Source organism: Juglans microcarpa x Juglans regia, chromosome 6D, assembly GCF_004785595.1.
Source record: "Juglans microcarpa x Juglans regia isolate MS1-56 chromosome 6D, Jm3101_v1.0, whole genome shotgun sequence".
Classification (NCBI taxonomy): Eukaryota; Viridiplantae; Streptophyta; class Magnoliopsida; order Fagales; family Juglandaceae; genus Juglans; species Juglans microcarpa x Juglans regia.
The window spans coordinates 10,915,834-11,060,012 of record NC_054604.1 but is presented as its reverse complement, the minus strand read 5'-3'; the positions used below and the strand labels follow the sequence as shown (position 1 = coordinate 11,060,012).

The window sequence follows — 144,179 nt, the reverse complement described above, 5'->3', positions numbered from 1 at the left end:
CTGAGGCCACTTGTCCATCCAATAAGTGTGGCCCTTCCATCTCCCGGCCATTGATTGGACAGACTAGATGCTCCTCACCCGTTAGGTCAGGGATCCCATTAGATCGTGCTTCCCACCCGCCTGATATGACGATTGCCACTCATGTCGATCGTACCATTGGGGTCCATGTGGCATTTCGCTAGCATCATCACTGTCAGTGTTGCTTCATTTTCTGCGCGCCTTTCAACCACCCTCAGCTATATAAGGCCCCATTCACCTCCATTTCCTCCATTTCCATCTCTCTCTCTCTCTCTCTCTCTAGGTGTTTTCTCTCAACTTTTTCTCCTGCCATGGTGCGTTCGTCCCCTTCCCAAGCTTTCTTACTCCTCTTCTACCCCTCAATTCCCTTCCGCCGCCATCTTGCTCTCCACTTCAGAAACCGTGCCCATTGTCTTCTTCCTGTCACTTCTCGTCACTACTATGGCCCCTAAAGCTTCATTGTATTCTTCCCAAACTTTCGCCCCATACTTTGTAGGGAAGCGTTGGGTTTTGTCCGTCATTGGCGTGAACCTTAGGGCGTTCCAGGCCAAATACGACATTCCCACCTTCGCCGTCCTAGAGATCCCCAGAGGGGGGAACACAAGGTGAACCCTGAAGGAACAGTGTCCCAGGTGGCCCTCTTCCCCTCAATGTTCATAAACGGCCTGCGCCTCCTATTCTGTCACCCCATTCAAGAGGTTCTGAACCATCTAGGGCTAGTAGCTCCATCCAAATGCTTGGCGACTCCTGGTGTCCAACTGCGTCATCTTCCGGATGGCCCTCAGTGGAACTACCAAGGAGTATCTCGACCTGATAGCTCGAGAGTTCCTATCGGTGTATAGCATCAACCGTCAGCTAAGGAGCATATGCAGTTTCTAGGCTTGAACTCATGGCCAGAAGATTGCTACGCTCAAGCGATGCCACTCGAGCATTAAGGAGTGGTCTTGGAAGTACTTCTTCGTGGCTATCTTAGGTTGGGAATATCCCGAGGGTGAGGCAGCCCATAAGGAATATCCCGTCTAAGCGGTCTGGGGGTTTTTCCCTTCCACGCAGAGCTTGGGCCATATGCTAAACTAGAGGGAAAAGGTCTGGCTAGAAGCCTGATCAACTTTTAATTTCGAGTTCCAAGCGTAGAAGCCGTCAAAGTAATACAAGGGTAAATCCCAAGATCGAATTCACAGGGACAACGGGAATTTATGTAAACATTTCATATTCACAAGACAACATATTACCATTTATGGTGACAAGAAATTTCGAAAGGATAAGAAATCACTGAACTAAATGATCTAGCAATGAACAAAAAATGTAAGAAATGAGAAATAAATTTTAAAGGTTGACCACTAACCATATCGACACCAAAATGGGGGTTATTTACTAAGGAAGTGTGGACTGAATTAAGAGTGAAATTGTTGGCTGTTTTGGAAGTTCAAGCATGAGTAAAACTGAAAATAAATGTGAATCTATGTTTCTAAATTTATTAAGAATCAAGAGGTTTAGAAGAAATGTATAGAAATTGACTTAAAATTGTAAGAAACAATAAAACAAACACTTGGGATGCAATTTTCGCCCACTGATTTGGTGATGGATTTACTTCTCTTTTTATCTTCTCTCAACCATTCTCTCATTCCTAAAAATATGGTTGGATAATATAGCAATGAACCACAATTTTTAGCCTAATAAAACTACTTGACAGATTATATAACAATTGTAAAATAGTGAAAGAAAACCATTAAAGTCTTGTTACTTGTTCAAATATCAATTGTGCCTTTACGTCTACAACGGAGCTAAACCAAGAACAAAGAATTTCAATCTTTTCTAGATGCAAATTGAAAAATAATCCAACAAGTTAATCATTAAAATCACAAAACATCAAAAAAATCCAACCCCAAAAAGTCATGGGTTACACCTTGAATCCTAAGCTAAAAATCTAGCTTATCATCTCTAGATTAGCAAAATGACCAAAAGGATTAAATCCCAACATCTCTAGTTACTGCTCTAAACGAAAAATGCTGAAGACAGAAAAAAAAACCACGAGAAAAAATTGTCGAAGAACAAAATCTGCTCCCCTGCTAAACTGCCGAAAGAAAAAAATATATCTGCCCAGGACCCCGAACACTGAACACGCTCCACTGGTTCAGACGCAAAACTAAGCCAGACCCAAAACTATTGCTCCACTTCCGCACTTGAGGCCGCATCCCTTTTTGTTCCTTTGCTGTGCGTGAATCTTCCCAACACTCTCTGGCAAGTAGCAAGTCTGTTCCGCGTGATTCCCCTCTCTCCTTCATGACTTAGCACACTTCATCTTCCAATAATGCCCTCTGCTCTCATCCTTTCCAAAAATGCCCTGCACATATAATTATGATATGAGTGTTTAATTATTTTAGAGACAAATGTGAAACTTTTGTGTGAAAAATATTGGCATCAATTGACTTGGAGTCTGATACTAAAATTTGATGTGTCATTAAGTTGCTTAACTCTTATTTGATGAATATATCATTCGCTTAAACAACTTAATTATGCATTTCCAACACTTTATCAAAGCCATGGTGGCTTGGGTGAGGGCCCATCCTAACGAGTTGCACACCGACCTGGCCCTCTCTGACAAGAACATTCGGGACTACTTGTCCATGTCTAATCACTATTACATGGTCGACAGGAACTTCTTGTGATAGATCCCATCGCCCTGAGGTCGAAAGCACGCTTCAAGTACCTCTAGTGGCAAGGGGAAACGACCAAAGCTGCGTCACGACCTGCCTAGGGGACTCTAGTAAGTCAGGTTGGTGGGTCTGGCGATGGCACCTCCTCTTTTTGGGGTCGTGCTAGGGAGCCGAGGAGTTGTGCTGAGGTGCCTTGGGGCCTAGAGGCTTGTGAACAGGGACAATAGGAGTTCCACCTCCCAGAGATCCCAGTCCCTTCAACTTAGGGGAGCACAACATCATTCTCAAGTGGTTCGCGCTCCACTGTTGGCCACTTTCTTTAGCTCCTTCGTGCATCTCAGCCCTCGCGAGCCTAGTGTGGTCGAGCCGTTCATGTCCTTTAAAGATACTCCAAGGGAGGGCGCCCCCGCGAGCCTCCACAAACGACCTCGAAGACTGGGTGATGAGAAGAAGAAGAAGAAGACGAAAGACAAGAAGAAGAAGAAAGAGGAGAAGAAAGACAAGAAGGACAAGGGAGAACCTCCCCCACGACCGGGAACCGTGAGGAGGTCACCATGTCTTCCTCTCCCAATGTCAAGATTGTTCCCTCCCCATCTTCCTTCACTGAACCAAGTAGAGCGGGCCTCGAGGGAAATCCCTAGGATTCCCACTCTGTTATGGAGCTAAGCGACAATGATGACTCTCAGGCTCCATGATCGGTTGGTCTTGCTTCGGCCTGTGAGATTTCGTTCTTACTCGAGGGGGAGGCTAAGGGGGGGGATACCAAACTTCTCTTGGCAACTAGAGGTTGCTGGCCCCAAGCCCCGGCCTTGAACCTGGGCACCTTTCTTTGCCTAGGTAGGTTTTCCCTCACACTATGCTTCTTACATTGGGCCCTTTCTGCCCCTTGCCTCGGCGTTTCTAATTGTTTTTTTCATTGCAGGCTGTAGATTGGTTGGTTGCGATGATTGGCAAGGAGCAAGGGGAGTTGGAAGAGGCCAATCGAGAGCTCAGGCCGCTTTGGGTACTATAAGCTGAAGCAGTCAACCTAGAAGATTAAGGACCTCAAGACCGAGGGTAGAGGACTGGTCAACGAGGTGGACTACAAGAAGGAGCCAAACCAACGCTTGGAGGCAGATGCTGCGAGGCATAAGCAAAAGAAGAAGGTTCTAAAAAAGCTATTGCGTGAGGCTGAGGAAAACCTCGGTCGGTGGGCGTTTACAACCAAACGCCTCGAGGAGGAGCTAGAGTCTACTCTAAGGGAACTGTAGGAGTCTCGACGGGATCGGGCTTCGATCGTCGGGCAGTGTTCGAGATTGCTGTCTAGGCATTTCAAACTCACCAAGAAGGCCCATTACCAAAGGGAACAACTGCAGTAGGCCAAGGAACTTGTTGGCGAACTCTCGCAAAAGCTGGTTGAAAAGCATCTTGACCTTATGGCTTGCGATATGGAAATCTCGGGTATGAGGTCCCGGTTGGATGACGCCACCCATCATTCTGAGGAGATCAAGTCCCAGGTCATGAATTGACAATGAAGTAGAAGAGAAACAAGGTTACGACACTCCAAGCAATTGACAAACTTAGAGATGCAAGAAATCCTAGAATTTTGAAACCCTAGGTGATGCAAATTTTGGCCAAACCAAAAACTCTAAGAATTTTAGTAGCCTATTTTTTGTTTCCCCTCTTTTTTGGAAACCCTAGAACAATGAAGCCCAAGAATTAAATTTAAAGATACAAGAATTAACAGTTAGAATCAGAACTGATTGGAAACCTTGCTCTGAATACCAAATGATATGAACTCGCGGGAATGAAATCCCTTGAACCCACAATCAATTTGAAAACTCCCGCCAAAATCAAGTCAATGGATGGAGAACCTAACCTGTTGAGAACTTGTTTCAAGAACCTAGATTATATTAAAATCTAGACCAGTTGAAGAACCCGTCTCAAGAACCCAGATTACGAAAGGAGGAACACCACAAAGGTTGTGATTTACCTCTGATAAGTTCAAAAGTTCAATCAAGAACAATAGGAGATAAACTCAACTCACAATGAATAAATTTATCAGATTTCATTAACTTCTTAAACTGAGGCTATAAAGAGTATTTAAAATAAAAACTAATTAAAACCCTAGCCAAAATAAATCCGCATTTTTCAAAAATGCCCCTAAGTGAATAGTATCACGGCTACAGTACCACAGCTACAATAACTCGCTACAGTACCTCTTTAAACCCTAGTTCCTAAAAAGTAACTTTCCAAATAAGCCATTGGCCAAAATACAAGGCCTTTCCAAAATCCCTAGTTCATAAGAAAAAAGACATGTGGGCCAAGCATTCTCAAACCCAATTATTCTAGACTAATTCCTATAACTAATAAAATAAGCCCCTTTAATGAAATAAGCAAGTCCAAGGCCTTCAATCACATAATCATAATAATAGGCCTTAATTTATGTTGCACTCTTCCATAGCTTGTATCACATGGATTATCACTGGATCTCCTTCTCTCAAGCCCATCTTCAATATTCTGCCCCTGCTAGACTCATTCCAAGTGGATTGCACCAATCCTTGCATTACTTCATTGATCTTCTTAGCTCTTGATCTTGTAATTGGCCCATCTGGAACTTGTAAAGGATCTTTAAGTCTAAGCCCACTTTGGTTCCCATCATTCCCCCTCTCCTCAAAATGATTCGACCTTGAATTTCCACTTGGATCAAAGGAAAAAATGTTAATAATATTGAAAATAACATAAACATGATACTTACTTGGTAGATCCACTTTATATGCATTATCATTAGTTTGTTCAAGAATTGGAAAAAATCCATCCAAGCTACTCCTGTCATCAACAAAAGGCATTAATTCTAAAGGAGTAAATTGATTAAGTCTATAAACAAGTTCAAAAGGTGAAAATTTAGTAGTAGCATGCATGGTCCTATTATACGCAAACTCTATAAATGGCAAACAATCCTTTCAAGTTTTTAAATTCTTATGAGCAATAGTACGTAAAAGCTGAGTTAAAGTCCTATTAACTACTTCAATCTGACCATCAGTTTGAGGATGACAAGTAGTGGAGAATAAAAACTTAGTACCCAATTTTTCTCACAACACCTTCCAAAAGTAGCTAAGGAATTTAATATCCCTATCAGAAACAGTACTCTTAGGTACACCATGGAGTCGCACTATCTCCTTGAAAAACAAGTCAGCTATATTTGTGGCATCATCTATTTTATGGCATGGAATGAAATGTGCTATCTTACTGAATCTATCTACAGCCACAAAAATAGAATCTCTACCACGTTTTGTCCTAGGCAACTCCAAAACAAAGTCCATAGATATGTCTACCCATGGCTCACTAGGAACAGGTAAGGGTGTATACAACCTATGTGGCAAAACCTTAGATTTGGCCTTTCTAAATGTAATGCACCTGCCACAACTGCGATTGACATCTCTTTTCATCTTAGGTGAAAAAAATGTTCATGCAAAATGTCTAAAGTTTTCTTGACACCAAAGTGTCCCATTAATCCCTCATCATGTGCCTCATGCACCAATAACTCACGCATAGAACAACTTGATACATAAAGTTTGCTTTCTTTAAACAAATAACCATCATGCTTGTAAAACTTACCAAATGCTGCCTTATCACATGCCATATGCAGATTAGAAAAATCAGCTTCATCGGCATACATGTATTTCACATATTCAAACCCAAGCATTTTAGCACTCATAGAAGTAAGAAGTACATACCTCCGGGATAGAGCATCAGCAACAATGTTCTCCTTACCATGCTTGTAACGGATGACATATGGAAAGGTTTCAATATATTCCATCCCATTCTTGACACCAAAATGACTACTCTAATTAGATAAAAACTCAATGAATGGCAAGCAATACTCCCATAAACGTTCATGCAACACGTTCATGAATGGCAAATGATACTCTCATAAACGTTCATGCAACAGGTTAATGAATGGCAAATGATACTCCCACAAACGTTCATGCAACACATTGAAAGTCTTCCTTACACCAAAGTTACCCAACAAACCATCTTGTCTATCACACACAAGCAACTTATGCATAAAACTAGTAGGCACACAAAATCTATTCTCTCTAAACAAGTACCAATCTAGTTTATAGAACTTACCGAACAATACTTTCTCGCATTTTCCATACACACTAGCAAAGTCATCATCATTAGCATGCAATTCCTTATCATATTCAAGTCTTAACAATTTTGCATCTAAAATGAAGGCAAAGACAAACCTTCTTGCTAAAGCATCAACCACAAAAATTTCCATACCTTATGTGTATTTGAATACATGAGGAAAAATCTCAATACAGTCATCTCACTTAGCATAAATTCTAATCAACAACTTACCTTGTCCTTTCAAGTGTTTCAAGGACTCTTGTTCTTCAAAGAATGGTACGTTAGGAATTGTCGCACCTGGCACAAAAATAATGTAGTGCTCTATCTCCCTAATTGGTGGCAATCCACTAAACACACTATTAGGAATCATGACCTCAAATCCCTGCAACAAAGAAATAACAACACTAGGCAAAGAGTCGTTAAATTCATTAGTATAAAAGCTTGCCTTAGCATAAAAATTCACTTTTGTCTTTCTATTTCTCTCTGCAATCTCTCTTTCTTTTTCCTCTCGTGGCTATACTCTTTTTCTTGACTCTCAGCCACCTTTCTATTTTCTTTTCACACTCTCTTTCTCTTGATGTTTCGGCCTCATTCTCTTTTTTCCTCTCACTCTCTTTTTCCTTTACACTCTCTTTTTTTCTTTCACTCTCCTCTTTTTTTGAACTCTCGGCTTCACAATTATTTTTCAACTCATTCTCTCTTTTTCTTGAGGTTTCAGCCTCACCCTCATCTTTTCCCTTAGGTGGTTCGGTCTTCCCCTTTGTTACAACTTGATCATTTTTGTCCCACTTTGGTTTCCAAGGAGTACTAGAAACCAAAGTATACCTTGATGTACCCTTCCTTTTCAACTGCCTCTCCACCTACATGGACATGTGTACCATGTCCTCTACTTCCACATAATGTTGCAACTCAACTATATTGGCTATCTTCCTATTCAACCCACTCAAAAATCTAGCCAATGTGGCCTCCCAATCCTCCACTACATTAGCCCGAATCATAGCCACCTCCATCTCCTTATGGTAATCTTCGACACTCCTAGACCCCTATATAAGATTTTGTAGGGTAGAGGTCTCTATAGTAGTGGCTAGGTACAAATCTCCACCTCATGATAGCTTTCAACTCTCTCCAAGTTTCTACAGGCCTCTCAAGATTCCTCCTCCTATTGGTCACTAATTGAACCCACCAAATACTCGCATAATCAGTGAACTCAATTACTGCCAACTTCACCTTCTTATCCTCAGAGTAATTATGACAATCAAACACCAACTCTATTCTCTTCTCCCACTCTAAATAAACTTCAGGGTCAGTTCTACCTTGGAATGATGATATTTTCATTTTGATGCTCCCATACTTCTTATCTACTCCATCTCGACCCCTGGCTTTGCCCTAAGTCCTCTTCCACGCCAAACTCCTTTATGTCTACCCAATCCAACTTCAAATGTTAGGTCTTCCTCATCCACACCATACTCTCCATTCTCATACCCGTTCTCAATACTAGGCTCACGTCGCCTCCTATCTCTCCCACCTTGTGGATTTCTAATCACTACTTCTTGATGATCCATACTATCCCTCATTTCACCCAACACCAAGTTCAACCGCTCAAACTGTTGTTGCATGGCTTGCAACACAAATGATGAGTTATCTGCCATCCCCTTTGGTGAAGAGCCACTTCGGTGAGATGTTGTAAAGTGCTGCACAAAAGAATGTTAATAGAAAACCTTACACACTCCCTTACGTATTTACAGTCGAATAATGGCACTCCACTCGTGTCTCACTCTTAATTGGCATTTTTCCGATAATAGTCTCACACTCTCTTGCCTTTACCTTAATAGTTTTCTTGCTCAAGTTCTTTAAGAACTAGTTGAACCAAATCAAGACAATACAACCTTGTATTATTCCAACCAGTAATATATATCCAAGAAACAAGAAAGGAATAAAATGATACGAGACTCAATGAATTTATACGAGGGAAAGAGTAATTATAAAATAAGATACAAACTAGAAAGATGTATTCAGCCCCTTTGATGATAAAGCTCAATTAATAAATGTTTTTATTTCTTTTTGTTGTAACTATATAGCAACCTTTGAATATGCAACATTTTCTTTTCTTCTTCTTCTTCTTCTTCTTCTTCTTCTTCTTTTTTTTTTTTTTTGTTTTTGTTTTTGTTTTTGAATTTTTTTCCTTTTCTTTTCCTTTCTTTTCTTTTCTTTTCTTTTCTTTTCCTTTCCTTTCCTTTCTTTTCTTTTCTTTTCCTTTTTCTTCTCTAATTCAATCACAAACAGCAATACTCAATTGTGAAAATCAAGCAATTCAATTCAAGCAAACAAGAATTCGCAATGAAGTAGAAGAGAAACAATGTTACGGCACTCAAAGCAATTGACAAACTTAGAGATGCAAGAAATACTAGAATTTTGAGACCCTAAGTGATGCAAATTTCAGCCAAACCAAAAACTCTAAGAATTTCAGTAACCTACTTTTTGTTTCCCTTTTTTTTTTTTGGCAACCCTAGAACAATGAAGCCCTAGAATTAAATTTAAAGATACAAAAATTAAAAAATAGAATTAGACCTGATTGGAAAACCTTGCTCTGAATAACAAATGATATGAACCCGCGGGAATGAAATTCCTTGAACCCATAATCAATTTGAAAACTCCCCAAGAAAGCCAAAATCAAGTCAATCGATGGAGAACCTAGACCCGTTGAGAACTCGTTTCAAGAACCTAGATTATATTAAAATCTAGACCAGTTGAAGAACCCATCTCAAGAACCTAGATTAAAAAGGAGGAACACCACAAAGGTTGTGATTTACCTTTGATAAGTTCAAAAGTTCAATCAAGAACAAAAGGAGACAAACTCAACTCACAATGAATAAAGTCATCAAATTTCATAAACTTCTTAAAATGAGGCTGCAAAGAGTATTAAAAGAAAAACCTAATTAAAACCCTAGCCAAAATAAATCCCCATCTTCAAAAAATGCCCCTGAGTGAATAATGTCACGGCTACAGTAACTCGCTATAGTACCTCTTGAAACCCTAGTTCCTAAAATGTAACTTTCCAAATAAGCCCTTGGCCAAAATATAAGGCCTTCCCAAAAACCCTAATTCATACGAAATAAGACATATGAGCCAAGCATTCTCAAACCCAATTATTCTTGACTAATTCCTATAACTAATAAAATAAGCCCTTTTAATGAAATAAACAAGTCCAAGGCCTTCAATGACATAATCATAATGAAAGACCCTAATTTATGTTGCACTCTTCCATAGCTTGTATCCTGTGGATGATCCCTGGATCTCCTTCTCTCAAGCCCATCTTCAATATTCAGCCCTTGCTAGACTCGTCCTAAGTGGATTGCACCAATCCTTCCATTGCTTCCTTGATCTTCTTAGCTCTTGATCTTGTAATTGGCTCATCTGGAACTTGCAAAGAATCTTTAAGTCTAAGCCCACTTTGGTTCCCATCACAAACTCCCAAGTGCAAGCCCATGTCAAGAACTTCAAGAAGCCAAGATATCCCCCATTCCCCTTTAGCTTTCCTCTTCCTCCTCAGTGACGGGTCTTTTTGCCTTTGTAGAACCTTTGTAAAATTTTTTCTCTCTTTCTTTTTTGTTCACTTGTGAAAAATGCACGTTGCCTAATCTTGAGATCTATTGTCTGGCCTTGACCCTACGGTGGGTCTGGGGACCCGGCTTTGTTGGTTCCAAGATTAGACGAAGAATAATTTAAGGCAAACATCCAGGCATTCGTATTCATCAAATAAGTGTACAATTTTCATACAAAGTATTGCTCCATGTCCGTATACGTAGTACTTCTTCAAGTGTTCAACGTTCCAGGGGTGGGGGAGCTCGAGTCCCTGGCTGTCCTTGAGGCGATAAGAGCCGGGTCGGTTGCTTGCGGTTACTACATACGGTCTGTCTCAGCACTAAGTCACACACTTTGAAGGAGTGCAACCTCACCCGTTTGTTAAAGTATTGTTCTACCTTTCGCTTGTTACTTCTCGTTCACACCGCCGCCTCTTCCTTTCTCTATTCTAGAAGATCCAGCCCTTCAGCTAACCTCTCGTTGTTGGTGTCCGCGTTGAAGTGTTGAATGTGGAACACGGGCATTCTGACTTCCAAAAGAATTACTGCTTCGCTCCCATAAGTGAGGGAGAAGGGTGTCTCCTCGGTGGGGGTCTGGATAGTCATTTGGTATGCCCATAGTACGCTTAGGAGTTCTTCAGCCCATGCTCATTTGTGAGCCCCAAGCTTCTTCTTGAGGGTGGAAATGAGGGTTTTATTGGTTGCCTCGGCTTGGGGGTGTCCTGGCGAGGAGTACTTCTCCTTGATTTCGAGCTCTGCACACCACTCCTTGTAATGTGTGTAGTCAAACTGTCTTCTATTGTCCGATATGAAGCTCTGGAGTATGCCAAATCAGTAGACCACCGACTTCCACAGGAATTTTGTGATGGTTCAAGAGGTGATGCTCACGAGGGCCTCCGCTTCAACCCACTTCGTGAAGTAATCGACTGCTATGGGGCAGTTGGTAATGGGCCAATTAGATCCAGGTCCCATTGGGCGAAAGGCCATGGGGCCGTGATTGATGTTAGCTCCACCGGTGGGCAGTGCAGCACCGACCAGTACTCCTGACACTTTGGGCATTTTTTCACGAAATCCTCTGCATCCTTGAGGGAACGAGACCAGTAGTATTCAGCTCGGGTTACCCTTACGGCTAGCGCCCTTCCTCCCAAGTGGCTCCCACAGATTCCTTCGGGGATTTTCGTCAACACGTATTGTGCCTCATTCGTCGAGACGCATCTGAGGCGTGGCTTAGAGAACCCACTCTTGTACAGGACCCCTTCCAGTAACGTGAAATGAGCCACTCTGTCCTTGACATTTCGTGCTTCTTCCGAGTCGTTCGGTAGTTCACCTTCCTGTAGGAACTTCTTGATGTCCGCTGCCCATTCGGGGGACACTGGGCTGGCGACAGACACCACACCCTCGATGGACGAGGTGTCGACCCCGAGAGGGGGAGTTTTTCCTATTCGGATGCAACCTTTGCCAATCCGTCTGCCTTCTAATTCTCTTCCCTCGAGACTTGCTGAATGTGGAAATAGCGGAAGCGGTTGTGCTCTTTGCAGACGAGCTAGAGATACTTTTCAGCCTTTCCCACTTCGTGGTGAACTGTCCAACACCTAGCTAACAACCACTTGGGAGTTTGCCCTCACTTCTATCTCCTCAACCCTTAGCAATCGAGCAACTGACATCCCAATCAAGAGGGCCTCATACTCGGCTTCATTGTTGGTTGCTTTGAAGGCAAGCTTGATCGTGTAGTTGTGCTTCTTCTCTTGTTCGGTGACTATGTGCACCCCCACACCCCCACCAACTCGGCAGGACGAGCCATCTAAGTAAACCTGCCAGGGCTTTCCTTAGGGTGCAATCGAGACTTCCTCCGGGAAGCTAGTGAACTCTACGACGAAGTCCGCCAATACCTATCCTTTGATCGCTGCTTGGGGCAAATACTCCATATCGAATTCGCTGAGCTCAATCGCCCACTTGGCGAGCCGTCCCAAGTGTCTGGCTTCTACCAGATTTTCTTGAGGGGAAGGTCGGTGAGTACTTTCATTGGGTGGGCCTGAAAGTATATCCTTAATATTCTTGCAACAATGAACAGGGCGAACACCAACACCTCAGTCCATGGGTACCTCGCTTTGACTCCATGGAAGGCCTGGCTCATGTAGTAGATGGGCAACTGCCCTTCCTTTGTTTCTCGGACCAGTACTGTTAACACGACTTGCGGGGATACAGCTAAGTACACAATTAGGTCCTCTCCAAGTTCTGTCTGGCTCAACAGGGTGGGTGGCCCAAATACTTCTTTAGATCAATGAAAGCTTCTTCATAGGCTGCAACCCATTCTTGGGCCTTCCTCAAAACTTTAAAGACGGGGAGACACCGGTCACTTCAGGGCTGCCACGCGGCCAGCCAGCATCTGGACTTCAGGGAGGTTGCAGGGGGGACGCATCCCCACTATCGCCTCCACCATTTTGGGGTTCATCTCAATCCCTCTCTTGGAGATCATGAACCCAAGGAACTTTCCCGATTCCACCCCGAATGCACACTTTGACGGAGGATGGAGAAGGCCTCTCGAAGATCTGCCAGATGATGCTTGTGCTCCTTGCTCTTTACTAGCAAGTCGTCCACGTACACTTCCATGTTCCGGTCGATCTGTTGCTTGAACATCCGATTGACCAACCTTTGGTAAATGGCGCCAGCATTCTTGAGGTCGAACGACATGTCTTTATAGCAGTAGAGCCCTCGGTCCGTAACGAATGTCGTCTTTTCTTCGTCTTCCGGGCTTATCCTGATCTGGTTGTACCCTGAATAGGCATCCATGAAGTTGAGAAGGGGATGTCTTGCTGTCGAATCCATAATTAAGTCGATACGTGGCAATGGGAAGCTGTCCTTTGGGCAAGCTTTATTCTGGTCAGTGAAGTCGACGCACATCCGCCACTTCCTATTAGCCTTTTTTACCAAGACCACATTGGAGCATTCTGGGTAGTGAACTTCCTGGATGAACCTAATCGCTAGGAGACGGTCCACCTCCTAGGCTATTGCAGCATACTTCTCGACACTAAAGCTTTGTCATTTTTGCTTGACTTTCCGAGCCTTTAGGTCGACACAGAGCCGGTGCTCAATGATGGAGTTATCTATTCCGGGCATCTCCTCATGGCTCTAAGCAAACACGTCTTTGTGCTCGATGAGAATACATTTCAAAGCCTGCCTCAACTCTGGGTCCAGCCTAGTCCCGATTCAGATAGTCCGCTCTCTCTCTCTCTCTCTCTCACGCATTTCGTAAGCATCTGATTTTATCAGTCATGAGCCACTATGATCAGCAGCAAGTTCCTGGTAAGTAATGTGCCTCAAGTATAATCTTAAGAAGTATGTTGACAATGGCGTGACCAGCTTTTTCTCTTCGGAGAGGCCAACTTTTCTATTGCTTTAGGTAAAATGAAAGAATGTTATAAACTTATAAAACATATATAAAATTAAATCTCGATAATTTGTCAAATAACATAGAAATAGAATTTTCAAAACACAACTTAATGTTCGTTTTAGATTTTTTACAACAATATTTCATAGAATAATATTCATTATTATTTTTGTAAATATGAAATATTTAGAAATTATTTTCATCGTAGAAACTATCAAGTGATATTTTAGAATGCCATCTTTCATTCTAATATCTAAGCTAGTTTATCTAATTTCATATAAAATCAATCTATTTTAGTGTCACGTTAAGCATAGAATACTACAATTGAGACCTTAAATTGGGGGGCCAATTTCTATAAAAAATGGAATTATGAATAAAATTTAGAAACTATTTTGAATTTTAAAAATCAAGCTATATGTAGATCTGCTACTGTATAATGTTGATTAAGGTCACTACTTATCGACCCTAGTTAAGCCGAATTCAACTCTCTGTGCATGGTAATTATTTGTTGGATATTTAATGAATCCAACGTTGGATAGAGTAGCTAAAGGAAATTAATTGGCATGCATAGTTAAGGCCTGGTTTGGGTAGTAAGATGAGATGAGATAAGATGATATATTTTTAGATAAAAATTAAAAGTTGAATAAAATATTATTTTTTAATATTATTGTTGTTTTAGAATTTGAAAAAGTTGAATTATTTATTATGTTTTGAATGAAAATTTAAAAAAATTTTAATGATGAGATGAGATCGTCTCTGTATCCAAATGAGACCTAATTCTTTTTGTCAAGAAACTTTTGGATCGATGGATCTTTGATTTTGGTTCATTTATATTGAAATTGCTGGGGCATATCCCCCACCTATGACTGCATATCTGCCTAGCCATGGGCATCCACAGGCAGTAGTAGATCAGGGTAACGTTCAAGTTCCTAACTATGTTGTGCCACCTCCACCAATTGGTTACCCAATCCGTTGTACTGACCCTGTAGCAGGGTATCCGCAACACATGCCTCCCGTTGAAACTACAACTAAGGGTGTTGGCGGGTGTTTGAAATCATGGTACGTTTGTTTGTTTATTTGTTTCGCATCCTTTATTTCTCCCTGCTTTGCTTTTGTTTGTATGATCTTCGTTCTCTGTTTTGATAATTTTCATCTCCCTTTGCTTTGTTTGCTTTATTTTTCATATGCAGTTTTTCTAAATTGCTCTGTTGCTGCTGTGAATATTGCTCGTCTCAGAGTGGCTTGGCATTATAATTCTAAGGTCAGAATATCGATAATTTTTATTAAGTCTAAATTATATTTAATGAGCTATATTGGATAAGCCAACAAGCAATTCATTATTGAGGTTGATTATGAGTTTTAAGTTGGCTCAATAACTGGGTTAAATCTTATTTATTTTTATTGAACGAGTTAGAATCCTTTTAGAATTTAAAGACTGACTATTAAAAGTTTATTTCAATTTAAAATATCACTGATTAAAGTTTTCTATACAATCTCAATCATTCAAAATCATTAGTTAAATGAACTATTTAATTGTTAAAATATATCCAAAAAGCTGTCCCAAATTATTGTCTTGAACTTTCACCCATATTATGTACACCATATTTTGAAACATCCTATATGCACTTTTAACCGAGTAGATACCATTTCTCTCATATGCCCAGAAAACAAAATCTTCAGCATCTAAACAGACATTCAGCTCCAAAATTTGCCTCACCTTATTTGGATTGAATGGAGCTCCTAAACTCTAAACATTCCGCCATCTTGTGCTCTCATCTATCAGAGAATTTACTCGGATCTCTTCATCAACGTTTGGTTTAACAACAGGCAATTCACATCTTGGTATCCAAGGATCTTTGAATACTCTTATATTCATTCCATTTCCCACACACCACCTGCAGCCTTTCTGTAAAAAGTGTCTAGCTTCCCAAATTCCCTTCCAAATAAATGAAGATCTCAAACCAACTTTAGCCTCAAAGAAACTGGAATTTGAAAAATACTTTGCCTTATAGATACTAAACGAAAGTGAGTCTTCATTCTTCAAAAGTCTCCAACCTTGTTTTGCTAGGAGAGCCAAATTAAACAGCCCTAAGTCTTTAAACCCCATTCCACCCTGAAACTTAGAGTCACACAACTTCTCCCAACTAACCCAATGAATCTTCCTCCCCTGAGATTGATTACCCCATAAGAACTGAGCTATCAAACTCTCCAACCCCGAGCATAAGGATTTAGGAAATAGGAAACAATTCATAGCATAGCTCGAAATAGACATTGCTACAGCTTTTATTAGAACCTCCCACCCCCTTGTGACAACAAATTACATTTCCAAAATTGAAGTTTCTACCACAATCATTGTTTAATACTAGAAAAGGCTTGTTTCTTTGACCTACCCACCATAGGAGGAAGTTCCAGATACTTTTCAAAATGTTGAATATGACTATCCCCCAAAAGCTGCATTATCTGAATCCTCATGTCTTCATTAAAATTCCTACTAAAAGCCATAGAAGTCTTTTCTTTATTAATACATTGACCAGATGCTCTCTCTATGTATTTAATAAGGAATGCTATTTTTCATTTGTAGCCACATCCGCCTTACAAAAAAATCACATTATCATCCGCAAATAACAAATGATTGACTCTCAGGACCCCTTGACAAATTTTAACACCCTCAATAACCTCCCTGCTTACTGTCCTTTTTAACAAAGTAATAAGACCTTCTGTGCACAAAAGAAATAGATCATGAGACTAAGGATCTCCCTGTCTATTTCGTCGACGTGGAATAATAGGACCTTTAGGACACCCATTTACCAAAACGGAGAAAGAAACTGTTTTAACACACTGCATAAATAAATTAATCAGTCCTTTAGCAAAACCAAGAGCCTCCATCATTCTTTCCAAAAACAGCCACCCCACTCTATCGTATGCCTTACTCATATAAAGTTAGAGAGACATAAAACCATTTCTTCATTTTCTCCTCTTTCTCAAAAAATGTAGCAACTCATAAGCTATCGTCACATTATCTTAAATATGTCTACCAGGCACAAAAGTAGATTGGGTCTCCAAAATAACCAAAGGCAGCCCTTTTTTTAACCTATTCACAATGACTTTTGATAAAATCTTATAGAGCATATTGCAAAGGCTAATCGGCCTAAAATCAGCCACTTTAGTTGGACCAAATTTTTTGGAAATTAATGTAATATAAGTCTGATTTAAATTCTTAGGGAACTCTCTAGTACTCAAAGCCAAAAGCACTGAATCAATAATAGACTTACCAATCACTGTCCATTACTTTTGATAGAAAACTGGAGACATCCCATCTGGTCCAGTAGCCTCTGATGGATGCATCTGTTTAACAGCAACTTCAACTTCCTCTGCCACATATGGTTTCATCAAATCCCCATTCATCTCATCGGTCACCCTAACCTCAACCCTTGAAATAAATTCCTCCATTTCCACCTGATCTACAATAGTGAACAACTTATTGAATTAATATGTCACTAGATCATCCAAACGGGGCCCTTTCTTCTAGCTGCCATAATTATCTTGTAGTTGTATAATAGAATTCCTCGTCCTTCTAGCCAAGGCTTTTTAACGAAAAAACCTAGAATTGCTATCTCCCTCTCGAAGACACAAGAACTAGCCAAGGCAAGACCACTCCACAACCCAAACCCTTAATTAACCTTCAAACATCAGGTCTCTTACTAGGATCGGATTGCCATCAAACTCTGAAGTGAGATTTTAGGAGTAGCGCTACAAAGTAAGTAGCATGATCATATCCTTACATATATGTACGGTAAACAATATGTCTTTTATAAATATTTAAATGTACGCCCTCCATTGGAAACCCATTTTTACGTATCAAATTACAAAAATTCATAACTTTTTTTTTTTTTGATAACCAACATCTCATTCATTGAATCAAATAAAGTCCTTGCAACAAATTGCTTCTGTCAAACCAAACAGCTTGACTTACAAATGAAGGACAATAATCCCACCACATTTCAATATCAATAACATTCCAAGCATGCCTTGCCAACTGATGTGCTGCAGTATTCCTTAGTCTATTTACATGCAAAACTTAAACTTCATGAAAGCAAGTTATCATTCTTCAAATATTTGGGAGTAGAAAATCAAAATCTGTAATATAATCAGTAAGATTATTCAAAGCATTCACAAGAAGCAAACAATCTGTTTCAGGCATTAACTTTGGAACACCCCATTGAACACACAATTACAATCCCCTAAGCATAGCAATAGCCTCAATAAATTCAGAAGACACTACCTCCCTTTCCACTTTACTGTAAGCAACTAGGACATCACCATTGTGATCTCGAAGAATCACTCCTACCCCAGATGTATTTTGTTCATAAAAGGTTGGACCATCAACATTCAACTTAAGGTAGCTTATAGGAGGAGAGTTCCAAGACACAACTTTCTTGATGTGGTTCTGTGAGACATCAAACACCTAAAGTTGTTTGAACTCTAACTTCAAAGATAGAGCATTATTAACCACCATTTGTGTTTGAAACAAGACATTTTCATATATAAAATTGTTTCTTCTATACCAAAGAGCCGAAGCAATTGCGATAAAAGTAGCCAAGTCCTCCTTTGATCCTCTTTCTCGAGCCATATAAGCCAAATCCCAAAATCTCAAACTAGAAACTACAATCCTGTAACACTTGAGGTGGTCTGCATACATTTGCCTCACATCAGGACAATAAAAAACAGCATGAGCAACATCCTCTCTTTCCCTCCCGTAGAACACACATGCATCATCACCAATAACATGCTTTCTCCTTAGATTCTGATATGTAGGTAGCTTCTCCAAACAAGCTTTCCAAGCAAATATTTTCATTTTTTTTTTTTTTGTTTTTTGGTAACTTCAAATGCCACAAACAATTCAAAAAAGTTGTCCAAGATTTTTGTCTTGAACTTTCACCCAAATTCTGTACACCATAATTTTGAAACATCCTATATGCACTTTTAACCTAGTAGATACCATTTCTCTCATATGCCCAGAAAACAAAATCTTTAGCATCTAAACAAACATGCAGCTTCAAAATTTCAATCCCCTTCCTCTTCCTTCCACGAGCCTCAAATTTGTGCAAAAACCCTCATCAATTTCCTCTCCGTCACGAACAATTCTCCCATCAAGACCCTTGCTCTGTTTTAGAACCCCTTTCAATTTAGCTTTGTGACGAAAAGGAGAAAAGCCCTTAGCATACTTAACAGCGACTGGGCCTTCTTTGCAACAATACATCTATTTTTCAAAAAGCCCATTCGGGCCCAAGCTCACAGTAGTATCTTTAGAAATAGGTACTTCTAATAAACAGCCCTCCTTAGCCCAAACCAATGGTTCATTCCCCTTTGAAGATAATCCTCCCTCCTCCAAAAACTTGTCTTCCGTTACTGATCGCTACAAAATTGTAAGTGTACAATATCGTAGTTTTATAGTAAAGTGATGAGAAGAGTATCGTCTTCAGGGATTGATAACTTACTTTTGACAAATACTGAAATTATACTAATCTTAACTTTATTTATAAAAGTCATTAAGATTTTTGTAATTAAAAATTAAAATAAAATTAATTCAAAGAAAATACTCAAAGCAAAAGAAAAATATTATTCGAAGATCAAATCAATGGGAAAGAAAACTTCTAGGAAATCAATTTCATCTAATCCCTCACTACGCTTTACTCATCTAACTAATTGAATTTAATTCTCTTTGTTTGTTAGCAAATCTCCACAAACATCCAAAAGCCTCTTTCGATAGTCAATTGAAAATTATTCTTGTTCATCATTTTATACAAGAGTATGCAAATTAATAAAGCAATAAAATAATAAGATCAATGATTTTAATACTACATAGGTTTATATAAGTCTTTCGATCTCTATATTTACCTATGTCGAAATATCCAAGATCTATCTTATAATTTCCTCTTTTGACAGCAAATCACAGGATTAAAATCATTTAATTAATAGCCAGTTAATTAGATACAATAAGTTCAGAATAAATCAGACAAATATAGAAGAGAATTATTTCAAATTAGAATAAAAAAGTAAGTATAGATCGAAACTAGATTACATCATTTTTCTAGAATAAAAAAAATTTAGTTCATATTAAAAATTAAATTTAACATAAACGAATTTATTATAATTTTTTTAGAAAAAAAAATAATAAATAAAGACCGAAAGTGCTCTTACAGTCCACAGTGCTGCGTCGAATTTCTTCCTCAGCTGTAGACTCCTCTTCAGATTTTTATTTTTTATTTTTCGTGAGATAGGTGAAAAAGTAATCATGAGCCTCCTTTCTTTTTTTCCTTTTTTTTTTTTTTTTTTTTTTTTTTTCCTGTGTTATCTTCCTTTTGAAAAGTCAAGAGTTCAATTCAAATTCCCTTCTCCGTGCGTCTTCCAACTTTTTCGTTTTTGGTTTTTTTTTTTTTTCTTTTGAAAAGTCAAATTCAAACTGCAATTGCGCCCGCGTTCCAGCTCCTCGTCCACTTGCTATTCAGCTCCGTATCGCACGCGTTCCAGCCTTTCGTCCCGCACGTCTGCGCAGCAAATCCCGCATAACACATTCATTCCTTCAGCTTCCTCCCTTCCTTTCGTGCGTCTTCTATACCAACTGGCCCGTATTTAATTCCAGCTTATAAAGCCAAGTCAAACTGCAGCTTTGCATATGCGAAAAAGGTTCCGTACGTAAATCTCGCTTGGGTTTTATTTTTCAAAGTGCCTAATTCTACATTAAATGAAAGAGTCATCAGAAAATAGGCTATCAAAATTAGAAACTTCATTTTCTTCAATTCTTAAATAAAATTTAATGATGACAATAAAACTTAAAATCAACAAAAAATAAATAAAATTAGACTAAAGTTTAAAGTTAAGAAGTGATAAAATATAAGAAATTATACAAGTCATCAGTTACTCCTAAATTTATGTAAACATCACGCACGTTCATGATCTTCTCTGAAAAATGCTCCAACTTTTCATTAGCAATAACCAATTTTTTCTCCCCCATTACTCCATTTTGAACAGTTGTAACATTCTCCACAGCTTCCATTAAACAATAACTGCTATCTCTATTGCTTCATAGACTTTCAGCCGCTGTATGTGGTGGTTCTGTGCTAGGTGATTCCCCAGACTTTTGTACCTCTGGACACCTTCTTCCACCCTTCCGATCAAATGAAAAACCAGCGTGAAGCCATGGCCCATAGGGATGAATATCAACATTCAAATGGGCTGCTTCAACCTCATCACATCCACGTAGAGTATATCCCACCAGCCCACAGTGATAGCAAAAATCTAGTAAGCTTTCATAAGAAAAATGAAGTCAACAGGACTGTCCATCCCCTACCCCCATGTGCTTCCGCCGTAGTGAAGGTTTTGAAATATCAAGATTCACTCTTACTCTCACATACTCTCCCCACTCCATCTCATCAATATCCAATTCCATTTCCAACACCTCATCCAACGTGTTACCAACCAGATTACCAACATTTGAATTTCGTGCCATAAGAGTCAAGTCATACATACCTAGAAAGTAGCATGAACCAATTCAAGATTATTAATCTGCAACTTACCTTCAAAAATCCTTTAGAAGCACCAATGTTTATCAAAAGTCCAAGGACCTTCACGCAGAACTTTTGACTTATCCCTTGCATCCTCGAATTCATCAAGAATAAAATCTGAGTTCAAATCTCGAAATTTAACACCCTTAACATGCCTCCAAATCTTCCTCATCATCTGTTTGAAGGCCTCATGATTATAATGCTTTCTTGTCAAAAGTTTCATGATGGAACATTTTCCTCCCCTCTCAAGCACTTCTTCCACCTTGCTCGCATCCAACGAAATTTCCTCATTTTTCCTCTCTGTCAAAGATAGATTTACATACATATGTTGTAAAGCTTCTGCCATCCAAACCCTGATACAATAGATGAGAAAACCTGACTTCTAGACAAGTATCATGAAATTTTATGAAAGAATTCGATTTAATTTGAAATCTATGATATGACAAGTATGCTAGTATGATTATGATGAAATATAAATGATAAAATATGTAACGGCCTATGTTATGATATAAAGACGATATCATATGTTATGAGCATATTGCATTGCTAGGTTGTACATGTTGGTAGTGCACCCAATCTGTCTTCCTTCTATATGGATTCTACAACCCGTGGCCATGGACAAAATTGAAATCTACTTAGATTCGCTAACCCTAACTCGTGGGAGTCAACAATGGGTACCGGCCTATTACAAGTAAAATAGAAGTTCATCTTATTTACGTATATATTTAGGAGTATGCATATTTTTCAAAAACTTTATATTTATTATGTTTACTATAGATGTATTGTTTACTGAGTATTCGACTCATTTTTATATGTTTTTATTTTTTTAACCACTCCAGTGATGATCTTTATGAGGATGGAACTGCAAGCCACGACTTAACCCAGAGGGCGAGGCAGAGACCTAAATAGTTTATATTATGTTTAGTTTTATTATTTCAATTTAGTAAATTATTTTGATAAGCACATGAGACTTTAGTGATTTTAAATAAGTACTTCCGCAAACTCTCTTTTAGATTTTAAGTATTTAATAAAGATGGTATTGTAAGGAATCTTTGTACTTGGCACTTCGTTAGAAGATTTTTTATTGTTTTATTTTTTATGTTCAGGTTTAGTAGCACACCATTTTTCCAAAAATTTTAAAAATGATTTTATTAGGTAGCGGGTTGTTACATATTCTCACTCATCCCAGATTTAATAGAATATTGTTGGTATGAGCCGAAAATTTTGGGATTCTTTGCATCTTTTTTTATCTTGTTAAACTTGTACCATTTCATGTATGTTTACACAAGAACAACAAATACAAAAGTGTTTTGTGGTGCTATTGTCAATCATGCCTCCATTTGTTTCCTTGACAAACATGTCAAGCTTTAACTGAAAGACGCACTAATTGTGGCGTAGCTGCGGCCATTCCAAAGCCTAACCTTGGCCAGGGAGGAGGCATTGTTACCAGGCTGGTGCTCAATCAAGGCTGAATAGATAGGGTGGTGGTGGGTTAGATTAAGACAGCGTGGATGATTGGACGGTTTGAGTAGTACAGCCCTTCAGGGGGTTCCCTAGCTAAAGGTGTTGTGGTATATGTGGAGACTGGTTTTTGAGCTAAAAATCAAGAAATAGAGTGTTTGCTCGATGTGCGCTCGAGCGAAGCTTAGCTCATGAGTTTGCTCAACATGCGATTGATAGTGGGCTCGAGTGAAGCTTAACCCGTGAGATCACTCAAGTCCTGTGTGATAGTGAGCTCGAGCAAGATAGAAACCCTAGTGTTCACTCGAGCTCCACTCGAGCCAATGATGTTTTGGTCATTCGAGCGATGCGGGCTTGACAATCTGCTTGAGTGAAAAATGCATGTTTTGCCATATTAGGGTTTCCGGCGTCGTTTGCTATATATGTCATATTTGACTTGTTTTGTGTGACTTTTAGCATATTTTGTAAGAGAACAATTCTCAAGTGAATGCATATTGTGAGAGAGAGCAAAAAGTCCTAGAGAGTGTGAGTTGAGATTAAGTGATTGTAATCTCCTCTGGTTAATAAGATTTCTACACCTCTGTGGATGTAGCCAATTTGTCGAATCGTGTATTTTGTGCGTCGTGTGTTTGATCGTGATTGCTTTAACTTTTGTCTGCCAAATTTGGTGTTTGTTTTCACACAACAACTGGTATTTGAGCCAGGTTCGATCTGAAGGAGAGCGATGGCTGAAGATAAAGTGAAAGCACCCAGGATTGAGAAGTTTGACAACACTTATTTTGGGTACTAGAAGATGTAGACCAAGGACTATCTCTATGGGAAGAGGCTCCATCTTCCACTGTTGAGAAAGAAGCCGGAGAGTATGAATGATGTTGAGTTGACTCTATTAGATTAAAGATGTCAAAGGTATGTCTGTGGCCCAACACTTAAAAATGAATTCAATACGATCACAAATCAACTGTCTTCTGTAGAGATTAAGTTTGATGATGAGATCAGAGCGTTGATTCTGTTGGCATCACTGCGAAATTGTTAGGAGGCCATGAGGATTGCTGTGAGTAGTTTAGCCGGCAAGATGAAACTGAACTATGACGATGTACGTAACATGATCCTTGCTGGAAAGGTACATAGAAGAGACTCATGTGAGTTCTCGAGTTTAGGATCGGCCATGAATGTTGACAATAGGAGCAAAGGACATGGTAGGTCAAGCTCCAAGAGTAGGGGAAGAGCAAGACGAGATCTGGGCAGCGAATCATGTGCTGGAGCTGTGGCAAGTCGAGCCACATTAAAAAAAACTGCAGAAATCAAGAAAGTGCTGAGGATGATGCGGTGAATATAGTAGCAGAAGAAATTCATAATGCCTTACTCTTGCAGCGCACAGTATGATTGATGATTGGGTGTTGGATTCAGGGGCTTCGTTCCATAGCACATCACATCGAAAAATCATGCTGAATTATGTTGTTGGTGATTTTGGTAAGATGTATGCAGCTAATGGAAAGGCACTAAATGTAATGGGAGTGGGTGATGTGCATATCACACTTCCAAACAGGGGCGTGTGGACTTTATAGCACGTCAGAGACGTTCAAGATCTGAAGAAAAACTTGATCTTTGTGGGATAGATTGATGATAGCGGTTATGCAGTTGCGTTCTCTGGAGGTGCTTGGAAAATCACTAAAGGTGCGCTAGTCTTAGCGTAAGGTAAGGGATCTAACCCTTTGTATTTAACATCACGTGCAGAGAAATACAAGAGTGCAAAAAAGCAAGCTTGATTGCACGAAACATGTGAGGAAGCCAAAGAGAGTCAGCTTTTTCATTCCTCATGAAACCCTGGGAAAGTTGGCTGAGGTTGTCAAGATCGGTTTGAGACTGGATTCTCCTAGTGCAGTGGGAGTTGTGAGTCGCTTAATGGACGTGTTGGTCCACTAGGTTTGGCTAATGAGAGTACCTCAAGTACTCTCAAACACTCTCACTACTATTATTTACTTGATTATTACTTTTCATCTATTTTTTACCACTATTCATTATTTTTCACATACTTTTCGCTACTATTCAATATTCTATTATTAATTTTTCACTACTATTCACAAATATTCTCAAACACTTTAATTATCCAAATGTAGCAAGGACAATGTACGTGGAAGACTGAGGTCGGGCTTGACTTCAGTGTGTCTTCTGGCATGAAAACGAGATCTGTGAGCTGCAAAGATGATAGGGTTTGGCTGGAAACAATGGCTGGCATGTGAAAACCCAGTCTCCAAGTGGGAGATTGTTAGGGTGTATGTGAAGAGACTAGTTTTGGATCTAAAAATTGAGAAACCGAGTGTTTGCTCTACGTGCGCTCAACAGTGAGCTCGAGCAAGACACAAACCCGAGTGTTCACTTGAGCTTCACTCGACACCCCGCATGAGCCTATGTTGTTTTGGTCGTTCGTTCGATGCGCTCTCGACACTCTACTCGAGCGAAGAATGAAGATTTTGCCATATTAGGGTTTTCAGCACCGTTTGTTATATATATATATGTCATATTTGACTTATTTTGTACGACTTTCAGCATATTTTGTGAGAGAACAATTGTCAAGTGAATGTATATTGTGAAAGAGAGCAAAAAGGCCTAGAGAGTATGAGTTGAGAATGAGTGATTGTAATCTTCTTTAATAAGATGTCTGCAGCACTGTAGACGTAAACAATTTGCCAAACCATGTATATTGTGCATCGTGTGCTTGATCATGATTGCTTTTATTTTTGTTTGCCATTGTTGGTGTGTGTTTTTGCACAACAAAAGGTTGATTCAACTTTCCAAAATTCACAAATGACCAAAGTAGAACTCTATACTTTTGATTTAAACTACCCATCAACTGAGATTAGGAAGGCAAATACAGCGGAGAAGACGTGTAAAGAAACAAAGTGATCCATCATAGCATCATCATAGTGCTGCAAAATGTAGAGGTAAATTCATTAAGAAAGCAACATGGATTGATACCACTAAAAATATCTATTAAACCTTTCATTAGATGATTCAAGCAATAACTTTTGAGTAGAGATTCTTGGGAAGCTTAATAACTTTTGAGAAAATTCAAGCAATTTCTCTCAAATGAAGTGATTCTTCTCACGAGAAATTGCAGTAGTACTAGCAGCTTTTGGTTGGCGGCTCTTGTTGCTAGAAATCGCCAAATTCTCTAAGACCATTGCATGCCTAAGAATAACGACTATGCTTCACAAAATAACACAAATATTCTGTATAAAGAAAACACTATGATATCATAGGTAATAAAGAAAACACTCTCAAGATAGGTATGAGATTGGATAAATTGAGGAAGACAATAATCAACTCATCCAAAGTATGTCCCAACTCATTAAATACAAGTAGAGTCAACCTAGAGATCGAAATCAACTAAAATTCTTAAATTGGAGAAAATTAAAAAGAAACAAGGACCTCGATATATGTTTCAAACAAAATATATCGAATTGAAGTCATAGGTCTCACTTGAGCAACCTTGAGCGAACACTCTGTCTAATTCTCACTCAATCGAACTTTGAGCGATTGTCGACCGAACTATTTTGCTGCTCCTCCCTTGACCAAAACTAAAGTGAGTGTCAAGATACTCCCAACCAGTGTCTTCTTGTTAAGGAAATCGGTCTAGTCCCTAAACACTAAGGTCCACGAGCTCGCCTTCTCCTTCTGATGACCAAGTGTGCCTTGCCAACTTGCTTGGCCTTGACTTGCGTGGCAATGGAAGGTCCATAGGTTGATGAAGGTTTAGTGTTTGAGTGATTGAAGTGATGATGATGACGACGTAGTAGGGTTGATCTAAGTGTTTTGATGAATATGGTGCAATGTGCCATGGCTTGAGCTTGTCCTTGAAGGTGGCCGATTGGATGTGGGCTAGGGTTGGATGGGTGGAGTGAGGTTAGGATTTCAGTGGCTAGGGAAATCACGTGTTTGGGGTAGTGGAAATTAAGGTTGGCGTGATTTGGGATTTGGATACGGTTTGGAGTGAATGGAAGATGGAAATCGAGATCCCTAAAATGTAGGATCTAAATTTGGAAGTTTAGTGTTTCGGTTTTGGCAATTTGAAGAAGGCTTGGTTGACTTGAGAGATTTTAAGGATTGAGAGGTTCAAGGAATGAAATATAGAATGGACGTCCTTAAGTCAAAGGATTGGATTTGGAGATGAGTCAATGATCCCTAAAAGGTTGGAATTACCTTTTAGGACTCTTGGTGGTTTCAGCTAGGGTTTGTGGGAATGGATGAAGATAATTATGGAAAGTGGAATTACGGAGAATTGGCCTTGGGGTGGAGGAGGATTAACATGTGTTTGTTTGCTAGGAAAACTCAAGAAAATATATGAACATGGAAACCAAAATAATGAATCACAATGGATGATGAGAAATGAAATGGAAAATACTCAAGATTGGATAAATGGAATCACACCTATTAACGAATTGCAAGGTGGTAACTTCTCTTTACGATTCACGAATCCCATCCAAAAGAGCCAAAGTGCCCGTACTGTTCGGCAAAGTGACCCCCTTCTTCTATTTGGGTAGTGAAACCATCTAGTTTCCATGTAAGCATTTACAAATAGTACGAATGGTGGGCGTATGCTTCAAATTGAAAATGCATTAATGGTCGATCTACTCAAAACTCAAACCCATGACACCTGGCCTGAAAGTCAATTCTTAAATCCAACTTCTTACCTTATCTTTTATTTTTCTTGATGCATTGGTATAAGTGGTTGTAAGCGAATGGACAAAAAGTCTTTGCCTTGCAAACAATGTTGTAAGCGAATGCTAAAAACAAACAAAAATCTGGTTGCATGCACGACTAATGCCATGCCCTGTAGACAATGGATCCTTAAATCCTTTCGTTTTATAACGTGTATGGATATGGACCCAGCTACCCTTAGTTACCTTACCCGTCACGTATGTGTCTGAATGCAAAAATCTGTTGATCATCATCAGATGCTAGCTAGTTAGCTAGCTAGACATGCATAAAATTAACACTGGAGATTACTCGCAAAACCATGCATATATACTTACTAAAAGCAAGAAGTTTGATATCAAAGCAATTGAAGTTAGTGCGTCCTTATGAATTATGTATAATTTCCAAATCAAACAATGTTTTCATCACTGTACATGCTGAGTATGACTTTTGTCATGCATGGGAAAATGAAGTTCCAGTTTTTTCTCTTTTTTTTTTTTTCCTCGGAGGTGGGTAAGGGGTTTTGCTATATTACAAATGAGAGACATAAAAAACGTGTTAACCTTCTTCTTCATAGGTAAATTGGAATGTTAACCTTCTTTTATCTTTAAATCCTATTTTTCGGGGTTATGCAAAATTTGCTTTTAAAGTTAATTAGCTAAAACCAAAAGAGAATTTTCTTCTATATTATTAATGTTTTATTTTTATTTTTAATTTCATAATCATTTACACGGTCACATAGTGACTGATTGAAGAGATTTAATAACCAAATTAGTAACATTTATAATTAATTTTTGTCATGCATTGAAAGTGCTTGACTCTCTTGACATGAAAATAATCCTTAATATGTATTTCTTGAAGATATAAGCAATAGAAGCAAAAAAAATTGCTATATCCCAGACAATGAAGGGACAATTAGGGGTGGCCATATGTGACACGACCCGTGAATCCAACATGAATACGATACGAAATTAGCGGGTTTGGGTTTGGGTTTGGGTTTGATATTAACGAGTTGACCCCTTTGTACACAATTTTCAAATGGGTCAATAACATACCAACCTGCCTAACACGAAATCAACTCGTTTTGACCCTGTTAATGTTGTGTTTCGCAGCCCGAGCAATACCACGGCAGCCAAACTCTCAGGACCTGCAACTAGGAAGAAGAATGGGCTCCGATGACATCTGGGTTCACTCCGATGCCAAAGTCAGTAGGGGATATTCTAGTGATGAAGAAAGCTAAGTGAGTTAAGCATAGAAGAAGAGTTTAGAGAGCCTTCCCATAGGAACGATGGCTATATTTATACCTGGCTTGGACTCGACTACCGAGGGAGATCGTGGGGTGTCAGGTCGTGCTCGTGTCAGACCTACCACCACCTTCCTGCGAGGGTAGTATGTCAAGCCATGGTTGTGCCCTCCTACAGCACCTTAGGCAGCACATCATTGCGTGTTGGATCGTACTTCCCACACACCTGACATGACAACTGCCACTCATGTCAACATTACCATTCGGGTCCACATGGCGTTTGCTAGCGTCATCACTGTCAGCGTTGCTTCGTTTCCTGCATGCCTTCCAGCCTCCCTCCTATATAAGGCCCCTTTCACCTACATTTCCTCCATTTCCATCTCTCTCTCTCTCTCTCTAGGTGTATTCCCTCAATTTCTTCTCCTGCCATCATGCGTTCCACCCCTTTCCAAGCTTTCTTACTCCTCCTCTGCCCCCCAGATTCCCTTCCGCCGCCATCTTCCTCTCCACTTCACAAACCGTTCCCGTCACTTCCCGTCGCTACTATGGCACCTAAAGCTCCATCGTCATCTTTCCAAACTGTCGCCCCATACTTTGCAGGAAAGCGCTGGGTTATGTTTGTCATCGGCATGAACCTCGGGGCGTTCCAGGCCAAATACGACATTCCCACCTTCGCCGTCCTGGAGATCCCCAAAGAGGGGGAACACCTGGTGAACCCTGACGGAACGGCATCCCAGGTGGCCCTTTTCCCTTCGATGTTCGTAAACGACCTGCGCCCCTATTCTGCCGTCCCATTCGCGAGGTTCTGAACTATCTAGGGCTAGCTCTGGCGTAGCTCTATCCTAATGTGTGGTGACTCCTGTGCCCAACTGGGTCATCTTCCAGGAGTTCCTATTGGTGTATCGAATCAACCGTCCGCTGAGGAGCATATGCAATTCCCAGGCTTGGACTCTTGGCCAGAAGATCGCTACGCTCAACCAGTGCCACTCGAGCATTAAGGAGTGGTCCTAGAAGTACTTCTTTCTTGGTGGGCTCCGGTTGGGAATACCTCGAGAGGGAGGCAGCCCGTAAGGAATATCCCGTCCAAGCGGTCTGGGGGTTTCTCCCTTCCTCGCAGAGTTTGGGCCTTATGTTGAACTAGAGGGAAGAGGTCTGGATAGAAGTTATGATGGCTTGGGTGAGAGCCCATCCTAACGAGTTGCACACCAACCTGGCCCTCTCCGACGAGAACATTGGAGACTACTTGTTCGTGCCCAATCACTCATACACGGTCGGCAGGAACTTCCTCGGGGCCAAAAGCGATCTGAAAGTTCCCCAAGGTGCTTCACGACTTACCTCGAGAGGCTCTGGGTAGTCAGGCTGGGGGGTTTGGCAGGGAGTCGTGCTGAGGTGCCTCGGGGCCCAGAGGCCGGTGAACATGAACAACAGGAGTTCGTCCGCCCAGAGATCCTAGTCCATTCAACTTAGGGGAGCACAACGTCGTTCCAGAGCGGTTCGCGCTCCACTGCTAGACCTTCTTCTTCCTCAGCAGGCTCCCAACCCACCCCCGCCAGTCCTTCCGTCGACCCATTGTTTGCTTTCGTAGATGAGGAAGGCAAGTCCGATCTCGCGATCACTTTCTTCAACTCCTTCATGCATCCTGACCCTCGCGAGCCTAGTGTGGTCAAGTTGTTCTTGTCCTTTAAAGATACTCTGAGGGAGGATGCCGCACGCGAGGCTCCCCAAATGACCTTGGAGGCCGAGGGTCGAGAAGAAGAAGAAGAAGAAGAAAGACAAGAAGAACAAGGGAGAACCTCCCCCATGACTGAGAACCGAGAGGAGGTCACTAGGTTTGCCTCTCCCAATGTTAGGATTGTTCCCTCCCCGTCCTGCATCACCGAACCGAGCAGTGCAGGCCCCGAGGGAGGTCCCTAGGATTCCCACTCCGTTATGGAGCTAAGCAAAGACGATGACTCTCAGGCTCTGTCATCGGTTGGTCCTACTTCAGTGGCGAGACTCCTTTCGAACACGAGGGGGAGGCTAAGGGGGGGGGGGGGATACCAGACTTCTCTTGGCAACTAGAGGTTGTTCGCCCTTCCTCTTCCACCAAGGCCCTAGGCCTCGGCCTTGAACTTGGACAAGGCCCGGGCCGCAACCACCAAGCAAGCGGCCTAGAAGCTATGACCCTTCTTTGCCCAGGTAGGTTTTCCCTCACACTATGCTTATTACATTGGGCCCTTCCCGCCCATTGCCTCGGCGTTTCTGATTGTTCTTTTCATTGTTGGCTGTAGATCGGTTGGTTGCGATGATTGGCGAGGAGCAAGAGGAGTTGGAGGAGGCCAATCGAGAGCTCTGGCTACTAGGCCGCTTTGGGTACAATAAGCTGAAGTAGTCGGCCCAGAAGATCAAGGACCTCAAGACCGAGCACGGAGAACTGGTCAATGAGGTGGAGTACATGAAGGTGTAGAACCAATGCTTAGAGGCGGATGCCACTAGGCTTAAGCAGAAGAAGGTTCTAAAAAAGCTATTGCGCGAGGTTAAGGAAAACCTCGGCCGGTGGAGGTCTACGGGCAAACGCCTTGAATAGGAACTAGAGTCTACTCGGAGGGAACTGCAGGAGTCTCAACAGGATCGGGCTTCGATCGTTGAGCAACATTTGAGACTGCTGTCTAGGTGTTTTAAACTAACCAAGGAGGCCCAGCACCAAAGGGAATAGCTACTGCAGGCCAAGGAACTCGTCAGTGAACTCTCAAAGAAGGTGGTTGAAAATAATCTTGACCTCATGGTCTGGGATATGGAAATCTCGGGTATGAGGTTTCGATTGGATGACACCACCAATCATTCTGTGGAGATCAGGTCCCGGGTTGCTAATACTAATGCTATCCGGGACACGGCTTGGGCTTATGGCTACTGAAAGGGCCTTAAACAAATGCATGAACACCTACTGCAACACCCTGGGTTGGATCTGCATACACTAGCCCTGACTTCCCATCACCCGAACTCGCAACTGCAAGCCTATGTCAAGAACTTTAGGAAGCCAAGATATCCCTCGTTCCCCTCAAACGCTCCTCCTCCTCCTCCTCCTCCTCCTCCATGATGGGTCTTTTTACCTTTGTAAAAGTTTTTCTCTTTTTTTCTTTGTGTACTTGTAAATAATGCACGTTGTGAATAAAAGTAATGGAAGTGTCTTTCTTCCAACTGCTCGTTTTTAACCTATTGCTCTTTGACTTTATGACGAATCTCGGGACTCAACCCCATGAGTCTAGGGACTCGACTTCTTTGATCGTGAGGCCTAGACGAGGGCTCGGGATCTGATGCCTGACCCCGACCTTAAGAAGAGTCTAGGGACCCGGCTTTACTAAACGGGGGATCGGCGAGTCTAGGGACTTGGCCTTACCCCTCAGCGAGTCTAGGGATTCGAAATATTTGGTCTTGAGGCCTAGACGAGGGCTCAGGATCTAATGCCCGGCCCTGACCCCACTGTGAGTCTAGGACCCGGCTTTGATGAACAATGAGTCAGTGAGTCTAGGGACTCAACTTCTTTAGTCGTGAGGCCTTGATGAGGGCTTGAGATCTGATGCCCAGCCTCGACCCAAAGACCAGTCCAGGGACGCAGCGTTGTTGAACAGGGGGTCGGCGAGTCTATGGACTTGGCCTTACTCCCCAACGAGTCTTGGGACACGACTTCTTTGATCATGAGACCTTGACTAAGGCTCCTGATCTGATGCCTGGCCTTGACCCTACTTCGAGTCTAGGGACCCAGCTTTGTTGAACAGGGGGTCAGCGAGTCTAGGGACTTGGTTTTACCCCATAGCAAGTCTAAGGACTCGACTTCCTTGGTCGTGAGACCTTGACGAGGGCTCGAGATATGATGCCCGGCCTCCAGCCCATGACATATCTAGGGACCCGACTTTGTTGAATGGGGGTCGGTGAGTCTAAGGACTTAGCCTTACCCCATAACGAGTATAGAGACTCGACTCCTTTGGTTGTGAGGTCTTAACAAGGGCTCGAGATCTTATGCCTGGCCTAGACCCCACGGTGAATCTAGGGATCGACTTTGTTGAATAGGGGGTCGGCGAGTTTAGGGACTTGGCTTTATCCCATCACAAGTCTAGGGACTCAACTTCCTTTGTCGTGAGGCCTTGATGAGGGCTCAGGATTTGATGTCTGACCTTGACCCCACGACGAGTCTAGGGACACGACTTTGTTGAATGAGGGGTCGGTGAGTCTAGGGACTTGGCCTTACCCTGCAGTGAGTCTAGAGACTCGACTCTTTTGGTTGTGAGGCCTTGACGAGGGCTCGGGATCTATTGCTTAGCCTTGACCCCAAGATGAGTCTAGGGACTCGGCTTTGTTGGTTCCAAGTTTAGACGACAAATAATATGAGGCAAACATCCGGGCATTGGTATTCATCAAATAAGTTTACAAATTTCATACAAGGTATTGCTCCATGTCCTTACATGTAGTACTTCTTCAAGTGTTCAGCGTTCTAGTGGTGAGGCAGCCTGAGTCCCTGGCTCTGTCCTTGAGGTGATAGGAGCCGGGTCGGCTGCTTGACCTATTTGTTACATACGGGCCTTCCCATCGTGGTCCCAGCTTTCCTTCTTCCTGGGTTGTTACTCTAGTCTATCTTAGCACCAAACCCACTTTGAAGGAGTGTGGCCTGACCCGTTTGTTAAAGTATTGTTCTGCCTTTCGCTTGTTACTTCTCATTCGTACCACTGCATCTTCCCTTCTCTCTTCTAGAAGATCCAGCCCCTTGGCTAATCTCTCGTTATTGGTGTCTAGGTCAAAGTGTTGAATGTGCAATGTGGGCATTCTGACTTCCACAGGAATTACTGCTTCGCTCCCATAAGTGAGGGTGAAAGGTGTCTCCCTGGTGGTTTGGACAGTCATTTGGTATGCCAATAGTACACTCGGGAGTTTTTCGGCCCATACTCCTTTGTGTGCCTCAAGCTTCTTCTTGAGGGTGGAGAGGAGGGTTTTATTGGTTGTGTCGGCTTGGTCGTTGGCTCGGGGGTGTCCAGGCGAGGAGTACTTCACCTTGATTTTGAGCTCTGCGCACCACTCCCTGTAATGTGTGCAGTCAAACTATCTTTTGTGTGGCACCGGCACGTGCTCCTGATACTTTGGGCATTTTTTCACGAAATCCTCTGTATCCTTGAGGGAACGGGGCCAATAGTATCCAGCTCAGGTTATCCTTGCGGCTAGCGCCCTTCCTCCCAAATGGCTCCCGTAAACTCTTTCGTGGATTTTTGTCACCATGTATTGTGGCTTCGTCTGTCGATAGGCATATGAGGAGTGGCTCAGAGAAGCCTTTCTTGTACAGGACCCCTTCTAGCAAGGTGAAACGAGCCGCCCTGTTCCATACCTTTCATGCTTCTTCAGAGTCATCCGGTAGTTTGCCCTCCTGTAGGAACTTCTTGATGTCCGTCGCCCATTCGGGGGACGATGGGCTGGCGACAGACACCTCACCCCTAATGGACGGGGTGTCGACCCCACAAGGAGGAGTTCTTCCTATCCAGATGTAACCTTTCCCAATCAGTCTCCCTTCTGATTCTCTTCTCTCGGGACTTGCTGAATGTGGAAATAGCAGAAGCGGTTGTGCTCTTTGCAGACAAGCTGTAGATACCTTTTCAGCCTTTCACATTTCGTGGTGAACTGCCCCAACACCTATCTAACGACCACTTGGGAGTAGGCCCTCACTTCTACCTCCTCAGCCCCTAGCAACTGAGCAACTGACATCCCATTCAAGAGCGCCTCATACTTGGTTTCATTATTGGTTGCTTTGAAGGCAAGCTTGACTGTGTAGTTGTGCTCCTCCCCTTGTTCAGTGACTATGTGCACCCCCACACCCTCACTAGCCTGGTAGGACGAGCCATCCACGTAAACCTACCAGGGCTTTTCGTGGGGTGCAGTCGAGACTTCCTCTAGGAAGCTAGTGAACTCTATGATGAAGTTCACCAATACCTATCATTTGATCACGGCGCAGGGCAAATACTCCATATCAAATTCCCTAAGCTCGATCGCCCACTTAGAAGCTGTCCCTAGGTGTCTGGCTTCTGCTAGATTTTCTTGAGGGGAAGGTCTGTGAGCAGTTTCATTGGGTGGGCCTGAAAGTATGGCCTTAATCTTCTTGCAACGACGATCAGAGTGAACACCAACATCTTAGTCCACTGGTACCTCGCTTCGACTCCACGAAAGGCCTGGCTTGTGTAGTACATAGGCCGCTGCCCTTCCTTTGTTTCCCTGACCAATACTGTTGAGACGACGTGCGGGGATACAGCTAGGTACACTGTCAGGTCCTCTCCAGGTTCTGTTTGGCTCAATAGCTGGGGTGGCACAGATACTTCTTAAGATCAGTGAAAGCTTCTTCACAGGTTGCATCCCATTCTTGGGCCTTCCTTAGAACTTTGAAGACGAGGAGACATCGGTCAATTGACCGAACGATGAAGCAGTTCAAGGCTGCCATGAGGCCGACCAGCCTCTTGACTTCATGGAGGTTGCGGGGTGAAGGCATCCCCACTATCGCCTTCACCATTTCGGGGTTCGTCTCAATCCCTTTCTCTGAGACCATGAACCCAAGGAACTTTCCCGTTTCCACCACGAACGCACACTTTGATGGGTTGAGCTTCATCTAGTATCGTCGCAAGATGGAGAATGCCTCTCGAAGATCTGCCAGATGATGCTCATGCTCCTTGCTCTTTACTAGCAAGTCGTCCACATACAATTCTATGTTCCGGTCAATCTACTGCTTGAACATCCGATTGACTAACCGCTAGTTAATGGCGCCATCATTCTTGAGGCCGAATGGCATGGCCTTGCAGTAGTAGAGCCTCGGTCCGTAATGAATGTTGTCTTTTCTTTTTCTTCCAGGCTTATCTTGATCTGGTTGTACCCTGAATAGGCATCCATGAAGTTGAGAAGGGGATGTCCTACTGTCCAATCCACAATTAAGTCAATATGTGGCAATGGGCAGTCCTTTGGGCAAGCTTTATTCAAGTCAGTGAAGTCAATGCACATCCGCCATGTCCCATTAGCCTTTTTTACCAAGACCACATTGGAGAGCCATTCCGGGTAGTGAACTTCCCGAATGAACCCCACCTCTAGGAGACGGTCCACCTCCTGGGCTATCGCAAAGTACTTCTCGACACTAAAGCTTTGTCATTTTTGCTTAACTTTCCTAGCCTTTGGGTCAACACAAAGCCGATGCTCAATGATGGAGTTATCTATCTCGGGCATCTCCTCATGACTCCAAGCAAACATGTCTTGGTGCTCAATGAGAAGACATTTCAAAGCCTGCCTCAACTCTGGGCTCAGCCAGGTCCCGATTCAGACAGTCCACTCTCATCTCTATTGATCTACTAAAACCAGCTTTTAGGGCTCGTTCGGTTCGGTCTACAGAAGGGCTTGCTCATCGCATAACTCTTCATCCCATTCGGCCAAGGTGGTTGAAGAAGCCGGCCTGGACGTCTCTCTGACGCTTTCAACTGTCGTGACTACCTTGACTTTGTGCTACAGCTCTCGAGCGTAACACTCCAGAGTTAGGACCTGTTTGCCACAAACTTCTCCCACTCCAACGTCGATTGGGAACTTCATTTTGAGGTGGTAGGTGGAAGTCATCACCCTTAAGTGGTTTAGAGTAAAGCGTCCCAATATTGCATTGTATGAGAAGGGGGCTTTGACCACCAAAACAGCCGCCATGGTTGCAGCAGTTCCGAGCGTAGTTAGTCTGGGCTAATCCCCATCCAAACGAAGTCTTCCCAGAACAAGATGTCTGCTACGCTACCATTGTCAACTAGCATCCTTCGGGTAGTAAAGTTTGCAATCTACATCGTCACCACCAATGCGTCATCGTGTGGGTGGAGGATGCCCTCTTCGTCCTTCTAGCCAAAGGTTATCGTGGCACTCCCAAGGTGTCGAGGTGCCCTAACAGAAGTTCTCCCAGTACTAAATACCTCCTCATAAGTTGCCCTCTGGGCGTGTGTTCTCTGAGCCGACGAAGTGACTCCCCCTCCTGCATATCCTTCGGTAATCGTGCGGATTCCCCAGATTGGTTTGTCCTCCATTGGGGGGCTCCTACGAGCTTCTGCCCTTGTTCTTTGCCCTTTCGGGCTCGCACCCCACCGAGGGCCTAAATGCCCCCCCCCCACCCACGCCAGTCTTCCCATTCCTCTAATTGGCGCCTCCGGTTCCGTTGGTCTTGCTCCCTTATTCTCTTCAAGGCATAGTAATTTTTGGTGCTATGCCGGTTGGTCATGTGGTCGACTCTCTTCATGGGCTCGGTTCACGATCTCTTTCTACTACCAAACTCGTGTGAGCGTGGGGCATCCCACGGCTGGGCCGATGCTTCTCCCTTTTTTTTTTCCTTTTTGTATCTGGTGCTCCTTTTTTTCCTCCTTCACGATTGTTACCTCCTTTTTGTCTACCCGCTTTATGGTCTGCTTGCTCCATCTCTGACTATCGCGGAGCCGTTAGGACCTCGAGGGTGTCTTCGGCATTGATGAATCCATCTGTCTGGTCCATAAACTCCCTCAGCATGGTAGGGGTCGTCCGCACTATTTCAGCCATAAACGGATTCCTTGGCCAGATTCCCCCCAGGAGGGCTGCCAAGCTGATCTTCTCATCTTGGTTGTTCCCGATTGAACCGGGAGAGATACGACTTCAGGCTTTCGCCATCTCGCTGTTTGATCGTGAGGAGGTAAGCAACCAGGTGCCTCCACTTCCAACTTGCCATGAATTGCATCATGAAGAGGTGAGCCAGATTGTCGAAGCTATCTATGGTCCTAGGTGACAGAGACCCGAACCAGGCCTGGGTGGCTCCTTTCAATGTTGATGGGAAGACTCGGTAGACGATCTCACCCTAGAAGTCATGCCAGGTCATGTGGGCCTTGAACGTTTTCATGTGCTCGAGTGGGTCTTTAGACCCGTTGTACACTTCCATCTAGTGAATCTTGAACTTGGCCGGGAGAGGTACCGCCATAACTCATGCGCTCTATGGGAGGTCGGTGCTGACGAGTAGTTGGTCTACATCTGATTCCCCATCATTTCTCTATTCTATTAAAATAATATTCTTCTATTTTTTCTTTATTACTTTTTTCTCTCACTTTCATTTACAAACTTAACTATTAAATATTTTTTCTTAGGTTTTGAACTATTACTCTAGTGAATATTTTAAACTAAAATTTAAATTATATTTTACGGGTTTGAAAATATTTTAAAATTATTTTTTTTATATTTTAGTAATTATTTAAATTATTTTTAAATTATTATTTAAAACTATAATAAATATGAGTATGAGAGAATATGTAGATGATTGGAAGATAAATTTATTTTATTTATTAGAATAAAATATTGATAAAAGATAATTTAGGGATGAATAGTGATTGTTTCCGAAGGATAACGCCTCGTTGCCGTCCACTCATTAGCCTCAAATTTTCCACAAGCAATTGCGTGACTTTTCATTCCTTTTACAAGACTTATAAATCCACTCAAAATTCCTCAACCTCTCTCTCTCTCTCTCTCTCTCACGCATTTCGTAAGCATCTGATTTTATTAGTCATGAGCCACTATGATCAGCAGCAAGCTCCTGGTAAGTAAAGTGCCTCAAGTATAATTTAAGAAGTATGTTGACAGTGGCGCGAACAGCTTTTTCTCTTAGGATAGGCCAACTTTTCTTTTGCTTTACGTAAAATGAAATAGTATTATAAAATTATAAATCATATATAAAATTAAATGTCGACAATTTGTCAAATAACTTAGAAATAAAATTTTAAAAACTCAACTTAATGTTTGTTTCATATTTTTTACAATAATATTTCATTGAATAATATTCATCTATTATTATTTTTTTAAATATGAAATATTTATAAATTATTTTCATCATAGAAACTATCAAGTGATCTTTTATAATGCTATATATTTCATTCTAATATTTAAATTACTTTATCAAATTTCATGTAAAATCTATCTATTTTAGTGTCACGTTAAGTATAGAATACTACAATTGAAACCTTAAATTGGGAAGACAATTTCTATAAAAAATAGAATTATGAATAAAATTTAAAAACTATTTTGAATTTTTAGATTCGCTACTTTATAATGTTGATTAAGGTTTCTGCTTATCGACCCTAGTTAAGCCAAATTCAACTCTTTGTGCTTGGTAATTATTTGTTGGATATTTCATGGATCCAACGTTGGATAGAGTAGCTAAAGGAAATTAATTGGCATGCACAGTTAAGGCCCGATTTGGATAGTGAGATGAAATGAGATGAGATAAAATAATATATTTTTAGATGAAAATTAAAAGTTGAATAAAATATTATTTCTTAATATTATTATTGTTTTGATATTTGAAAAAGTTAAATTATTTATTATATTTTCAATAAAAATTTAGAAAAATTTTAATGATGAGACGAGACGAAGCTACATAGGACGGTAGAACATTTGAAAGACTTTTGTTGATGTTTTTTTCACATTATTGCCATTGTTGTGTGGGTAAAGATAGACTTACTGTTTTCCTACAACTTTTTTACTATTTTATAGTGTATTTAAAAATTTTATTTTTTTATTATTTTATTTTAAGTATTTTTTAAACATTTCCTTAATCATTAAGAAAAAATTAAAAAAAAATATATAAATTCATTAATAGTCACTTTCTTAACCATTAAATAAAAAAAATTAAAAAAAAAACTTAAATAAATAAAAAAGATTAAAAATAAGTGGTATGAAGTAGTAAGCCTATTATTATCCTTAATTATATAGACATAAAATTTGGATTTATGTTTTAGAATCGGGTTGGGCTTGGTTATACTTTCACATAAAATCATTCTATATTGTTTTACATGGGCTAGGTTTTGCTTAGGCATATATTGGTCCAGAAATTTTCAATTCTTTTTTTTTTTTGGAAAATACTTAAGACTCTAAATTATGTTATTAAGCATTTATGAATTTAGGTATATTATATTATAATTATTAAAGTTGTTCCTAAGTATCTATTTAATTAAATAACGGTACCATAGCATGTTTCCTATCAAATTTACTAACGCATAGTATATCGTATAGATAACTAGCTAAGAAGTGAGATTTTAGGAGTAGCGCCACAAGGTAAGTAGTATGATCATATCCCTACACATATGTACGGTAAACAATATGTCTTTTATAAATATTTATATATACGCCCTACATTGGAAGCCCATTTTTACGTACCAAATTATAAAAATTCATGATATATATATATATATATATTTTTTTTTTTATAACCAACATCTCATTCATTGAATCAAATAAAGTCCTTGGAATAAATTGCTTTTGTCAAACCAAACAACTTGACTTACAAATGAAGGACAATAATCCCACCACATTTTAATATCACTAACATTCCAAGCATGCCATGCCAATTGATGTGCTGCACTAATCCCTAGATTGTTTACATGCAAAACTTGAACTTCTTGAAAGCAAGTTATCATTCTACGAATATCTTGGAGTAGAAAATCAAAATCTGTAATATAATCAGTAAGATTATTCAAAGCATTCACAAGAAGCAAACAATCTGTTTCGAGCATTAACTTTGGAACACCCAACTGAACACACAATTGCAATCCTCCGAGCATAGCAATAGCCTCAATAAATTTAGAAGACACTACCTCCATTTCCACCTCACTGCAAGCAACTAGACCATCACCATTGTGATCTCGGTGAATCACTCCTACCCCAGATGTATTTTGTTCATAAAAGGTTGCACCATAAACATTCAACTTAAGGTAGCCTATAGGAGGAAAGTTCCAAGATGCAACTTTCTTGATGTGGTTCTGTGAGACATCAAACACCTGAAGTTGTTTGAACTCTAACTTCAAAGATAGAGAGCATTATTAACCACCATTTGTGTTCGAAACAGGACATTTTCATATAAAAAATTCTTCCTTCTATACCAAAGAGCCCAAGCAATTGCAATAAAAGTAGCCAAGTCCTCCTCGGACCCTTTTTCTCGAGCCACATTAGCGAAATCCCAAAAACTCAAACTAGAAACTACATTCTTGTAACACTTAAGGTGGTCTGCATACATCTGCCTCCACATCAGGACAATAAAAAATAGCATGAGCAACATCCTCTCTTTCCCTCCCATAGAACACACATGCATCATCATCAATGACATGCTTTCTCCTTAGAATCTGATATGTAGCTAGCTTCTCCAAACAAGCTTTCCTAGCAAACATTTTCATTTTTTTTTTTGGTAACTTCAAATGCCACAAACATTTCCAAAAAGTTGTCCCAGATTTTTGTCTTGAACTTTCACCCAAATTCTGTACACCATAATTTTGAAACATCCTATATGCACTTTTAACCTAGTAGATGCCATTTCTCTCATATGCCCAGAAAACAAAATCTTCAGCATCTAAACAGACATTCTGCTTCAAAATTTGCCTCACCTCATTTGGATTGAATAGAGCTCTTAAACTCTGAACATTCCGCCATCTTGTGCTTGCATCTATCAGAGAATATACCCGCATCTCTTCATCAACGTTTGGTTTAACAATAGGCAATTCACATTTTGGTATTCCAGGATCTTTGAATACTCTTATATTCTTTCCATTTCCCACACGCCACCTGCAGCCTTTCTGTAAAAAGTGTCTAGCTTCCCAAATTCCGTTCGAAATAAATGAAGATCTCAAACCAGCTTTAGCCTTAAAAAATTGGAATTTGGAAAATACTTTGCCTTATAGATACTAAACAAAAGTGAGTCTCACTCTTCAAAAGTCTCCAACCTAGTTTTGCAAGGAGAGCCAAATTAAACAGCCTTATGTCTTTAAACCCCATTCTACCCTGAAATTTAGAGTCACACAATTTCTCCCAACTAACCCAATGAATCTTCCTCCCCTAAGATTGATTTCCCCACCAGAACAAAGCCATCAAACTCTCCAACTCAGAGCATAACGATTTAGGAAATAGGAAACAATTCATAGCATAGCTCGAAATAGACATTGCTACAACTTTTTTTAGAACCTCCTGCTCCCCTTGTGACAACAAATTACCTTTCCACAATTGAAGTTTCTGCCACAGTCGTTGTTTAATACTAGCAAATGCTTGTCTTCATTAACATTCCTACTAAAAACCATAGAAGTCTTTTCTTTATTAATACATTGACCAGATGCTCTCTTGTATGTATTTAATAAGTAACGAAGTTTTCATTTGTAACCACATCCGCCTTACAAAAAATCACACTATCATCCGTAAACAATAAATGATTGACTCTCGAGGCCCCTTGACAAATTTTAACACCCTCAATAACCTCCCTGCCTACTGTCTTTTTTAACAAAGTAAAAAGACCTTCTGTGCACAAAAGAAATAGATATGGAGACAAAGGATCTCCCTATCTAATTCCTCGACTTGGAATAATAGGACCTTTAGGACACCCATTTACCAAAACATAGAAAGAAATTGTTTTAACACACTGCATAATTAAATTAATCAGTCCTCTAGCAAAACCAAGAGCCTCCATCATTCTTTCCGAAAAACAGCCACTCCACTCTATCGTATGCCTTACTCATATCAAGTTAGATTGACATAAAACCTTTTCTTCCTTTTCTCTTATTCCTCAAAAAATGTTGCAACTCATAACCTATCATAACATTATTTGAAATCTGTCTACCAGGCACAAAAGTAGATTCGGTCTCTAAAATAACCAAAGGCAACACTTTTTTTAACCTATTCACAATGACTTTTGATAAATTCTTATAGAGCATTGCAAAGGCTAATCGGCCTAAAATCAACCACTTTAGTTCGACCAAATTTTTTGGAAATTAATGTAATATAAGTGTGATTTAAATTCCTAGGGAACTCTCCAATATTCAAAGCCAAAAGCATTGAATCAATAACAGACTTACCAATCACCGTCCAATACTTTTGATAGAAAACCGGAGACATCCAATCTGGTCCAGGAGCATCTGATGGATGCTTCTGTTTAACTTCAACTTCAGCTTCCCCAGCCACAAATGGTTTCATCAAATCCCATTCATCTTATCGGTCACTCTAACCTTAACCCTTGAAATAACTTCCTCCATTTCCACTTGATCAACAACAATGAACAACTTATTGAAATAATATGTCACTAGATCATCCAAAAGGGGCCCTTTCTTCCAGCTGCCATAATCATCTTGTAGTTGCATAATAGAATTCCTCTTCCTTCTAGCCGAGGCTTTTTAATGAAAAAACCAAGAATTGCTATCTCCCTCTCTAAGACACATGACCTGAGACCTCTGTTTCCACATAACTTCATCAATCTCAAGCCACTTCTGAACATCATCTCTTACTTCTTGTTGTTCTATTAGTGAAAAACTACAAGGATCAGCTTCTTGCAACAATTTCATCCTTTCTTTTGCGTTAGATAGTTCCTTCTATACATTCCCAAAAGAACTTGGATTCCATCTACCTAAATCAGAAGCACATCTGGATATGGAACCCATGACTTGAAAAAGAGAAAGAGATCCTTCCATTTGATTCCAAACCCTCTCTATTATACAAGCACACTCTCTCTCCCCCACCCACACTGCTTCAAATCTAAACAACCTTTTTTTCCTTTCTTTAAAACCACTCGCAAAATCCCACCACAAAGGAACACGATCTGAGTATGCAGCTACCCTTTGGTGAACCATCATATTTGGGAACAAATCACACCACATAATATTTGCAAGAAAATGTTCCAATCTTTCACTAATTAAACCTCCCCTTCCCTCCTATTACACCATGTGAAAGGAACACCAAAGAAACCCAAATCTCTCAGACTACACACTTCTAAAACATCCCTAAAATCCTCCAACTGCTTCTCATTCCTGTTTCTACCCCACACTTCTCAAAATGATAAATAATTTCATTAAAATCCCCAAAAACTAACCAAGGCAACACCACTCCACGACCTAAACCCTTAATTAACCTCGAAACATCAGGTCTCTCACTAGGATCAGGATGACCATACACACCCGTTAACAAACCAATTTCCCCTTTAACACCATTAAGCACAGCATGCACATGATTTCTTGAATAATTGACAATAGACAAATTAAACTCATATTTCCACAACAATGCTAGACCACAACAATGCTAGACCACCACAATGACCCACACAATCCACAACAAAGCAACTACAAAAACCAAATTTGAGCTTACAGAGTTCCAACTGCCTTGAAGAAAACCGAGTCTCTAGCAAAAACAGCACATCAAGATCTTCCTTCACGTTCAAATCACAAAGTGTACGGATTCCTCGTGAGTTCCCAAGCCCACGAGAATTCCATCTGAAAATTTTCATGATGTCTGGCAGGACCATACCACAGCCCCCGCTGAAATCTCAGGTTGTTGAAGTGCATCATCCTGCCTGTCCACCAATGCAATTTTCTTCAAATGATGATCCTCCATAGTAAAAATTTCAATCCCCTTCCTCTTCCTTCCACGAGCCTCATATTTGTGCAAAAACCCCTCATCAATTGCTCTCTGTCACGAACAATTCTCCCATCAAGACCCTTTACTCTGTTTCAAAACCCCTTTCAATTTAGTTCTGTGATGAAGAGGAGAAGAATCGCTAGCAGACTTAACAGCGACTGGGCCTTCTTTGCGACAATACGTCCTTTCTTCAAAAGGACCATTCGGGCCCAAGCTCACAACAGCGTCTTCAAAAATAGGTACTTCTGTTAAACAGCCCTCCTCAGCCCAAAGCAACAGCTCCTTCCCCTTTGAAGATAATCCTCCCTCCCCTAACAGCTTGTCTTCCATTACTCCTAAATTTATGGAAACATCACGCACGTTCACGATCTTATTCGAAAAATGCTCCAACTTTTTATTAGTAGTAACCGATCTTTTCTCCCCCATTACTCCATTTTGAACAGTCGTAACATTCTCCATAGCTTCCGCTAAAAAATAACTGCCATCTTTATTGCTTACTGGACTTTCAGCCGCCGTATGTGGTCATTCTGTGCTAGGTGATGCCCCTGACTTTTGAAATCCGTGCCATAAGAGGTAAGTCATAGATACATAACCAGAAAGGAGCATGAACCAATTCAAGATTATTAATCTGCAACATACCTTCAAAATCCTTCAAAAGCACCAAATGTTTATCAAAAGTCCAAGGACCTTCACGCATAACTTTTAACTTATCCCTTGCATCCTCGAATTTATCAAGAATAAAAATTGAGTTTAAATCTCAAAATTTAACACCCTTAACACGCCTCCAAATCTTCCTCATCGTCTATTTGAAGGCCTCATGATTATAATGCTTTCTCGTCAAAAGTTTCATGATGGAATAGTTTCCACCCTTCTCAAGCACTTCCTCCACCTTGCTCGCATCCAACGAAATTTCCTCATTTTCCCTCTCTATCAAAGATAGATTTGCAGACATATGTTGTAAAGCTTCTGCCATCCTCAAACCCTAATACAATTGACGAGAAAACCTGACTTCTACATAGGTATCACGAAATTTTATGAAAGAATTTGATTTAATTTGAAATCTATGATATGACAAGTATGCAAGTATGATTATGATGAAGTATAAATGATAAAATATGTAACGACCTATGTTATGATATGAAGATGGTACTATATGTTATGGGCATATTGCATTGCTAGGTTGTACATGTTGGTAGTGCACCTAATGTGTCTTCCTTATGTATGGATTCCACAACCCGTGGCCACAGATAGAATCAAAATCTACTTAGATTCGCTAACCCTAACTCACGGGGGTCAACAATGGGTATCGGCGTATGACATGTGAAATATAAATTCATGTTCATGTTATTTACGTATATATTTATGAGTATGCATATTTTTCAAGAAACTTTATGTTGATTATGTTTACTATACGATGTGTTGTTTTTTGAGTATTCGACTCATTTTTATATGTTTTTATTTTTTTTAAACACTCCAGGTGATGATCTTTATAAGGATGGGACTGCAGGCTCGGACTTAACCCAAGGGGCTAAGTAGAAACCTAAACAGTTTATGTTATGTCTAGTTTTATTATTTCAATTTAATAAATTATTTTGATAAGCACATGATACTTTAGTGATTTTAAATAAGTGCTTCCATAGACTCTCTTTTAGATTTGAAGTATTTAATAAAGATGGTATTATAAGGAATCTTTCTAATCGACACTTCGTTAGAAGCCTTTTATTTTTTTATTTTTTTTAATGTTCAGGTTTAGTAGCACACCATTTTTTTGAAAATTTTAAAAATGATTTTATTGGGTAGCGGGTTGTTAGATATTCTCACTCATCCCAAATTTAATAGAATATTGTTGGTATGAGCCGACAATTTTCGGATTCTTTGCATCTTTTTTGTCTTGTTAAACTGGAGCCATTTGATGAATGTTTGCACACAAACAACAAATACAAAAGACTTTTGAGGTGCTATTGTCAATCATGCCTCCATTTGTCTCCTTAACAAACATGTCAAGCTTTAACCGTAAGACACACTGCTTGTGGCGTAGCAGTGGCCATTTCAAAGCCTAACCTTGGCAGGGAAGGAGGCATTGTTACCAGGCTAGTGCTCAATCAAGGCTGAATAGATCGAGTGGGAGCGGGTTAGATTAAGACAGCGTGGATGAGTGGACAGTTTGAGTAGTACAGCCCTTCAGGGGGTTCCCTAGCTAAAGGTGTTGTGGTGTATGTGGATACTGGTTTTGGAGCTACAAATCGAGAAATAGAGTGTTTGCTCAATGTGCGCTTGAGCGAAGCTCAGCGCATGAGTTTGCTCGACGTGCGCTTGACAGTGGGCTCGAGTGAAGCTTAACTCGTGAGATCGCTAGAGTCATGTGTGACAGTGAGGTCAAGCGAGACACAAACCCTAGTGTTCGCTTGAGCCCTTCTCGAGCAAGTGTTGTTTTGCTCATTCGCTTGATGCGGGATCGACATTCTGCTCAAGCAAAAAATGCATATTTTTCCATATTAGGGTTTCCAGCGCCGTTTGCTATATATATGCCATATTTGACTTGTTCTGCATGACTTTCAGCATATTTTGAGAGAGAACAATTGTCAAGTGAATGCATATTGTGAGAGAGAGCAAATAGCCCTGAGAGTGTGAGTTGGGATTGAATGATTGTAACCTCCTCTGGTTAATAAGATTTATACAGCTCTGTGGACATAGCCAATTTGTCAAACCACGTGTATTGTGCGTCGTGTGCTTGATCGTGATTGCTTTAACATTTGTTTGGCAAAGTTGGTGTTTATTTTTGCACAGCAACTGGTATCAAAGCCAAGTTGGATCTGAAGGAGAGTGATGGAAAGCACTCAGGAATCGAGAAGTTTGACGGCACTTATTTTGGGTCCCAGAAGATACAGATCGAGGATTATCTCTATGAGAAGAGGCTCCATCTTTCACTATTGGGAAAGAAGCCAGAGAGTATGGATAATGCTGAGTGGACCCTATTAGATTGAAGATGTCAAAAGGTATGTATGTGGCCCAATAATTAAATGAATGCAATACAATCACAATCAATTGTCTTCTAGTGTGATTGAGTTTGATGATGAGATCAGAGTGTTGATTCTATGCGCATCATTTCCAAATAGTTAGAAGGCCATTAAGATTGTTGTGAGTAGTTCAGCTGGTGAAATTGAACTATGACGATGTACGTAACATGATACTTGCTGAAGAGGTACATAGAAGAGACTCAAGTGAGTTCTCAGGTTTAGAATTGGCCCTGAATGTTGACAATAGGAGCATATGACATGACAGGTCAAGCTCCAAGAGTAGGAGAAAAGCAAGACGAGATATGGGCAACAGATCACATGCTGAAGTTGTTGCAAGTCAGGCCACAATAAGAAAAACTGTAGAAATTAAGAAAGTGCTGAGGATGATGCGGTGAATGAAGTGGCAGAAGAAATTCATAATGCCTTACTTCTTGCAGTGCATAGTATGATTGATGATTAGGTGTTGGATTCAGGGGCTTCATTCAATAGCACCTCGAATTGAGAAATCATGCTGAATTATGTTGCTGGTATTTTGGGAAGATGTATGCGGCTAATGGAGATGCATTAAATGTAATGGGAGTGGGTGATGTGCACATCACACTTCTAAACATAGGCGTGTGAACTTTACAGCACGCCAGAATGTTCTAGATCTAAAGAAAAACTTCATCTCTGTGGGACAGCTTGATGATAGCGGTTATGCAGTAGTGTTCTCTAGATGAGCTTGGAAGATCACTAAGGGTGCGCTGGTCTTAGCACAAGGTAAGAGATATAACTCTTTGTATTTAATATTAGGGTCTAGTGATGTGTAGGGAAATACAAAAGTACAAAAAGACAGGCTTGATTACACGAAACATGTGATGAAGTCAAAGGGAGTCAGCTTGTTAATTCCTCATGAAAGCCTAGGAAAGTTGGTTGAGGTTGTCAAGATCGGTTCAAGACCGGATACTCCTAGTGCAGTGGGAGTTGTGAGTCGCCTAGTGGATGTGCTGAGCTTTGGCTAACAAAGTACCTCAAGTACTCTCAAACACTCCCACTGCTATTCTTTACTTTATTATTACTTTTCACCTATTTTTTACCACTATCATTACTTTTTACTTACCTTTCACTACTATTCAATATTCAATTATTACTTTTTCATTACTTTTTCACTGCTATTTATAAACATTCTCAAACACTTTCACTATCCAAATGTAGCAAGGACAATGTACGTGGAAGACTAAAGTCGGGCTTGACTTTAATGCGTCTTCTGGCTGGAAGACGGGATCTGTGAGCTGTAGAGATGATAGGGCTTGGCCGGAAACAGTGGGTGGTATGTGGAGACCCAGTCTCCACGTGAGAGATTGTTGGGGTGTATGTGGAGACCGATTTTACAGCTGAAAATTGAGAAACAGAGTGTTTGCTAGATGTGCACTCAAGGAAAGCTCAACCCGTGAGTTCGCTCGAGTCGCACGCCACAATGAGCTCAAGTGAGATACAAACCCTAGTGTTCACTTGAGCCCCACTCGACATCCCGCTCGAGCCTATGTTGTTTTGGTCGTTCGCTCAATGCGCGCTCGACACTCTACTCAAGCGAAGAATGAAGATTTTGCCATATTAGGGTTTTCAGCACCGTTTGCTATATATATATATATGTCATATTTGACTTGTTTGGTACGACTTTCAGCACACTTTGTGAGATAACAATTGTCAAGTGATTGTATATTGTGAGAGAGAGCAAAAAGTCCTAGAGAGCGTGAGTTGAGATTGAGTGATTGTAATCTCCTCGAGTTAATAAGATTTCTGCAACTCTGTAGACGTAGGCAATTTACCAAACCACGAATATGGTGCATCGTGTGCTTGATCATGATTGTTTTTACTTTTGTTTGCAATCGTTAGTGTGTGTTTTTGCACAACAAAAGGTTGATTCAACTTTCCAAAATTCACAAATGACCAAAATAGAACTCTATACTTTTGATTTAAATTACCCATCAACTGAGATCGGGAAGGCAAAGACAGCTGAGAAGAGCACGAACGTGTAAAGAAACAAAGAGATCTATCATAGCATCATCATAGTGCTGCAAAATGTAGAGGTAAACTCATTAAGAAAGCAACATGGATTGATACCACTAAAAATATCTATTAAACCTTTCAGTAGATGATTCAAGAAATAACTTTTGAGTAGAGACTCTTGGGAAGCTTAATAACTTTTGAGAGAATTCAAGCAATTTCTCCGAAATGAAATGATTCTTCTCACGAGCAATTGCAGCAGTACCAACACCAATTGGTTGGCGGTTCTTGTTGCTAGAAATCGCCAAATTCTCTAAGACCATTGCATGCCTAAGAATAATGACTATGCTTCACAAAATAACACAAATCTTCTGTGTAAAGAAAACACTATGGTATCATAGGTAATAAAGAAAACACTCTCAAGATAGGTATGAGATTGGATAAATTGAGGAAAACAATAACCAGCTCATCCAAAGCATGTCCCTACTCATTAAATACGAGTCAACCTAGAGATCGAAGTCAACTAAAATTCTTAAATCCGAGAAAATTAAAAAGAAACAACGACCTTGATATATGTTTCAAACAAAATCTAGCGAATTGAAGTCATAAGTCTCACTTGACCAACCTTGAGCGAACACTTTGTCTAATTCTCACTCAATCGAACTTTGAGCAATTGTCGACTGAACTATTTTGCTGCTCCTCCCTTGACCAAATTGCAAGTGAGTGTCAAGATACTCCCAATCAGGGTCTTCTTGTTATAGACCTTGGTCTAGTCCCTAAACACTAAGGTCCACGAGCTCGCCTTGTCCTTGTGATGACCGAGTGTGCCTTGCCAACTTGCTTGGCCTTGACTTGCGTGGCAATGGAGGGTCCATAGGTTGATGAAGGTTTAGTGTTTGAGTGATGGAAGTGATGATGATGATGATGATGTAGTAGGGTTGATCTAAGTGTTTTGATGAATATGGTGCAATGTGGCACGGCTCGAGCTTGTCCTTGAAGGTGGCGCTAATTGGGTGTGGGCTAGGGTTGGATGGGTGACATGAGGTTAGGGTTTCGGTGGCTAAGGCAATCATGTGTTTGGGGTAGTGAAAATTAGGATTGCTGTGATGTGGGGTTTGGATAGGGTTTGGAGTGATTGGAAGATGGAAATCAAGATCCCTAAAATGTAGGATCTAAATTAGGAAGTTTAGTGTTTCAGTTTTGGCAATTTGAAGAATGCTTGGTTGACTTGAGAGATTTTAGGGATTGAGAGGTATAAGGAATGAAATATGGAATGGACTTCCTTCAGTCAAGGGATTGGATTTGGAGATGAGTCAATAATCCCTAAAAGGTAGGAATTACCTTTTAGGACCCTTGGTGGTTTTGGCTAGGGTTTGTGGGAATGGATGAAGGCTAATTATGAATAGTGAAATTATGGAGAATTGGCCTTGGCATGGAGGAGGATTAACTTGTGCTTGTTTGTTGCGAAAAATCAAGAAAATATATGAACATGCAAACCAATATAATGACTCACAATGGAAGATAGGAAATGAAATGGAAAATACTCAAGGATTGGATAAATGGAATCACACATATTCATGAATTACAAGGTGGTAACCTCTCTTTCGGATTCACGAATTGCACTAAAACAGCCCAAGTGCAACGGCACCGAAATAGACCTCAAGAACAATCACAAGTGTTCACAAAAGAAATTTGTCAAAAGGTACAAATGAAATGGCCAAGTGCCTTATTTGTAGTAAAGACATAAATGGAAACCCTAAAGTGGTTTCATGCAAACAAGGCCATGGGTGGGCCCCACGTTGGCCCTTGGCATGCATTGGCCCATGGTAGGCTAGGTTGGCCCACGACATGGGCCATGGTCTAGTTGGCCTGGCTGGATTGGGGACTAGTCATGGCATGGCCCAGGCATGGGCCTTGGAAGTTGGCCTATTGCTGCTATTGTGGCTTGACATGGCCCAGGCAGGGACCTGGGCGTTGGCATGGTCTGGGTTGTGCGGCTGCTGCTACTGATGGCACTGAATGGCCTAGGTAGGAGCTTGGGCGTTGACATCGCTTGAGCTTTGAGTGTACGCGCTGAGCATGCATGTACTATGCAATGTGGCCTAGGCAAGGGCGTGCGCATGCTTGGCCTCACACTGGGTTGCATGCGGTCACTAACCTCGTTGACCTTGCTGGGCATGCTCCACTTTTCTTGGGGTTTTGGCACTTCTTCCCTTCCTTATGTGTCTTTTTTCTCTTCACACTCTTCTTGTGACTTTCAAGCCCCACAATATACTCATGGTAATGCAATCTAAATCATCCTCGGAGGTTGGAAAAAATTCTCCCTCTAATTCACATTATCCTCAAATTATCATTAGCAAATAGAAGGAACCAAATACTAAACATTAAAGTGTTAAAGCATGTTTGGGATTGCGGTGAGAAATATAACTTATAACTTTTAAGTTTATAACTTATAGATTAAGTAATAAGTTTTACTATTAAAAATTTTTTACTGTTTGAAAATATTTTCAAACATGTTATATTTGTTTGGAAACAAATTAAAAAAAAAAAGTGTTTTCTAAAGTAGAAATGATGATCATTTGATTTTTTTTTTTTATAAATATTATGACTATATCTTTAAATGTTTGAAAAATGTAATTACCTGAATGTTGTACGAATATTTTTATTCATTGATAGTATTTTTAAAATTTTGAACTACAGTCTGAATTTTCTGCAAAAGCACATTTGAGGAAAAACATCAAAATAATAATTTTCCTCAAACATACATTTTAACTTATTTGAGATTAAAAAGTACTTTAATATATAACATCTAAACAACTTAATTTTTTCATTAAAAAACTTTTAAAATTATTTAAATACTTTTTAAAACTCCTAATACAATCTCCAACAACCCCTTAATTAGATCGCTTAAATGGCTAGGACGTTTCAGCCTGTTGACATAGGTTAATCTTTTTCGCAATCTCCATCTACGAGCCTAATATTTATTGATACTAACTTCTCGTACTCACCCACTTTTCATGTAAAGCGTTTAGAAGTATTTTTTTTTTAATTTTATAAAAGTTTATAATTAAAATATTAAAAAGTATAATTCTTCTAAACTTATTTAAAAAATTTTTAAAAAAGTGTTGAAAATTATAATTTTTTTATAAAAGCATAATATTTTATGAAAACAATTTATGAGCCATTATTAAAAAACATAATACTAACATTTTTCAGAATAATAAAAATATATAAAAAGGAAAAACTAAAATGCATGGAATCCACTACATATTACAATATTTTGTTATTTACACATTACATTACATTGCAAAATACAAAACTACAAGATATGAATTATAAAATAATTCTGGCAAGTAGAACTTCAAGTGATGAGAGATCATGCACATTCTGTAAACAAAATCGAAGAAACTAATGTTAGCTGAAAAACAATGACAAATCATGAAAGGGAAAATGTCACAATTCAGTCCCATGACACCGACAACCCCACCCAATTGTTTTTACAAGACTTGTGGGATACAGACCACATCCTTCCCACCCAACAATCCGAGCAATGATGAGACAATGCAAAATTGAACCAAAAAAGTAAATTAATTAGTTACTAAACGTACTTGTTAATCTTTTATAGAAACTAAAATGCAATGTGATTTGAGACACCTTTTTTCTAACACCTGATATGAGCTATGTCTTGCTTAAAATTGTGAAGATGAGTAGGATGATGCACTTGTTCAATTTTAAACTTCAGAGAATCATGAAAAAATTCAAAATTTTATAAATAATACATTACATCAACTTATATCAGTCAAATACTATATTTCAATGCAATAGAGTAAGGATTGAGTTGATACTTGAGAAAATCAAGTAATTTATGTTGCAAACGTGTCAGCGTTTTCTCTTCAATATTCACATATGTCAAAAGCTCAGGCAACTTAACTGTAAACACCAAAACAATATCACCATTAGCAAAAGCCTAAAAGATAGATAAATTAAAAACAAAAGTTTGCTTCCAAACAACATTAAGACAAATAAACTCTTATAAATGACGATATGGGCAAGTGTATGGAGATTATGAGATTCTTTGGTGCACAAATGCAAAGAAACAATTGTGATTCCATTTTATAAACAACTTGCTTGCAAGCTTAATAGGAATTTGTGTATGCCATGTAGTCCAAGAATTACCAGCACCAGAAAATATAGAAATTGACTCGAGAGATCAAAAGAATAGAAGCTCAAGGAGAGAGTAATACTCTAAGCATGCCATATCAGTTTCATCAAACTAAAGGCATCTTGACATATTGGTCACATGAAAAACGTTCTTACAGATGATCCAATGCCTATTGAAAATTATCAGTACTTATTATAGACAAACATACCAAAGAGCCGTAAAAGATGCTCAGCACCATATATGGTTGATGGAGAGACATTATCCACAACTGCTTCTTGATATTGTTTACTAGCAAAATAACAAAAAAAATCCAGATCTATCAAACTTACAACATATACATACTTTATACCCATGTTTAACAAAGAAAAAAAAAGAAAAGAAAACCCAGATCTTACCTGAACAAAAGCTACACAAGCCGTAGCATTTCATCGTCGTCATTCCAAGGTAATGAAACAAACCCAAATTGCAAAGAACAAACCTTGGGTCAGGGGGATGAGGCGAGTAGGCAACGACGATGATGGGGTCACGAGGATGACGGGGTTTTTTCGATCGGCACTGAGGGGGAAGGCTAAGGTTTCTTCGTCGGCACTAAGAGAGGTAGGCTAGGCAAAGATCTATGGCGACAGAGATGCGGCGACAAAGAAGGAGATGTGACGACGGGGTCACTATTACGGCTACTAGGCACCTAAGGTTTCTGCTTCTGCAGCAACGCAACGAGAGAGATAACTAGAGACTAGAGAGAGAGAGAGAGAGGTGAGTCGCTGAGGGGGCAATCACACGAGATTCTTTTTAGAAAGACCTGGGTATCGGGTTTAAACCCGGTACCCAGATCCCCAACCTGTACCCGGACTGTGTTGGCCCGGGTTCTGCAATCTGGGTTCCGGATCTGTTTTGATCAAGGCTAGAACCTAGAACCGGAATCCGGTTTTTCGGGTTCCGGACCAGGCCGGATTTTTTCCCTGCCTGGATGAACAGTGCTAGTATGTAATTTACAAATTATGATATGAACGTGATCTTTTGTTAAGGTTCGCATGGATAGTACGGACACATCATGATCTCAAAACATGGACGTCCAAATAGATTGGACATCTCATATTGGGATGGAATTTAATACATTAGATGAGGCATTGCAACAGTGGGAGAATATGGAAATTAAGTACATGGTATGATTTCGTGCCTGAACATAATGATCATATACTTCATCTTTATCTACAAACTACTTATATTTGAGATCTCAACAAAAAATATCTAAAGAACAAGCCTTTGCAATCAATGTAGTGCAAGTGCTTCTGGAGTCGTCATGCCTGAGGAGTTGATCATGAGTAGAGAAATGGTGAGAGGGCAAAACATGGATTTATTGAACTCGATCAATGGCAAAATTGGTTGTTTGTTAACGTACTTTCAACAATAACTGATTGAAAACCCATCTTATTTTGCAGTACAATTGGAGTACTACGAAGCATGGATAGCTAACAATTTGGGCTGATGGAAGGATGATTATTGATGAAAGATGTTTCGGCAATGTAATGACTTTTGATGCTACATATGGCAATGATGAAGTGCTCAGACCATTAGCTGTGTTCACAACCATAAAGGAGTTATGATTTTTGCGACAGCACTATTATATGATGACACAGCAAAATCATTTAGTTGGCTTTGTGAAATGTTCTTAGATGCACACGGAGGTAAAAGGCCTAACTCAATCTTTATGGATCAAGATTCTGCAATGGCAAAGTCATAATTATCTGAGGTCATGGACTATCGTGTACTTGCCACATAATGCAAAATGGCATCAAGCATGTTGGAAATTTGATGAAGAATGGTTCTCATTTTCTTTGAGATTTCAAAGCTTGTATGCTTAAATATAGGGATGAGACCAAATTTAAAAAGGCTTGGGAAAAGGTATTCAGACATGTAAGGTGCAAGAGGTAAGTTGGTTGGACGACATATATAAATTGAGAAAGAAATGAGCAAAGTGCTATACGATGAAACAATTTAATTTGGGAATATATAATAAATACACAACTTAGTCAGAATATCAATGGGGACGGCTGCGTTTGGATGTTGAACTGAGCTCAGCTGAGTTGAGTTCTTTATAAATAGTAGTGAGATGAGTAGTAAATAGAATAATGTGGGACCCATCTAAATTGAGTTTAAAGTATGTTTAGATGTTAATATGAGTTTAGTACTTTTTATGACAAATTGAAAAAGGTTGTGGGTTCTATGTATAAAGATATTTTAAGTTGAAAAATGTTAAGGGTCTCATGTGTAAGAAAGTTCTTAGTTGGAATGAGTTTAGTAATTTGAGAGTTGCGTGTTTAAATGTTAAACTCAGCTTAAAATTAATTCAGTTGAGTTCAGTAACCAAACGAAGCTTAAAACTTACTTGAAATCATATTTGAATATAATAGTTTAATTTTTACAACATTTTGACAGGGTTGTAGAACAAAAGCGACAAAAAGAGTTTGAGGCTGAGCTTAAATGCAAGACAAAAAGTGCCAACATTGAGTTCAAAGAATTCACATTTGTTGAAGCAAGCAATACATGTGTATAATCTCTAATTTTTAAAATGTTTTGAGAGGTGTGTGACTATGCCTCAACAGCCAAAAAAAAGTCTTGTAAAGAGTTAGGGGATGTTTGGAGAATGAGACGAGAATTAGACGAGAATTTTGTAAATAGTAGCGAAATGAATTATGAATAGTAGTGAAATAGTTAATAAATATGTTGTTGGGCTTATTGATAAGGACGAGGAGTACAAGGTACTTTGTGACCCTACTAATAAGACAATCTCATGCAATTGTAAGAAGTTTGAAACATTTATAATTAAATTTTGTCATGCCTTGAAAGTGCTTGACCCTCTTGATATGAAAGTAATCCCTAATATGTATTTCTTGAAGAGATAAGTAAGAAAAGCAAAAAAATTGTTATATCTCAGACAATGAAGGGACAATGCAAAGAAGGATGTAAACTTGAATATTACACAACAATATAGAACATTATGCCCCAAGTTGGTAAAATTTGCCTCTCGAACTGCTGACAACAAAGAGGCATCTACTTTAGTAGAACGGGTGAAGAAGGTTAAAGCATTGTTGTTAAGGATCATAGCCATCCAACTAAAAATTTAGTTGATAAGGGTAAATGGCTTAAAAAAAGAGAAGGTCCTAAAGGTGGGAAATGATTATAAAGTCGGGTTAAGTGGCAATCGTTGAAAAAATGAAAACTTAGAACAAAGAATGATACCATGTAACTATTATCCAAGCTGGTAAAGTACTATCCTTAACATATTTATATATGCCACGATATGTTGTTAAACTAAGTGAGAATGGTAAAAATGGTTTTTTTAATATTGGCACCGGGTGTTTGGGAATAATATTCCGAGTAATTTCGAGGGTGCATATAAGGGAATCCACATAAATCACGCGATTTCCTCTCTGTCAATATTTTCTGTATAGCAACTATGTTTCTTGACTGTATATTCCGTAAATAGCCGTTGCCTCGTTTATTGATTTATATTCCTTAAATAGTCACATTCTTGTATTATATAAGATGTCTTGTAATGCAGAATAATATATTGAGATTTTCACCAAATTACTTGCGTCATCCTTATATGGTATCAGGAGGTTCCTCTCCCACGAGAATAGAAACATCCTCCCACTCCATGTCATCCAACGATAATTCTTCGATGCCCAATGGCTCCAACTCTGTGTCTACACTACCTCTTGTTACAATCAACACTTCCAGCCAATTTTCCTACAAACTCACATCCTCAAATTATCCTTCCTGGCGAGAAACTTTTCTCACCATTCTCATTGGATATGATCTGATGAAATACTTGGATGACACTTTCAGTGTCCTCCTACACTTGCTGCGAATTCTTCTGCGTCTGCTGTAGCACTCCATGCGCACTGGTGCCGAAAGGACCAGTTATTCATGAATGCTAGTTTTGCTTCCGTTTCTGAAGCAGTTATGCCCTTCATTGCTATGACTACTACAAGTCGTGATGCCTGGTAGCATCTAGCTCGCTTGTTTGCTAGCAAATCACGGGCAAGGATTATGCAGTTGAAGGAAGATCTCACCCTTATTCAACGGAGTGCCCGCACGGTGTCTGAGTTTCTTCATGCAATTAAGGTAATTGTTGATGAACTCTCTTTGATTGATGCCCTAGTTTCGGATGATTATTTGACATTATATGTACTTAATGGCCTTGGTTATGAGTTTCGAGATATGGTAGCCCCTATACGCACGAGAGAAACTGCCTTGTCTTTTGCAGAATTGCATGATTTGTTAATTTGTCATGAACACTATCTCAAACGCATGGATGGAACTACTTCGACCCTAGTTGTCACTGCCAATTCCACTCAATGGAACCCGTCCAACTCTCGGTTCAAAAATAACAAGAACCGTTCCAAACAAAATTCCTACAACAAAGTTCCTTCTAAGAAGCCCTCTGTTGTGTGCCAAATATGCGATCAGCCTGGACACACTGCAAAGCAGTGTGTAAAAATGCAGTCTCACCCTGCTGTCAACTGTACTACTTCTTCGGCTCCATTGAATGGCAAATGGCTTCTTGATTCCGCTGCTTCTCATAATATTACGTCTGATTTGGCTAATCTCTCCATTCACTCTGAATATGATGGACAAGATGAGGTTGTTCTTGGAGATGGTACAGGTTTGAAAGTTGCTAACATCGGTTCCACCACTATTTCTTCCCCTTCACATTCTCTTACTTTAAAAGAAACTCTGCATGTACCCCTTATTCATAAAAATCTGATCTTCGTTCACAAGTTTACACATGATAACAATCTTATTGTTGAATTTCACCCTTTCTTTTACCTTGTGAAGGATCGGATGACGGGAATGGTGCTCATGGGCAGTAGGTGTGAAGATGGAGTTTATCCCGTGGAACTATGTTCTTCCTTATCTTAGGCTCATGCCGTCACATTGGCCGAAACTAGTGCTTCGTTTGATCGTTGGCACCAACGGTTGGGTCACTCTACTCCAAAACTTTTATCATCTCTTCTTCATAGTTTTGATTTACCCGTGTCCTCTCCTAAGTCCTTATTGTCATGTATTTCATGCCATTGCAATAAATCGTATAAATTGCCATTCAGTCTCACCACTCTTACGAGTCATGCTCCTCTTGAATATTTATATGCCGATGTTTGGGGACCATCCCTGGTTCCTTCTGTTGATGGCTACCGATATTATGTACTTCTTGTTGATCATTTCACTAAATATTGTTGGTTTTATCCTATGCGAAATAAGTCGGATGTGTACTCTATTTTTGTTCAATTTAGCGCTATGGTTGAAAATCAATTCTCCAGAAAAATTTAAAATTTTTATTCTGACAACGCAACAACGGCGGTGAATTTATCAAACTTAGACCTCTTCTGGCTGCTCGTGGCATTATTCATTTTACTATTGCCCCGCATACTCCCCAGCAAAATAGTACTATTGAAGGTCGCCATCGACATATAGTTGAAACGGGTATGACCCTTTTACATCATGCTTCCGTCCCTTCTACTTATTGGTCATATGCTTTGGCCATGGCGGTTTATCTCATTAATCGTCTTCCCACTCCCGTACTCTCACGTCAAAGTCCCTTTGAAGCATTATTTAGCCGGGTTCCCAACTATCATAAGTTGCGCATATTTGTTTGTCAATGCTACCCTTGGCTTTCTCCCTATCGAACAAATAAATTTCAATCCAAGTCCACACCTTGTGTTTTTCTCGGGTATTCCTTGACTCAACATGCTTTCAAATGTTTGGATCTTCACACAGGTAAACTCTATCTCTCTCTTCATGTTACCTTTGATGAAAATATCTATCCCTTCACAAAGGTAACTTATTCTGCTCCTACGTCTGCTACTACACCATGCCTTGTTGCTTCCCCTCCTTCTTCAGTTCCTCCAGTTTACATAGTTCCTTTGGATAATCTCCCGGACACAACTATTGCACCTGATGCTATGGCAACTGTCACTCCTTCTCCTCTACCAAGTATGGCTTCCTCTTCTCATGCTAGTAATCCTTCTAGTTCTGAGTGTCCTCTGCCCATCGAACATGCACCTCCAATCCGAACTCATCCCATGGTTACTCGAGCTCAAAATAACATTTTCTGTCCTAAGCAACTCTCAGTTACTACCAAGCATCCTCTTGCCCCACCATTGGAACCAACCTGTGTATCTCAAGTACTCAAGGACCCTCGCTAGTGTAAGGCCATGGCAGATGAATTTACTGCCTTAGTTTCACATGGTACTTGGAAACTAGTACCTAAGTCCTTTGCTTCCAATTTAATTGCCTGTAAATGGGTGTTTCGGATTAAGCGTCATCCTGATGGTACAGTGGATCGGTTTAAGGCACACCTTGTGGCTAAAGGAGACCTTCAGTCCCTTTATAAAGCCGACTACCATTCGGCTTATTCTATCACTGGCGTTGTCCAACAATTGGCTAATCAAGCAAATTGACGTCAATGACGCATTCCTTCATGATTAGTTAACTGAGCAAGTGTTTATGCAGCAACCTGCGGGCTTCATTGATCAAACTCATCCTCGTCATGTTTGCTCTCTTCAGAAATCAATTTATGGTCTCAAGCAGGCGCTTAGGGCCTAGTACAATGCCCTGCGCTCTGGTCTTCTTCAGCTAGGTTTCTTTAATTCGAAGTCTGATAGCTCCTTGTTTATCTTCAATCGGGATGGGATTCTATTCTATGTGTTGGTGTATGTTGATGATTTAATCCTCACTGGAAATAACAATAAGTTCTTGTAGCACGTTGTCAAGTCTTTAGGTGAGAAGTTTTCACTGAAGGAACTAAGTGATTTTCATTACTTTCTCGGGGTAGAAGTCATTCTGGTTCAGCAAGGATTATTTCTTTCTCAATACCGTTATGTTCATGATCTTCTTACCAGATTGAAAATGGCTGGTGCTAAGGAAGTTCAAACACCTATGTCCGTGTCTGCTAAGCTCATGCTTGATGATGGTTCCGCTAGCTATGATACTACTGAATACCGACGCACTATTGGCTCTCTTCAATAGCTCTCACTCACTTGCCCAGACCTTGGTTTCACAGTCAATCTTCTTGCCCAGTTCATGCACAAACTGACTGTCACACACTGGCAACATGTTAAATGGCTCTTATGTTATGTCAAACAGACCATTCACTTTGGTCTCTTATTGTGTTGTCAAACAAACCCAGTACTTAGAGGTTTCTCAGATGCTGATTGGGGTGGTGATCTTGATGATCAAAAGTCTACTACGGCTTATATAATTTTTCTGGGCAATAATCCTATCAGTTGGCGCACTCAAAAACAAAAGGCGGTGGCTCACTCCTCCACAGAAGCGAAATATTGGGCACTGGCCACTACAGCATCGGATATTGCTTGGATACAGCCCCTTCTCGATGAACTTGGTCTCACATTACGTGAACCACCACTTCTACTATGTGATAACATTGGTGCAACCCAGCTTAGTCTCAATCCTGTTATGCATTCCAGGATGAAACACATTGACATCAATCTCCACTTTGTCCATGACTTTGTTCGTCGTGGTAAATTACGTGTCGCTCATGTTCACACGGATCACTAGCTCGCCGACTTACTAACAAAGCCTCTCGCTCGATCTCGCTTCAACTTGTTAAGTGGCAAAAATTAACGTTGCTGATGGAACGTTCATTTTGAGGGGCCGTAAAAGGGAATCCACATAAATCACGCGAGTTCCCCTTTGTCAATATTTTCTGTATAGCAACTCTGTTTCTTGGCTGTATATTCCGTAAATAGCCGTTGCCTCGTTTATGGATGTATATTCCTTAAATAGTCACATTCTTGTATTATATAAGATGTCTTGTAATGCAGAATAATATATTGAGATTTTCACCAAATTACGTGCATAATCCTTATAGTGCACAGGTCATCAGCAATGAGTTTTCCACAAGTGCACCTCAAGCCAATAGTCTCAAGAGATTGTTTGCAGAGGATTTAAACCTTAAACCTAGAGGAGCAAATCCTAACCCCAACGTCTTTACCACTTGAGTCAGCCCTTAAAGGTAGGTTATGGCACAAATTTTTGTTGAATAATATAATGGAAATTTGATTAATATATTCACATATTGTTTTACTAGTGTTTATATTTTGTAATAGAAAAATGACACTCCTACCGACAAAATGTACCGACAAAGTGTACCTATTAGTGTTTTTTTCTTAAAGCATTGTTGTGTGTTTATTGTTTAGTATTTTTTTCAAAATATATACACAAAAATACTGTGAAATAAAGCAAAAAAAAGTTATAACACTCATCGGTACCCTGTCCGTACGGATCCTCAGTGGATGTAGCACCATCCTTGTAATATAGCAAATAGAAAAAAATGATAGAATAACTATTATATAACAACTTATTTCAATTATGTAATAAAATAATTATTTTTTTATTAATTCTGTGTATTTTTTAACATAAAAGGCAGCATAACTCCAATGTGACTTACTTTTTCTAACTAATCCTTTTGTTAGTAAATCATTAATTTTCTTTTTATAGAATTCTAATAATTCATTATTCATTTGAATCGGTCTATCCTTAGCTAGAATATTTTTCTCAGAAAATTCTTTTTCATAGGGTAATTCAACTATACATTGTTTTCTATTCCAGAAAGCATTGGACAGGTTAGAGCATACTTCGTTTTCAATTATAGTTTTAAAATTATCAATTTTTTTGCTTAATAACGGGTCTTTTTTATTGTTCTTGAATTCTTTTATATTTTAATTATTGTTTTAAGAAGTTTATATGTTTTTCTTTTCTTCTAATTCTATTTTTTGTTAAAAAATTAATTTCTCTGGTTAATAAAACTTCCTTTAAAGAGTTAATTTCTTTTGATACAGGGGAAATAAGAATTTAAATTGAATTTTCTTGTCCAAGTATTTTAGTAGATATTCCTTCTTCTGTTACAGAAAAATGGTAAAGTAAGGCAAGAAAAGGGTTTCCTAATATTACTTTGGTATTAATATTTTTTACTAAAATAAATGTTGGTTTAAAACAAATTTCACTATTACAAATATGTGCATTAGATAATTTATAATTTATGTTTAATTTTGTTCCATTAGTTTGGGATAATGTTTCTTTTATTTCTTCAAAATATTTAAAAGGTATTAATCCTTCTTTTATACAATTTAAATCTGCTCCTGTATCTAATAGGGCAATTGTGGTGAAAGAAAATTCTTGATTAATTGAGACTGTTACTTCAGTATACTAATTTTGAAAATTTATCTTATCAAGGATATTAATGAAATTATCTGTTTCGTCTTTTATAACTATTGTTGAACAATTGTTCATTTTTATCTATTTTTAATACTATAATTTCTTGTAATAATTGTTCATTTGAAGCTTCTAGTTTAAGATTGGATTTTTTAAATTTCAAATTTCTTGTTGTAGATCTTGTACTGTAATTTCTTTTTCTTTTTTTTTTTGAATTTTCCTACTATTTCTGAAAAATTGCAAGGTGCTAAAGATGTTACTGAAATGTTTTGACTATTAAAAGTATCTTTTAATTTTTCTAAGTAATCTTTTCTTTCTTGAGGATCATTGATTTTGACTATTAATTATAATATAATATCTTCTTATTTTAAAAGTACATTAATGGTTTTATTACAAATACAATTATTCTTATCGAAACAATTGCAGACCTGTACTTCATCTTCTTCCGATTCACCATCAGAAGATTGCATTGAAAAACTTGATTAATTTAATTGATATATTTCTTTCTCTTCTAAAGAGTTTTCTTTCTCTTCACTTGAATGTATTATAAAAATGTCTAATAATCTTTCTTTTAATGTTTTAGATATATCTAGTTTATTAATTTGTTTTTTGACTTTACAATTCGATTTATAATGTCTAACTTTTCCATATTTATAACAAACAATTTGTTTTTTCTTTTTATTAGTCTTTTTAGGATTTTTTATTGGTTTATTATATATTTGTTTATCTTTTGTCCTTTTATAGGATTTTTGTATTTTCGTTTTTTGTTAGAATAATTTTTATAATTTTTTTTCCCTTTTTGTGTCTTCTTGAAGAGACTGATAATGGGCTATAACCAAACTATTCACAAAAGGTACCTAATTCTTTTTTAGCGAATTTCTTTTCTTTGTCCATTTACTTTTTTAATCTTAAATCGTTTCATATAGTTAAACCAATTCTATTAATAATAGTTATTATATCACCATATGTAAAATTATAAAAGTCAATAGTACCATCTAATTTTACTAATGATTCTCGTACATTTTGGGCTAAGTAATATGAAAATCCGGCTATGAACTTTTCCTTTCAGTATGGTTGCTGACAGTCATTTTTTATCATAATCTTAATTAGAAATACATCTTTATGCCTATGAAAATCAGATAATTGAGGACATTTTAAATTAATCAATAAATCATTGGTTCTTTCTTTGAATTTAACAGGATCACCAACAAAGTGTTTAGTTAATGCATATATTAAAGTATTTATAGCATCTTCTAATGGTAGACCATTTTCTGTTTTAATTACTTGCATGTTTTTATCATATTTATATGTAGTTAATATTTGTGTCATTTGTTCATGTGAAAGATAGTGATCCCACCAGCCTTTCAATTGGCCAGTAAACCCTATAACAATAATATGTGCTACTTATTGATAAGTTTTTCCATTACTTTTATAGACGTTAGCAACCATAATCATTTCTTGGAAATGGTTTAATATTTCATACTCAGATAATCCATCTATATTCCATTCATATGATACATATGGTGCAAAATCAAATTTTACTATATGTTCTCTTTCTTCAAATTGCATATCCAGTGGAGTGGGCCTCGATACCAATTACGAGTAATAGAAACATGATGTTTAGAATCTCTAGTTGAAAAACTATTAACATGATCTCCTCTAATCGTATTTATTTGTAAATCTAAATTTTTAAATTAGTTTTCAATATTACTAATACAGGTGAGTCTGTCTTACTTAATATTACTAAATTGGTTTCAAAATCGGATAATACAGGTGAGTTTGTCTTACTTAATACATTAATATGAGGTTGTTTTGAGATAGATGCAGTATTACTAATAGTTAATTTTTCTAATTTATCAGGGATTTGTTCCAATAAATCATTTTTTTTTTAAAAAAAAATAATTTTTAAATGAGATGAGATTACATGAGGAACAAATAAAGAAGTTAAATAATATTATTTTTAATAAAATAATATTTTATTTTAGCTTTTACTCTTGATTTGATAGGTTTAAATTTAATAAAAAGTTATTATAATATTAAAAGTTGTATATAAATTATGAATAAATCGTAAGGTTATCATTTGTTTATGGTAATTTTCTTTTATCTTCTAAAGGCTAAAACATCAAATAATGAAGCTTATGCGGTAAATAAGTATATAATTAATTTTAAAAAGAGTACATTAGCGAAAATAGCATAAATGTTACTTTTACTTAAGTGATTGTAGTCTTTTTGTTTTTGGTAGGGAACTAATGTCGAGTACTTCAATCATACACTTACTTCTACTGTATAACAAATACCAATGAGGATTTGAGTGATTTTCTTGGTATACAACATCTATCTGTAAAATTGTCAAGAAATCTTAAAACAAAACCCTTTCCAACCGATTATATAAATGAAATATAAAATGCATTTTTGCAAAGAATCAATGTTATAAAAGCCTGATACTATACATCCATTTATAATTCTTTAGAGCATTCCTATCTACTTTCCTAAACACCCGTTATCTCTATATTTTGGGGAAAAAAAGGGCAAACTTCAAAAACCCCCTCCTATCTGAATCCCTAAATTAGGGATTTAATTTAAGGTTGCTACAGTGGTTCTCCATATTTGGGAACCACTGTACTTTTCCAATCGGCCCATTTGTTCCTTTTCTATTGTTGGTCCCGCTTGAAAATTTATCTCCAGTATCTGCCCTCGTTCGTATCGACTCTCTCTTGCACCATTTGCCACCATCTTCAGAGGCCCCTCTTCGTCTGCCAGATTTCAGGTAAGTATCTATCATTCTCTCTCGTACAAATGCACTTCTTGTTTCGGTTTCCTCCATGTTTGGACTCTACTTTCTCTCTCGCGCAAACGAAACACACCCAAATCTCAAACTGACATGGCTTTCATATGAGACATTGCACAGTTTTAACTTGTTGAATGTATGTATTTGGATTTTTGGGCACTCAAAATCGAAAACCCTACATTGTAAGCTGCTCTAGGGTTTGAATTTGGATCTTAATTTTTCTTCACGACAGCCATTCGAGAGACGATAGAGTTTAGTTTGGACTAATTTCATCAACTGCATTATTCTGGTTTGAACAAATTGTTTGTACATTCGAATCCATTCATACACTGTTTGTTGGTCATTCGAATTTTGTGGTTGTTTGCACTTTTAACCATTTTTGAGTTTCTCTTTGTTTTCATCTTGTTTGGCAGCCTATAATTAATGAATTTTGTGTTTGTTTGCATTGATAACCACAATGTTACCACGTTGGCTTCGTTGGTTTGCATTGTTAAATTGTTAACTATAATGTTACCGTGTTGGTTTGCATTGTTAACTATTTTTTAGATTTTTAATTTTTGTGTGTGTGTGTGTGTGTGTTGGTTTGCATAATGATATCGTGTGTATTGGTTTGAATTTTGTATTGGTTTGCATAATGCTGCCATAATGTTGTCGCGTGTGTTGGTTTGAATTTTGTGTTGGTTTGCATTGGAGAAATTGTTAACTATAATGTTACCATGTTGGTTTGCATTGTTAACCATTTTTTAGATTCTCTTTGTTTTCATTCTGTTTGGCAGCCTATAATGCCATGAATTTTGTGTTGGTTTGCATTATTAACCATTTTATAGATTATCTATGTTTTCATTTTGTTTGGCAGTCATTCCTTACAGATTCTTTCTACTGCTTTGGGTATTGATTTCATTATCTATGTTGTGATATTAATTGATTTTATAATTGGATCTTTGGGCACTCAAAATCGAAAACCCTACATTGTTACCTACTGCTCTAGGGTTTTAATTTGATTTCGCTATCTTTGCATTTGAGCAATGTATAAATAAGTTGTTGTTGGTTTCAATTCATTCATAGACTATTTGGCAGCCATTCCATCTGATAAGTCGGTTTGAATTATACACTGTTTCAACACTATTCTTTATGGATTCAAGGGATACATTGCTTTTTATAATTGATTTCATTATCTTTGTTTTCATTATCTTTCTTTATGGACTCTCTCTACTTCTTTAATTGATTTCAATATCTTTGTTTTCATTGTTATCATTTTCTTTGTTTTCATTATTTTCATTATCTTAAGGCTACGTTTGGGTACCAAGAGTACCTCAAATACTCTCACTATTATTCTTTACTTTATTATTACTTTTCACCTACTTTTTTATTATTCATTACTTTTTACTTGCTATTCATTATTCTATTATTATTTTTTCACTACTTTTCCACAAACATTCTCAACACTTCTCAGGTATTCTCACTACCCAAACGTAACCTTAGTTTCCCTAACCCACCATGATCGACCTGGACTAATTTATACTAATATTTCATGTGATGTTTATAGCCATGATAATCCACCATCTGTTGCCTCTTTTATTTCTTGATATGGGAATGATGCTGCATGATAATTGGTGCATTGATCATCACCTTTCAGCTATCAAAATTTCCTCCAAGACTCTTTTGCTTTGTTGTTTTCTTTCTCAATAATTATGCAGGCACCTTCAACCAAGTTACCTCATTAAATTTGAGATATATTGCTTCTCCCCTTGGTATTTAGTTCTAACTTTGTCCTTTGCAGCTTTTGGTGTTGATTTAGGCCTATTCTCCAGGGCTGCATGTCTATTGTAAGGATGTGATGATGGTTCTAATTACTCCATGGGAAGGGGTTCATTCACAAGCATTTTTGATGGGGCTCTATTGATATAGTAGGGTAATCTGAACCCAAATGGCCACCAAGTATTTTCTGATAGGTTTTACAAAAGGCAATTGGGGTTTAAGGTTTTGCAGCCATTCAAGATTGGGCTCCTGTCTTACGCAAGCTGTAAATAAATAAAAAATCATTCTGAGCCCCATGGAACACACATTCTTTACGGAAGCGGATGGAAATGCTCTTATTCATTTAGCATCGAAATAGTTTCTGTATTATCACTATCTATTTCTCAAGTGACTAGGATTTATTCATAGCATGTTCATTTATTCGACACACAACCATTAAGCATTACTTTTTGTTATGATCATTACTTTCTTACTTTCTAATTTATGTATTTATGCTCTTATTCATTTTGCATGCTACTCATTATTGGATTAGAACATTCTGTTTTAATCCATATATTGCTTCTCTCATTTCTATTTTCATAAAGCCTTATTCATTTTGCATGCTAATTTTCTGCTGTTTGGATTTTGGAAATTGAAGAAGCTTGGCAAACATGTGATTTAATAATTTTGAATTATTTTATTTGTTCCTGTAGAACATTCTGTTTTAATCCATATATTGCTCACTCATTTCTGTTTTGATGGTCTTATTCATTTGCATACTGCTCATTATTATTTGGATTTTGTAAATTATATTTCTTGGTGTTATGTTTTGATTTTGTAATGTCGCTCAGTTTTCTTTGTTGGATTAGAGAGTTCTTGTCATTAGATTTTCCTTCTCTAACCCCCACGGTTGTGATGATGACAAAGCCTTGCGGGGCCACAGGAAGTTTGGCACATACCTCCATGGCATGGTAACCCGGATAGCCAATAAGTAGTGGCAACCGATTGTTGTAGTCATCCAAGGGTGCCAAATCTCCTATATGTTACCATTCGGTTCCTGAGACCGATTAGCAAAATCACGTCTCTATTATTCTTAAGTGTCTAACATGTCTACCAACTGTTGTGTGTCTATAATTTCTTAGAGATGGATTCGCATGACCTTGGATATATGTACTTCACCACCTCCTCAGGTAGGACCCTCAAATTGAACACATTTATGGTTGTCAAAGTCAACATTGTCCTATGACTTTTGATGACTCTCCAGCGCCACCCCAAGTAGAGCCTCTCTTCATAATAAAATCAGCCAGGAGTACAAACTTCACCCCCGAAAAAGATTACTTGTCTCGACATGGGTGAATACTAGTGTTGATGCCATACAGGGAATGGACCAAAAACACACCCAAATTTGGAAAAAAATTAGTCAAAACTTCAATGAGTATAAACAAATTACAACTAAGCGGAGTGTTGGGTCTTTAATATATTGGTGGTCGACCATTCAAAAGGCGGCCAACAAATTCTGTGCTAAATTGGCCTAAGTCGAATGGTTGAATCAAAGTGATATGACTGAGCAAGACAATGCATAACCATCAACTTTTATATGCTTTTGGCATTTTCTTTTTTTATAAGTTATGTTTCCTTTATCTGCTTGGTCATTAATTTTGCCATTTTATTCTTTAATTGCAAGTTTGACAAAGCAAAGATTAGGTACCAATCATTGGGGAATACCTCATTTCAGTTCGAGCATTGTTGGCAACTGTTGAAGGATCAACTCATGTGGATTTAGACTTGCACAAGGATGGTCCAAAGCGAAGGTTGATGATGTCCCCAATCCCGACTCGTACCTCAGCTGCTGCTGTAGATTCAGTTTATGATATCGAGCGGAGAATGTTATGGACAATGATGTTGTTGAATTAGATGGACCAATGGCAAGGAAAGCTGATAAAGCAAAACGTAAGGCCCAAGGCAAGCTAACAGAGGAGATTATTGAGCTGAGTAACCTGAAGTATACTTAAAGGAGTCACACACTCAAGAGAAAGATTTTTTCTGGCTCAAGGCCGAGAAGATGTAATATCATTGAGAAAGAGAGAGAAATAAAATCCAACAAAAGGACGAGAGATTGAGTTTGGAGCCGAGAGACTGGAATTTGCCAAAAGGGAAGCGAAGGAAAGAGCAGAGAGAGAGAGAGGTTGGAAAGAGAGGGGAGTGAATCATGCTGATCGATGTGACTACCTTGCCTAGACTACAACGGTTATATTTCCAGTAACGTCAAAGGGAAATCGTGGCGAGACACAATGCTAAACAAAATCAACTTTGTTTTTTTATGTAATTTGTTTATTGAGGCAAAGTGCAATTTGTATAATTTTGACAAATATTTCTTCCTGATTTTTGTGTTGCTACAAAATATTTCTTCTTATTCCCTCGTGGAGATGGAATCGTCTTCACAAATGTTGACCACTTTGGATAAATACCACCAGCAATATAGTACCTCATAGTGTAGTCATTTCCATTGATTGAGTAATTTACTAGAGGAGCACGCCCTATGGCAAGTTCCGTGAAAATGAAAAATCTCTCTAGCATATTGATATTATTATGTGAACCGGGCAATCTAAAGAATGCATGTCATATCCAAAGATGATATGAAGCAACTGCTTCTAAAATAATAGTTGGCTCACGACTGTGGTAGGAGTCATACATTTTCAAGTAGTGAGACAATTTTTCCACTTGCAATGCATGTAATCAATGCTTCTATGCATCACTGAGAATCCACGTTGTTCACCAACCGCGAGCAATCGAGCAATATCATTAGGGTTTGGAGATCGCAAATATTCATTAGAAAAAATATTTACAATTGTCTTCACAAACTTTTTTAAGCTCTCCATTGCGGTGCTTTCTCCGATCTGTATATATTCATCTATAAAATCACCAATTGCTCCACACGCAAGCATTTTAAGTGCGGCAGTTATCTTTTGCATAAAAGATAAACCGAGTCTTCCAGCATTATCTCTTCTTTGGATGAAGTATGGCTCGTTAGCCTCTACCTCTTGTTGAATACAAAGAAATAGCAAACGACTCATACAAAATAGATTCGAGAGATATACTGGTGCTCCTGCAAAATAGTCACAAAATAGCCGTCCGTGCGCTTGAATATGATCATGCTGAATATACTTACAACATTGGTAATTGCCACGATGCGTCGATGTTGATCCTTCATCGTCATTAAGAACAACCTCCAACTCATCTTCTAAGAATAAGTTAAGCAACAATTTACGAAAGAACAAATGAGCCATTTAATGAAGGGAGTGGAAGATGAGTCCGGAATGATAAATTTCTCTTAAGATGAAATCAAACTTAGGTTCTTGAAAATGTGAATGGAACCAAAAGCCATATTTATACAACAACAACAAAAAAATAAATAAATAAATAAATTTACCATTACATTCCATATGACCATTAGGAAAAATTCAAAAATATTACCATTACATATAGGAGAAATAATGTTACCGTTGAAGCAAGGACACAAATGTTATCACTGTTAGACGGAGAAGATGTGTTACAGTTGGAGAAAGGAAAAGAAATATTACCGTTATATAAAAGGACAAAAAATGTTACCGTTAGATAAAGGCAAATCAAATATTACCGTTATATATACGGACAAAACTATATTAAAAAATACCATCGCATTGGAAAATGCACATATGCAAAAAAAATTATTATTTGTAATACTGTAATAGTTTGAAAACTATTATTGTACCCGTATGAGTGTTTGCAAATATAGTAGAAGGTAATATTTGAAAACAAGAGGAAAAAGACAAAAGAGTTAATAGTTAAAAATGGAAATGGAAGTGAGAGAAAAAACTAATAAAGAAATAATAGAGACATATTATTTTAATAGAATAGAGAAAATATAAGGAATGACATGAAGGAGGTTTTTTGAAAATGAGTAAAATTTAGGAGAAAACTATAATAAGTGTGATTTCTAACCAAATTTTAGGGAACATTATAGGGAAGCGGATGGAAATCCTCTTATACATGTCTCTCTCTCACCATCTGTTTTTTAAAGGACCTTTTTTCCTTTCAAGGTGTAACGCCCCAATCTCGGAGGGGTCAACGAGTTAATTCATGTCACTTAAACTCACATTCTAACAATATATTTATAGACTCTAAATTCTTAATGCCATATAAAAGTTTTTTTTTCAAACTAACTATCTCAATATAAGAATCCTTCCAAAATACCAAGTCATCAGAAGACGACAAAATTATTTAATAAAATTTGTCAATACTCATAGAAACCTTCTATGCTTAATCCACTATGCTTAAATCATCTCACCCATACTCCTTATTCAAAAATCCTTTGGCATATGATAAACTAAGACATCATTTTCATATCATATCGGAGCACCACATCAGAAAAATACCTTGTTTTTAACCCCGTGGTAGGGTTATAAACCACCATTTTACCCGTGGTGGGGCCGTATGCCACTATTATACCTGTGGCAGGGCCGTATATTACTATTATACGCATGGCAGGACCGTATACCACTATTATACCTGCGACAGGGCCTTAACAGAAACAAATTAGAAACAACATCGAAAGAAGATTATAATTAGATATAGAATCAGAAATTCATGTCAAGGTTTTTTAGATGACACATCGTATCAAAATAGAGTACTGAATACCTTTAGATCAATTTACATATTCAAAATAACTGAATCAAAGCATCTTCACTTAATCAAAGCAAAAAAAATTAGATCTCAAATTCGCTCTTTCGCAGTTTAAAAACAGAATGCTAAAATAAGCTCATGTCTACAGCAAACATGATAGAAAATGCTTCATTCTTATACGAACTTCATGCATATGCGGAACACATACCTGAGAATCTTTCAGGTTTCTTTTCAAAACAAATATGCATATTTTCAAAATAACCTCAGTCTTTTTCTTTTATGTAAAGTCTAGTATAGGAATCCCGCTTACCTGGACTTTTTATTTCTATGATTTTTTGTAACGCCCCATTTCCTGTTGATCTGGAGAGTTAGTTCTTGTAACCTAAATATCAACTCAAAAATCACAACTATAAATAATCCAGAAACTCCATAAAATATTCATTTACTCAAACCAAATATCTATGTTCCATCATAAGGACAATACATATATTCTTAATAAAATAAATTGAAACTCTCGAAAAGACTCGAAAATATCCTTAACTCATCAAATCAAAATAACTGAAAATAACCAAATTACTAACTAAGACTCTCAAATGAATACTTGTACCCTCGGGTACTTATTCCTCTGCAAACATCAAACGTCTCTAATACTGCCTACTCTTGCTCTCCAGTAGAACTATCAAGATTATCTGAAAAATGTTTAGAGATAAGGGGTGGGTTATCAACAACTCAGTAAGCAGAGAACATATACCAATATGTAAACATGAGCATTTACAGAGATCAGAATGCAGAACAAAACATTTTCATTTTCAGAGTGCGGAAGCAAAACATGTTATCAAAATATCAGAGTGAAGATTTAGAAATAATTTCATTCAAAAATATCATTTGACATAGCATAAAGGATCATCATCACTATCAGAACATCATATCATAACAGAAGCCATGTATAACCCCCGTGGTAGGGTTGTGCATCCGCGGATAGCCAAGCAGAACATAAATCACTCTGTTACCAAGGTGTGCACTCTAAACAGAGACCAGTACTATAACCCGTGGTCGGGCCGTATCCACTATTATAACCCGTGGTTGGGTCATATCCACTATTATTACTTGTGGTTGGGCCGTATCCACTATTGTAACCCGTGGTTGGACCGTATCCACTACTATAACCCGTGGCAAGGCCGTAACTGAGCAGAGCAGAAACAAAATCAAATTCAGAATCAAAGAGTCATACCAAAGGTTTTTAGAAATCACGTCTTATCCAAATAGAGTACTGAACAAAATCATATCATCTTCGTAATCAAAGCAGATCCAAAGCATATTTACATAATTATGTACAAATTTTCATATTTGCTCTTTTTGCATAGATTAGAAATAGAATGTCAAAAATAAGCTCATATCTACACCAGTCAGGATGAAAAATACTTTCTTCTTAAACAAAATCTCATGAATAATGTAGAATAAAAAACTGAGGTAGTTCAAAATTCTTTTCATAACCAAATATGTATATTTTCCAAAAAGTCAACCTCAACTCATTTTATTCAATGTAACGCCCTATTCCCTAGAGGTCCGGAGAGTTAACTTTTGTAACCAAAATATCAACTCAAAAATCACAACTATAAATAATCCAGAAACTCCATAAAATATTCATTTACTCAATCAAGGAATTCGCGTCTGAATTTTTTTTTAAGGGAAAAGCCTCGTCCAAAACGCAAGCCGTGAAAATCCCTTTAGTCTCCATGCCATGCACGCCAGGCACCTGTTTTCTCCTCATGCACGTCTTTCTTGATTGTTCTCCCTTTGTTTCCTCCTAGGGTTCTTCCTTTCTTTTTTTTTTTTTGGTTACTATATATTTTTTGTATTACACATTTCACGCACGTTTCTTTATTTTTTTATTTTCTCTTAAGGTTTCAACTATTTTGTTTTAGGCATCATCTCATGCACGTAGAACCTCCCTTAACTAGGTTCACTCTTGACGTCAGACTTCAGTTCTCTCCGCATGCACATTCCTATCCCTATGACATTCACGGCAACTACTTGCTTTGGAGCAATACTTTCACGGTAGTTTTTTTACCTTTGAATTCTCTAGGGTTTTTATCGGTTTTTGTTCTATATATTCAGCTTCAACACGTCCTGCACATTTCTCTTCCTCTTCGGCAGAACAACCATCTACCTTTGCCTTCCTACACCATGAAACACGTGCACTGCCCATGCGCCGCCCTCACCGCCGTCGACTTCAGCCAGTTCCCTATGCCGTCACACGTTTCCTTCTTGGTGAGCCCTGCCATGCAAAACTATTTTTCACGCAGGTTTTGTACGTTTTCAAAGAACAAGAGGTCTATGTATACCTTACCGAACAATTGGTTCATTAATTAAATGAAATTACAGTGTTACCCTTCGAGTAAAAGCTGTGTAAATATGTTTTAAACTTTTAATATATATACTGGTAGACTCATTTTGTTTAGGTTTACATAAAACTTTTAATTATTTTAACATGTTATTAGGTAAAGATATATTTTAAGAGTAAACAATATTAGTGTAATGTTATTTTTACACTTTATATATGATTTAGTCTATTTAAATATAGTTATGGTTTATTTTAAAATATTTGAGATAATTATACTATCTAGTATTAAACTTTATAGTTTGTTTTCAATAATAAATAGGTTAGACTTTTAAATGTTTTAGTCAAAGTTATTAACTCAACATTGATGATTTTAGAAAGTGATGATTTATAATTTTAAGTTTTGAGGAATTAAATAGGTTATTTTAGAAGTTTTGGCTTAAATATCGAAATACGTGAGTAATTGAAAATTTATGAGAATTACGTCATTATTTTATAGGTGACGATTAATTATTGATCGGCATTTTGAGGAAAATTCTGAAAAAGTTAAGAAGTCCAGGTAAGCGGGATTCGTATGCTAGACTTTGCATAAAAATAAAAATGAACTAAGGTTGATTTATGAAAATGTACATTATATGTTTTGAAAAAAAATGTGAAAATAGCCTCAGTTATTCGTTTGTCATTACTCATTGAATTCTGATGAAAGAGAAAGTATTTTTGTCATGATTGGTATAGACATGAGCCTATTTTTGACATTCTATTTCTGATCTATGCAAAAAGAGCGAATATGAAAATTTGTGCATAATTATGTAAATATGTTTTGGATCCGCTTTGATAACGAAGATGATATGATTTTGTTCAATACTACGTTTGGATAAGATGTGATTTTTGAAAACCTTTGGCATGACTCTTTGATTCTGAATTTGATTCTATTTCCGTTTTGTTCAGTTATGGCCCTACCACGGGTTATAATAGTGGATACAGTCCAACCACGTGTAATAATAGTGGATACGGCCCAACCACGGGTTACAATAGTGGATACGGTCCAACCACTGGTTATAATAGTGGATACGGCCCTACCACAAGTTATAGTAGTGGTCTCTGTTTTGAGTGCACAACTTGGTGACAGAGTGATTTATGTTCTGCTTAATTATGCACAGATGCACAGCCCTACCATGAGGGTTATACATGGCGTCTGTTCTGATATGGTGTTCTGATGATGATAATGATCATTTATGCTATGCCAAAGTATATTTTTGAATGAAATTATTTATGAATCTTCGTTCTGATAATTTTATAACATGTTCTGCTTCCGCACTCTGAAAATGAAAATATTTTGTTATGCATTCTGATCTCTGTAAATGCTCGTGTTTACACACTGGTATATGTTCTCTGCTTACTGAGTTGTTGATAACTCACCCCTTGTCTCTAAACATTTTTCAGATAATCTTGATGGTTCTACTGGAGAGCAAGAGTAGGCAGTATTATAGAGGTTTGACATTCGCAGAGGAATAAGTACTTGAGGGTACAAATATTTATTTGAGAGTCTTAGTTAGTAATTTGGTTATTTTCAGTTATTTTGATTTGATGAATTAATGATATTTTCGAGTCTTTTGGAGAGTTTTAATTTATTTTATTAAGAATTTATGTATTGTCCTTATGAAGGAGCATAGATATTTAGTTTGAGTAAATGAATATTTTATGGAGTTTCTGGATTATTTATAGTTGTGATTTTTGAGTTGATATTAGTACAGATATTTAGGTTACAATTGAGTAACTGTAACACCCCCACCCTGAGAGTCCGGAGAGTTAACTCACATAACCTCAAAATCAACTCCAACAATGCTAATATATTTCCAAAACCAAGAATATATTGTTCCAAAACTTCAAAACAACGTAAATACTTCAATTTAATAAACCATACGTACTCACATATCAAGTCCTTAATATCACAACCCAAATAAAATATCAACTTTTCTTCATGTCTCAAATAACAAACTAGAATAAAATAAAAATTGACATAAGTTCCCATAAACTGTCTAAATCCATTTAAATCAACTTAATAAATAAGTAACATCCAAGAGTAGTACTAATATCGTGAGATACCCAAAACTATTCACAACTAATCTTGCCCACAGACTCTAATACTGATCCTCGGCTGAACCATCAATGTCATCTAAAAATATTATGAAGAGTAAGGGGTGAGTTTTCAACAACTCAGCAAGTAGAGAGCATATACTAGCATGTAAACATGAGCATTTATAACGTTGATATGCTGTACAAAACATTTTCCTTCAGAATGTAGAAACAACATATTTTACTTTTGAAATGCATAAACCAAAACTTGGTGCAAAAACAGCAGAGCGAAATTTCCAGAAAGATAAACTTATTCCCAAAAAGAAAATCCATTGGCATATCCAAAATGAAACATTATATTTATATCATTTCATAGCATCACATCGGGATAAATACCATATTTAACTCCCGTGGTAGGGTTACAAACCACCATTATACCTGTGGCTGGGCCGTATACCATATTTCACCCCTGTGGTAGGGTTATAAACAACCATTATATCGGTAGCTGGGCTGAATTCCATGTTTCACCCCTATGGTAGGGTTGTGCATCTGCGGATAGCCAAGCAGAACATAAACCAATACTATAACCCGTGGCAGGGCCGTATTCACTATTATAACCCGTGGTTGGGCCATATCCACTATTATTACCTGTGGTTGGGCTGTATCCACTATTGTAACCCGTGGTTGGGCCGTATCCACTATTATAACCCGTGGCAGGGCCGTAACTGAACAAAGTGGAAACAAAATCAAATTCAGAGTACTGAACAAAATCATATTATCTTCGTAATCAAAGCAGATCCAAAGCATATTTACATAGTTATGCACAAATTTTCATATTCGCTCTTTTTGCATAGATTAGAAATAGAATGTCAAAAATAAGCTCATCCTACACCAGTCATGATGGAAAATACTTTCTTCTTAAACAGAATCTCATGAATAATGCAGAACAAATAACTGAGGTAGTTAAAATTTCTTTTCATAACCAAATATGTAAAGTCTAGCATAGGAATCCCGCTTACCTGCACTTCTTAACTTTTTCAGAATTTTTCTCAAAATGTCAAACAGTAATTAATCGTCATCTCACTTATTTCGATATTTAAGCCTAAACTTATAAAATAACCTATTTAATTCCTCAAAATTTAAAATTATAAATCATCACTTTCTAAAATCATCAATGTTGATTTAATAACTTTGACTAAAACATTTAAAAGTCTAACCTCTTTATTATTGAAAAAAACTATAAAGTTTAATACTAGATAGTATAATTATCCCAAATATTTTAAAATAAACCATAACTATTTTTAAATAGCCTAAATCTAAAGTGTAAAAATAACATTACACTAATATTGTTTACTCTTAAAATAAATATTTACCTAATAACATGTTAAAATACTTAAAAGTTTTCTGTAAACCTACACAATATGAGTCTACCAGTATACATATTAAAAGTTTAAAACATATTTACACAGCTTTTACTCGAAAGGTAATACTGTAATTTCATTTAATTAATGAACCAATTGTTTGGTAAGGTATAGCTAGACCTCTTGTTCTTTGAAAACATACAAAACCTGCATGAAAAATAGTTTTGCATGGCAGGGCTCACCAAGAAGGAAACGTGTGACAGCACAGGGAACTGGCTGAGGTCGATGGCGGTGAGGGCAGCGCCTAGGCCGTTGAAAATGATAGAGAGAGCGAATATGATATTCTATTTCTGATCTTTGCAAAAAGAGCAAATATGAAAATTTGTGCATAATTATGTAAATATGCTTTGGATCTACTTTGATTATAAAGATGATATGATTTTGTTCAGTACTCTGTTAGATAAGATGTGATTTCTGAAAACCTTTAGTATGACTCTTTGATTCTGAATTTGATTTTGTTTCTGCTCTGTTCTGTTACGGCCCTACCACGGGTTATAATAGTAGATATGGCCCAACCACGGGTCACAATAGTAGATATGGCCCAACCACGGGTAATAATAGTGAATATAGCCCAACCACGGGTTATAATAGTAGTGGTCTCTATTTTGAGTGCACACCTTGGTGACAAAGTGATTTATGTTTTGCTTGACTATCCACAAATGCACAATCCTACCACGGAGGTTATACATGACTTCTATTCTGATATGGTATTCTGATGATGATAATGATAATTTATGCTATGCCAAAGGATATTTTTGAATGAAATTATTTTTTAATCTTCGTTCTGATAATTTTATAACATGTTTTGCGTCCGCACTCTAAAAATGAAAATATTTTGTTCTGCATTTTGATATCTGTAAATGCTCATGTTTACACACTGGTATATGTTCTTTGCTTACTGAGTTGTTGATAACTCACCCCTTATCTCTAAATATTTTTCAGATAATCTTGATGGTTCTACTGGAAAGCAGGAGTATGTAATGTTAGAGAGGTTTGATGTTCGTAGAGGAATAGTACACGAGGGTACAAGTATTTATTTGAGAGTCTTAGTTAGTAATTTGATTATTTTCAGTTATTTTGATTTGATGAGTTAAGGATATTTTCGAGTCTTTTGGATAGTTTCAATTTATTTTATTAAGAATTTCCTTATGAAGGAATATAGATATTTGGTTTGAGTAAATGAATATTTTATGGAGTTTCTGGATTATTTATAGTTGTGATTTTTGAGTTGATATTTAGGTTACAAGAGCTAACTCTCTGGACCTCTAGGGAACGAGGCGTTACAATTTTTCCACAACAGTGCCAAACGAAAGCAATTCTCACCTCTGAAAGTAGTCACATAACTTATTTAAATCTCTAATTAAACCCATATTTTGACATTTAAGCCTAAAATACTAAAATAACCTATTTTCCTAAAATTTTGTAATTCTCGTAACTCTCAAATAAATCAACATCTACTAAATATTGCCGACAAATATGTCAAAAATCTAAATTATTTTCCACCTTCAAGCACCTAATTTCTACAAATTTGATCAATCATTTCTAAAATATGAATCCTACGATCAACGTTTATTGGCAAGGATTTTTATGTAATTTAAACAAGTGGCATTTTTTGTAATAACACTAAACTAGTACAGACTTATACTATGAAAATACCCCAAAAAGCAAGCTTATGTTCTGAGAATGAGTGGAGAGCACCGTATGAGGTCTTAGACTCACTGAGAGCGAAGCAACAAGGGGCGAGCAGGTGGCTGGGCACAGCTGCAAAGCACTGGGAGAGGGAGAGGGAGAAAACTATTATAGTAGAGAGAGAGAGAGAGAGAATGAAAAGGAGAGTGAGAACTTGATGAGAGACTCGAGTGCGGGCACACTAGCGCTGTACGAGGGTGACAAGAAGGTGTATGGTTAGCGTCGCTAGACTTCACCGTGCCATGGCTGGTGGCACTTACGAGGTTGAGAGCTAGGAAAATGGTGTAATGCCCCGACCTCGAGGGTCCGGAGAGTTAACTCATATAACCTGATAATCAACTCCAACAATACTAATATATTTCCAAATCCAAGAATATATACTTCCAAAACTTCAAAACAAACATAAATACTTCAAATTAATAAACTATACATACTCACATATCAAATCCTCAATACAACAACCCAAATAAAATATCAGCTTTTCTTCATGTCTCAAATTACCAACTAGAATAAAATAAAATTGACATAAGTCTCCATAAACCGTCTAAATCCATTGAAATCAACTTAATAAATAAATAACATCCAACAGCAGCACTAATACCGCGAGATACCCAATAACTATTCACAGCTAATCTTGTCCACAGACTCTAATACTTATCCTCAACTGAACCATCAATGTCATATGAAAATATTATGAAGATTAAGGGGTGAGTTATCAACAACTCAGCAAGCAGAGAGCATATACTAGCATGTAAACATGAGCATTTATAAAGTTTGATATGCAGAACAATACATTTACGATCAGAATGCAAAAACAACATATTTACTTTCAGAATGCATAAACAAAAACTTGGTATAAAATATTAGAGCGAAATTTTCAGAAAAACAAAACAAACTTGTTCCCAAAAAGAAAATCCTTTGGCATATCCAAACTGAAACAATATACTCATATCATCTTATAGCATCACATCAGGACAAATACCATATTTAACCCCCGTGGTAGGGTTATAAACCACCATTATACCCGTGGTTGGGCCGTATACCATGTTTCACCCTCGTAGTAGAATTATAAACCATCATTATACCCATGGTTGGGCCTGTTATTCATAACAAAAACTTTTAGATTTTCATATTCGCTCTTTTGCATAGTTCAGAAACAAAAATGCACAAAATTAGCTTATGTCTACACTAGTCATGATATAAAATACCTTATTTTATATAGAATTTATGCATATGCAGAATTAACATCTGAGGTCATTTTTAGATTTCTTTTAAAAAACAAACATGCTTATTTCAATGTCAACCTCATTTCATTTCTTTTATGCAAAACTAGTATATGAACCCCGCTTACCTGACTTCTGTATATTATCTATGCCTTGAGTCGGAACTCTAGTAGTAACACCACCTAAACAAAACATATGCCCAACATTTAATAAACCACTCCAGTAAGTTACTATTTATTGAGTAATAATCCAAAACAACCCCTATAAACACAATAACTATCATAAAATTAAACCCGAACAGTCCCCTCCTCAAACCATTAGTATTTATACCCCAAAATAGCCACTAATATCTCCACCCAACAGCCAAACTCAACCCACACAACTACCTTTTACCAACACCAAACCAACCATAAAACATCTCCCAAAACCAACAACAACAGCTCCTGTGTTTAAAACATAACACAAGCAATCACAACAATTCCAACCTTCAATATAAAAACCTCAGTGCAACCATCATAAATTTTTAATCATCAACATTTCAAGACTTGGGTATCTACGCCACTCATAATATACCCAACACAACCAGCTCAAACGCCCATTGCACACATAGTCAATAAACCACCCTGAGCAGCCATCAATCACTTCCATTCGCCACACACATCAACCCAAAACACCACACTTTGACATAAATAATTAAAATAACTAAACTTAAAATACATAAAATCCCCAATTTCTTCTAATCGGTGAATAAAAGAGAAGAAGAGAGTAACGTGGCTTACCGGTGTTGGACACTTTGACAAAAAAAATGAAAAACACGAGGGAGGCACTGCTCGGTGGAGGGGAAATACACTGTGAAAAATAAAATGAGTGTGTGGTTAAAGTGTATGCGTGACTAGGTAAAAAAAATAGAGTTTATGAGAGCTAGAGTGTGTGCATGTGAGGGAGTAAGATTCTATGTGAAAAGGAAAATGTCGTGGGGAGTGCGGGAAGGGCAGAGGAAATAAGAGGCCCTGGGTGCACATAAATAAACGGAGAAAAATGAGAGTGAGATCGAATAGTGAAATGGAGATTTACCAACGTTAGAAGTCCTGGTGAGAGGGCTCAACGGCAACCGAAAAATCTGCAATCAAATGCAAACACCTAAAATCTCAAATCTACCGAAAAGAAGAAATATAGGAAAGAACAGAGGGAGAGAGAGAGAGAGAAGCTAACCTTGGTTTACTCCAAAAATTGAAACCTGGGTGCACCAAAATCACTGAAAATTGTAAGAGAGAAAGGATATGAGAGGTCTACACTTTAGAGAGAAAGAGAGGGAGAGTAATCGGTTTGGAGGTTTGGAAATAAGGAAACGAAAAATAAACTGCAGAGGAGTGGAAAAGTGTGGCAGTTACAGGGAGAAGAAGAAAAGAAAAAAGTAAGGGGAAAGTCACTCACACAAACGACAGCATCTGGGGCTTTAATTTATGAATTACCATGGGCTTGGGCCAGGCCTTAAGGCCGATTGTTACAAATGGAGTTGTTTTGTTTCGGTGTGGTGAAACATAGGCATCTATGTTGGTTTACAGAGGGTGGTGCAACGGCAGTGGTGTACAGCGGGGGTTTGGCTCATGATTGATCTATTCCAATGAGGATGGTGCTGTCGTGAGAGGCATTTCCCGTGGCCGCAAGCACTGATATGCGCCAGTTGTAGCGTTTCCCCGGTAGTGGCTTGCTGCGGCTTCGATGTGGAGGGGTTGTCTTGCGATGCAGTGGCTTGCCCTCCTTGGAAGGCTGCTGCTCCGTGCGACAGGGGCTAAGGGGAGGAAATGGTAGCAACCTGGTGGCTGAAGAGGGAGACGTGGCTGTTGGACTTCAACGTGGGTAGGTTTTCCTTTCTCTCAGCTTGTCCAGGTGCTACGGTAGAGGAGTATGGGCCGGTCAACTAAAACATGGGGATGGCTACTTGTGGAGGTGCAGCAAGGTAAGCCTTGGGCAGTGGCTGGCGGCAATAACAAGGCTTGGCAGTTCTAAATGGTGGGAAGTTTCTAAAAACATTTGGGTGCTGGGGTCTCTCACTTTAGAGCACAACCGATTCTAGGTCTATTAATCGGGTTGGGTCAGTTAAAGCGGTTCACATAATTTTTTTTGGCTTATCCGTATTTTCATGGATCGATCGTTTAATAAATAAAAATAGGTCTCAACTCAACTGTTAAAATAGCTCAACTTATCTCGTCAATTTTTCAAGCCAATCCTAAACAAATAGATCTTACTTGGTCCATTGACTAATTTTAACTTAATTATTAAGCCCAATAAAAAGTCATATGCCACCGAAATAAATTTTGGGGCCCGTAGCCTACTCCAAAATTATTCGTTAAGATTTCAAGTGAACTTTTCATACATATTAACCCAAATAAAAATTTTATACCATATGCGATTAGCTTGAGCATGGTGCTCAGCCTAGGTGTTACATCCTCCCCCCTTGAAAAACTTTCGGCCTTGATATTTGTTGCACTTAAAGCAAAGAAATAGTGCTTGCTCTAAAGCAAGCACTACAAGAGAAGAGTGAAGCTCGCCTCCTGGGTGAGCAAAGAGTAAAGGGGAAATGCCCACCCACAGAATAGAAAGTTATCACACCCACGGTGAGCATAAGCATTAGCAAAGAGCACTTGCTCTGGGGCGAGCAACACCATCTTACAGGGGCAAGCTTTAACCCCCCGCTCCTTTCTTCTTACGTAAGCTTCTCTCTTTTTTACGTAAGGTTCATCCTTTCTGACGTAAGCAAATTCTGATGACGGAATTATGCAACAGTTTGCCATTCTTTCTGGTGACTGCGAACATCGTCATGTGTGCCGAACCATGACGATGTGTCTCTCCAGATATTAGGTGACTTATAAGGCACGCCCAGTGTTTTAAATGTACTGGAAATATTTATATGAGGTATTTCCAATATCGTTGAGTTAAACTTGTTTTTAAATGAGACAATTATAATATTTTGAAGAGCTCCAAAATATTATAATTGTCGGAGATCATTTTAATATTAATTATTAAAATGATTCCAGTTACTTAAAATATTATAGGATTTAAATTATGTTGAAAGTTTTAATTAAATTAAATGGTTTCATCCTTTTAAATATATTAAATAAGACTTCATCATTTATTAATGATGAAGAAATATTATTTTATAAACTAAAGTTAGTTTAAAATAATATTTACCTTAATTCCTCTAAGTGCTTTTAATTAAGTTAACGTTTACGCATTTTCAAGTCAGTATTTTAATATCTCAACATTAGATCGTTACGTAGACCCCAAGACGAAGGGACTGGATTATAAACCCAGACCCTCTCTCTTTCCCTCACTTTTTCCCCAGCCCTCTCTCTCTCTCTCCTCCCTCTCTCCTTCGGCGTTCGTAACACGCAGCTCCTCCCACGCCGAAGCCTCCATGCCTCAGCCCGACGTCGCCGTGCGTCGGCAGCTCTCACCGCTGGCACCATCAGCTCCCCCTTCCTCTTCTCCCTCTCACGCTCTCTCTTCCTCTCCCTTGGAAGTGCAAGGCCCGAACGGGCTTAATGGCCACTGTGCCGCTGTGCGCTGCCCAATGGCTCCACTGCTCCCACGTCGACCTCCCCTCCCAACGGCCATCATCCTCCACCGAAGCCAACCCCTGTTACGCAGCCCTCCCTCTCCTTCCAGGACAAGTACCCGAAATGGGTTAAAACCCATTTCTCCACCGTGCACCGCCGTGCGCGACACCCACGGCCACCAGGCACCACCATGGACCTCTCCTCCCCTTCCCCTTCCTCCTCCATGTGACTCAAGGCCAGTAGCCTCTCCTCTACCGTACAACTTTCTACCCCTTACATGCACGGCTTTGCACTCCTCCACTGCCGTGCACCGCCACCCACGGCAGATGATCGCCACCTTCAGCCTCCTCAGGCCACCACCAAGCCAACCCAACCACCCATGGCCCCGATCTGTCACCCATGCACGCACACTCTCTCTCACTCTCCCACGACCTTTCCTCCATCGTGTAGCCAGATCCGCCGCCGTGAGCCACTGTGGCGCCACATCGACGCCACCACGAGTTCCACCACATTTCCCTTAGCCAAGCCCAAGGTCCCAACTACCATTTTATGTGCTGGGTAATCACTACACGTGATGGACAGTCACTGCGTGTGACTGATCGCCACTATACACGGTTAGGTACGTTGTGTACCGCCCTTCATAGCCACCAACACAGGGCCTTCACGAGCCCTTCCAAACACTTAGCTATCCAACGCCCAAACAGTCACCATACGTGGGTTAGCCACCACGTACGACCTCTCCAACGTCATCGACTGTGACGATCAGCGAGCAACGCACGGGTTATCCCGTCGATGGTATAACTCTCTATCCCTCACTAATTATGTTAGATATTGATTAGCTAATTAGGTTGTGGACTATGCTATTAGTATTTGTAGAGTTCACTGTATTGAGATGCGCTGTGTAGTGCGCTTTGAAGTGTTGGGCATATCAGTGTAGTGTGGTGACGTGTAGTACTATGTATGTGAAGTGTTGGGCATATCGGTGTAGTGTGGTGATGTGATGTGTCATGTATGTGAAGTGTTGGCCATATTGTGTAGTGCGCTGTAAAGTGTTGTGGACTGTACTGTGTAATGCAGTTGTGGAGTTTGTGTTATAATGATGGCGCGGTTGTGCTCTGCAGTGTAGTTGTGGGGCATGTGCCGTATGGATGGCGTGACATTGTGTGGAGTGGGAACAGTACACGCTGAGTGTACTTTGTGTGTGGCGTAGTGTGACATAAAGAAAGTGTATGTAGACATATACTCTCTTGGCATATTGTGGATTGGGAAGAGTACACATAAAGTATACTCTGTATGGCGTGGCGTATGAATGGAGTACACGTGAAGTGTACTCCATATGGTGGAGTAATGCACCATGTGGTGGATATGCCATAGTGGTGATGTGGCATGATGTGTATCAAGGGAGTACATGTGGAATGTACTCCATATGGTGGAGTAATGCACCATTTGGAGATATGCCATAATAGTGATGTGGCGTGATGTGTATGAAGGGAGTACATGTGAAATGTACTCCATATGGTGGAGTAATGCACCATGTGGCGGATATGCCATAATGGCGATGTGGCGTGATGGGTATGAAGGGAGTACTTGTGGAATGTATTCCATATGGTGGAGTAATGTACCATGTGGCGAGTATGCCATAATAGTGATGTGGCGTGATGGGTATGAAGGGAGTACTTATGGAATGTGCTCAATATGGTGGATTGATGCACCATATGGCGAGTATGTCATAAGGGTGATGTGGCACAGTGAATGTAAATGGAGTATGTGAAGGGAGTTGTACTCCATGTGGTAGAGTGATGCACCATAAGGCGGGTATGTCATAGTGGTGATGTGGCATATGTGAAGGGAGTATACGGGAATTGTGGAACAATGTCCCGAAATAGTTATGGCGCAGCTTGTAGTCTGAAGTGACAAGTGTCACCATGATTAACTTACGACTGGAAGTATGCGTGAAGTAGCAGAGCATGTGTAAGAGTACGCAGCGGAAACATGACTGGGCAACGTCACAAAATGACGTGGCTCCTGACAGTCAAGCTAGTGATGGGTGAAGAGTTATTGTAGAAATGGCGTAACGGGAACGTGACGAGATGTCACGATGTGACAGGAGTACGTGAGGAATCGTACTCGTGATAAGTTAGAAGCTGGCGTAGAAGTGACATAACAGGATATCAGGTGACGTGACAAGGTCACAGTGTAGCTTGAGAGTAGTCTCGAGCTATGTGACGTGACGCAAGGCATAGTTGTGAACGGAGTCTTGTCGCGTTAAGTGTTGGGATGAACTGTAAGGAGGAACGGCTAGCATGAAGAGTTGTGCTGGCCGGGTTAAGAGAATGTTGGTATCAGAATATGGCCCTCATCCCTACGAGCAGGTGATGAACATGTTATATGTTGATCTTAGGTGATAAAGGGGTAAGGTACATATGTAATCTGGTGAGACATGTGTACCAGACCGATTCACCATATGTAATGGGCAATCTGTCCACAGTATAGTTGCACGGTCCTTAAGCCTCAAAGTTGGCTTGGAGCCGTGTGGCTTGTATGGATGGGAATGAGGTTTTAGTATAAGTTAGGATGTATGGAGGTAGTGACGGGTGTATTGTCTAAGATTGAGATGCTTGACTTAGTTAGTATGATTCATGCATCAAGATGAGTTCAAAAAGGAGAATAAGACGAATGTCTTAGTGTCTTAATCCTAAGGTGAATCATGGGTTTATTTTAGTGAATGAGCACTCGAGGCAAGACGTTGAATTGGAAGATGTGGTGACCGTAGTGGTTCTCGAAGGTTTTAGCATAGTAAAGGGCACGTAAATGTATGAGATAGAAGGAGAGTGTTCCAAGTATAGCTTAGTTCTATTTATAGTTAAGTTGCTTATGCACTAGATAGAGAATGACGTTAAGGTTATGTATGCATGTAGGTTACCAGCTGACACGCGCATGAATGGACTGCATGATATGCAAATAGCATGGAGTCCAAGTAAGTATTACGTTCATGCCCTTCTAGAGTATTCTAGAAATTACGAAACGAAAACGAAAAGCTTTCTCTTTAAGAAAAATGTTTACGAAAGAAGATGCCATGCTTTCAAACGTATAAGTACGTACGGCCCCTTCATGAAAGCCCCTTTTTAAGCACCCAAAGTTATTAATTGTACGTATGCGAATGGATGACTATAAGATGTATCTATTGTATGTATTTTCAAAGAAACGAACTGATGAAAATGCATGAAAGATGAGTGTGAGCCGACGCCTTCACAAATCCTACGAACCGACGCTGTCGCGAGTGCCACGAGGTGATGCTCGTGGATGCCGCGAAGGCCGCGTTCAAGGTGATGCTTACAGATGCCGTGAAAGGCGAAGTTTGAGCCCGTGCTTTATGTTTTATGGATGGTACGAACTGATACTTTTATGAATGCCACGAGGTGATGCTCGTGGATGTCATGAAAGATGATGTTTAAGCCCATACTCACGAAATGATGTTTTCTCATGAAAAGAAATGTTTTCTCATGTTAAATGAAAGAAAGAACTGAATGAAAGCTCCAGCTCTTTAGAGCTGACATGAATGAATGAAAGCATAAAATGTATGAAAATACGTAACGGCCATATGAATGAATGGAAAGGGGTACCCAATGAATGAATAGGCAGATTGCAATGACGGGCAGTTGTACTGGTAGTGCACCCAGTGCTGCACCCAAACGGAATGGGATTCCAACCAGTGGCCATGGGCGAATCCATTGGCCATAGGGCCGCTAACCCTAACACACAGGGCGTAACAGTGTGTACCGGCCTATGAAAGTGAAAAGAAAGAATGTATGTATGTATGTATGTACACATGAATGCACGAATGCACTTTAAGAAATGAAGGCACTGACGAGGGACACATTTTACGAAAAGAAAGTCTCTTTTTAAAAGGAAAACTCCGTCCAATGACGTTTTCAAATGAACGCACATATGCACGCATGCATGTAAGTATAGTATGTACGAATGATGAATGCATGAATGAAAATCTATTTATTATATTTTAACTACATGAAGTAATGCTTACGAGTCTTCGACTTATTTTAGTTTTTATGCATGTGCCTCCCCCCACAGGGAAGGAAATGAAGCACACATCGAGATAGACACGACCCATGAGGAAGAGCACGAAAGTCTAGGCACAAGCATTTAAATGTAAGAGAGGCCTTTTATTATTAAAAATGATGTTTTCCGCTGTAAACCTCTTTTATTGTAAAAGCACATTTTTATTTTATAAACGTAGAGTCTTGCACCCTGGGAAGAAGCAAAAAGTTTTAAATCGGACGGTAATTCCCGTCGTCCTTTCTCAAAATATTTTATAAAAAGACCCACCATAAGGACGGACATTACGCAAGCAAAGATTGCTCACAACTTGTGAGAGCACATTGAGGAATAACAGTGCTCGCCAGCCCGAGTGAGCACACTTAATAGTAATAGTGGTCGCCCTAAAACAAGCACATGTCGACCCAATCAAAGAGGTCTCTTTTTTAATTCAACTAAAATTCATTTTTCATAGCATCAGAAGTTAGTCCAGAAATCAATTTAGAATATTGACAAAAATATTAAGCAGGAGAAAAAATATAATGCAACATTATATATTTAATATTACAATTGATTAAGAATTCATTTTCTTTAAAAGAATCTTTTAGATATTTTTCATGGCGTGATGCTGGGGCTATGCAAAAAACCCGTTAAACCGAGTAACTCGTTTGAGCCGATCAGATCCGTACGACAATATACGATTTTGCTTCGGTGTTGGGTTGAACCCGATAAATGACGGGGCAGACCGACTCTTACCTTTCTTCAAGTGTTCAGAGTAAAAACCCAAGTGCAGCCGACTTCTCTATTTGCTCTAAAGACGATTGTGCAGAAACGAAAGTGTAGCCACGACCCACGCCAGGAATCTCAAAAAGCTCAGTCTCTCTCTTCTGCCGGGGCTTCAACTATTCCAAATGGTGCTTCTGTCTTTCTCTTTTCCCTTCTGCTTTTCTGTTTTGGCTTTCCTTCCCTATTGATCGCACTCTTTTGGTTTGGCTATTATAGATAGATGACAAAAAAAAGTGAAAAGCCTGGGAAGAACATAGATCCATTTCTAAAAATGAAAGAAGCTTTTATGATGGGAAGCTTAAAATCGTGAAAAGCAAATGCCAAAAATGGAAGATTCAGAAAGATCGTGTGAGGACTTTGCGTGACTAAGGTAACTGAAACAACCAACCCAAATCTGCTAACTGACTCAAATGCTTTCTCTGCACTGAACCTCTCTTTTTCTTAATACTTTTCGTCGTAAATAAATGAGTTTGAGCTTTTCTGATTTTGTGCATCCTTCTTGATTTCTCTCATCTTCTCACACTTTTTGGCCATGGTTTTGCAGTACTGGCCTCAGATTTCTTAACAAGCAAGAAAGAATAACAACAATCACTAGACCACAAAAGTTAATGGCTTGAAAGCAAGACAACCCAGAATTGCGAAAAGGGGATTTTGGGAGCTTACAAAGAAGAGCAATAGAGTGAATGAAGAAATTTAGGAGCTTTGACTTGTAAAGTAAGACATTCAACAACAAAGTTCTTCACCACCTCCCTCCTCTACCATTTCCCACGTTCCAAATCTCCTCTCTTCCCCAAAAACTCAAAAGTGACTAGCAACAGTGTGATTTAGATATATTTGTAGAGTTTTTCTTTTTCGTTTGTCTGAGCTCTAATTAGTTAAAGTGCAGTGATGTTGTGTGAATACTGGGTGAATTCATTTTTTACCCAACCCGACTATTATGGGTCGGGTTGTTGTGGACATGGTATGCGGACAGGTAGGGTCGGGGCCAAAATAAGTATGGGTTGAGCGGTGTGTAGGCCTACGTGACATTAGCATTAAAATTGAAAGTAGTTGTAAAATTTAAACAATCCTGTAATATGTATGTCAATACATTGTATTTGTTACTTTTTAATTACTAATGTGTTTTATTATGTGATTAAGAGGGTGATGCTTTTGGCTCAATCTTAACCGTTGAAGCTAATAAGGCAGAGTTAAAAGGGGCACGTGAGAAGCTCATGGCTTTAATCTGAAGGGTTATGTGCTGAACCGTTGGATCTCTATACGTGGAGACATATGTTGCAATCTATATATACATCCTTATGCGTTGTAACCCTAGCAGAGTGTTTTCATTTTTCGTAACTACGGCTGTTTTGAGAGAGAGAGTATAGAAGGGGGCGATTCTAGGGTTTGCTCTTAGAGAGAAGAAATCTATGCGATTTTTTGTGATTTCGGTGAGGGCTTTGTAACCCTAGTGTACTAAGGCTTCTCTGTGAAGTACTGTTCATTAATAAAAAGATCTTGGAGGCTTCTCTGAAGCCATTCCTGCCATGGATGCAGACCATTAGGGTCGAACCATGTATATCGGTGTATTCTTTCCTTTTTTTCCTTTTACAGGTTATATTTCTTTTTTTCTTTCTTGTTTTCCTGTTTATCATTCTTGATAAGTTTCATGCTTCATATTGTTCTATACTGTTCAATAATTGTAATCTGGTCAAATCTTGTAATATTAGTATTTCTTTGGTTGTGGTTGGTATCAAACTGTGATCCTTGTGATTATTGTATTTTCTGTTTGGGTGGAAAAGATGAAATTTTTTAATAAAGAAACATAAAGGTTTTATCACAAAATTTATTGAAAGTTTTCATAATAAAAACAAATCTTTTATAACAATTGATATCTAGAGCACAGGGTCATGCGGGCCATGAGGTTGATATGGAGAAGTTTACTGGGGATAATGATTTTGGCTTATGGAGAATCAAGATGAGGGCATTGCTAGTCCAACATGGACTGCAGGATGCCCTCCTTGGTGAGAAACAGAAGGGCTCTTCCGCAAAAGTGGAAGAAAAAGGGATTGTCCATAAGGACATCCTCCAGAAAGCCCATAGTGCCCTAATTCTCTCTCTTGGAGATAAAGTCCTGAGAGAGGTGGCTAGTGAGGACACTACTGTTAGTATATATATGGCTAAAATTAGAAAACTTGTACATGACCAAATCCCTAGCAAACAGACTACACAAGAAAACCAAACTGTATACTTTCAAGATGACCCCTGGAACTCCAATAGGGTAGCACCTTGATGAGTTCGACCAAATTATTCTAGACCTAGCTAATATAGACATTAAGGTGGAGAGGATGATGATCAGGCCATCCTCTTGATGAGTTCTTTGGATTCATCATACCTAAGCCTAAAAGAAAGTATGATGTATGGTAGAGATTGACTGACTTTTGATGAAGTACAATATGTACTTCATACTAGGGGAACTACAGAGTAGAGGAGAAGCCAAACAGAATCATGGGGAAGGCTTGTCAGTTAGGGGTAGAACAGGAAAGAGAGAAAAAAGGGGTAAAAATGAAAACAAGAAATTCAGGTCTAAGTCAAAGGGAAAATAGTTCAAATGTTTTCACTGTCACAAAGAAGGGCATTTTCAGAAAGATTGCCCTGATAGGAAGACAAACTTTGGGAATAAGACTAAAGAGTCAGGGATGCTTCTGTAGTTTTAGAGGGGTACGAAAGTGCTGAGGTACTTACAGTGAGTGAGGTTGATTAAAAAATAGAGTGGATAATGGACTCTGGTTGCTCTTTTCATATTTGTCCAATTAAAGAGTGATTTGAGACATTATTTGAGTTAGATGGGGGACATGTAATCCTAGGAAACAATTAGTCCTGTAAAGTCATGGGAATAGGGTCAATTAGACTTAAAATGCATGATGGGATTGAAAAAGTTTTGAGGGAGGTCAGGTTCATACCTGAATTAAAGAGAAATTTAATTTCTCTTGGTATGCTTGATTTGACAGGTTACACCTTCAAATCTGAGGAAGGGGTTCTTAGAGTTACTAAAGGCTCCTTAGTTATTATGAAATGGGTAATTAAAAATGGGTCGTATACACTACTTGGGAAAGCAGTAGTTGGGGAAGCATCCCCAACTCAGAACATAGTAGAAAATAAAGCTGTGTTATGGCGTAGGAGGCTTGGGCATGTAAGTCAAGGGGGTCTCCAAGAATTACAAAAACAAGGGCTGCTGAGTGACCAGAACCTAGGAAACTTGCCTTTCTGTGAAGATTGTATCTATGAAAAAGCAAAGAGGGTTAGTTTTAAGTCAGCAACCCACAACACTAAACAAACCCTAGATTACGTCCATTCTGACCTATGGGGACTTGCAAGAGTGAATTCACATAGTGGAGGAAGTTATTTCCTCTTCTTAGTGGATGATTACTCTAGGAAGGTCTGGATTTACATCCTTAAAAACAAGAGTGACACCTTTGAAAAATTCAAGGAGTGAAAGACTCTAGTGGAAAACCAAGTAGGTAGAAAACTCAAGACCCTAAGGACTGACAATGGTCTAGAGTTTCTGTCCAATGAGTTTAATGTGTATGATCAAAAAGAATGAATTCTTAGGCATAAGACAGTGAGGGAAACCCTCAACAGAATGACTTAGCTGAAAGGATGAACAAGACGATCTTAGAAAGGGTAAGGTGTATGTTGTCAAATTCTGGATTGCCCAAAATCTTCTAGGCAGAAGCTGCCACTACTGTTGTTCACCTTATAAATAAGTGTCCTTCATCTGCTATAGGTTTTAAAACTCCACAAGAATTATGGTCTGGAAAACCTCCTAGCTATGACTACCTAAGAATTTTTGGGTGTGTGGCCTATGCACACTCAAAAACTGACAAGTTGGAACCTAGAGCACTTAAGTGCATTTTTATAGAATATCCTGAAGGAGTAAAGGGCTATAAACTTTGGGTAGATGGACCTGGAAGGTATAAGTGCCTTGTGAGCAGGGATGTGACTTTTAATGAGTCACAAATGGCTCGAGTACAGGAGGAAAAGGTAGACCAAGAAGTTGACAAGTCCCCAAGGAGATCTCAGATTGAGGTGGAGCAAGTTAATGCCCAATCTGAACTTGAAATTGGGGAAAGTAGTAGCCCTGATGGAGGAGACTCAAGGGACACTGATCAAGGTGGAGCTAACTCTTATAAGCTAATTAGAGATAGACAAAAGAGAGTTATCAAACCACTTATAAGGTATGGTCAAGCAAAACTCACAATGTTTGCTCTAACAGTAGCTGATGAGGTGATTTATCAGGAACCCAAAGTTATAAAGAGGCAGTAACTAGCAAGGATCCATCTAAATGGATTCTTGTCATGCATGTGGAAATGGAATCTCTTAATAAGAATAATACCTGGGTTTTAGTGCCTAAACCTAAAGGGGTTAAACTTGTTGGATCCAAGTGGATCTATAAGAAAAAGGAAAGCATACCAGGGGTAAAAAGGACCAGGTATAAAGCTAGACTTGTAGCAAAAGGGTTTACACAGAGAGAATGAATTGATTTTAATGAAATCTTCTCACCTGTGGTTAAACATAGCTTAATTAGGCTACTGCTAGCTTATACAGCCTTTGAAAACTTGCATCTAGAGCAATTAGATGTTAAAACTACTTTTCTACATGGAGAACTTGAAGAAAAAATTTATATGCAGCCTCCTGAAGGTTTTACTAATAAAATTAATACTAATCAAGTGTGTCTTCTTAAAAATCTTTGTATGGCCTTAAACAATCACCTAGATAGTGGTATAAAAGATTTGACTCACATATGATTAGTAACAATTTTAAAAGAAGCTGCTATGATAGTTGTATTTATTACAAAGAAGAAAAAGGAATATTTGTTTCTTTTCTTTTGTATGTTGATGACGTGCTGATAGTTTGTAAAGACACTGATTTAATTGAACAAGTTAAATGCATGCTGAAATCAGAATTTGAAATGAAGGAATTGGGCCCTGCTAAGATAATTTTAGGAATGGAATTTGGAAGGGATAGAAGTGTTGGAATGCTATACTTGTCTCAAAGAAACTACATTTCTAAAATTCTCAATAGATTTGGTATGGAACATGTAAAACCTGTAAATACACCCTTAGGATAGCAATTTATACTGTCTATAGATTAGGCTCCTAAAACAAACTTAGATATTAGTTTTATGCAACAAATTTCTTTTGCTAGCATGGTGGGAAGTATAATGTGTGCAACGGTTTGTTCTCGGCCTGATCTGACTCATGTAGTAAGTGTAGTTAGGAGATTTATGGGGAACCTAGGAAAACCCCATTGGTAGGCCATTAAATGGGTATTAAGGTACCTTGCAGGCACTACCAATCTAGGACTCAGTTTTGGGAACAAAGTAAAAAAGGGTTATGAAATTACTGGTTTTGTAGACTCTGACTTTACAGGGAGTGTAGACACTAGGAAGTCATTAACTGGTTATGTGTTTACTGCTTTTGGGGGAGCTATTAGCTGGAAATCACACTTACAATCTGTGGTGGCATTGTCCACCACAGAAGTTGAATATAAGAGGGTGATGTTTTTGACTCAATCTTAACTGTTGAAGCTAATAAGGCAGAGTTAAAAGGGGCATGTGAGAAGCTCGTGGCTTTAATCTGAAGGGTTATGTGCTAAACCGTTGGATCTCTACACGTGGAGACATCTGTTGCAATCTATATATACATCCTTATGCATTGTAACCCTAGCAGAGTGTTTTCATTTTTTGTAACTACGGCTGTTTTGAGAGAGAGAGTAGAGAAGGGGGTGGGTGATTCAAAGGTTTTCTAGGGTTTGCTAGGGTTTTCTCTTAGAGAGAATAAATCTGTGCGATTTCTTGTGATTTCGGTGAGGGCTTTGTAACCTTAGTGTACTAAAGCTTCTCTGTGAAGTACTATTCCTCAATAAAAGATCTCTGAGGCTTCTCTGAGACCATTCCTATCGTGGATGTAGACCATTAGGGTCGAACCACGTATATCGGTGTGTTCTTTCCTTTATTTCTTTTTATTTCCTTTTACAGGTTATATTTCTTTTTTTCTTTCTTGTTTTCCTGTTTATCATCTTGATAAGTTTCATACTTCATATTGTTCTATACTGTTCGATATGGAAACGAGATGATGCAACACTCTCTGATTTTGATTTGGGAGTGAGATTATACATAACTCTTGGTATCTTCATAATTACTCAATGTTTGCTAGAATTTGAGACAAATTGGACCTTCTTGGTATTAAGAACAATGAAAACAGAGAAGTAAAACAGGGTAATATTCTCGAGAAACCTCAACCCAATTGTTCACGGATTGATTCTATGTTTCTGCTATTCATCTTCCATTGAACACGTTTATATAAGCTTACATTGAGACTTACAAGCTTCATTAAAAATATAATACAACTTCCAACACAAGCTAATAATAGGAAAGCTTAAAATAGTAAAACAGAAATAACAACATGAAGAGTTCCTAGGAAATAAACATCACAATAATTGATCTTCAATACTCCTCCTTAATGTGATTTCCAGTTACACCAAGCTGCGATCTGAGAAACTGAAACTTGTATCGAGGGAGTGCTTTAGTAAAAATATCTGCAATCTGTTATTCAGACTGTCAAAATTTCATCTCAATTTCTCCATTTGATTCTACTTCACGCAAGAAATGATATTTGATAGTTATATGTTTAGTTCTACTATGTTGGACAGGATTTTTGGCAATTGCAATAGCTGATTTGTTGTAACAAAATATTTGAGTAGAACCAAGTTGCTTTTCACCCATGTCTTCAAGAATTCTCCTTAACCAAATGGCTTGGTTTTTAGATCCAGCAACAGCTACATACTTAGCCTTGCTTTCTTGAACTCCAAGAGAACATAGCAGATCCAAGGCTGAAACAATATCCTGAAGTGCTTCTCATATCATCAGACGAACCTGCCCATTCACTATCAGTGAAGCCTACCAGCTTTGTACTTGATGTTTTCTCATACCAAATGCCAAAATTGATTGTTCCTTGCAAATACCTCAAAATCCTCTTGGCAGTGGCAAAATGAATTTGACTTGGACTTTGCATAAACCTTAAAAGCAAACTAGTATCAAATAAAATATCAGGTCTGGTATTGCATAAGTATAGCAAACTTCCCACTACACTTCTATATGTTGATGCATCCACTTTCTTTCCATCATCATCACCCTTTCTTAGTTTTTCATTTGGAATCAATGGTGTTGGAACAGGTTTACAACCTGTAATGTTGAATCTTTTCAGTAAGTCTTCAGTATATTTCTTTTGAGCATAGAAAACTCCATTATTTTCTTGACTTATTTCCATGCCTAAGAAATAATGCATTTTTCCCAAATCACTCTTCTCAAAGCTTGCCATCATATCCCTTTTAAATTCCTCAAGCATTTTAGGATTGCTTCCTGTGAAAACAAGATCATCAACATATAAAGATACAATGACTAAATCAGCACTGTTTTGAGACTTTATATATAAAGTTGGTTCACTTTTTCTCCTCCTAAAACCTTGCTCAATAAAATAATTGTCAATTCTCCCTTACCAGGCTCGTGGTGCATGTTTTAGTCCATACAAAACTTTTTTTAGCTTGTAAACTTTGCCTTCTTCTTTTTCAAACCCCTCGAGTAGATTGACATAACCTCTTCTTCTAGTACACCATTTAGGAATGCTGACTTCACATCTAATTGCAAGATTTCCCAACCTTTTTGAGTTACAAGTGACACCAATGATCTAATTGTATCCATTCTTGCAACAGGTGAAAAAGTTTCATTGTAATCAATTCCAAACTGCTACACATATCCTTTAACTACCAATCTTGCTTTGTGCTTCAATATTGAACCATCGGGATTCCATTTGGTTTTATAAACCCATTTTAGTCCAATGACATCCTTGTTTGCAGGTTGAGAAACCAACTCCTAGGTTTCATTTTTTTCAATCATTTTTATTTCTTCATTCATAGCTTTCTGCCAGACTTCTTCTTTTGATGTTGCAGTAAAGCTTACAGGTTCAAGAGTGACATAATTGCACTGCTCATACACTTCTCTCAGCAACCTTGTTCTTCTTATAGGAGATTCAGGAGATGACTCTTCATCACTGTGATTAAAGGACAATTGATCAGTAGTGGAGCTTCTGGTTTCAGTTTGCTGAGAATCTCTGGCTTCAACTTTTGTTTCTTCTTCTATTAGTGACTCAACTGGTACCTCTACACTTTGTCTAATCACTTTCTCAGCTTCCTAATCCCAAGATACATTTTCATTAAACCTAACATCTCGGCTCACAATCAGTTTTCTTGTTTTCAAGTTGAAAATTCGAAAACCTTTTGAAAGGTTGTTGTATCCCACAAATATCCCTCTTTTTGCTTTCTCTTCCAACTTAGTTCTCTTTTGAGATGGAACATGAATATAACAAATACAACCAAACACCCTTAAAAAAGTTGGAGAGGGGTTTAATTCCACTCCGAGCTTCAAAAGGTGTCTGACTTTCAACTGCTTTTGTAGGCACACGATTAAGCAAGAACACAACAGTGTTAACTGCTTCACCCCAGAATTCTTGGGGCAATTTTTTCTCAAGTAACATGCATCTTGCCATTCCATGACTGTCCTATTCTTTATCTCGGACACTCCATTTTGTTATGGAGAATAGGCCACAGATAGTTGATGCTCTATGCCCTCAGCTTCACAAAATTTTTCAAATTCTTTGGAGTTATATTCACTGTCTCTATCACTCCTTAAAAATTTGATTTTATGGCCTGATTGCTTCTCAACTAGCAGTTTGAACTTCTTAAAAACTCCAAAAACTTCATATGTTTCATGAAGAAAATAAACCCAAAATCATTCTAGTAAAATCATCTATGAAAAGAATGAAATACCTGCTTTGATTGTGAGTTGAAGTCCTCATTGGTCCACATACATCAGTATGAATCAACTGTAATTTTTCTTTAGCTCTCCAATTGCTTTCTAAAGGGAATGGTAGTTTGTGTTGCTTTCCAACTATGCACCCTTCACATACTTCAATTTCTTTTTCCAAGAAAGGTAAGTCTCTCATCATCCCCTTCTGATGCAATAATCTCAAAGAATTGAGATTGTAATGCCTAAATCTTTGGTGCCATAACATTGTCTCATCCACTGTTGCCACCATAGCCTTAGGAAAGCTCCATTGAATGGGAAAATTTATACTTCTCCTTAGTTTTACTTTAGCCAATTCCATTTTACTTTTTTCATCATATATTTTACACAAATCATTCTCAAAACACAAGGAATAACCATTTTCCATCATTTGGCCGACACTTAACAAATTTTGGTCAAGAGAAGGAACAAGTAATACATCTTTAATAAACTTAGTACCTTTCTTTGTTGAAATGGCCACTATGCCTTTTCCTCTAGATTCAACAAGTTCTTCATTTCCCATCTTGACTTTGGCTTTAATAGAGGTGTCCAGATCAGTGAAAATTGTTTCATCAGAAGCCATATGGTTGCTACAACCACTGTCAATAAACCAGAATTTTTCTTCTTGAGTGAGGGCTTGACATATGAAAAATAAATGCTCATTCTATTCCTTTCTTCAGAATAGTGAGCTAGGTGATTGTTTTTAAATCTACAATATTTTTCCATGTGCCCAAACTTCTCACAATTCCAGCATTGAGGCTTCCCAACATGATAGCAATTTTTCTCCATGTGGTTTGTTTTTTTGCAAACACCACATGGTGGAAATTCTTCCATTTTTCCTTTCAATTTGCCTTCTTTATAATCAGAATTCTTTTGATCTCTATGAGGCTTTTTCTTATAATCTTTTATTTTCTTGTTCTTCAGATTCACCTTGAATTGGAAAGCATGCTCCAAGGAACCATCACCCCTTCTTGCTACCCTTTGTTCATGAGCTTGAAGTGATCCCATCAGCTTAGTGACTGACAGAATTTGCAAGTCCTTTGACTCCTCGATTGCTACCACAATATGATAATACTTCTCAGGTAAACTGATCAAAATCTTTTGAACAATCCTTTGATCAGTCACCTTTTCACCATGAGCATGCATCTCTGGGGCAATATTCTTTTACTTCTTCAGATTCCTTCATTTTTAAGTTTTCAAACTCCCTTCTTAAACTTTGAAGTTTAATAAGTTTTGCCTTTGCATTTCCTTGAAATTCAGACTGCAGAATTTCCCATGCTCCTTTTGAAGTATTAGCCCTCATCAATCTTGGAAAGATTGATTCAGACAACTTGTTGAAGGATGAATAAGGCTCTTGCATCCTTTGTGCTTTCTTGCTTGGATTGAGTTGAATCCGAGACTCCTTCTACTGGTATTGTCACTCGTTTTTGCACAACATCCCATAGATCTTGTGATAGGAAAAAAGTCTTCATTTTAATGCTCCAATAATCATAGTTTTCACCATTGAAAAAAGGAATTGATGTTGTTGCTCCAAAGGTAGCCATTTTCAACCTTTAGATGAACCTGGTTAGCTATGATGCCAATTGTTGTTGTTAGGAACAATGAAAACAAAGAAGTAAAACAGGGAAATATTCTTGAAAAACCTCAGCCCAATTGTTCATGGATTGATTCTATGGTTTTGCTATTCATCTTCCATTGAACACATTTATATAAGCTTACATTGAGACTTACAAACTTCATTAAAAATAGAAATACAACTTCCAACACAAGCTAATAATAGGAAAGCTTAAAATAGTAAAACATAAATAAGAACATGAAGAGTTCCTAGGAAATAAACATCACAATAACTGATCTTCAATAGACCTGTCTCCAAAAGGTTCACATTCTTTGGCCTGGCCATATAAGCCTGAACAACAAACTGTGGAGTTCTTTCCCTATATCATTGAATAAAATACCAGTTGATCAGCAAACAATACAGAAAAGAAAAATACTCCACAGCTAAATAAATTCATTAGATACACTTCTCGGAGATGGAAGTGCCTCCAAATTGATCAAGCAATCCTTGACCACTTGCACTAGTAGAGAAAGCCTAAAATCCATGATCCTGCAAGCTCAATTTCTTTACTTTGCAAACCAAGAACGAGGAACATCTTTGAACCCAAACAAAAGAAAATGAGAAGAAGTATAGGGAAGAAGATGCAAGAATTTTTCATTCTTCGAGGCCTTGCTACTTCATCATCATTGGTCCTTTTGACATAAGATTTTCAGCCACTTGGTACTTGGGATCCCAAGTAAGATCGGTTCATGATCATGGGATCATTTTCTATCAAATTGGAAGCTCCAACAATTCTCCACCATAAGTTGGGATTCAAAAAAACTCCTATTTATTTTTTTGCCTAAAGTGGATCTGGCAATGCTCATCCTAGCTACGAACACCTTCCTACTACAAGGTGAGGCTCTGCCCTTCCCCTGGTCTCTCCCTATATTAGTATACGAGTCAAATGCCACTAGAACTACTAGCACAGGAAGGAAGGGAAGGGTTGTTCTTTCGAGTCCTCGACAAGCCTTTCAGAAAGAAGCCAGAAGATCAGTAATCTTCTTTTAGAACTCCCTAGTGTCCTAGTTGTCAACCATAAAATCATCACAAAACGTCGGACATCCTTGCCATCTCTCTCTATCTCTAAAAAAAAAGAAATGAGAGAGATTTAGGTAAATTTTTCCTAAAAAATAAAATCGCAAGTGGAAATTCTTAATTAGGTTAAAAATAATCGAAAATAGTAATAAAATAGTAAATAAGCTATTGCTTAAAAATCCAAACCACAATAGGTTAAAATAGAAAACACATGTTCTTAAATCCAAATAATACATAGCAAAGGAGTGTTGATCAAAATTTATATAAAACTTTTGCTTAATTATAGTGCGGATGTATAAAACTTTAAATACATGAAAGTCCATTGGTTTTTCTTATTGGGATATATATATGACGTCATCGGTTGACAAGTGGCAGTTGTCTATTTGCAGGTGTGATCCTCCGGCACGAACAGAACCATTTCATAACATGCACCAAACATTTTACGCGTGGCTTTGTCAGACATGGCATTTGTTTATCCGATTTATCGGCAGCCATGTTGAAATTTCTGAAGGCCAACGCCTCATTGCCGTCCCCACATTAGCCTCAAATTCTCCACAAACTCGTGCATGACTTTTTATTCATTTTACAAGACTCATAAATCAACTCAAAATTCCTCAACCTCTCATCCGACCCTCTCTCTCTCTCTCTCTCTCTCTCTCTCGCGCATTTCGTAAGCATCTGATCATTTTATCAGTCATGAGCCACTATGATCAGCAGCAAGCTCCTGGTAAGTAAAGTGCCTCAAGTATAATCTTAAGAAGTACGTTGAGAGGATCATATATGCAATCAAATTCTATAGCCTTCGTTCTAACTAGTTTTGAAAGAAAACTGCTACTTTATTCCTCCTCTTTTGCCTCCTTTGGAAAGCTTAAAGATATTTCAGACTATACCTTCTGGATCATTGGATCTTTGATTTTGGTTCATGTATATTGAAATTGCAGAGGCATATCCCCCACCTGTGACTGCATATCCGCCGAGCTATGGACATCCACAGGCAGTAGTAGATCAGGGCAACGTTCAAGTTCCTAATTATTATGTTGCACCACCTCCACCAATTGGTTACCCAACCAGAGGTACTGACGCTGCTGCAGGGTATCCCCAACACATGCCTCCCGTTGAAACTACAACTAGGGGTGAAGGGTTTTGGAAAGGATGGTACGTTTGTTTGTTTGTTTGTTTTCAATCCTTTATTTCATCCTTTATTTCTCTCTGTTTTTCTTTTGATTGTATGATCTTCGTTCTCTGTTTTGATAATTGTCATCTCCTTTTGCTTTGTTTGCTTTATTTCTCACTTGCAGTGTTGCTGCCTTGTGCTGTTGCTGGGTCTTGGATTTTTGCTGTTGCTGATAGCCTGCTGATACTATTATGCTCCCATCAATTTATATTCAGTAAATCTAAACCTAAATTATCCTCCATCCAATGGCCTGTGACCCGTCCTGTGTAATCTAAAATCTTGAAAAGGTTTACACAATTTGATAGATTCGTACTTCATTACCATATTTCTGTGATGTGGTAATAATCACTATATATTGTATTGCCAAGGAGCTTAAAAAATTCATCGTTTTATATCAAACACCATCTTAAAAGAACTCAATCAGACCAGCCTTGCCCTAGAGCAAATTATCACTCATATTGTATTAAATCTACATGCACTATCAATATATCAAATTCAATTATATAATTATCTATGCATAGATCTGTTACCAACTGATCCTCATATTCTCGCCCATCCCAGATTTTATAGAATATTGATGGTATGAGCCAACAAGTTTGCGATTCTTTGCATCTTTCTTATCTTGTTAAACTGGAACTATTTGATGTATGTTTGCACATGAACAACAAATACAAGAGACTTTTGAGGTGCTATTGTCAATCATGCCTCCATTTGTTTCCTTGACAAACATCTCAAACTTAAACTGTAAGACACTGGTTTGTGGTGTACCTGCGGCCATTTCGAAGCCTAACTTGGGCAGGGGAGGAGGCATTGGTACCAAGACTATTGCTCAATCAGGGCTGAATACACATGGCAGTGGCGGGTTCTAGGGTGGATGCATGGACGGTTTGAGTACTAGTGCAACAGCCCTGCAGGGGTTCCCTAAAGGTTGATTCATCTATCAAAAATTCACAAATAACAAAAATAGCACTCTATACTTTTGATTTAAATTACCCATCAATTCAGATCAGGAAGGCAAAGACAATTGAGAAGAGCACAAACATATAAAGGAAAAAGAGATCCATCACAGTATCGCACTGCAAAATAACACAAATCTTCCGTATAAAGAAAACACTATGATATCATAGGTGTTAGAGTGCACAACTGAATACCTCAAATGCAACTTATTAAGTTGCTCCACAAATTTATCAAATCCAGCAAGCCTCAAGCGTCTCCTCTTGATAGTGAAATGTACCATGTAGAATAAACTAAAGTAACACTCAACACACCAATAGCCTAGATACTTTCTCAAGAGAGAATAAAAAGAGAGATTATGTGTTTTTCTTTTAGAATCATCGTAGAACCATCTGAGGGGGGGGGGGGGGGCTATATATAGCCCTCCCAGTGCATCACATAAGGCCAGCCTTTAATCCCTACAATAAAGTGGTCGTTGCCACTTTTATTCGCAAGCATGTAAGTCATGTGTTACATGCCATTACGGTATAGGAGGGGTTTGCTTATGTGGACGCACCTCCATCTTACATCTCTCACTCGCACACAGTAGACATGACTCCAGGTCTACATTTCTCTAACGTTCTCAATATTGTTCATACAATTAAATAGGTTGTGCAACCAACAAGTACACCTCCAAAAAGAAAGGTGGGCTCACTATACCAAATCTCTCCAAGAGAACACCAACATAGCAACATCCCAGTGTCTTGTCATATCCTATACTCATTCGATCACATTGATCAAGCATTTTCAAATCCTCTTGAGTTCAAAAAAACTCTAAACAATGCTTTACTACCTCAAATCATTTCGATGTGTTCACAACCTTAGTCGCTACCAATGTGTAGCACCATAATTCGACGTCGGCAAAGACCATCGAAGACACGATGTTGAATAGTCTTCCCTTCGCCCTCGTGTCATTTAACTTTGGTAGAACCGCTTCCTAGTAATGCCTCGTTAGACCGTATCAATCTTGGTCATAGACAGTACGCCAAAGTAGCAGACATCACAACCTCTATCTGATGACATAGTCAAAGGTAAATAAAGGACACTTAATAAAATATGAGACTCACACAGTGAAAAAGAATGGAACAATTTACTCACTTGCTCATTTAGTCGAATAAGTACATGTAGTATGAAATACATGCTACGGTGGATTTCTCTTCCTCAAAGAGCATATGTCTATATCAACACCATACAGATCTTAGTCTAGTCGCTCCATAAGTGTCTAACCTGAGTCCCTCCATTGGCTCGCCTCCAAGGCGCCAAAAAGGATCTCGCATCTGGCAAACCACAATCTACATGGATTGTAAGGTACCCATGCATGATCCTTTAAATACAAAAAATCTCTTCTTAGCTCACACTAAGACAACATATCTTTGTGTTAATCAACTTATCCCCTTGGACAAGTATCTAGGGACACAATATCTCATCTCCATTCGCTACTCAAGCGCTAGAGGCGATTACTTATGTGAGTGAGACATTAAGCCTGTTGACATACCTTGTGTGTGTGTATCTGAAAAAAATATGATAAAAACAAGAACTAAATAAAATCATATTGCATTAATATCCCAAATGAAAGTTTACATCTCAATGTCAACTGAAACATAAACTACATTCACAATCTACGCGGTCCTAAATTCCTAACATGAGCCACAAAAGCATCTCTTGCTATAGGCTTTGTTAGGGGATTAGGAACCATGCGACTCATAGAAAAGTGTTTCAGAACCACTTCTTTTTGCACCACCATGTCTCTGATGTAGTGATATATGATATATATGTGTTTAGTTCTTCCATGATACTTTGAGTCATTAGCATACGTGAGAGCTGCCATGCTATCGCAAAATATCGTCACCGGATCTGTAGTATCCATGCCAATATCTAGATGTTCGAGAAACCTCTATAATCAAACAGCTTCTTGAACTGCTACTGAGCAAGCTATGTACTCTACCTCCATGGTGGATAAGGCTATGTAGGGTTGTTTCTTGCTACTCCGTGTAATGACGCCATTGTTGAGTAGAAAGACATACCTAGTGATTGATTTGCGTTCATCTAGGTCATTGCCCCAATCAGCATCGCTGTAACCTCTTAACTGCAAATCTGAATCCTGATAGCACAACATATAGTCTACAGTTCCCTTGAGATATCTCAGAATCCTCTTGACTTCTTTCCAGTGAGCCAGTCCAGGGTTAGATTGAATCTACTCGCCAAGCCAACTGCATAGCATATGTCTGGCCGAGCACACATCATTGCGTACATCAAACTGCCCACAACATTAGCATAAGGGACACGAGCCATCTTTTCCAATTCTCTTTGAGTCTTGGGACACATCTCTTTGGACAAGCTCTCGCCTCTAGCAATACACAGAAGTTGCTTTGATCGATCTCTATAGATCTAACTCCCAAAATGTAATCTGCCTCACTCATATCCTTCATCTCAAAATTAAAGGATTACCACTCTTTTGTGGTGACTATCAACCCTTTGTCATTTCCAACCATTAGTATGTTGTCAACATATAATGACAACATAATGAACCTCTTCTTGGACCTTTTGACAGACACAATGATCCTCCGTGATCATCTTAAATCTATTCGAGAGAATGACTCAATGGAATCTGAGATACTATTGTTTAGATAATTGCTTTAGGCCATATATATTGTTTGAGCTTGCATACCTTGCGCTCTTGACCTTTGACCACAAAGTCGTGGGTTGATCCATATATATCTCCTCATCTAATTCTCCATTGAGAAATGTTGTCTTAATGTTCATCTGATAGAGTTTCAAATCCATGTACGTTACTATAGTTAGAATCAGGTGAATCGAGACAAACCTCACCACTATTGAAAACGTTTTCTCACAATCTATACCCTCCTGTTAAGTATATCATTTTGCCTAAGCGAGTTTTGTACCATTATATCGATCCATCCGACTTGCGCTTCACCTTTAAAACCCATTTGTTCCCAATAACCTTGCGCCCTAACGATAGACGTACCAGATCTCAGACTTGGTTAATCCTCATAGACTCTATCTCATCATTTAATGCTTTCATCCACTCATCTTTAGTAGAAGACGAGAGAGCCTGTGAATTGTTCTAGGCTCATCATTATCTTACGGAGTTACCATGAAAGATTCCCATTCAATCTCAAAACGAAAACGGGAAACACTTTCACACATGTTTCTATACGGCTGAGGTTGTTGTGTTTGATTAACAAATGGTGTGCTCTCACTCGAAGGCAAATCACTCTCACAATTTGTAGGAGCTTAAGAAATTTCTTCCTCATTCTCAACCAAACCTCTTGGAGTGCTTTTCTCTTGACCCACAATCTCATGGAGTTTCAAACTCCTATCAACCTCATCTCTACTTGGAAACTCATCCTCTATGAAATCTATATCTCATGACTCAATCTCAATCATAATTCTATCAGATTGTTCACTTATTATCACATACCCTTTAGAGTGTTCTAAGTACCTTATAAAGATACACTTATTTCTTTTAGGGCCAAACTTCCCATATTTATAAGAAACATCGTGAACAAAACCCATTAAATCCCATGGATGCAAGTTACTCAAATTGGGTTTCTCGCAGATCCATAATTCATATGGGTGGAAGATATTGATTTGGAGAGCACCCAATTAAGAATATAAGCAGCAGTCAAAAGTACATCCACCCAAGATGAAATTGGTAGGTTTGCTTGAGCTATCATTGACCTAACCATCTCAAGCAGTGTTTGATTTCTCCTTTCTACCACTCTATTTTGCTGTGGCGTACTTGGCATCATCAACTATCTTTTGATTTCTTTAATTCCTGCAATAAAGCGGTCGTTGCCACTTTTGTTCTCAAGCATGTAACGCATGGCAATTAAACCATGTGTTACATGGTGTTACGGCATAAGAGGGGTTTGTCCCTCCATCTTACAATAGGTAATAAAGAAAATACTCTCAAGAGGGGTATGAGATTCAATACATTGAGGAAAACAATAACCAGTTCATCCAAAGTATATCTCTAGTAGTTTGGTTACACAAATGAGATGAAGTGAAAAATCTGTGAATAGTAGTGAGATGATTTATGAATAATAGTGACAGGATTTGAATTAAGATTTTTACGAGATTTTGGAACAAGAGAGAAAGTTTGAATAAAAAAATTAAAAAATTAAAAGCAGGTTAGAATCTTATTATTTTTTTGTGTTTTGTTTGGAAGTTTGGGAAAGTTATAATGATTAGATAACGATTAGATGAAAAAGTTAAAATTTTGAAATTTAAAAATATTTGTATTTGAATGATGTTTGGATATTGAAATGAGTTGAGATGAGATGGTTTTATAATTCTGTGAAACCAAACCAGACCTCAATACAAGTAGAATCAAACTAGAGATCGAAATAAACTAAAATTCCTAAATCCGAAAAAATAAAAAAGAAACATGGACCTTTGCCCGTTAGATCGCTTAATATGTCTAGGACGTTTCAGCCTAAAGACATTAGGTTAATCTTTTTCACAATCTCCATGAGCCCAATATTTATTGATACAAACTTCTCGTCTCACCCACTTGAAATCTATCTTTGGTCAGCATACCCCACACAAAACTCTAGCTCCAACTTCAAACTCTGCAACCTGACTCTTCTTTTTTACTACAATTATCATGTACTATGCATTCGATTTATCCAAATGATCACTGGTTGCTTTGTGCATCTCAAATTCTCAATCTACCCATCTATTATACGGATTGAATCTTGTGCTCTTGTTTGTTGACTAATTATAAGCAACCACAATCTGAAAACTACTTCGTCCCAAAAGTCTTCAAGTGATCGCCTACTAAGGTACGAAGTAAGTCATCAAATGAACAGTTCACAACCTTATCTAACCATCAGTCTGAGGGTAACATGCTTGATGGGATTAGTTTGATAATCTTTGTTGTACTTTTATCGGCCTAGCTAGTTAAATAGTCTACACATTGAAATGACAACATTAGTTTACTGGAGTTATTTTATTTGAATATTTTTGGTATGTAATTTACTATTTATGATATGAACGTCTTTCGTTATGGTTGGCATTGATAGTATGGACACATCATCTCAAAACATGGACGCCCAAATAGATTGAACAACTCATATTGTTGGTGCAAAGAGGCTGTAAAACAAAAAATAGTTAGAGAAAAGAGTTTGCTTCGAGGCGCGTTATAATGTCGCTTTCTTTAAGACAATATTCACCTCCACCAATAACGGTATGCACACGGATTACAAGCATATTTGCCTCTAATATACAATGAAACCCAAGACAAATCAGTTTGTCTAACTGCGATATGCACACACGAAATAGACTGGCTTCTGAGATTGTTTAATTCATAGGCCAAATAGTCCATTTAAAGATGGCCAAAAGATGCAAATGAAAAATTACAGTTACAACATTTCATTATTCTAAAATCTGATCCAAACAAGTGAACAAGTATATTAATTATTGTGTCTGTTATCAAGTGACAAAAAGGTGACTTTGTCCAATGGTTATGATGTTTCTCCTCCAACCGGTGCACCTTTTCCATTTTATTTGCAAGCAACTGTACACCAAGCGCCGGTTGGGCCGCGCACCCTGGTCCCGTGGTAGGGGTTGGATAGGCACTACTGCGCCTTGGCTATTGGTCCGTCCTTGGCTGTAACACCCGGATCCAATCAAGCTCAATTTTTATTTATTTATTTTGTTTAAGTTTATTCTATTTGATTTTAATCTATTTTTTTTTCACACGTTAACTTCCGCACGTTTTATTCTTTCTGTCTATTTTCTTTTTCCCCCCTAGGTCTTCCTCTCGTCCATGATATGCATACACACACACGACTCAGTTTCCGCACGCACGTCTCCCTCTTTTCTCTAGGATTTTTTTTTTCATCGCCAATTTATATATATATATGTATACACGTACCTGCATGTTGGTTTACCAAGCCTAGCTGCTGCAAAACTCCCACTGCATTCTCCACCCATGCACACATAGAAGCTCCATCACAAACCATTGTCCGTTTCGATCTCGTCCCTCCTTCCCTCATCCTCTAGCGTTGCACATCGTGTGAAGCCTAGCAGCTGCATCTCTTTCTGTCAACCACGGGACCATCGTGGAACTGCCACCAGCAACCTCCTTGCCCAGACCTGCACGAGCCCTCTGTCCGTTTGCCATACGATACAACCACCACCTTGTAGAAACCATAAGCCACAACCTACACCACATACCGAGAGCCACTCCACGGAGGATACGCCAGCCATACCCCACTTTTCTTCTTTTTTTTCACCTCAACCATCAACCCTTTAAATCTCCACCCTTTACCTCCGTGCCCAGCCCACGCAAGATCGACAACCCTGCATAGAGAACCGAACACCCCTGTTTCCACATCTCAAAACAGAGCAATTGGTTGCTCCTCCAAGCAGCGGCAATTTTTGCACTTTGACCAACCCTTTCGGACGTCTTCTCTATGGTGCAAGGGGGACCCATAGTCCAACATCTTAGCCACGCCTAGCCGTGCAACCGTCGATAGCCACCCAGGCCGCTGCCGTGCATAACTCTCTCGGTAACACCTCCATGCACTCCGTGTTTCACTCTGTATATCATGACTTTGTCCCTCTCTCATCGTGCATCTCTCTCTCTCTCTCTCTTTTGTCTAATGCATAGCCATCGAGTGCACCACCTCCCATCGCACACTGCACCGTCGCACATTACCTTCTCGGTGAGTACCTGCCACTACTGCATTTTTCTATTATTCATGTGTATGTTCATCGTTAGTTTTATTCATAAGGTGTGCTTATATATGTGTATATATATATATATATATATATATAAGTACGTATATATATAAGTAAAGTTTTAACATGGGTACTTACTAGTTTTGACCTAATATATATATATATATATATATATATATATATGGAAGGTAGGTTTAACCTAATATTTGCGGGTGAGAAGTTTTTTTTTGGGGTTTATTTTTAAATGAGTTTTGCTTTAAGTTTCAATAAATATTATATTTGTATTTTAATAACATTGTTAATTAAAGGAACTAAACCTATTTTTTAATAGAGAAGTTTTTCATGACTTATTTTATGGAAATTTTAGTAACCAATGTATTCTTTTTATTTATAAAATGTTGCTGGTATTTTAGATATTTTGAATATTAATTTTTATTGAGTTTTATATTTATTTTAATACTTGCTCGATCAAATTCTTATTCGGTACGAATTCGATTAAGTGTATATTGATGGTTTTGGGAAAATGAGGGTATTTTGGAAATTATGAGAATTTCAAGTTTTGAGGAATAATAAAATAGGTCATTTTAGCATCTTAGGCTTAAATATTGAAATATGTATTCGATTGGAAATTTATAAAAATTGTGTTATTATGTTATAGGTGGCGATTAATTATTGTTCGATATTTTTTAGGAAAGTTCTGAAAAAGCTAAGAAGTCCAGATAAGCGGGGTTCCTATGCTAGACTTTGCATTAAAATAAAATGAGCTAAGATTGACATTTTGAAACATATAGATATTTGGTTATGAAAAGAAATTTGAACTACCTTAGTTATTTGTTCTGCATTATTCATGAGATTTTATTTAAGAAGAAAGTATTTTCCATCATGACTGGTGTAGACATGAGCTTATTTTTGGCATTCTATTTCTGATCTATGCAAAAAGAGCAAATATGAAAATTTGTGCATAATTATGTAAATATGCTTTGGATCTGCTTTGATTACGAAGATGATATGATTTTGTTTAGTACTCTATTTGGATAAGATGTGATTTTTGAAAACCTTTGGCATGACTCTTTGATTTTGAATTTGATTCTGTTTCCACTCTGTTCAGATACAGCCCAACTACGGGTAATAATAGTAGATACGGCCCAATCACGGGTTACAATAGTGGATACGGCCCAACCACGAGTAATAATAGTGGATACGGTCCAACCACGGGTTATATTAGTGGATACGGCCCTACCACGGGTTATAGTAGTGGTCTCTGTTTAGAGTGCACACCTTGGTAACAGAGTGATTTATGTTTTGCTTGACTATCCGCAGATGCACAACCCTACCACGGGGGTTATACATAGCTTCTGTTCTGATATGATGTTCTGATGATGATAATGATCATTTATGCTATGCCAAATGATATTTTTTAATGAAATTATTTCTAAATCTTTGCTCTAATATTTTGATAACATGTTTTGCTTCCGCACTCTAAAATAAAAAAGTTTCGTTATGCATTCTGATCTTTGTAAATGCTCATGTTTACACATTGGTACATGTTCTCTGCTTACTGAGTTGTTGATTACTCACCTCTTATCTCTAAACATTTTTCAGATAATTTTGATGGTTCTATTGGAGAGCAAGAGTAGGCAGTAATAGAGAGGTTTGATATTCGTAGAGGAATAAGTACCCGAGGGTACAAGTATTTATTTGAGATTCTTAGTTAGTAATTTGGTTATTTTCGGTTATTTTGATTTGATGAGTTAAGAATATTATTGAGTCTTTTGGAGTGTTTGAATTTATTTTATTAAGAATTTATGTATTGTCCTTAAGAAGGAACATAGATATTTGGTTTGAGTGAATGGATTAACATTTTATGGAGTTTTTTAGATTTTATAGTTGTGTTATTGAAGTTGATATTAATATTAAGAGCTAACTCTCCAAACCTTCGGGAACGGGACGTTACATTGACAGCTATGCTGAAATTTCCGAAGGCCAACACCTCGTTGTCATCCCCTCATTAGCCTCAAATTCTCCACAAGTGTGTGCATGACTTTTCATTCCTTTTACAAGACTTATAAATCCACTCAACCTCAGCGATGTTGAAATTTTCAAAGGCCAATCCGTCATTGTCGTGCCCTCATTAGCCTCAAATTTTCCACAAGCATGTGCATGACTTTTCGTTCCTTTTACAAGACTTATAAATCCACTCAAAATTCCTCAACCTCAGCTATGTTGAAATTTTTGAACGCCAATCCGTCATTATCGTCCCCTCATTAGCCTCAAATTTTCCACAAGCGCGTGCATGACTTTTCATTCCTTTTACAAGACTTATAAATCCACTCAAAATTTCTCAACCTCAGCTATGTTGAAATTTCTGAAGGCCAAGGCTTATTGAGTTGTTCCACAAGTTTAGTCTGAACAAATAATCTAGCAAGCCTTAAGCGTATATTCTTGGTAGTGAAGTGTATTACGTAGAATAAACTAGAGTAACACTAAGCACACCCACAACCTAGATACTTTCTCAAGCGAGAATAAAGTGATCGTTGTCACTTTTATTCTCAAGCATGTAATGCATGGCCATTAAACCATGTGTTACATGTCGTTATAGCATAGGAGGGGTTTTTTGATGTGGGCACCCCTCCATCTTAGAATAGGTAATAAAGAAAAAACTTTGAAGAGAGGTATGAGATTGAATAAATTGAGGAAAACAATAACCAAATCATCCAAAGCGTATCCCTAGTAGTTTTGTTATAAATATGAGATGATATGAGAAATTCGTGAATAATAGTGAGATAATTTGTGAATAGTAGTGAAAATATTTGAATTAAGATTTTTACCGGATTTTGGAAAAGGAGAGAGAAAATTTGAATAAAAAAATTATAAAGTTAAAAGATATTAGAATCTCATTATTTTATTTTATTTTTTTTTTTGTTTTATTTGGAAGTTTAAAAAAGTTGTAATGATTAGATAACAATTAGATAAAAAAGTTAAAATTTTAAAATTAAAAAATATTTGTGTTTGAATTGTGTTTGGACATTAAGATAAAATGAAATGAAATAATTTCATAGGTCTGTGAAACCAAACTAGACCTGAATACAAGTAGAATCAAACTAGAGATCTAAATCAACTAAAATTGCAAAAATAAAATAGAAACAAGGACCTTTGTCCGCTAGATCGCTTAATATGGCTAGGACGTTTCAGCCTAAGACATTAGGTTAATCCTTTTCACAAGCTCCATGAGCCCAATATTTATTGATACTAACTTTTCGCACTAACCCACTTGAAATCTATCTTTGGTTAGCATACCCCACACAAAATCTAGCTCCAACTAATTCAAACCCTACAACCTGACTCTTCTTTTTAACTACAGTTATCATGTACTATGCATTCGATGTCGCCAAATGATCAATGGTGCATCTCAATCTAAGCTATCAAATCTTCATCAGCTTGGACATTATTAGTAGCCAAAGCGTGTGGTGAGCACGGATTGTACCCATATATTATACGGATTGAATCTTGTTCTCTTGTTTGTTGGCTAATTATAAGCAACCACAATCTAAAAACTACTTTCATTACAACAGAATTTGTCTTTTATGACAGAGAAAACCGTCACAAAAAATTGCCAAAACGTCACTAAAGATATTTGGTGACGAATATGCGTCACAGAAAATAATTGGTGACGGTTTACTATTGAACCGTCACTAAAAATATTTTTAGTGATGGTTGGAGGTGTTCCGTTTGGTTGAACGTTTGAACGTTCTATTTTTTTGTGACGGTTGAGAACTGTCACAGAAAGTAACATTCGGACGTCCAATTGAACGTTCGAACGACAACCCGACCGATTGGCATTCGAATGAGTGAAGTTGACGTCCGTTGATTATAGTTCAAACATATCATATTTATGTTCGAACGTTTATGTATCCGAACATTAATTATAATAAACGTTTGAATTTCCGTTCAAACGTTAACCGACCAATGTTCAAATGTAACGGGTTTAACACTCGAACGTTAATTTAATTGTAAACGAAGGAGTGTTCGAATGCAAGTCGTACATTCAAAGGTTTGTTCGAACGTTAATTGTTTAATCATTCGAACGTTTTGTTCGTTTGAGGGTCAGTATGTTCGAACGTAGAGGCCTACGTTCGAATGTTACTATACAATTTTATGTATTCACGTTTGAACGTTGGTTCGAACCAACATTTGAACGTTTTTACTTTACATTTGAACGTACAGATCAGAAATATTAATTTTATAAAATTTAAAAACATACTAATTGTATCATATTACATACCATCAATTAACAAATAAAAATGTCTTATAAAATTTTAAAATTAGATATTAAAACTAGCCACCATTACTGATAAAATTTATTTCTTCATTTTTCCTCGCCCACCTCAATTCCATTGCAATGACATAACACGCTCCATTTGCACCATAATCTCTCGTTGCACTTGCTCTTGGACTACACTGCGTATTCTTTCCTCTTGGTCTCTCTGTTAGTCCGGCAAACGCGTCTCTAAATGAGACTCTCGTTCTAAGAGAGACTCTAACTCTTGTTGTCTCGACCTCATATACTCATTCTCACGTCGTGCAGCTTCTAAATCTTTGGTAAAATTATTAATTTGTGAAGTCGATGAGGTTGAAGAGGATGAACATCTATGCTTGATAGATTGTCCCAAACCTCTTGCCATATTAGACTGTGGCCCGAGCACTTGAGTTAATATGTCTATGTCACTAGGAGAGGATTCCCTAGAAGCTGATTGCATCTCTATCATTTTTTTCTACAATTTGAAAGGTAGTGATTGTTAATAAGTAACGTATTAAAAGAAATAAAAATAAAAAATAAATTATTCACATGTTACATAATTTATTTAACAAAATTAAAACTGCTTACATAGTTATCTGCAGCGACAAGATCCATCCACTCACTATGCTCATTAGTGTGAGTAGCAGCATAGACATGAATGAGAGAAAAGTTTTCAGGATCATCACGTTTGTAACAAAATGACATCAGCAATTTCAAAAAGATAATGTTAGTAATTAAATAAAAGAATATCTGAAAAATAAATGAATTCTATAATTTTTTTAATTACCATTTTTTTAGCAAGACGGTAGAATGACCTTGAACTGGCATGATGGTGGACAGTCAGAGCAGATCTATTATGTGCATTTGTAGAACTCAAGTGTTACAAAATATATTAAGAATGTTAATTGTAATATGTATACATATAATATATAGAACGAATATGAATGTAAATAATTAAAATATATAAATGTAAAATACCTGATAATCTGGAGATGCAAAAAGATTACCACACTTTCTTCAATCATCTAACTTCATCTGCTGGAAAGGAGACTGCGTAGCCTCTTCCAACCTCTCAAACTTCTTAAAGTGGTCATGAGATCGTCCCTTGTGACGTCGGAATAGTGTAGCCATCAACTCATTCACAGTTCTCAAATCCTTGCTATTGCCAAAGTCGAGATCGAATTCATCCTAACAAGTGAATCAGGTCAAAAATATGATATACTAATCTAGGTGAAAAAAATGTACTCTCAAAGTAAACTCACCAGCACACAGCTTCGAATGTGCTCCTTAATTTCATTCTGAACATCTCATCATGAGCACACATAAAATGGAGCATAAGCTCGAATTACTGTGTCAATATTGGAGGAAAGTGCTATTACACTATCATCCACTCCTCCAGTGGAATTATCAAGAATTGTGATCTTGAGTTTTTCATGCCTTCTGTTTTTCTCAAGAGAGATGCCACGTGTATAGCCACGACCACGATGTGCAGAAGCATCAACTACATGATAATAGATAGTATAATTATAGTTATATAGTTATTGAGGCAAAAGTATTAACTATATAATTAATTATCAATGACAATATTTCCTTACTAGTAGGTGTCGACTGTCTGTTGTTCTCTTGCGTGTTAACTTGATCCTCAGGAGCGAATTCCTCGAGTGGGGAGTCCTCAATGGGTGCAAGACTTAGACTTGGCGGAGACATATTTTTTCGTTCCCTTTTGGCGGCATTCCTGAAAATAATTAATTATATCAAAGAAAATTAATTAGAATAAATTATAAAAATTCAAGATATTTTATAGTCACCTATATGAATAAAATATTTAGTACTTTTATTCTTCATCTTCGGATGTATTTTCCGTACTTGTTTCAGAATCTCCTTCATCTTCGGATGTATTTTCCGTACTTGTTTCCGTACTTCGTCATCGTCATGCACCTCTTCTTCATCCTTCTTATCCATCTCCTGGCTGGATTCTGGTTTGTCTTCTTCTTTTGACTCTTCTTCTTCTTTGTCCTCCTCACTTACTTGAATTGAATGATCATTTAATACGGACGGGTCGAGATGAACGGGTGGAACATCATCTCTACAAAGGGGAGCAACTCAAGTTCACCGAGGTCAACAAACAAGTTAATACCCTCTCCATCTTCCTGGTATGCATATACAATGTCATCTTCATCTCTACTATTCTCGTAATCTGCACTCGTTCTCGCTTCATATATATTTCGAGGGACAAATTTTTGTATGACTCGACAAATTATCTCTCCACTATCTTCATCAGCATTTTTCATTGGATCAATCAAGTAATAAACTTGGGTAGCTTGACAAGCCAATACGAATAGATCATTTTCGTACCATTTAAATGCAATATTGACACTCGTAAAGTGATTATCCCTATGTATCGAAACCCAACCAACACTTAGATCCCACCAATCACATTTAACGACATATGTTACAGACCTACCCAGATATTTCAATCCGATAATATCACGTATGACACCATAATAGTCAATATCATTTGTTCCATGACTCCCATCGACCAACACATCAGAGTTTTAAGTCTTTCTATTATGGTAATGGTCCAGTGTATGGAATCTATAATCTCGAACAGTGTATGCAGTGTATCGAAGTGCTCTATTTGAGAGACCACGGGCCAATGCATATAATTCAAAAGAAATTGATCCAGGATCACGAGCATGTTATTCCAAAATGTAACAATTGAAATAATATACATTTATTATTTCATTATCCAAAGTTAAAAGTTTCAAAATATGACATATATATAATTTTAGTTTGTACACATTCTTCAAACCATTAGGGAAATTATTCCTCGTGTCTTGCCTCTATATTTTCTACGCCTCCCGTCCCAAGTTTGTCAATGTGCTCACTGTTAGAGATAAATGCAAAAGAAGTTTATTTTGAGTACAACAGTTATAGTTAAACATGAAGAAAATTAGAATTATTCGAAGCGTGGAACAATATACCTGAGATAATCATCAATCTTCTGACAATTATTTAGCACATACCACCGAACTTTACCCAACTCTCCATCAATTAAATCGTAACCTATTTGTGCACCCAAGGGTCGTACATTCTGAGAAAACACTAATAGCTCACGAGGAGGCAGAGCAACAAGTTCAACATTTCACTCTTGACGATTAAATCGTGTCTCAACACCACAAAGATATAGAAAGCAAAATGTTAACCATTCATCGTGTATATAAGCCTTTGCTATTGAACCCTCACCTCTGGCTTTATCCCAACAGTGCGCTTCAGTCGACCCAAATATCTTTCAACTGGATACATCCAACATAACTGCATCGGTCCACCCAATAGTACCTCTCGCGGTAAATGTATTGCTAAATGGACCATGACATCAAAAAATGATGGTGGAAAAATCTGCTCGACTTTACATAGTATAGTAGCAATGTCTTCTTCTACTTTTCACAGCACATCTCGATTTACTACCCGAGCGCACAAATCCTTAAAAAACATACAGAGTTCAGATATGGCGACACATACATTAGATGTCAGCTTCTCACGAATTCCCACAGGTAATAACTTCTGCAAAAATACGTGACAGTCATGACTTTTCAATCCACTGATTTTCTAGTCATCAGGACTCATGCATCTACCAATATTTGAAGCGTAACCATCTGGCAACTTCACACCTTGCAACCATTTGCAGAAGTCCATCCTCTCCTCCCTCGTCATCGTAAAACATGCATGCGGCATGACCACCCCATTGCCTTCTATCTGCAAATGTAGATTATGTTTAATTCCCATTCTCTCAAGATCTTTCCTCGTCTTGATCATGTCTTTCATCTTTTTGTTAATGCTCATCAATGTATCCAGTATATTATCACAAATATTCTTCTCTATATACATTACATCCAAACTATGTCGCAACATGCAGGGCGACCAATATGGCAAGTAAAAAAAAAATATTATGTTTTATCCAATTCAATTCTGATGCTCCTCGTTTTCTCTTATTCTTTTCCCGACCTTTACCAAAATTGTTCGCTCTAACATATACCAGTTGTTCCACTATGTCTTCCCCAGACAACTCTTTTGGCGCAATTCTATCATTTACTCTCTTATCGAGCTTAGCACATTCTCTTCTCCATGCATGATTTGCTGGTAGATAACGTCGATGACCCATAAAACACAACTTCTAAGAATATTTTAACCACTCACTAGCAGTTTCTTTATTACACATCGGACACGCTAACTTCCCTTTCGTACTCCAGCCGGAAAGATTCCCATATACCGGGAAGTCATTTATGGTCCACATTACCGTAGCATGCATCTGAAAAGATGTCGACGTGGATGCATCATAAGTTTTAACACCTGTTTCCCATAACTCTTTCAGCTCTTCAATCAACGGCTACATGAATACATCAATGTCATTCCCAGGTGATCTCAAGCCGGGGATAAGTAAAATAAACAAAAAGTTGGGCGCCTTCATGCACATACATGGTGGAAGATTATAGGAATCAACACTACCGGCCAAGTGCTATAACTTGTACTCATATTCCCAAAAGGGTCGAATCCATCGGTTGTGAGTCCCATGTGCACGTTCCAAGCTTCTATCCCAAACTCTGGATATTGATTATCGAAAGACTGCCACGCAAGTGAGTCAACTGGGTGCCTCATATATGCGCCATCCTTAACTCTTTTCTCCTCATGCCACCTCATATCATGAGCGGTTTTCTTACATATATATAGTCTTTGCAACCTACGTCTCAAAGGAAAATACCACAACATCTTAACTGGCACGTTTTTCTTACCCTTCCACCTCGACTCTCCACATACAGGACATGCTTGTTTCTCCTCATTCTCATTCCAGAACAAAACACAATCATTCTTGCATGCATGTATGGACTTGTACTCAAATCCTAATCCCTTTCTCAACTGTTTCGCTTCATAAAAGCTCTTGGGCAATGCAAACTCTTTGGGAAGCACCTCGTTAAATAAGTCCAATATCATATTTATTACTTTCGTCGACATCCCACACAATGACTTAATGTGAAGCAATCGCACAATAAAGGACATTTTGGAATGTTTTGTACAGCTTGGATAAAGCTCACACTTTGCATCTTCCCACATTAAAGTAAAATTTTCACAATCAGTCCCTCCGCCACTTGAGGCATTGTCATCAACCTCATCCATAAACATCCCCGCTCCAATGTCATCCAACATCTCTTCCATCTCATCCTGCTCATAATCATCATTCATGAGCCATAAATAATTGCGATGATCGACCAATACATCTGTTGACTGTTCATACGGCTCACCATGCAGTACCCATTGAGTATACCCCAAATCCATACCGTTCACAAATGTTCAAATAGAGGGATTGTGACCCTTCAAACAGTATACCCGAAGAACAGTAGAAAAAGACACCGAAACTTTACATTAAACTTGGAAAGTAGGAGTAACAAAAATGTGCTATATAGATAATATACTTCCAAACTATCCACAATGGACAATTCAGGAATTAGTGGACACATAAATGTATACTAATTTCTAAACGGATCTAAGGTTATTTATGCAATGTCATACCATATCTATCAAAAAACACTACAAATAATATTTCCATGTTGTTTGAATTAACAATGTCACCTTCTAGTAGTGTTATGTTATTAAACCAGAGAGAGATGGAAGATTATGTGGACAAGTTTCTGATCAGTATACAACGAGAGAGAATAACCTTGAAGACATGTCTAAATTTTAGTCTAATTACTTAACCATCAGGAACTGTCCGACTTTGACAACTCTCAAGGTCGGAGAGACTTTGACAGTTAAGCAATTAAACTAAAATTTTTAACATTTCTTCAAGATCATACTCCCTTGTTGTGTACAAGTCAAAAACTTGTTTACATATTCTTTCATCTCTCTATAGTTTAACAATATAATATAATACGAAGGTGACACTGTTAATTTATAAAAAAAATAAAAATTAATAGTTATGGAATCGAAGCTTCAAATTCTCAACAGACAACAAAGTTTTTTATAGTGATTTTGGATTGGCTGGAACTATCCTATACGAAATACTATAATAATTGATCTCGGATGCATCACAATTATAATTTAATTGTTATTATATATCTTAGGACATTGTTAATTGATACCTGTATAATTTTAATTCTTATTATAATTGTTATATATAATTTCTTCAAAGGTTATTATAAAATTTTAATTATTATCATTCCTAAAGTATCATTTTAATTATTATACTTAATTGAGTGAGTTATTTATATTTAATAAGTAATTATTAATTATAGTTATTGTATATATATATTATACTTTATATATAGTTAAGTTATATACTTTTTTTTTCTTTTTTTTTTAAATTAAGTTTTATACTATATTTATAATTTGAATAATAATCATATTCTAACTAAATTAGTATGAATATACTATATGTACTTATTAAATGTTAAATATTAAGTCTCATATTAAATGTTTTTAATCTTTACTTAAATTAAGATCTTAAACTTATAATTTTCTTGTTAAAGAACAAATTCAAAAACCAGAAAAAAATTCCAATAAATACTAAAAACTAAATACAATATATTTCTAACCATATAAACATATTCAATAAAAATTAACAAACAATAATCACAATATTTCAAATCCATATAACAACAACAACAATATTCCCACAACAATATTTCTACACATATTAATTCATCAATGAATATCATAAACTCATACACTACTCACAAAATTCACCAATAATAATCACAATTATTTAAAGAGTAAGTATAAAATCACAACAACATGTATTAACATATTCCTAAACTTGAGAAATATAACTAGCACTCACAAATTCTTCAAAACCAAAAAATATTATATCAAAATTTTCACATAAATCCAAAACCTAAAGACAATATATTTCTAACCATGTAAACATATTCGAACAAAATTCACAAACAATAATCACAATATTTCAAATTCATATCACAATATATTCACAATATTCACACAACAATATTTATACACATATTAATTCATCAATGAATACGATAAACTCACAAACTATTCACAAACTATACAAACAATAATTACAATATTTCAAGAGTTAGCATAAAATGTATAAACATATTGCTAAAGTTTAAAAGTATACCTAGCACTCACAGTATCCTCTTACAATTCAAAAGCTTCCAACTTGCCAAAACAACCAATCCTTCAAAAAAATACAACACTAACTTATTAGAAATATATATATAATAAAAACACAAGACAAATATCATAAAATTCAGGAAAATACAAAAGAAAAATAATTTTTTCTTACCAAAACTCAACTCAACTCTCACTCTAACACTCTCTCACTCTAACTATCTCTCTCTCTCTCTCTAACCCACGTCCCTCTCTCACTCTAACTCTCTCTTTCTCTAACCCATGTCCCTCTGTCACCCAACTCTCTCTCACTCTAACCCATGAAGACTCTCTCTCACGTCTCTCTCTGTTGCGCAGACGCGAGAAGCAACAGAAATGAGTCTACTACCTCCAGTGCGTGTATTCATTCAATCATAAAATTTTTAAATAAAACGTTCGAACGTTATATTATCTGGCCCAATTTTTACATAACATTTGAACGTTAAAAAACTCGGATAAATTTTCTACGAAGAACGTTCGGACGTTTTCTATACACGTTCAAACGTATCTTCCAATGACAATGCTTGAAATCGAGCTGGAAATTTCCCACACTTTTATTTTAATGTTCAAATGTTAAGAAATTTGGCATTCGAACGTTTATAAATTTTCAGAAATTTTCATTGACTAACGTTTGAACGTAAAATTTCAACGTCCGAAGTCCAGATCATCACATAGATACCTAAATTGAGCGGAAAATTTCTTGTACTTTTATTTTCATGTTCGAACGTTAAGAAATTTGGCGTTCGAACGTTTATAAATTCCCAGTGATTTTCATTGACTAACGTTCGAACGTAAAATTTCAACGTCTAAAAGTTCAGATCATCACAGAGATACCTAAATTGAGTGAAAAATTTTCCATACTTTTATTTTCATGTTTGAACGTTAAAAATGAGCGTTCAAATGTTTACTCTCACGTTCGAATATACATTTTTAACGTTTGAACGTTTCAGATCATCACAGAAATGCCTAAATCGAGCGGAAAATTTCTCGCATTTTTCTTCTCGTGTTCGAACGTATTATAATTGTACGTTTGAATATGAAAATGAACTCTCATACACTTCCATTAACGTTTGAACGTGGAAAGATCATCACAAATATGAGAAAATCCAGAGGGAATACATTATTAAAGTTTGAACGTTAAAAATTTATGTTCGAACGTTACTTTTATTCACTAGTTAGTATTTGTCAATATAATAGTTATATATATGTATTTTTTTCTAGATACTCATAATATTTCTCTTCAATATAATTTCTTTTTTTTTTTTTTTGAAAAGTTGAGAAAAATACTAACTTTTTGTCATTATTTTCTTCTTTTATATAACCTGCTTGTTCGAGATCTTCTTTGTTACTTATTAAATTCTTCTTTACTCAATGTGTGTATTTGGGTATCATCTCCAATCACTTGTGAATATGTTGGAGAAAAATATTCATTTTTAAGATTATGAGAAGTGATGCCAGTGTGAGTAATCTGGACTATATATAGTATACTATATAATATACTATATTATAGTACAGTATATATACTATATTATATATATATATATAGTATGATAGCATAATACTTTAAATGAGAACATAATAATATAGTAGATATACTATACTATATATATGAATCAATAATATATAATTAATAAAACTAAAAACAAAACTTATATATATATTATGTAGTAATGATTTTTTGGAATCACATCATCTGAGGGTCATAATTTGTATGACTTTCAGCTTCATTCAAATATATGACTTTCAACTTCATCCAATCCAGATCCATACCGTTCATAAATATATGACTTTTAACTTTATTCAACCCTATCGAATACAAATTTTTACACCATCGACATGGACACTCAATGTAACCACGACTATTAGCAGAAGCCCGTACGGCTGGAACTCACTTAATGGACACCTATATCGATGTCTGAAGATACGTACGGCCCACTTCATAGCCACAAACGCAACAAATGATGGTATGCAACTACAACATGATCACCAAGCTAGCTAGCTAGTCAGTCGTCTATGTATTTATTACTTATAACACAATCATGAAGGATGTTTGAACATTATTTTGAATACAAAAGGGTTCGATCCTCCTACTAAAACTACCTTGCTATTTATTGATCCAATAGCCAGCCCTGTCTTTAATCTCTACTTAAATTAAGATCCTAAACTTATAATTTTCTTGTTAAACATATTTAATAAAAATTCAAAAACAATAATCACAATATTTCAAATCCATATCATAACAACAATAATATTCCCACAATAATATTTGTACACATATTAATTCATCAATGAACATCATAAACTCACAAACTATTCACAAAATTCACAAACAATAATCACAATTATTTCAAGAGTAAGTATAAAATCACAACAACATATATAAACGTATTGCTAAGCTTTAGAAATATAACTAGCACTCACAAATTCAAAAAAACTAATTAATCTAATTGTTATTCATTAGGGAGAGTAATTTGATTCCAATTAATCTATTTAGGAATTTGTACACTAGAGTTTTGGGTACTAAATTGTAATAATAAAGTAATGTCATTTTGGGCTAATAATAAGAGCTTATGGTTTTAATGTTATTTTTATTAGTTTATAATGGATCATATATATAATATATTATATATTACAATATAATATTATAATATATAATATACTATATAATACATTATGTATAATACACAGTATATATTTATATGCTATAATATACTATATATATTATAATATAATATTATATATAGTATGTTATATGTTATAGTATACATTATAATATATAACATAAATTAATAATATAATATATTATAGTCAATATTTTAAAAAATAAATCGAAAAACGTTCAAACGTACTAAGAATTACGTTCGACCGTTTTGTGTATATAAGGCCAAAACAGATGCTTGAAACGTCATTTTCACCATTATCTAACTTCGTTCCCGTTTGTACGCCGCCACTCCTCCGTCTCCGCCATCGTCAAACTCCGTCACAACCGTCATTAAAAGGTAGGCATTCATCTTTTAATCAAATAATATGTATTTTATTTGACATTTGGATTCGGTTTTGTTTAAAACGGGCCAAGTGGTGGCCAGATTTTCAACTCCATTTTTCGGCCATCACTGCTTGCTATTTGCCAAATTGTCACCGTAGAAAAGTTTCTTAAAGTTTATACTTCATTTCTATGGTGGCATTTCAACATTTAGAACCTTATAGATTGATTTTTGAGATTTCTATAATGGCTGAGTCGACTCAGCCATTCTGTGTCATAATGTTCGAACATTTCACCAAGACGTTTGAACATACAATATTTCAATTACATAGCTGTTAAGGCTTCTACGTTCGAACTTGTATTTTTTTACATTCGGATGTTATTTTTCGTAAAATTTACATCCAAACGTTTAATTATAATATCCGAACGTACTACTTTTTAAATTTATCTATGCTTCAACGTTCGGACGTGTATCCTTTACGTTCGCACGTAAAACTCATACGTTTGAACGTATAACGTAAACATCCGAATGTACGTCATTTAAATTTATTTACTTCTTACGTTCGAACGTGTATGTTATACGTTCGCACGTATGTATTTTATGTGCGAACGTAAGGGATACATGTCCGAATGTTTTATCTTAACGTTCGAACGTTTATTTTACTATGTTCGAACGTTAATGCAGAGCAACTTAAAATTAACACAAAAAATACATCAATGTAAATAATTTTTTTTTTCTATTTTCAGGATATGACTCATCCTATGCATATTAAGAAATGAGGGAAGGAATGAGCAACTCAGGACATTGCTCGTATCGGGGCTCGTACTATTATGGTAGAGCGAGAGGTCTTGATTAATGAGTTCGACGAACTCATATTGGAGCAGACGAACCTGAGAAATGATTTCGTCAGTAGAGGCTGGGGAAATATCTACCCATTGAGGGGGAAGGTATACCCCTCAATGGTTCAGGAGTTGTATATGGGGATGTGTGACATGCTTCAGGACGCATCCTCTCACACGGTGACTGTATGCGGTGTTTCCATTGAGATTTCACCATATGTCATCACCGAGCACCTCGGGATTCGTCGAGGAGTTGAGACATCTACACACGCTACACATCGTGAGGATGTAGGCACTTCTACATCATCTACTGGCCGTCCATTTGAGTAGCATCAGCCAGAGATGCAGACCGGTCAGAGGCCAAGGATACTGGCCTCGAGGCTCTAGATGACAACCAAGACGAGGATTTCTACATCCTCACCTGGAGGGACCGCATGCAGATCGAGAGGAAGAATGCCTTCAACCAAAACCATCTGCTACCTTTATTCTGCATGTTGCACCTTATTGTTGCAATAAACGTGGATCCTGTGGCATATAAAACCACATTTAGTCGACTTTGGATACAGTTTTTTATATGAGTGGCATGTGGAGATCCCATAGATTTTTCACTGCACATCTTTGAGAGGATCCATTACGAGGCGAGCATCATCTCCACGGATAATCTCCCATACGGTGTCCTAATCAGCCGGCTATTAATTGTACGGGGAGTGCCAACCCAGCCAGAGGAGCGGGTCAAAGATCAGATGAGCCCCCTCGACATGACCATACATCAACGTAGCATTGGACAGGCGAGGGGACATCAGCCACCTCCAGTAGAGGATCTAGTTCCTCCGACGCAATCTGAGCCAGGCCATGTGGGGAGTAGTAGTCAGTAGCCGCTGAGTACATCTGCGGGAGATGCACGGCCTACTTGGGTTGATGCGATGATCTCATAGCTGACTGCATATATCAGTTGTAAGATCGATCTATCACTCGCGGCTATAGAGGCATCTGTCGCCGAGATCACCCATTGTGTAGGTATCCTCAACGACAAGGATCATACCTTGACTGAGGAGGTACGAAGTTCGAATTTTGCGAGCAATGCTATCATCTGAGTGTTGTTTACGAAATTCGATCATATTTTGTATTTTACTTTTAATATATGTAAAGAAAAATATTATTTAATATTTCTATGGTTTTTTAATTTCAATTCTCGATTTCCTTTAGTGTTATATTTTTGAACTTTAATACTAAATCACTGCACTTCAAATATATAAATATAAATATATAGTTATATGTTACAAATTGTATATATCACAATTTTTTAGACTTGTTCACAAATTATGCACTATAAAAACCACATAATTTTTAAATTAGAGTCATATTTAATTTAAATTTACAATTAACGTTCGAACGTTGGTAATTAACGTTCGAACACGTGAAATGTTTTGCGCCAACGTTCGAACGTTAATTATTAACATTCGAAGGTTGGCGTCAAAATATTTTACGTTCACACGTAAGTAGTCACAATGTTCGAATGTATATGTGATGTTCAAATGTAAATTTTCCATATGTTGAAACGTTAAAAAAATTTCATCTATTTTTAGTGACGGTTTCCAAAAACTGTCATAGAAAAAACTTTTAAGTAATAATTTGGAGACTGTCACAATTTCCTAATCGTAAAAAAAAAAAACAATTGTGTTGTAGTGTTCGTCCCAAAAGTCTTCGAGTGATCGCCTACCAAGATACGAAGTAAGTCATCCAATGAACATGCAGTTCACAACCTTATCTAGGCACTGGCCAGTCTGAGGGTAACATGCCTGATGGGATTAGTTTAATAATCTTTGTTGCACTTTTACCAGCCTAGCTAGTTAAATAGTCTACACATTGAAATGACAACACTAGTTTACTTGAGTTATTTTATTTGAATATTTTTGGTATGTAATTTACTAATTATGATATGAATGGATCTTTTGTTAAGGTTGGCATGGATAGTATGGACACATCATCTCAAAACATGGACGTCCAAATAGATTGGACACCTCATATTGGGATGGAAATTAATACATTAGATGAGGCATTGCAACAGTAGGAGAATATGGAAATTAAGTACATGGTATGACTTTGTACATGCCTGAACATAATGATCATATACTTCATCTTTATCTAGAAACTACTTATATTTGAGATCTCAACGAAAAATATCTAAAGAACAAGCCTTTGTAATCAATTTAGCGCAAGTGCTTCTGGAGTAGTCATGCCTGAGGAGTTGATCATGAGTAGAGAAATGGTGAGAGGACAAATTATGGATTTATTGAACTCGATCAATGGTGAAACTGGTTGTTTGTTAACGTACTTTCAACAATAACTGATTGAAAACCGATCTTATTTTGCAGTACAATTGGAGTACCACGAAGCATGGATAGCTAACAATTTGGGCTGATGGAAGGATGATTATTGATGAAAGATGTTTCGGCAATGTAATCATGACTTTTGATGCTACATATGGCAATGATGAAGTGTTAAGACCATTAGCTGTGTTCACAACTATAGAGGAGTTGCGATTTTTGCGACAGCACTATTATATGATGAGACAGCAAAATCATTTAGTTGGCTTTGTGAAAGGTTCTTAGATGCAGCACACGGAGGTAAAAGGCCTAACTCAATCTTTATAGATCAAGATTCTGCAATGGCAAGTCATAATTCTCTGAGGTCATGATGCTAGAAACTTGGCATGGACTATCATGTACTTGCCACATAATGCAAAATGGCATCAAGCATGTTGGAAATTTGATGAAGAATGGTTCTCATTTTCTTTGAGATTTCAAAGCTTGTATGCTTAAATATAGGGATGAGACCAAATTTAAAAAGGCTTGGGAAAAGGTATTCAGACATGTAAGGTGCAAGAGGTAAGTTTGTTGGACGACATATATAAATTGAGAAAGAAATGAGCAAAGTGCGATACGATGAAACAATTTAATTTGGGAATATATAATAAATACTCAACTCAGTGAGAATATCAATGGGGACAGCTGCGTTTAGATATTGAACTGAGCTCAGCGGAGTTGAGTTCTTTATAAATAGTAGTGAGTTGAGTAGTAAAAAGAATTATGTGAGACCCATCTAAATTGAGTTTAAAGTGTGTTTGGATATTAAGATGAGTTTAATACTTTTTATAAGAAATTGAAAAAGGTTATGGGTCTCACGTTTAAAGATATTTTAAGTTGAAAAGGATTATAGATCCCATGTGTAAGAAGGTTTTTAGTTAGAATAAATTTAGTAATTTGAGAATTGCATGTTTAAATGTTAGACTCAGCTTAAAATTAGACTAAATTCAGTTGAATTTAGTTGAGTTAAGTAATCAAACGAAACTTAATACTTACTTGAAATCATATTTGAATCTAATAGTTTAATTTTTACAACATTTTGACAGGGTTGTAGAACAAAAGCGACAAAAGGAGTTTGAGGCTGAACTTAAATGCAAGACAAAAAGTGCCAACATTGAGTTCAAAGAATTCACATTTGTTGAAGCAAGCAATACAAGTGCATAATCTCTAATTTTTAAAATGTATCGAGAGGCGTGTGACTATGCCTCAACAGCCAAAAAAAAAAAAGTCTTGTAAAGAGTTAAGGATGTTTGGAGAATGAGACGAGAATTTTGTAAATAATAGTGAAATAAATTATGAATTAGTGAAATAGTTAATAAATATGTTGTTGGGCTTCTTGATAAGGATGAGGAGTACAAGGTACTTTGATTGTGACCCTACTAATAAGACAATCTCATGCAATTGTAAGAAGTTTGAAACATTTATAATTAATTTTTGTCATGCATTGAAAGTGCTTGACTCTCTTGATATGAAAGTAATCCCTAATGTGTATTTCTTGAAGAGATAAGCAAGAGAAGCAAAAAAAAATTTATATCTCAGACAATGAAGGGACAATGCAAAGAAGGATGTAAACTTGAATATTACACAACAATATAGAACATTATGCCCCAAGTTGGTAAAATTTGCCTCTCGAACTGCTGACAATGAAGAGGTATCTACTTTAGTAGAACGGGTGAAGAAGGTTAAAGCATTGTTGTTAAGGATCATAGCCATCCTACTGAAAATTTAGTTGATAAGGGTGAAGGTCTTAAAAAAAGAGAAGGTCGAAAAGGTGGGAAATGATTAAAAAGTCGGGTTAACTGGCAATCGTTGAAAAAATGAAAGCTTAGAACAAAGAATGATACCATGTAACTATTATCCAAGCTGGTAAAGTACTATCCTCAACATATTTATATATGCCACGATATGTTGTTAAATGGTTTTTTTTAATATTGGCACCGGGTGTCTGGGAATAGTACTCCGACTAATTTCGAGGGTGCACATATCATCAGCAATAAATTTTCCACAAGTGTACCTCAAGCCGATAGTCTCAAAAAATTGTTTACAGAGGATTTAAACCTTAAACTTAGAGGAGCATATCCTAAGCCCAAGGTCATTACTACTTGAGTCGGCCCCTAAAGGTAGGTTATGGCACAAATTTATGTTGAATAATATAATGGAAATTTGATTAATATATTCACATATTTTTTTACTGGTGTTTATATTTTCTAATAGAAAAATGACACTCGTACCAACAAAATGTACCGACAAAGTGTACCGATTAGTATTTTTTTCTTAAAGCATTGTTGTGTGTGTTTATTTTTTAGTATTTTGTTTTAAAATATATACACAAAAATACTTTTAAATAAAGCAAAAAAAAATTATAATACTCATCGGTACCCTTTCCGAAACTGATCCTCGGTGGATGTAGCACCATCCTTGTAATATAGCAAATAGAAAAAATAATACAATAACTATTGTATAACAACTAATTTCAATTATGTAATAAAATAATACTATTTTTATTAATGTTGTCTGTTTTTTAATATAAAAAACGACATAGCTCCAAGGTGACTTACTTTTTCTGACTAATCTTTTTGTTAATAAATTATTAATTTTCTTTTTACAAAATTTTAATAATTCATTATTCATTTGAATCAGTTTAACCTTAGTTAGAATTTTTTTCTTAAATTTTTTTTTCATAAGGTAATTCAACTATATGTTATTTTCTATTCTAGAAAGCATTAGGCATGTTAGAACATACTTCATTGTCAATTATAATTTTAAAATTATAATTTTTTTGCGTTAATAACGTGTCTTTTAATTGTTCTTGAATCATTTTATATTTTAATTCTTGTTTTAAAAAGCTTATTTGTTTCTCTTTTCTTCTAATTCTATTTTTTGTTAAAGAATTAATTTCTATGGTTAATTAAATTTCCTTTAAATAGTTAATTTTTTTGATACAGGGGAAATAAGAATTTAAATTAAATTTATTGTTCAAGTATTTTAGTAGATATTCATTCTTCTATTACAGAGAAATGGTAACGTAAGGCAAGAAAATGGTTTCCTAATATTACTTTGGTATTAATATTTTTTACTAAAATAAATGTTATTTTAAAACAAATTCCATTATTACAAATATGCGCATTAGATAATTTATAATTTATGTTTAATTTTGTTCCATTAGTTTTCTTTTATTTTTTCAAAATATTTAGAATGTATTAATCCTTCTTTTATACAATTTAAATCTGCTCCTATATCTAATAGGGCAATTGTGGTGAAAGAAAAGTTTTGATTAATTGAGACGGTTACTTTTGCATACCATTTTTGAAAATTTATCTTATCAAAGATATTAATGAAATTATCTGTTTCATCTTTTATAACTATTGTTGAACAGTCTTCTTATTCTTTATTATGTTATTTATTATGAAGATTATTTACATTTTTATCTATTTTTAATAGTATAATTTCTTATAATAATTATTCATTTGAAGCTTCTAGTTTAACATTGGATCTTTTCAAATTTCGAATTTCTTGTTTTATCTCATTAATTTCTTGTTGTAGATCTTGTACTGTAATTTCTTTTTTTTTTTTTTTTGAATTTTCCTACTATTTTTGAAAATTTCTAAAGTGCTGAAAATGTTACTGAAATGTTTTGACTATTAAAATTACCTTTTAATTTTTTTAGGTAATCTTTTCTTTCTTGATGATCATTATTTTATCTATTAATTCTAATATAATATCGTTTTATTTTAAAAGTACATTAATAATTTTATTACAAATACAATTATTCTTATCAAAACAATTGCAGACCTGTACTTCATTTTCTTTCGATTCACTATCAGAAAATTGCTCTGAAAAATTTGATTCTTTTAATTGATATATTTCTTCCTCTTCTGAAGAGTTTTCTTCTTCTACATTTAAATGTATTATAAAAATGTCTAATAATCTTTCTTTTAATGTTTCAGATGTATCTAGTTCATTAATTTGTTGTTTGACTTTACAATTCGATTTATAATATCCAACTTTTTTGCATTTATAATAAACAATTTGTTTTTTCTTTTAATAGTCGTTTTAGGATTTTTTATTGGTTTATTATATATTTATTTATCTTTTATCTTTTTATAAGGTTTTTTTTTATTTTCATTTTTTGTTAGAATAATTCTTATAAATTATTTTTCCCTTTTTGTATCTTCTTGAAGAGGCTAATAATGGAGTTTAACTAAACTGCTTACAAAAGGTACCTAATTCTTTTTTAGCGAATTTCTTTTCTTTCTCCATTTACTTTTTTAATCTTAAATCGTTGCACATAGTTAAATCAGTTCTATTAATAATAGTTATTATATCAGCATATGTGAGATTATGATAGTCAATAATACCATCTAATTTTACTAATAATTCTCGTATATTTTGGGCTAAGTAATATGGAGGTCCGGCTATGAATTTTTCCTTCCAGTATAGTCGCTGTTAGTTATTTCTGATCATAACCTTAGTTAGAAATACATCTTTATGCCTACGAAAATCAGATAATTGAGGACATTTTAAAATAGTCAATAAATCATTGGTTCTTTCATTGAATTGAACATGATCACCAACAAAATGTTTAGTTAATGTATATATTAAAGTATTTACAGCATTTTCTAATAGTATACCATTTTCTGTTTTAATTACTTTTATGTTTTTATTATATTTATATATAGTTAATATTTGTGTCATTTGTTCATGTGAAAAATAGTGATCCTACCAGCATTTTAATTGGCCAATAAACCCTGTAACATTAATATGTGCTACTTGGTGATCATTTTTTCTATTACTTTTATATACATTAACAACCATAATCATTTCTTAGACATGGTTTAAAATTTCATACTCAGATAATACATCTATATTCCATTCATATAATACGTATGGTACGAAAGCAGATCTTAGTACATGTTTTATTGGCGGTATGTTCTTAGTCTGCTCTTAGTTGAATCTTATTCCTGTCTTAGTCTTAATGTTGACCTTGCCAATTTCGAGGACGAAATTTTATTTAAGGGGGGAGGATGTAACACCCCGTATTTTAGTGTATTTTTACTGAAGGAATTATTTTTATGTAATTAAAATAATTTCTCTTATTTTAAATTGGTTGGATTTTTAGTGAGTTTATTTCTATGATTTTAATTGGTGGAAATTAATTTTTATGTGCTTTCTTAATATTTATTTATTGTTGTGCATTTAAATTGTTTTTCATATTTAATTAATTACCGTGGGATTTAATTATTTCAATTTGACTTTACCATTACGTTTAAATTATTTCATTTAACTTGTGGTTTTAAAATCATTTCCGTTGGATCATTTTCGTCACCAAGTTATGAGGATTGGACCTCATTTCTTTTCCCTCTATTTTTCTTTTCCTTTTCTTTTTCTTTTCTTCTTTTCTTTTTTTTTTTTTCTTTTTCTTTTTCTTCTCCCGGTTTCCTCCCCGGGGTGCGCGAGTTCTCTCTCTCTCTCTCTCGCCGTGCGTGGCTTCCTCCCCAGCCCGCCGCCGTGCGCCGGCGGTGGTCGACACCGCCCGGCTCCACCGCTCCCCCTGCCGCCGGCGATCACCTCCCTCCATTTCCAGCTCCTCCATCGTCGCCGTTAACCACCACGAACCCATTGAAGCCGCGGCGTTCCATGCACCACTGCGCCGCCGTCGCGCCACCTCCGGCCACCATCTTCCTACCACTTCATCCCCGGCCTCTTGGCAACCCATTGGACCCAACCCCAGCTCCGATCCGTCACCGGTGAAGCCCCACCAAGTCCATCTCCGATTTGCACTTTTTGGGCCTAAAACCGCCCCTTGCGCCGCCACCCACGGCAAACCACCACCACCACTAGCTTCACCGACCTCCCTAGGCCCTACCCTATCAATCTTGGGTCTTCGTTTGTCCTCGTTGGAAAGTTGGTAATTGTGACCCACGGCCACAGTGTATTTTACACTGTGGTGTTGCTCAAACGTCGCCTTTTTCAACTTCGCGATCCTCGGAAAATTATTATATTGCACTGTAAGTATTTCTCCAAAGAACTTTCGTAATTTAAATGTATTTTTGCACTAACCCATTTCACTGTGTTTTTGGCATGCCGGACTGAGTCCGAGGAGTTCGGGGGTCGGATGGATTTGTGATTGGAGTTGTTTGGTTGGATTTGATTGGATTGGTATTTGTTGGTTTGGATGTTGTGTTGGTACATGTGCATTTCATTATTTCATGCATGATCATGTTTGTAAAAGAGAACTGGGTTTTCGTGTATTGCATTCATGTTCATGTGCTTTGAAAAGTTATGATTTTATGTGTTAATATTTTTGGTGCGTGTGTATCACGACCCCAAGCCGAGATGGGGCATTAACTCGGTGGAGCTCCTCTGGTTACTCGGGAGCGGAATATACTGAGTAACGTCCCCTGGGTTGTCGCCGGGCGACAATGGGATCGGACGAGATGGTCTCGTGCCGACTCCGTGGTCCTTCTGCTGGCGGGGACTAGAGGATGTCTGGCCACGTACGCGCTGGGCGCGGAACTGGGCATCGCTCGTTGCGTAGTGTGAGTGCTTGGCCACGTACGCGCTGGGCGCGGAACTGAGCACCGCTGCGAAGCCAGGACGTGCGGATGGTCCATAGGGGAGACCATGGTGCATATGAAAATAATGCATGGTGCATTTGGGATTAATGCACTATTTTCTGGGAAAATAGTGCGAGTTGATTTTTGGGTAAATCATTTTCTGGGAAAATGTTTTACGAATAATTTGGACCAAAATGGGATTTTGGTGTGTGTTGGAAATTTATCATTTTCAGGGAAAATGATGTTTTGTGGAAAAATGCATGTTTTCATGTGCATGCATGTTAGTTGCATTTAATGCATTTTGTATTACATTGTTGTTTGGGTTATACTTATCTGCGAGACCATTTTGTGGTGTCGCAGATTTTGATGCTGATGAGGAGGAGGAGGGCGAGCCTGAGGAGACGGCTCCGCCTGAGGAGTGATCTGGGATCACTCGTTTGTACATTTAAAACTATTGTAAATTATTTTATGGATGACTGTATAACTGCTATTTAAATCTTTACTGATGTTTGATTGTAATTAAATTCTGGTACTTAGTTGACTATCCGCTGCGTTATTTTATTTGAACACTGTTGCATGTACACACACTGGCACTTCGTTGGGATGTGTGACCGTGTTGTCACCATCCTGGCGTCTCGATCCCTGTGTATTTTATAAGGGGGGATTGGGGGCGCCACATTAATATGACGTTGTTTTGAGGTAGACGCAGTATTACTAAAAGTTAATTTTTCTAATTTATTAGAGATTTGTTCCAATAAATTATTTTTATTTTTATAAAAATAATTTTTAAATGAGATAAAATTACATGGGGAACAAATAAAGAAGTTAAATAATTTTATTTTTAATAAAATAATATTTTATTTTATCTTATTTTAGCTTTTACTCTTGATTTGATAGGTTTAAATTTAATAAAAAATTATTATTATATTAAAAGTTGTATATAAATTATGAATAAATCGTGAGGTTATCACTTGCCAATGAGGATTTGAGTGATTTTCTTGGTATACAACATCTATCTGTAAAATTGTCAAGAAATCTTAAAACAAAACCCTTTCCAACCGATTATATAAATGAAATATAAAATGCATTTTTGCGAAGAATCAATGTTATAAAAGCCTGATACTATACATCCATTTATAAATTCTTTAGAACATTCCTATCTATTTCCCTAAATGCCCGTTATCTCTATATTTTGGGGGAAAAAAAAAAAAAAAAGAGAAAACTTCAAAAACCCCCACCTATCTGAATCCCTAAATTAGGGATTTAATTTAAGGTTGCTACAGTGGTTCCCATGGGAACCACTGTACTTTTCCAATCGGCCCATTTGTTCCTTTTCTATTGTTGGTCCAACTTGAAAATTTCTCTCCAACCTCTGCGCTCGTTTGTTTCGACTCTTCTCACACAATTTGCCACCATTTTCAAAGGCCCCTCTTCATCTACCAGATTTCAGATAAGTATCTATCATTCTCTCTCGCACAAATGCACTTCTTGTTTCGGTTTCCTCCATGCCTGGACTCTGCCCTTCTATCTCACACAAATTGAACACACCCAAATCTTTAACTGACATGTCTTTCATATGAGACATTGCACAGTTTCAACTTGTTGAATGTATGTATTTGGATTTTTGGGCACTCAAAATCGAAAACCCTACATTGTTATCTGTTGCTCTAGGGTTTTAATTTGATGTCACTATCTTTGCATTTGAGCAGTGTATAAATAAGCTGTTGTAGGTTTGAGTTCATTGTTGGTTTCAATTCATTCATAGACTATTTGGCAGCAATTCGATCTAATAAGTCGGTTTGAATTATACATTGTTTCAGCACTATTCTTTATGGATTGAAGGGATACATTGCTTTTTATAATTCATTTCATTATCTTCATTTTCATTATCTTTTTTTATGGACTCTCTCTATTGCTTTAATTGATTTCAATATCTTTGTTTTCATTATCTTTCTTTATGGACTCCCTTTGCTGCTTTAATTGATTTCAATTATCTTGTTTTCATTGTTATCATTTTCTTTGTGTTCATTGTTATCATTTTCATTGTTTTCATTATCTTAGTTTCCCTAACCCACCATGATCGACCTGGACTAATTTATACTAATATTTCATGTGATGTTTATAGCCATGATAATCCACCATCTGTTGCCTCTTTTATTTCTTGATATGTGAATGATGTTGCATAATAATTGGTGCATTGATCATCACCTTTCAGCTATCAAAATTTCCTCCAAGACTCTTTTGCTTTGTTGTTTTCTTTCTCAATAATTATGCAGGCACCTTCAACCAAGTTACCTCATTAAATTTGAGATATATTGCTTCTCTCCTTGGTGTTTAGTTCTAACTTTGTCCTTTGCAGCTTTTGGTGTTGAGTTAGGCCTATTCTTTAGGGCTACATGTCTATTGTAAGGCTGTGATGATGGTTCTAATTACTCCATGGGAAGGGGGTTCATTCACAAGTATTTTTAATGGGGCTCTATTGATATGGCAGGGTAATCTGAAACCAGATGGCCACCAAGTATTTTGTGATAGGTTTTACAAAAGGCAACTAGGGTTTAAGGTTTTGCAGCCATTCAAGATTGGGCTCTTGTCTTACGCAAGCTGTAAATAAATAAAAAATCATTTTGCGCCCCATGAAACACACATTCTTTACGAAAGCGGATGAGAATGCTCTTATTCATTTAGCATTGAAATAGTTTCTGCATTATCACTAGCTATTTCTCAAGTGACTAGGATTTATTCATAGCATGTTCATTTATTTGACACACAGCCATTAAGCATTACTTTTTGTTATGATCATTAGTTTCTTACTCTCTAATTTCTGTATTTGTGCCTTATTCATTTTGCATGCTGATTTTCTGCTGTTTGGATTTTGAAAATTGAAGAAGCTTGGCAAACATGTGATTTAATAATGTTGAATTATTTTATTTGTTCCTTTAGAACATTCTGTTTTAATCCATATATTGCTCACTCTTTTCTGTAGTGATGGTTTTATTCATTTGCATACTGCTCAGTATTATTTGAATTTTGTAAATTATATTTCTTGGTGTTATGTTTTGATTTAGTAATGTCGCTCAGTTTTCTTTGTTGGATTAGAGAGTTCTTGTCGTTGGATTTTCCTTCTCTAACCCCCTCGGTTGTGATGATGACAAAGTCTTGAGGGGCCACAGGAAGTTTGGCACATACCTCCATGGCATGGTGACCCGGACAGCCAATAAGTAGTGGCAACCGATTGTTGCAGCAATTCGAGGGTGCCAAATCTCCTATATGTTACCATTCAGTTCCTGAGACTGGTTAGCAAAATCACGTCTCTATTATTCTTAAATGTCTAACATGTCTACCAATTGTTGTGTGTCTATAATTTCTTAGAGATGGATCAGCAAGACATGGACATATGTATTTCACCAACTTCCCCAGCTAGGACCCTCAAATTGAACACATTTATGGTTGTCAAAGTCAACAATCTTCTATGACTTGTGATGACTCTCCACCCCCACCCCAAGTAGAGCCTCTCTTCATAAGAAAATCAGCCAGGGGTGCGAACTTCACTCCCAAAAAAGACTACTTGTCTTGACATGGCTGAATACTAGTGTTGATACCATCCAAGGAATGGAGCAAAAACACACCTAGATTTGAAAAAAAAAATTAGTCAAAACTTCAATGAGTATAAACAAATTACAACTAAGCGAAGTGTTGGGTCTTTAATATATTGGTGGTCGGCCATTCAAAAGGCGGCCAACAAATTCTGTGCTTAATTGGCCCAAGTCTAATGGTTGAATCAAAGTGGTATGACTGAGCAATACAATGCATAACCATCAACTTTTATATGCTTTTGGCATTTTCATTTTTATAAGTTATGTTTCCTTTATCTGCTTGGTCATTAATTTTGCCATTTTATTCTTTAATTGCAAGTTTGACAAAGCAAAGATCAGGTACCAATCACTGGAGAATACATCATTTCAGTTCGAACATTGTTGGCACCTGTTAAAGGATTAACCCAAATGGATTCAGCCTTGCACAAGGACGGTCCAAAGCGAAGGTTGACGTTGTCCCCGACCCCGACTCGTACCTCAGCTGCTGCTGTAGATTCAGTTTATGATATCAAGGCCGAGAATGTTATGGACAATGATGTTGTTGAATTGGATGGACCAATGGGAAGGAAAGCTAATAAAGCAAAACATAAGGCCCAAGGTAAGCCAACAGAGGAGGTTGTTGAGCTGAGCAACCTAAAGTATACTTAAAGGAGTCACACGCTCAAGAGAAATATTTTTTCTGGCTCAAGGCCGAGAAGATGCAATATCATTGAGAAAGAGAGAAATAAAATCCAACAAGAGGATGAGAGATTGAGTTTGGAGCCGAGAGACTGGAATTCGCCAGAAGGGAAGCGGAGGAAAGAGCAGAGAGAGAGAGGGGAGTGAATGATGCTGATCGATGTGACTACCTTGCCTGGACTAGAACGGTTATATTTCCAGTAATGTCAAAGGGAAATCGTGGTGAGACGCAATACTAAACAAAATCGACTTTTTTTTTTTTTTTTATGTAATTTGTTTGTTATTGAGGCAAAGTACAATTTGTATAATTTTGACAAATATTTCTTCCTGATTTTTGTGTTGCTGCAAAATATTTCTTCTTATTCTCTTGTGGAGATGGAATCGTCTTCACAAATATTGACTACTTTGGATAAATACCATCAGTAATGTAATACCCCATATTATAATCATTTCCATTGATTGAGTAATTTACTAGAGGAGCACGCCCTTGGGCAAGTTCCATGAAAATGAAAGATCTCTCTAGCATATTGATATCATTATATGAACCGGGCAATCTAAAGCATACATGTCATATCCAAAGATCATATGAAGCAAATGCTTCTAAAATAATAGTTGGTTCACGACTGTGGCCGGAGTACATACATTTCTAGGCAGTGAGACAATTTTTTCACTTCCAATGCATGCAATCAATGCTTCCATGCATCACTTGGAATCCACATTGTTCACCAACCGCGAGCAATCAAGCAATATCATTGGGGTTTGGAGATCGTAAAAATTCATTAGAAAAAATATTTACAATTTTCTTCACAAACTTTTTTAGGCTCTCCATTGTGGTGCTTTCTCCGATCTGTATGTATTCACCTATAAAATCACCAATTGCTCCACACGCAAGCATTCTAAGTGCAGCAGTTATCTTTTGCATAAAAGATAAACCGAGTTTTCTAGCATTATTTCTTCTTTGGATGAAGTAGGGCTCGTTAGCCTCTACCTCATGTTGAATACGATGAAATAGCCAACGACTCATACGAAATAGATTCGAGGGATATACTGGTGCTCTTGCAAAATAGTCACAAAATAGCCGTCCGTGCTCTTGAATATGAACATGCTGAATATACTTACGACATTGGTAATTGCCACGATGTCTCGATGTTGATCCTTCATCGTCGATAAGAACAACCTCCAACTCATCTTCTAAGAATAAGTTAAGCAATAATTTACAAAACAACAAATGAGCCATTTAATGAAGGGAGTGGAAGATGAGGCCGGAATGATAAATTTCTCTTAAGATGAAATCAAACTTAGGTTCTTGAAAATGTGAATGGAACCAAAAGTCATATTTATACAACAACAACAAAATAAATAAATTTACCATTACATGCCCATCAACATTCCACTCGACCATTAGGAAAAATTCAAAAATATTACCATTACATATAGGAGAAATAATGTTACCGTTGAAGAAATGACAAAAATATTATCCTTGTCACACGGAGAAGATGTGTTACCATTGGAGAAAGGAAAAAAAAATATTACCATTATATAAAAGGACAAAAAATGTCACCATTAGATAAAGACAAATCAAATATTACCGTTATATATACAGACAAAACTATATTAAAAAATGTCATCGCATTGGAAAATGCACATATTCAAAAAAAATTATTATTTGTAATACCGTAATAGTTTAAAAACTATTATTGTACCCAGGAAAAAAAAATTTGTACGAGTGTTTACAAATATAGTAGAAGGTAATATTTGAAAACAAGAGGAAAAAAACAAAAGAGTTATTAGTTAAAAATAGAAATGGAAGTGAGAGAAAAAATTAATAAAGAAATAATAGAGAAATATTATTTTAATCGAATAGAGAAAAGATAGGGAATAGCACGAAGGAGGTTTTTTTTTAAATGAGTAAAATTTAGGAGAAAACTATAATAAGTCTGATTTCTAACCAAATTTTAGGAACCATTATAAGGAAACCGATAGAAATCCTCTTATACATGTCTCTCTCTCACCATCTATTTTTTAAAGTAATTTTTTTCCTTTCAAGATGTAACGCCCCAATCCCGGAGGGGTTGAAGAGTTAATTCATGTTAGTTAAACTCACATTCTAACAATATATTTATAGACTCTAAATTATCAAAGCCATATAAAAGTTTTTGTTTCAAACTAACTATCCCAATATAATAATTCTCCCAAAATACTAAGTCATCAAAACACGACAAAGTTATTTAATAAAATTCGTCAATACTCATAGAAACCTTCTATGCTTTATCCACTATGCTTAAATCATCTCACCAATACTCCTTATTGAAAAATCTTTTGGCATATGATAAATTAAGACATCATTTTCATATCATATCAGAGCATCACATCAGAAAAATTCATTGTTTTTAACCCCATGGAAGGGTTATAAACCACCATTATACCCGTGGTGGAGCCGTATGCCACTATTATACCTGTGGCAGGGCCGTATATTACTATTATACCCGTGACGGGGCCGTATACCACAATTATACCTGTGGTATGGCCTTAATAGAAATAAATCAGAAACAACATCGGAAGAAGATTATAATTCGATACAGAATCAGAAATTCATCCTGTGGCGCCCTCGACCCCCACGTGTTATTTTTGTGGAGTTCGTAACACCAGGATGTTGACCACAAGGATCACGCAACCCAACGACCAATACTCAGAGTGTGTACAATATGCAATAAGCGTACAAAATAATATTCGTAGCAGAGAAATAAAAAGGTCTTTCTTTATTAAGTACCAGAATTTGTTCAAAAACAGTAAAATAACTTTACAAGGATGATACAGTCATCCGACAGATAAATTAAAGATAGGAAATAACATAAGGGAAACAAATCTCATAATGCTGAACAATATCTCAGCAACTCAGACCTCCGGCGGAGCTAATCCCTCGGATACATACTCGGGCTCTGCATCAGACTCTACAGTACCATAAGACGGAACCATATGGTAAAACACCACAATGAGATTATGACATCTCAGCAAGTAATTAATTAAAACAACATCCAGGAGATTTACAACACATTAATATATTCACGCGTCCCCATACGGACAAATATTGTAGAAAACGAAACCACATTCTTTTTCCCAACAATACCCTTTTAATATTCAAGCCTAAAATCCCATTTTTGCCCAATTATAACCATTATTTTATTATGCATGCACCACGGTCTCCCCTATGGACCGTCCGCACGCCCTGGCTCTCATCGTCACACCACGGGTAACGTCCGTACATGAGACTTCGTAACGAGCGATGCCTAGTTCCGCGCCCAGTGCGTACATGGCCAAGCTTCCTCTAACCTCGCCAGCCAAAAAGTCACAGAATCGGTAGGAGAGCGTTACAGTCTCGTCCGTTCCCGTCATCGCCCTGGGACAACTCAGGGGATGTCATATCAGTCTGTTTCGCTTCCGAGTGACCAGAGGAGCTCCGTCGAGATAATGCCCTATCACGACTTGGGGTCGGGATACACACGCACCCACATATTCAGTCACAATTCCAAACAGACAACGTGACATCACAACACAATTTATTAAAAATGATAAATATGCATTACAACAGTTTATTGGAATACATTTAAATATCTCATTTACAATTTCACAATAATTACAAAAAAAAAAAAAAACAGTTTATAACTACACGCGTAATCCTGTCCTCCAATCCGGCTCAAGGCCCAATTCCAACAACTCCAATTAACAATTACAACCCAACACTTAAACGGCCCAATGCCCAATTTCCAATCAAACCAACAGATCAAATAAACAACAGTTATAATGTCAAATTAAATCACTTGAGTCGCGATGAAAATTACATACACACGAAGATGGGTATTTCTGAAAGATCAAACGAAATGAAGTGTTGCCAAAGGTGACGAAACAGTGGAGGCACACGGCGGAGCAGTGCCAAAATAGGCTTTTATCACACGGGTTGGCTAATTTACAAATGGGTGAAAAACTCAACTTACTACAAACCAGTAATTTCACCAAGAAACCGAGTGAAATATACAAATTTTAGAACCAAAATAGAGCTCGGCAAAGCTTCAAGCTCTTGGATTTAACAACCAACATACAAAATAAAATACAAAACACCAAGAGAAACAAGAAACTTAAACGAGAGAGGAAGATGAGTGAGTGGAAAGACTTAAATTGAGGAACCCGTGGCATTTATAAAGGCCAAGTATGGCGGTATGAGAGCCATGCGTGTCGCACGGGTAGAAGAAAAGCATAAACGGCAATACAAGCCGTGGAGGAGATGCGTGGCAGTGAGGGTGGCAAGGTGAAGTGATGGCTTGACAGCAGATGCGGGAAGGTGTTGCCGAAGGACACGGAGGCAAGCTAGGAAGCTCGAGGTCGAAAGTGGTGGCCGCATGGAGCAGTAGCTGGACAGCAGCTCTTCGGAAATTCCAAGCAGAACGACACTGAGTAGAACAATGGAATGAGGAGGTGGCAGCTGGAGGATGAAGTGCGTGACTAAGGTCCATGAGGGGCTTGCAGCAGCTGCGTGGAGGAAGAAGCTCGAAGGAAGAAGAAGAAAATAAGAAGAAGGAAGAAGGAGATGATGCATGGCACAAGGAAGAAGAAGATAAAACCCTAAGGGTTTTCCTCCCAAAACGGCATCGTTCAACTTAAAGAGGGGGCTGAGCTGGGTTTAAGAGACTTACACGGGCTGGGCTCACCAAACCGCATGGGCATAATCAAAATTAAACACATAGACACACCCGGTCTGGGTCCAAATCAACGGGTTGGGTTTGTTTTGGGTTCACCAAACTCACACACCCACGGCCCATAATGAGAAACACACACACACACAACCTAGTTAAATTAAATACATAGTAATTAAAGAAGTCCAACCCGGAAACATACATAAAATAAAATAAAAATTAACATAAATAAAATACCATAAATAAAATAACACAAAGAACATAATTAAAATAACACATTTAATGGAATTATAAACACAAGTAAAAATTAGAGATCTCACAACCTCCCCCCCTTAAAAGAAATTTTGTCCTCGAAATTGCCAAGTTCCTTCATTGATTCCAAAACAAGATACATTACAAAGCCCAAAACAAGCTTGAGAAAGAAAACAATCATTCAAGACTACCCAAACAAGTAAGGGTAAAACTTTCTCATGTCTGCCTCTCTCTCCCACGAAAAATTCTTAGCTAAAGGATCTCCCCAAGATACCATAACTAGAGGTATCGTCTTGGATCTCAATTGTTGCTCCTTTCTGTCCAAGATCTGAGTTGGAACAACTTCATACGTGAGATCAGGCCGGAGTTGAATGCTTCCTGGATCAACGAAATTTGGCTCTTGCTGTCCAAAACTCTTCTTCAATGACGACATGTGGAAAACATCATGAATCTCTTCAAAATATCCTGGCAAGGCAATACGATAAGCAACAGGTCCAACCTTCTCCAGAATTTGAAAAGGGCCAACATACCTCGGGCTAAGTTTCCATTTCTTACCAAAACACTTAACGCCTTTCGTTGGAGAAACTTTGAGGTATACCCAATTACTTCCTCAAATAATAGATCTCTTCTCCTCGTGTTCGAATAGCTTTTCTGACGACTCTGCGCAACTGCCATCTTGTCTCTTATAACTTTAACCTGATTCCTCATCTCCTGAACAATTTTTGGTCCGAGTAGATTCTCTTTGCCAACTTCATCCCAAAACAAGGGAGATCTGCACTTCCTCCCATAAAGAGCTTCATAAGGGGCCATTTGAATAGTCGGTTGAAAATTGTTATTATAAGCAAACTCTATAAGCGACAGATGATTTTCCCAACTCCCCTTGAAATCCAAAACACAAGCTCGCAACATATCCTCAAGGGTCTGAATAGTGCGTTCATATTGACCATCGGTTTGAGAATGATAAGCATTGCTGAATTTCAACTTGGTGCCCAAAGCTGTTTGCAAACTCTTCCAGAAGTGAGACGTGAATCGTGGGTCCCTATCTGACACTATACTCTTGGGTACTCCATGAAGACATACAATTTCCTTGACATATAACTGAGTCAAACTTCCCAAAGTATCAGTGTTAGAAATAGGTAAGAAATGGACCCTCTTGGTCAACTGATCAATAATAACCCAGATTGAATTCTTCCCACTAGGCGTCCTTGGTAGTCCAATTACAAAGTCCATTGCGATGTCGTCCCATTTCCATTCGGGAATAGGGAGTGGTTGAAGATAGCCAACGGGTCTTTTATGCTCAGCTTTAACCTGTCGACAAGTTGTATATTTTGCAATAAACAAAGCAATGTCTCTTTTCATTCCTTCCCACCAAAAACTTTTCTACAAGTTTCGGTACATTTTAGTACTTTCAGGATGAACTGAATAAGGGGTTGAATGGGCATCAGCCAAGATTCTTTCTTTAAATTCTGAATCTGTAGGAATCACCCTACGATTGTG

The 144,179-nt window shown here is 37.5% G+C and overlaps 1 protein-coding gene and 1 long non-coding RNA gene across 3 annotated transcripts; one reads left to right on the top strand and one right to left on the bottom strand.

Moving 5' to 3' along the window:
- Positions 1–38,192: 38,192 nt before the first annotated feature.
- Positions 38,193–101,959, top strand: LOC121234396 (cysteine-rich and transmembrane domain-containing protein WIH1-like). Of its 2 annotated transcripts, none has more exons than XM_041130328.1 (4): positions 38,193–38,295; positions 101,328–101,541; positions 101,685–101,768; positions 101,809–101,959. In XM_041130328.1, exons 1-3 carry the CDS (start codon positions 38,265–38,267, stop codon positions 101,731–101,733), a joined length of 294 nt encoding a protein of 97 aa, XP_040986262.1. In that variant the 5' UTR covers positions 38,193–38,264; the 3' UTR covers positions 101,734–101,768; positions 101,809–101,959. The 2 variants fall into 2 exon arrangements, with proteins under 2 accessions (XP_040986262.1, XP_040986261.1); XM_041130327.1 differs by lacking the exon at positions 38,193–38,295 and adding an exon at positions 100,947–101,113.
- On the bottom strand, positions 99,426–100,116 carry LOC121234399. Its single transcript, XR_005934384.1, has 2 exons — positions 99,774–100,116; positions 99,426–99,688 (listed from the first exon to the last, which is right to left on the bottom strand). It is a non-coding gene; the product is annotated as an uncharacterized LOC121234399 (long non-coding RNA).
- Positions 101,960–144,179: the final 42,220 nt, after the last annotated feature.

Bases quoted from the DNA above. Each gene is read 5' to 3' on its own strand.
- LOC121234396 (XM_041130328.1), top strand. From the start codon at position 38,265: ATGAGCCACTATGATCAGCAGCAAGCTCCTG. The intron at 38,296-101,327 runs GTAAGTAAAGTG...TTGAAATTGCAG, and splicing joins TGATCAGCAGCAAGCTCCTG to AGGCATATCCCCCACCTGTG. The intron at 101,542-101,684 runs GTACGTTTGTTT...TCTCACTTGCAG, and splicing joins GAAGGGTTTTGGAAAGGATG to TGTTGCTGCCTTGTGCTGTT.